This window comes from Littorina saxatilis, linkage group LG10 (genome assembly GCF_037325665.1).
Source record: "Littorina saxatilis isolate snail1 linkage group LG10, US_GU_Lsax_2.0, whole genome shotgun sequence".
Lineage (NCBI taxonomy): Eukaryota > Metazoa > Mollusca > Gastropoda > Littorinimorpha > Littorinidae > Littorina > Littorina saxatilis.
In genome coordinates, this window is record NC_090254.1 from 40,552,782 (window position 1) to 40,696,960 (window position 144,179).

A 144,179-nucleotide genomic window follows, 5' to 3' on the forward strand; every position below is an offset into this window, starting at 1 on the left:
TGTGTCCTTGGCTACTTACTGGCTTATGTTACGGGCCGTCAGTTCCGAATCCTGATGCCTCTGCCGGGTTGCAAGCTTTCTGACATGCTTGAGGAGAACTCGATCTCTTGGAGGATGACAAAGGAAGATGACCCAAAGTTTCTTGACGATGAGAACAAGAGGCTGATCTACACCAGGATGAACGCCAACTCTCGCTTCCACGACGAGCTCACCGCGGTAAACTACCGGGAGTATTTTGGTGGTGCTGACGTGGTGTACTTCAGGTGAGACTGTTGCGGCAGGGGGAGGGTGGAAGTTGGTGGTTTTAGGTGTGTGTGATTGTGTGTGTGTGTGTGTGTGTGTGTGTGTGTGTGTGTGTGTGTGTGTGTGTGTGTGTGACCAAGCGAGAGAGAGAGAGAGAGAGAGAGAGAGTAGCGATGTGTGTGTGTGTGTGTGTGACCAAGCGAGAGAGAGAGAGAGTAGCGATGTGTGTGTGTGTGTGTGTGTGTGTGTGTGAGTGAGAGAGAGAGAGAGTGTATGTGTGTGTTTGCCTATGTGTTTGCCTATGTGTGTGGGTATGACTGTGTGTGTGTGTGTGTGTGTGTGTGTGTGTGTGTGTGTGTGTGTGTGTGTGTGTGTGTGTGTGTAAACGTGCGGCGCGCGTGTGTGTACTTTTTACATTTAGTCTTGACTAAATGTTTTAACATAGAGGGGGAATCGAGACGAGGGTCGTGGTGTATGTGTGTGTGTGTGTCTGTCTGTGCGTGTGTGTGTGTGTAAAGCGATTCAGACTAAACTACTGGACCGATCTTTATGAAATTTTACATGAGAGTTCCTGGGATATTCCCGGACATTTTTTTTTCTAATTTTTTCGATAAATGTCTTTGATGACGTCATATCCGGCTTTTTGTAAAAGTTTAGGCGGCACTGTCACACCCTCATTGAAATTTTGGCCAAGCAATCTTCGACGAAGGCCGGACTTCGGTATTGCATTTTAGCTTGGTGGCTTAAAAATTAATTAATGACTTTGGTCATTAAAAATCTGAAAATTGTAAAAAAAACTAATTTTTATATAAAACGATCCCAATTTACGTTCATCTTATTCTTCATCATTTCCTGATTCCAAAAACATATAAATATGTTATATTTGGATTAAAAACAAGCTCTGAAAATTAAAAATATAAAAATTATGATCAAAATTAAATTTTCGAAATCAATTTAAAAACAATTTCATCTTATTCATTGTCGGTTCCTGATTCCAAAAACATATAGATATGATATGTTTGGATTAAAAACACGCTCAGAAAGTTAAAACGAAGAGAGGTACAGAAAAGCGTGCTATCCTTCTCAGCGCAACTACTACCCCGCTCTTCTTGTCAATTTCACTGCCTTTGCCACGAGCGGTGGACTGACGATGCTACGAGTATACGGTCTTGCTGAAAAATTGCAGTGCGTTCAGTTTCATTCTGTTAGTTCGACAGCTTGACTAAATGTTGTATTTTCGCCTTACGCGACTTGTTTCTATTCTAGCATGACCGAGTTACCTCCAACTCGTTATCTCCTGTTACAGGACGAACGTTGAACGATTCAAGTGGCTGTTTTCCAACCCTCACCACGCCAAAGATCTTCAACCCTTTTATTCCCCTCACAACAGCGTCATCTACCGCAACATCCTCAACCAACTCTTCAATCTAGCCCCGCCCCTTCAAGCCCAAGTGAACGCAGCCCTCAACAAAGGCCGAACTAGCGACAATACAGGGCGCCCACCGCTGTTAGTATGCGCCCAGATTCGTACGGGACGCAACCCCAGCATGCCAAAGGACAGCACCATTAGAGTTACCTCCCTGCTCTTACCTAAAATTTGGGATTTCATGAAGAAAGAAGCGTCAGGGTTTTCAAAACAGAGTGCCGTTTCGTTTTTCGTATCGTCTGATTCGGAACAGATTCTGGAAGAGGCGAGAAAAGTTTTCGGGAAGGATTTGCTGCAAGTCGGGGGAAGAATCGTGCACGTGGATCAGCCGCTCGCGCAGGATGACGTGTGTCCGGGCATGCGCCGTGTGCTGGTGGACATGCACGTGCTGACGTCATGTCACGTGTTGCTACTTACCAGGAGCGGGGTGGGGGATTTAGCGGCGGACCTGAGAGGAACCGAACAAGGCTTGTACTGCCTGAACTTGCACACTCTTAGAATAGAAAAGTGTAGGCCATAAAGCTAGTGTACATGATGTTTAATGTCACACTCTTTGGATCCTGACATATTCGTGTTATCCTCAAAACGTATTAAGAAGCCTGTCCTCTTTCCGCCCATTTTGGACGATTTCTGAACAATTGAATTGATGCAAATTGGCGGAAAGTTGTCGCCATAACAACTCATAGTGGACTCATTCTTGATACAATGAAATACGCGTCAACTGAACTCAGCTGCCAAGAGCGCGTTTACAAAAAAATGGCATTGAAGACGCCTATTAATAGTTCAGTTTCGAGTCTAGAAGCCTTCAGTTCCGATTTTTAGGTGAAAAGAAGACGTTATGAAGACTCTTGGCAACATGGCCGACTGGTCACATTACTCTTCCTGGACTGTTTTATAACCTCGTTAACCTTTTGACCTTGTCTCTGCGACCAGAACCAACCACCCCACCCATCCCCCCCTCCGCCCCCTCCCCTCTCACAAATACTTGTCATGCGATTTTTCTGCTGTACATGTCACTTTGTTTAGCGAGATAAATTTGATTGTAAATATTTTTCCTGGTACTATTCCTAATAAAACTTAAATTGCTAATACGGTGTTTGTTTTAGTAGTACATGTAGTAGCAGTCGTTCGTGTTGTTGAAAGTATAAGACTTCATATTTCAGTCGATTTTATATCTCATTAATTAACTGAAATGAGAAGTACGTTATAATGTATTAAGATCATATACCCATACTGGAATATATTTCACATGGTTGCTTTTAATGGATGGCAGTCACGTTCGGTACAGACAAAACAGTGCTATCAGTCACATTCTCTTAAATTTTGAAGGTGCATAAGGTTTTGCTCATTTAATATTGAATTTTACGACAAAAATCCAGTACAACATGAATCAAATAACTGGCAGAAAAACAAGACCAGTCAAGCAAACTTATCTTATCTTGTTTAGCATTTAAAATCAAATCTGCATGGGGAAAGGTGATGTCCCGCGTATCAAAAGACTTGCGATCGTCAACTTTGTCTGTCTTCTGTGCATGCGTATGTATGTATGTATGTATGTATGTATGTATGTATGTATGTATGTATGTATGTATGTATGTATGTATGTATGTATGTATGTATGTATGTATGTATGTATGTATGTATGTATGTATGTATGTATGTATGTATGTATGTATGTCTGTCTGTATGTCTGTGGTAGAAACTTTAACATTTGACTAAACACCGAAATACTCATTTTACCTGGTTATTTTTCAAGCACCATCTTCAAAGTATTGAAGCAATGATCAAGATTTTGTCGGCATGTGTGTAGTTAAAGCGTGTATCCAAACAAAACGGGTGGTGGTGGGTTTTGAGGGGATACAAGCATCTGATTGGTTTGTGTCGTGTGTGGTATGTAGACCAGGTCAGGGGTCAAGATCAGGTCATGTCGCGTGAAGGATTGTGGTATAGATTCCCTTTTCAGTTCTCACCTCGATGCGGGCAGAGATCGATGCGAGAGAGACAGAGACAGAAAGAGAGAGAGAGAGAGAGAGAGAGAGAGAGAGAGAGAGAGAGAGAGAGAGAGAGAGAGAGAGAGAGAGAGAGAGAGAGAGAGTTTTCGCCTGTAGATCTATCTATATTTTAGTCCGCATGCATGCCTGTCTGTCTTATTTTCGTAGCGATTCGATATGTAGTTTCAAACTATAAGCGAGTAGAAAATAGAATTTCCAACGCACATTTGCAAACTTTGATAACAAACTCTCTCCTTCTTGTAACCGCTTAGCACACAGACTGAGAAACATTGAAAGCATCGAATGTAATATTACATCTGCCTCTGACAAGCAGCGTTAAAGTGTGAGTTATCATATTCGAGCCTCGCTTTCACAGAGACTGATATCTTGCTTCTGCTGCGTCCAATTCGCCAAGTACATAGGAATTGAATAACCTACTCTCTCTGTCTGCATAACGTCCGTTCGGTTGCTCGGGAATATTACAGAAATCGGTGATCGTAGGAATGAGAATAATTGAAAGGTTGTTCACTTATAGCGTGTCTGATTTGGTTTGAGTCTTAATCAAAAGTGGTGTGTGTGTGTGTGTGTGTGTGTGTGTGCCCGAAAACGAAAAAGAGCAAAGGGAGAGAGAGAGAGAGAGAGAGAGAGAGAGAGAGAGAGAGAGAGAGAGAGATAGAGAGAGAGAGGGGGAGGTAAGAGAGAGAAAGAGAGAGTTGGTTTGTGTGTGTGTGTGTGTGTGTGTGTGTGTGTGTGTGTGTTGTGGTATTGCGTGGTTACAAAGTAGACAAGACAGCTGAGGAACCTGGTGTAGCCATCTTTATTACCCGAAGTTCCAGTTACAAAGCGGGAGTTCTTTCCCTTGCGTCGTCTGCATGGTAGGCCGAAGTGGGCGTACTTCGACCTATCCAACACCTTCCTCTTTGGAATATTTTTAAACCAATTTTCTTAACACAAAATTATAAACTAAACAAACTTCAAACTTTTGTAAACTTCAACTTACAAACTTACAAACTTCATGCACCCCTCTCCCCTTTTCCAAATGAACATGTAAAAATAAAATGTTTGTTGCAATAATACGTATGAGGTCTCTCATTCATAATTGTCACTCTAAAGCATCAATCCTGGATGTCTTTTGGTGATTTCAAATAAAGAAAGTACATGTACAGTACATGTACATGTCCATGTTCACCATCTAAAAAAAATACACACGTGAAACTCTAATTAAAATTAATTGTTCACAGTTGATGAGCCTTGAGGGCCTTTCTCTGACCAACGTGGGATCTTCACAATTTCTGCACAAATCACACATTCCTGCTAATTTGCCCAAATTGGTGAGCCGTAAGAGCCTTTCTCGGACCAATTTGGGATCTACATTTTGTTGCATGGGTGCACTGCATAAGGTTAACAGATTAAAGTGATAAACGTAAAACATGTGACTTGTACTAGCCATGCAAAATGAACAAACACTCGGTAATAAATGAAAACACAAATCATGGCGTGTCATAATATGCTGTCAAGAGCCGTCGCGACAGCATGCATGATACTGTGGCCAGGGCATCTGACATAGAGTGCATCATGCGACCGTTCTGGTTGTTTCACAGATTTAGTTTGTCTGGGGCTTTCATTGCTCTGCCACTGCGGGTTATCATGCCTGGTGTCGCCACAGTGGCGGGTGAGACTGGCAATGCTGGTGGAGTTGGTGTTGCTGGTTGACAGTTGTGATGTGGCGTTCGCCTTGGCGTTGATGGTTGCGGCGCTGGACAGCTGGTGGAGAGGGCGCATGTCAATCCATCTCGAGAGGTAGTCCACCACAATCAGGTAAGTTTTGCCTTTGAGTTCAAAAAGGTCCATGCCCAATCTTGACCAGGGTCTGTCAGGTATTGACGAAGGGAGTAGTGGTTCCTTCGCCGCCGGTCGCAGTTTGCTGCACGTTTGGCACTTTCTCACCATCTCTTCGATCTGTCCATCTGCTCTACGATGACCGCATCATCATTCCCCTACAGTTACGCCTGGACACACTCCATCGTCTACATGAGGGACACCAAGGGGTCACCAAATGCCAAGCTCTAGCGCGCACTTCCGTCTGGTGGATTTTGTGGCATGTAGCCGGGCCATCCGTTTAGGCAGTGTTTTCTGATTTTCTGACAGTTCAGTGTCTGTCTCTTGGGCTTGTCTGATTTCGTCTAGTTTTTGTGCTGAAGCGGGCAGTATCTCAATTGTATGTCTGATGTAGGCAGTGACTTCGTTGATAAATTTGAGATCTGTCGTTTGAGGTTCTGACGCTGGCGCACGAGAGAGTGCGTCTGCCATTGTTTGTTCTTTTCCTGCCACGTGTATCACTTTGGGATTGAAGCGCATCAGTCTCAGGCGGAAACGTTGTATGCGAGGTGGCATTTTTGCGATCTCTGTGGTGCTGAGAAGCGGAACGAGTGGTTTGTGGTCTGTCTCGATCGTAAAGTCAAGACCTAAGACGTACTCGTTGAGTCGATCGCAGGCCCATGTGGCTGCTAGGAGTTCTTTTTCAATCACAGCATATCTCGTTTCTGTGTCTGTGAGGGAACGTGAGATGTAGCAGACTGGGCGACGTGTTTTGTCCTCTTGTATTTGCAACAGGACTGCGCCAATGCCTGTGTTCGAGGCGTCGGCTGCAATGACAGTTTCTTTCTTGGGGTCATAATGAGCCAGTACCGGCGTTGAGATGAGCAGTTTTTTGATGTTGGTGAAAGACGTCTGTTGTGCGTCTCCCCACAGCCATGATGTGTCTTTGCGCAGAAGCTCTCGAAGTGGTTGTGTCATGTTTGCCAGGCCTGTAGTGAATTTCGCCAGTTGATTCACCATTCCAAGAAAACGTTGTAGCTCTGTGACTGTTTTTGGAGCTGGGAAGTCTTGAACAACCTGGACTTTCAGTGGGTCGACCCGGATTCCATGCTGATCGATGATGTGACCCAGGAAGGAGATGGAGTCTTTGAAGAACTCACATTTTTCATTGAGCGTAAGCCCTGCGTCTCTTTCGTCATGACCGTTTTCAGGATCTTGTCGTGAATCTCTCGGTTTGGCGCATGAACGAGGATATCATCCATGTGGCAGATGACGCCATCGACCCCCTCAAGGATCTCTGTCATGGTTCGCTGGAATATCTCGCTAGCTGAAGAGATACCGAAGGGAAGGCGGTTGAAAGAGTATCTGCCGAAGGGTGTGATGAAGGTCGTGAGAAGGCGGGACCCTTCGCTGAGGGGGATCTGCCAAAATCCACTCTTGGCGTCAAGTTTTGAGAAGATCTTGCTGCCTGCCAATTTCGCCAGACTTTCATCTACGGAAAACATGGGGTGAACCTCTCTTTTCACCGCTTTGTTGAGTCCGGTGAGGTCAAATGCGAACCGCGCCGTTGGGTTTAGGAACAACTACCATTCCTGAGCACCAGCTGGTAGGCTCCTCGACTGGCGAGATGACCCCTTTCTGTAGCATGTCATCGATCTCCTGTTTCACCTTTGGCAGGAGAGGCTGTGCGATCTTACGAGGGGTGTGGATGCACGTTGGATTGGCCGTGGGATCAAGGGAGATGCGGTAGGGTTTTTGAAATGACCCTAGCCCTTTGAACAGTTCTGGAAAGTCTGCTTTGGGGTCCGTTTGGCTTGCGGGTGTGTGTGTGAGGGGCGTGGAAGGAGATTGGGCAGAAACGCAATTGATGCGGGCGATGAGATTAAGTTTTATGCATGCAGTTTTGCTGAGGAGGGCGCACGGTTGTCCCTTCAGCACATAGAGTGTTTCTTGGATCTCACTTGATTTGTATTGCAGTGTTGCCTGGAGAGTGCAAAATACGTGAAGTGAGGTGGTCCCGGGACCTCTCAGTACTTTCGTTGAAGGTTTCAGAATTTTCCCTTTTGTCAAAGATTCCCCCACGACTGTGACCGATGCGCCTGTGTCCAGTTTAAAGTTGTGGGGTATGCGTTGACTTTAATTTGGGCAGACCATGTGCCATCGTCTTCGGAAACTTTATAGACCCAGCCAAGAAAAGAGCCTGAGTCAGAGTCCTCCTCTTTTTACATTTAGTCAAGTTTTGACTAAATGTTTTAACATAGAGGGGGAATCGAGACGAGGGTCGTGGTGTATGTGTGTGTGTGTGTGTGTGTGTGTGTGTGTGTGTGTGTGTGTGTGTGTGTGTGTGTGTGTGTCTGTCTGTGTGTGTGTGTAGAGCGATTCAGACTAAACTACTGGACCGATCTTTATGAAAGTTTACATGAGAGTTCCTTGGTATGATATCCCTGGACGGTTTTTTATTTTTTTTCGATAAATGTTTTTGATGACGTCATATCCGGCTTTTTGTAAAAGTTGAGGCGGCACTGTCACACCCTCAATTTTTAATCTAATTGATTTAAATTTTGGCCAAGCAATCTTCGACGAAGGCCGGACTTTGGTATTGCATTTCAGCTTGGTGGCTTAAAAATTAATTGATGACTTTGGTCATTAAAAATCTGAAAAATGTAAAAAAAACCATTTTTTTATAAAACGATCCAAATGTACGTTCATCTTCTTTTTCATCATTTCCTTATTCCAAAAACATATAAATATGTTATATTTGGATTAAAAACAAGCTCTAAAAATTAAAAATATAAAAATTATGATCAAAATTAAATTTTCGAAATCAATTTAAAAACACTTTCATCTTATTCCTTGTCGGTTCCTGATTCCAAAAACATATAGATATGATATGTTTGGATTAAAAACACGCTCAGAAACTTAAAACGAAGAGAGGTACAGTAAAGCGTGCTATGAAGCACAGCGCAACCGCTACCGCGCCAAACAGGCTCGTCACTTTCACTGCCTTTTGCACTAGCGGCGGACTACGTTCAGTTTCATTCTGTGAGTTCCACAGCTTGACTAAATGTAGTAATTTCGCCTTACGCGACTTGTTCTATTTGCTGCACGCGTTGTGGTTGGCGGCACACTGTGCGATAGTGGCCTTCCTTTCTGCAGTTAGAGCATGTGGCTTGCCTTGCAGGACATTTGTACCGCGGGTGTTCTTCTTTCCCGCAATATCCGCAACTATGTTCAGTTTCCGAGTGAGAGGCGCCGCGGGGTTTTGTTTGTGTCTTCTGAAAGTTATTGCCTTTTTCGTACCCTTTTTGGTAGTGTTTCTTTTTGTTGACAAAATAGACCGTCTCTGAGGTGTTTCTCGGGATGTTTTGGTTCTGTTTTCTCTCCTCAGCCTGCCTGCTGAGTTGTATGGCTAGGTCAAGGGTCAAGTCGGTTTTAGAATGCAGTTCCTCTGATAGAGCGTCGTCTATTACCCCGGCTACAATTCTGTCTCTGATCAGCTCATCTTGGAGAGCCGAAAACTTGCAGTCAGCTCCAATTTTGTGAACATCTTGGATGAAAGTATCCACAGGTTCGCCTGGCTGTTGTACCCTTTTGTTGAACTTTGCCCTCTCGACGTGGGTCAAGACCTGCGCGTGAGCTCGATGTTTGGAGTACTTTGGATGTTTTTACATTTAGTCAAGTTTTGACTAAATGTTTTAACATAGAGGAGGAATCAAGACGAGGGTCGTGGTGTATGTGTGTGTGTGTGTGTGTGTGTGTGTGTCTGTGTGTGTGTCTGTGCGTGTGTGTGTGTGTGTGTGTGTGTGTAGAGCGTTTCAGACTAAACTACTGGACCGATCTTTATGAAATTTGACATGAGAGTTCCTGGGAATGATATCCCCGGATGTTTTTTTCTTTTTTTCGATAAATGTCTTTGATGACGTCATATCCGGCTTTTTGTAAAAGTTGAGGCGGCACTGTCACACCCTCATTTTTCAATCAAATTGATTGAAATTTTGGCCAAGCAATCTTCGACGAAGGCCGGACTTCAATATTGCATTTCAGTTTGGTGGCTTAAAAATTAATTGTTGACTTTGGTCATTAAAATTCTGAAAATTGTAAAAAAAAACTTTTTTTATATAAAACGATCTAAATTTACGTTCATCTTATTTTTCATCATGTTCTTATTCCAAAAACATATAAATTTGTTATATTTGGATTAAAAACAAGCTCTGAACATTAAAAATATACAAATTATGATTAGAATTAAATTTTCGAAATCAATTTAAAATTTTTTATTTCTTGTTGGTTCCTGATTCCAAAAACATATAGATATGATATGTTTGGATTAAAAACACGCTCAGAAAGTTAAAACGAAGAGAGGTACAGTAAAGCGTGCTATGAAGCACAGCACAACCGCTACCGCGCCAAACAGGCTCGTCACTTTCACTGCCTTTTGCACTAGCGGCGGACTACGTTCAGTTTCATTCTGTGAGTTCCACAGCTTGACTAAATGTAGTAATTTCGCCTTACGCGACTTGTTACTTCTTATGTTTTTATGTTTTGGTCGTCGACATATGTGTGTGTAAGAGCAGACGAAGCATACTTTTACCTCAATTGTGAATATGATTGTATGGACAATTAATTATTGATCTCTTATGGCTTACGTCTATTTGTCCACTATAAAGAACATTGGGTCGATGTTCTCGTGAATGTGGTTTTTTTTTTTGGTCACAAATTAAAAGTTCCTTCTTCTTCTTCTTCTTCTTCTTCGTTCATGGGCTTAGACTCCCACGTTCATTCATGTTTTTAGCACGCGTGGATTTTTACGTGTATGACTGTTTTTACCCGCCATTCAGGCAGCATACGCCGATTTTGGGAGATTTTTTCTTTTTATAAAATTTCAATAACTAACTTTTTTTTCTTTTTTTTAAACATTTGTTGTCAAACATCTACGTGTTAGTGTCTGCGTTAAGCATAATCTAACTATTCATTTTTCTGCGTGTATTATTGTTTTATTCAAAGTTGCAATAACTAACCTAACTTGTTTTGTGTGTGTTTAAAAAAAACAAATCGTCAAGCATTTACGTGTTATTGTCTTGTCCATTCCATTTTTGCACGTACTCCTCTCCCACAAAGTTGGCATGATTTTTGAAAGTGTTCGCTGGGAATGTGTGTATACATAGTGTGTATAGCATATATGAATATTGTGTGAACAGTACACGTGATGATGTGGTGATTTTTGTCCGTATGGTTAATTGTCTTATGTAGGTTGTACATTTAATTGTTCTATTCTGCATATGTTCTTTTGTAAAGGGCCTAGAGCCATAGGTTAGGCACTTAAAAATGTTCAGTTATCATTATTATTATTTAAGTTATTGAAGCATCCCAGTCCACTGAGGGATTTATAGAGCAAATCGAGAAAATTCATTATTGAACGAAGCGCATAGCGCTGAGTTCAATAATTATTTTCGAGATTTTCTCTTTAAATCCCTTAGTACACTGGGATTGTTTCAATAACGATATTGTCAGTACCGCCAGAGAAAAAAGAAGATTCAAAACGCACATTTTGCAACGCGCATTTGGATAGGCGTAACTGTGTGGTCAGGTTTGTGTCAGATCTACTTTTGTGTGGGCTGTCTCAAGTGTGTCGTGCTTTCGTCACACGCAAACTCTTGTTTTAATTTCTGTTGGTAAATTCCAGTGTAGCGTTAAGCTAAAAAGTGATGATCTTTCATAGAGACCTCATTTAAACTCGGAGAAAGGACTGTGCTCTTAGTTATTTGCGATTCGAAACCTTCATCGAGCTTCGACAGATTGACTGTGCAGAGTGTTGCCCCTTGCCAAGGTCGACGGTAAGCACATTTTCAAAATAAATGTGGCATGTTTCTCGTGTGGTATCTTCACTCATCGGGGAGTCTGGTACTAAATATGAACGGTAAGAATGCTCTGAACCCTACACGTATTATATCCCCATCGTTTTATCGTTCACATTTGCCCAACATGTTGATTTGCTGAGCGGGATTTATGTCGTCTGCTAAGGCTATGGCAATCGAACCACTGCACTGAGTCTCATTTCAAAAACAAAAATTGCTCGTCACGTTGCACTGAGTCTGCAGCATAGGCTGGTAATAAGGCTTATATATGGTAAGAACGTTCTAAACCCTACACGTTTTCGATTCCGATTGTTCTTGCCTTAAAATAATAATTCGGAAAACATTCATTTACTGAACAGATGCAGTCGTAGACTCGTACTTCAGTGTAGTCTGCTACGTGCTATTCTAGCTGCTACGTTATTGGAATAACACTTGTGTTTTCTGTTAGCTGCTGGGAATTGTATACTAACTCATCATTTGGTAATGTGGATAAATGGAGAATACTACATGGCTTGCTGTGTCGTACCAGATTTACACGAGTTGTTTTTTTAAATATTGAACTGCGAGCAAAAGCGAGCTGTTCACTATTTGAAAAAGCAACGAGTGTAAATCTGGTACGACACAGCAAGCCATGTAGTATTCTGTTTATCCTACATACTGTGCTTACGTGCATTTTACTGAAAATGTCTTGCAGACGAGGCAGCTAAACTTGAAGACGCTTGTTTTGGAACCTCGATCTCTTCTAAAGCCTCGTGCAATCTATTACGTCAAAGCAAAGAAACTTCACTCTGAAAGTGTGGCGTGACGTGTTAGTTCTAAAGATTCATCGAGGGTAATTAGCGAGCGCAATTTGTGTTTCTATAATGACGTTTGTCTCGGTGACTTTGGCATCATAAGCAGTGGAAAAACAGGTCCCTGCCAGACTTGCTTGACATGACCTCATTTACATGATATACACACGTGTGATTTGAACGATTATTATCTCACGGGTGTCTCTCTCACGTATGTAGGATAATAAGCTACATGCCACTAACATGGCATAATTATGAGAGGAATCTTCGCAAGTCGAAACTGAAAAATTAGACACAGCGGGTTCTATTTTTAGATCAGTGGCAACTGTGGCACAGGCACATGCAATCTGTCAGAAAAAAACCCACTTCTGCTTTAATTGAGAAGCAGGAAATGTATGGTCATAATCATTGGTATTGTGGAGAATATAAGCTACATGTCATTAATTAATTCTGAGGATGAGAGTACACTCTCGCTTAGGCAAAGGGCGGAAGAATACGCTCTGTGGAAAAGTTAGCGCACTCCAAGAGTGCGCTAACAGTTTTAGCGCATCGCCATTAGCCAATCAACTGGTTCACATCAGTCATGTGACACCAGTACTTACAGACAATTATTATTATTATTATTATTGTCTGCGTTTAGCATAATCTGACTCTTACTTTTCCTGTCACGAGTCCTTGACATTTTCTCTCTCAAAATAACAGCACGTACCCCAGCTCTCTCTACTGAACGCCTTAGTTTCATCGTGTTATTATAATTATATGTATCACCCAAACGACTGAAGTGGGTGATAAGCACAAACATTACTGACCCTCGTGCTTGACCGTTAGGTGACCGGGTCTAAGGTCAGCGATATCACACATCATCATGATAGGCCTAACGAGGTAATGACTTCTTTGATAATCGACTTGTTGGGCCCTATCCTTCAGTCATTCTTAATTAGTTTAGTGGACGACGCATATTCAGCATTCTGCAACGGAGAATATTATATGGCAGTAAATTTTAAGAGAAAAAGCAACAGAAGCGTTTTGTACAGCGTAAATGCCAAAGTTTTAGAAGTGTCGGCTCCTTTAAAAGAATGAATGGTGGGAAGGAAGGAAGGAAAGAAGGACGGAAAAAGGAAGGAATGAAGGAAGGAAGGAAGGAATGAAGGACGGAAGGAAGGAAGGAAAGAAGGAAGGAAGAAAGAAAGAAAGAAAGAAGAAACTCGAACTCGAAAACTTTAATGCAGAAGGATTATAGCATTAAAGAAAGAAAGAAAGAAAGAAAGAAAGAAGAAAGAGAGAAAGAATGAAATAATCAAAGAAAGAAAGAAAGAAAAGAAGAAGGAAAGGAAGACAAATACAAAAGTACAAACAAGCCTGGGATGCCTCGTAATAAATATCCTTTTTTCTTTTACATCTTTTATTTATTATTCTTTAGATGTACTTAACTTCCTTAACTACAACAAGTATCACTCTGCGTTAGGCTAGCTTTATGCAGTTTGACACAGTAATTGCTTAAACAGGACAATTCACAAGTCTGCAAATTCCTAATGTGCGAATTATTTCATAGCGGTTAACTACAATTACATCTATATGCAACAGAAACAATAACTATGTACTTCTAAACGGTGCCAAAATAGCACTTGTGCTGTATTTTTTTTCAAAGCTAACCGCTGATGTTAGCAACACATATTAGACGGAGCAAGAACACGTTTACTATACTCGTGTTTACAGGTCTTCCTACAAAGTCTGATAACTTAATTGTTAAAATATCGCCCACAATTCGAAACAGAGAGAGTGCTAACGTTCCAAATCAAGATTAACACCCCTGAACAAAACAAAACAAAACAACAACAACAACAACAACAAAAAACCCCGACAACAACAGGAAAAGTTGAATTAGCGGAACCTGTGATTCTTAAAATATAACCTTTTTTTCTTTCAAATATCTTCCTTTCAGAATTAAAACAAAACCCACCAGAGTGCAGAGGGATTCGTTCGTAAGTTAAACATAGTGCAATATCTCTATTCAACTCTTTTATTTATCTATGTATACCTCTCTGAATGTATCTATGTATCAGTCTGTTTGTCTGTCTGCTTCATGTCTATCTGTCTATGTATCTACCTACCCGTCCGTCAGTCTGTCCGTCAGTCAGTCCGACCATCCGTCCGTCCGTCCGTCCGTCAATCCGTCTTTCTGTCTGTCTGTCAGTCTGTCTGTTTATCTTGGTTCGTTGGTTTGCTCGCTCGTTGGCTTGTTTGTGTGTTTCCTTCTTTCTTTTATGCTATCTTCTGTTTTTGTCACTTTTGTGTGACAATAGTTTTTGTATAATATCATCACCATCATCATCGTTACATTCAACAAGAAGTGCACAGTGAACGTAAGATCAAAGGTATAGCGCACATTTGTGACAAAAACATGCTAGACTTCGCATTATTTTAGAAACTAAGCATAAGACAATCAATGTTTTGGTATGCGAGTACAAGGTTAACCTTGTGTGGTTCTTCCAATCAAGTACGCCAAGCACTGTACTAAAAATTGTTCTCTACCGATAGCAAATTTAAAGATGAACTACTCAAACTGGTTAGGAAACCGGTTGTTTGTTTGGAATGACCCTGCGTTGAGCATTTTCAGTGAGAGAGAGAGAGAGAGAGAGAGAGAGAGAGAGAGAGAGAGAGAGAGAGAGAGAGAGAGAGAGAGAGAGAGAGAGAGAGAGAGAGAGAGAGAGAGAGAGAGTCTGGAGTCTGGAGTCTGGAGTCTGGATGGTTTATTGATTAGGCCTTGGGCCCATTTCAACTCGGGGTGTACAACGTTTCAAAATTACATGCTTCATGAATAATAATCATACTAATATTAATCATAATAATAATCATCATCATCATAATGACAGTCGACATGACGACAGTGAAAACAGGCATTTACAACAGCAAACGTTTGAAAATGGACAGTAATGCATCAACACAAAGTCCAGTCTCTATCACACTTCACTCATGTCTCTCTGTCATCCTTCCATCCATCCATCCATCCATCCATCCATCCATCCATCCATCCATCCATCCATCCATCCATCCATCCATCCATCCATCCATCCATCCATCCATCCATCTCATGTCCCTCTGTCATCCATCCATCTAATCATCCGTCTGTCTGTCCAACCATTCATCCGTCATCCATCTATTCATCCCTCCATCCATCCATTCACATGCCCTTCCACACGCAAATCTGCAAACAGTTATATACATAATCGTTGCATCTCTGTTACATAGCATCACATTAACGTTTCCAAAGAGAGAGAGAGAGAGAGAGAGAGAGAGAGAGAGAGAGAGAGAGAGAGAGAGAGAGAGAGAGAGAGAGAGAGAGAGAGAGAGAGAGAGAGAGAGAGAGAGAGAGAGAGAGAGAGAGAGAGAGAGAGAGAGAAAGAGAGAGAGAGTGTAAGGTGTATCTGCGCTGTCCAAACAGTACAATTCAATTCGATCGAAAACCAAACATAACCAATTCAAAACAAGCCAAACAAACAAAACAAAACAAAACAAAACAAAACAAAACAAAACAATGCAATTCAATGTAAGGAAATGCAATGCGGTTCAATACAATATAGTACAATACAATACAAAACAATACAATACAATACATTATAATACAAAATACACTAATTCTAAAGCCATTTCATGATGAGCTTGCCGCCTCCATAAAACCAAAAACTCCACCAAAACATAGCAGAACAAGAACAGTGAAAGTATCTTTAACTTGAGCTTACAAAAAGTGTGATATACATGTATATCGATGAACTGCGTAGAGGTAGTACAGGTTATCAGGCGGCTCAGAGGGCAATACAGTTAACCTGCCGTTATCATGGCGACGTGCGTTATACTGCAAGGGGCCTTTTCTGGGATGCAACTGAGACTTTTGCGACATTTATGTCACAGGGTGTGATTAACATTGATATGTAATGGATACCCGGTTTACGATCAGAATGAGGACATAAAGGGATGAGTCAGGGAAAGCAATTTGTAATATTTTATTCAATTTAATTTAATTTGATTTGATTTCCATTTTTTAAAATTCATTTTATAATCCTGGGTTGTTATAAAACAAATCCCTGTTTACTGGCACGAAGTTTGGAAAATGGGTTTACCGTGGTCAAATTATGTATAGGTCCTTTGCTTATTGTAACCTGTTGATTAAAGAGTCATTGTGAACCTTCAAAGATTACGGTCTTTTTTATTGTATAGCAGAGCTCTTTTTCTCTTTTTCTGTCAACCCCAAGCCCCCCCCCCCCTTTCCTCCCTCTCTCTCTCTCTCTCTCTCTCTCTCTCTCTCTCTCTCTCTCTCTCTCTCTCTCTCTCTCTCTCTCTCTCTCTCTCTCTCTCTCTAGTATTGATATAATATTCCACCATTTCTTGATATTCATAATGCATATTGAAATCTCTGTTTAATTGTTGGATATGTTAATTATGTAAATTGTATTGTAGTTAACTTAACTTCTATTTCTTCTTGTTATTAATCGAGTTACCCTCAATGAGCGAGGGCCGGATGAAAAAAAAACATGTTTACATTGCTTATTCTGTTACCCTTGAAAAATAAAGTTCAATTCAATTATCTCTCCATGCCTCCCGCCCCCCGAACCGTAACATACACCCTCTCTCACGTCAGTCTACTTCTTATTATTCTTCTACTTCTTCTTCTTCTTCTCTTCTTTTTCTTCTTCTTTTCTTGTTCTGCGTTCATGGGCTGAGACTCCCAAGTACACTCGTGTTTTTTTTTTACACGAGAGAGTTTTTACGTGTATGATGACCGGTTTTACCCCGCCATTTAAGCAGACATACGCCGCTTTCCGGAAAAACCTTCAGGCGCTGCCGGGATTCGAACCCACGACCTTCCGCCTTGAAGGCTTGCGTCTTATTCACTAGGCCACTGCGCCCGTCACTTTAGTCCTAAACTGAGCCACGATAATGAAGTTATCGCGCACTTTCACTCTCACAACCTCTCCCAGTAAATAAGGTCACCCCTTCCCGGGCCCCATCATCTATATGGAACGCTGACCAGCCCGATACCCGTATCAGCGTCCACGCGCTGGACTTTCCACCCGAGAAGCATCCAGTCGGGTAGAAGCTCGGGTATAAAACGGGTAGGCCGAGCAGTGGCAGACAGACCCGGTACGACTTTACTCCAGTGACCATTAACATGAGGGTGATACCCGCACTGGTCACTTTGACCCTCCTGGCTTCCGCCAGGGGAGGTAAGTTTTGGCCTTTGTTGTTTCTTTACTCTGATCTTTGTTCTGAAATGTTCATGTTGCTTTAAATTTTACAATCTTAACTTTTTTCAAATAATTATAAGACGCTGATGTTTTCAACATCAACAACAACATAGCAAAACCACTGAAAAATAAAATGTACAGAAAAGACATTGTTAGACATTCTTTCAGTCTATGTCAGTATGTGTTGTGTTGACTATTTTTCTTTAGTTTGCTTGTGTGTTGACCATTTTTCTTTAGTTTGCTTGTGTGTTGACCATTTTTCTTTAGTTTGCTTGTGTGTTGACTATTTTTCTTTAGTTTGCTGGTGTGTTGACCATTTTCTTTAGTTTGCTTGTGTGTTGACCATTTTTCTTTAGTTTGCTTGTGTGTTGACCATTTTTCTTTAGTTTGCTTGTGTGTTGACCATTTTCTTTAGTTTGCTTGTGTGTTGACCATTTTTCTTTAGTTTGCTTGTGTGTTGACCATTTTTCTTTAGTTTGCTTGTGTGTTGACCATTTTTCTTTAGTTTGCTTGTGTGTTGACTATTTTTCTTTAGTTTGCTGGTGTGTTGACCATTTTTCTTTAGTTTGCTGGTGTGTTGACCATTTTTCTTTAGTTTGCTTGTGTGTTGACCATTTTTCTTTAGTTTGCTTGTGTGTTGACCATTTTTCTTTAGTTTGCTTGTGTGTTGACCATTTTTCTTTAGTTTGCTTGTGTGTTGACCATTTTTCTTTAGTTTGCTTGTGTGTTGACTATTTTTCTTTAGTTTGCTGGTGTGTTGACCATTTTCTTTAGTTTGCTTGTGTGTTGACCATTTTTCTTTAGTTTGCTTGTGTGTTGACCATTTTTCTTTAGTTTGCTTGTGTGTTGACCATTTTACTTTAGTTTGTTTGTGTGTTGACCATTTTTCTTTAGTTTGCTTGTGTGTTGACCATTTCTTTTACTTTGCTTGAATTCTTAGCAAAGTTTGAGCCTTTCTTGTTTCTTTGTTCTGATCCTTGTTCTGACATTTTTATGTTGATTTAAATTTCAAGGTCAACTTTTTTTCAAGAAAAGAAGTTGAAGTCTTGAATAATAAAACTAAAACTAAAAGGATAAAGAACAAAAGAAGAAAAGAACAAGTAAACAGGGTGAGGAAGAAAGTAATTTAGAGCCAAATATTTTTGTTTTTTGTAAGGGATAGGATAAATACACTTTATTATTATTATTATTATGTATGTAGACAGGATATAACTTCGTCTCAGCAGGTTTTTTTCTACAGTGTTGACTACATTCATGATTTGTCGTGTCTTCATTTCATTTCGCTGAAGTATTTTTTTTAAAATTGTTTTATTGTTTTATGTTTTATTTCTTATGAAGACAAGAATTTGAATGAAGTGACACGGTTTCATTTAAGCATAACCTCTCCAAGCAGGACCTTTGCGATTTCTTTCGCTTTTTACATTTAGTCAAGTTTTGACTAAATGTTTTAACGTAGAGGGGGAATCGAGACGAGGGTCGTGGTGTATGTGTGTGTGTGTGTGTGTGTGTGTGTGTGTGTGTGTGTGTGTGTGTGTGTGTGTGTCTGTCTGTGCGTGTGTGTGTGTAGAGCGATTCAGACTAAACTACTGGACCGATCTTTATGAAATTTGACATGAGAGTTCCTGGGAATGATATCCCCGGACGTTTTTTTCTTTTTTTCGATAAATACCTTTGATGACGTCACATCCGGCTTTTTGTAAAAGTTGAGGCGGCACTGTCACACCCTCATTTTTCAATCAAATTGATTGAAATTTTGGCCAAGCAATCTTCCACGAAGGCCGGACTTCGGTATTGCATTTCAGCTTGGTGGCTTAAAAATTAATTAATGACTTTGGTCATTAAAAATCTGAAAATTGTAAAAAAAATAATTTGTTTTTAAAACGATCCAAATTTACGTTCATCTTATTCTTCATCATTTTCTGATTCCAAAAACATATAAATATGTTATATTCGGATTAAAAACAAGCTCTGAAAATTAAAAATATATAAAAATTATTATTAAAATAAAATTTCCGAAATCGATTTAAAAACAATTTCATCTTATTCCTTGTGGGTTCCTGATTCAAAAAACATATATATGTGATATGTTTGGATTAAAAACACGCTCAGAAAGTTAAAAAGAATAGAGATAAAGAAAAGCGTGCTATCCTTCTCAGCGCAACTACTACCCCGCTCTTCTTGTCAATTTCACTGCCTTTGCATCGAGCGGTGGACTGACGATGCTACGAGTATACGCTCTTGCTGTAAAAATGCAGTGAGTTCAGTTTCATTCTGTCAGTTCGACAGCTTGACTAAATGTTGTAATTTCGCCTTACGCGACTTGTCTTTGTTTAAAATGTTATGATTTTCAACTTGGATAATTGCAACATGCAGTGTCAGGCAATAATGATTAAAAAAAAAGTCTGTGCGTTAAAGAGTTGTGTTATTATGTTACAGGTCCAATCAATTCTATGTGGGATGATGATACATCGAAATGCGCCAAACAATGCATCCGTGAGTATCTCTTTTCATACTTTGTGCATGTTTTGTTTTTGTTTTTGGGAGGACAAGCTGGCGAAATATGGTTTGTTTACTTCAGTTTGATGCGTTAAAAATACTGCAAAGAAAGTGAGCAATTTGCTCAGCGTAGTCTAAATAACTTTTTAAATGAGTTTGATATATCTGAACAAAATTCTATGCTTTGAATTTACTCGTTGTGCGACAGACAAACATATTTATAATGAAAGGGCGAATTTAAAGAAGATGCCTCAACGTACTAAATGCTTTGTTTATAATACTTAGAACCTTGGCTGTGATCGTTGCTTAAAACGTGATATAATTGTTCGTCAAATTAAAACACCTCCCTAAAATTCAAACAATTATGTCTGTTTACAACATTAATAACATCAGAATTAATTTTATGCTGTGAATCATACATCGTTCAAAGCACATAACAATACTGAAAAATGAAATTGACATACACAAATTAACACTTTTGTTTACAGAGTAAATACAGTACATGTGTTTCAAAGCAAACTATCAATTTACAAAACATTAACTACCCTTTACACATCAACCATGCGGATTTAATAACACACAAATCACAAACGCTCAACTAATTAAAAAAAAAATCTCCCAACAGCTTCCCAAAAGTTCAAGTACGCTGCGGACACGACCTACGAATTCGAATACCTGGCTACAACGACCACCTCCATGGAGGACGCCAGTGAGGACACAGCACGACTCTCCATCGCCGCCACCGCCCTTGTGCGCGTCATCTCCGACTGCGACATGGTGCTGCAGGTGCGATGACGTCATTGTAGTTACGTCATAACAGTAGCTTGATTTCCAATACTTTTATGGGAGTAAACCTTTAATTTGACCAAAGGATTGCAATTTGAATGATTAATTTTCGAATCCGGTGGAATAATATGTTTGTCTGAAAATTCATCTTATGGAACTTTATCTCTGTGGACTTCTTAGGATGTTGGGAATAAATGGAGGTCTCCGGATGTCTAAAATGTGAGTAATACATTGTTAACACTTTTTCACACGTTAGCACAGTTCTCATCTCTCTACTCTTCTGCTTTCAGCTGCGTGACGTCAAGGTACAAGAATCTGACCCCAACTCTCAGAGCATGCGCAGTGCCCCCGAGTCTGCACGTGTTGCCGCCATGTTGGAAAGACAACCCCTCCGCTTCTCCTTCCAGGACGGCGTGGTAGAAGAGTTGTGTCCCTCTGAGGGCGACGAGGTGTGGGCCCTGAACGTCAAGCGTGGAGTTCTCTCCGCTTTCCAGAACAGCATGAGTCGCCTGGACTCTGACCAGACTGTCACTGAGGTCAGCAGAGTTTTCTCCCTTGTGTGACTTTTGTATAGCGCACTGAGTAATTTTATGCATTGTACTATTTTCGCAAAGCTGTGTCTGTCTCTTGTTTTAACACCTTGATCAGCAGCGCTATTACAATCTTTGCGCATACACTGCGTTCGTTAGAAAAAAGAAGAAGTCGAAAACGAAAGACGAGCTGTCTAAAAGAACAATTGCATCACTGTTCTGAATAATACATTCGAAGAAGAAGTTTACATACCGAGTGCGATGTGCTGAATGTCCAAATTTAAGAAGAATCTGATCGTTAACGAATTAAAGTTAACCCTTTCCCTCCGCCCCGACAGACGGACGTGGCGGGCAAGTGCCCGGCCCAGTACGCCGTGGAGAACAAGGGGTGGTACTCGACCGTCGTGAAGAGAAGCAAGGACCTGTTGGCCTGTACTGGTCGCCATGACTACCAGTCTGCTCTCTCCGCCACGCCCTACACCACACAGTCTGTGAGTAGAGAACAGTGTCTTTTTTCTGTGTGTTTTTTTGGACAAAAGAACCTGCTGTCGTTGTTGTAGTTGTTGATGTTGTTGTTGTTACTGTCGTTGTTGTTGTTGTTGTCCTTACGTTGGTTGAGAAACTTACAGCCATTTAGTTCCAAAATATTATAAATAAATTGTTTCTCAACAGTTCAACTTATGTCCATATTTATTGGTACTATTCCAATTAAATTACGTTGTATTGTAGTAATTCATTTAGTTTATTTTCAAAATACTTGCGACTACCAAATACGCAGTTTCCTATGTTTTAAAAGAGATGGCTCACTGATGATGATGTCGATCATTCGTTAATGTTTGGTTGTCCTTACTGCCTTGCAGTCAGTTCGGCTCTTACCTCCCAAGACAAGCAATAATTTACCAGTCTGTCATTTGAGAATAATGCTGGTATAGTTGGGGTTGGGATATGGGAGTAGGGGATGTAGTAGACAATGTAAGTTATGTGACTTATCAAAATGAAAACCTAAATAAATACATGAATGCACCAGTCAACGTGTTTTAACTTATAGTAACTTTCTGGCACAAAATCAATCCACAAACGCATGTTATGTTACAGTCCGTATAATACACAATGTCGTTGCTTGGTGTTACAGTCCGTGCAGTCGCTGCCCCTGATGAAAAGTACTCACGAGTGCGAACAGAGCGTGGATCAATATGGCGTCCTGAGCAGCGCCACCTGTAACGAGCGCCACCTCTTCCGCCCCTTCTCAAGGGAGGCAAGCGGGGCTGTGACCAAGGTGTCCCAGAGTCTCAAGTACAAGGCACAGAGCCGCTCCCCCATTGCCGTGCAGCGTAAGTCAACACCCACTCAACACACACTCAACACATGCTAACAAAATGTTTAGGTATAACTTAATACAGCAAGCACACAAAGAAACTTTGGTTGTGGAGAACAAGTGCAGTTGTGTCTAAGGTTGTGTAAGTACAGAAACAAATCAATTATAAATATTGTATTGTATGCGTGAATCTGTGCTCAGCTGGTGTGGTAGTATTGCAAGTATGAACAATCTCATGCCACGAAAAACAAGCAAGGTATGTTGTAAGAACGTTTGGTTGTGACAAAACAATACGATGCAGTCGCTGATTTCCAACCCAGCGGTCGGGGCGGGGATGTAGCTCAGTCGGTAGCGCGCCGGATTTGTATCCAGTTGGCCGCTGTCAGCGTGAGTTCGTCCCCACGTTCGGCGACAGATTTATTTCTCAGAGTCAACTTTGTGTGCAGACTCTCCTCTGTGTCCGAGCACCCCCCGTGTGTACACGCAAGCACAAGACCAAGTGCGCACGAAAAAGATCCTGTAATCCATGTCAGAGTTCGGTGGGTTATAGAAACACGAACATACCCAGCATGCTTCCTCCGAAAGCGGCGTATGGCTGCCTAAATGGCGGGGTAAAAACGGTCATACACGTAAAAGCCGTGGGAGTTTCAGGCCATGAACGAACAAACAAACAAACAAACCCAGCGGTCTTTTTAGTGAACAGACAATCTCTTGACAAATGACAGACACACACACCTGACAACTCCCCGTGTTCTGGGTACAGCGTGAATCAGTGTGTAAGAATGAACACTCTCATAACACATTACACACACACACCTGACCTCTGCCCGTGTTGTGCCCGCAGCCGTGTCCCAGAGGACCAGCCTGATGTAAGAATGAACACTCTCATAACACATTACACACACACACCTGACCACTGCCCGTGTTGTGCCCACAGCCGTGTCCCAGAGGACCAGCCTGATGTAAGAATGAACAATCTCATAACACATTACACACACATACCTGACCACTGCCCGTGTTGTGCCCACAGCCGTGTCCCAGAGGACCAGCCTGATGTAAGAATGAACACTCTCATAACACATTACACACACACACACACCTGACCACTGCCCGTGTTGTGCCCACAGCCGTGTCCCAGAGGACCAGCCTGATGTAAGAATGAACACTCTCATAACACATTACACACACACACCTGACCTCTGCCCGTGTTGTGCCCGCAGCCGTGTCCCAGAGGACCAGCCTGATGTAAGAATGAACACTCTCATAACACATTACACACACACACCTGACCACTGCCCGTGTTGTTCCCACAGCAGTGTCCCAGAGGACCAGCCTGATGTAAGAATGAACACTCTCATAACACATTACACACACACACCTGACCACTGCCCGTGTTGTGCCCACAGCCGTGTCCCAGAGGACCAGCCTGATGTACGAGCACAGCAACAAGGAGGAGACCACTCGCAAGGCCCGACAGGAAGCCGAGGAAGTGCTACGTCAGCTGTGTCGTGACACCGTCAATGACATCCGTCCCGACACCCCCCGCATCTTCTCCTCCCTCGTTTCCGCCATGCGCAGAGTGGACGCTTCCGGCCTGAAGGCTCTGTACGCCAAGCTGGAGCAGAACACGCTGTGTGCCAACAACATCCGCACCAAGTGAGTGAGGCCTGCATAATGGCGTTATCGTGACTCACTGGGAGCTAGGTTTTCATTTTAAGTGCAAAAGCGAAAGGCAGGATGTTTACTCTGTGTACAGGGCACAATCTCAAGGCATGATCAAGCTTATTTGAATGGTCGGATGATGCGAAAGACTGGAAGAATACAACACGAATCTCTTTCATGCAGTGATTTTAATTGTTTATCAACCATTGGGAATCATGTACAGTGAGACAATGCAACGTCAGTTCTTTGCCAATTCAGAACAAAGAAACAAAATTGAACACAAACATCGCACTGCCGTCTATTGCAGTTCATTTTGTTTGTGTACAGGAGTAAAGTTTATACATAATATTTATGAACTTCCCAGTAAAAGATGGCTCGTTCTCTGTGCCGACAGGAAGTTTTTCGTGGACGCTCTGCCCATGGCTGGTACCGAGGCTACCGTCACCATGATGACGCAGATGCTGATGAGCGATGATGTCACGGGGGTGGAGGCCAAGATGTGGCTGACGTCACTGGTCCTGATCCAGGAGCCGACGGTTGCAATGCTGGAGAAGGTCCAGCCCGTGCTGAAGAAAGCGTCCCTGCAGGACAGCGCCCTGCTCCCCGTGTCCACCATGGTCAACAACCTGTGTCAGCGCCAGCAGGACTGCAGCCAGGAGCCCGCTGTGCGCAACGTCATGGAGGCCTTGGAGGACGTCATCGGCAGCTCCTGCTACGTCAACAACAAGAACCTCGAGAAGGTCAGTTGTACGGTTTTTGTCGACAAGGAAAAAAATATGAACATGTTCAATCAAAGAGTAGACATTATATTAATAAAGCAAGAACAATTGGAAACATTTCATTTTAACAAGGCTGGACAGTGTCTTAAAAAAAACATGCTTTTTCGAATGCCTGTTCAGTGCAGGCTTCTAATCTGCCTCAACATTGCAATGAAGCAATCAAATGATCAGGTAATAAATCTTAAATACGAATAAACATATATTAACAGAGTCAGTTTTAAATATAAACATTAAAGCCGAAAGCTCACATTTCTCCTGAGTCTGATTCACAAGATCAACAGCAAAATGTTCGGTTTTAGAAAGATCATAATACATATTTGTTACGCTGCAATTTGACCACAAGCTTTAAAAACATAAAACTTCAGAATGGTATCACAACCAGTGTCGTGTTGTTGCAGGTTCTTCTGGGTCTGCGCGCCATTGGCAACGCTGGTCACGTGAGCAGCGCGGTGTCGGTGCTGAACAAGTGTATGCTGAGGAGCAAGAACCCCACGGAGATCCGTGTGGCTGCCGCTCAGGCCTTCAGACGTATGCCCTGTGACGCCAACGTGAGTCCTTCTGACTGCATTTTGCTCAGCAGATACCTACCTTACTTTGTGTGGTATTCATGTATACACTGGTCACACTGTGGGTACAGTTTATTTTCATTGTAAATATAACCTTCAAAGTGTTTAATTCCCCAGAGAGTACTTTCTGATTCGCAACGAGTAGGAGGCGACAATCTCATCATTCTAGCCTTTTACAAAGTAGATATCAACATGCAAAAAAGACATCGATTTGGAAACAAATATGTTCATTCAATATTATGAAAGACTTCTTCTTTTCGATCGCCGATCACACTTGGAGTCCAGATCTTGAGATATAATTAGTGGTCCTCTGCAGCGCAGCCACTGGCCCGTACAGCTTGTTGTGCAGGGACTCCGGCATTGGCCAGATTTCCTCTCTCAGCACCTGGTGGTTCCTGCAGTCTCGTAGGATGTGGGCCGTGTCCTGCTCTGCTTCTCCACAAGAACACATGGGGGAGGGCACAACATGCAGTTTCTTGTAGAGATGCTGGTTAAGTCTGTTGTGTCCCGTTCTCAGGCGGAAGATGACCACCTGCTGTGGTCTGGATAGCAGGTGGTAGCTGTCCTGTGGCTGGGGCGTCCTGTGCAGAGACTTAATGATGGTCTTCATCTCTGTCAGGCTCACAGGGTTGTTCTCTTGCTCATCTTCTGCACCCAGCTTTGCCATCCTGTCCGCCTCTTCGTTTCCTTGTACACCACAGTGGGAGGGGATCCATTGCAGTACTGTCCTCAGGCTTTTGATGTTGTGTAGAGCGTGTTCCAGCTGAGGCAGTTTGCTACTGGTCATTGCTTGTAGTACTGACAGAGCGTCAGTCAGGAAGACCACCTGGTTGTCATGGTTGACTCTGTCGTTGATGGTGTATGCTGCATGGATCAGTGCCTGTACCTCAGCTCTGTAGTTTGTACAGTGGAGGCCTGTTGGTATAGCCTCTGCTTGCCTCTCTCCACTGGGGTACTGGACATACACCCCCGCTCCTCCATTTTTGACGGCCTCTGTGGCTGACCCATCAGTATACACCCGTATCCATGCTTCTTGGGGGTACCTTTCTTCAAGCATGGCAAGAGTCAGGGCTTTTTTCGTCACATTGCTCTGCTCGTCCTTTGTTGTGAGGTAGGGGACACTGGTCTGTATGTCCAGGTTTCCTTGTCTGTCTTCCCAGGGTGGGGCGTCAAGGGAGAAAGATGGTGGCTCCACTAACTCTGGCATCTCTGTCTGATGTTTCTTCTGCAAAGCCCTTGCCTCAAGAGCGAAGCTTGATCTTTTCAGCCTGCCTGAGGACATATTCTTGAGTCTGTCACTCATTGGATGGTCATGAGTGCACTGGTACTTGGTGGCTTGTACCATTGTTTTGCAGTCTCGCCTTTTGCTCAGTGGAGGAATGCCAGTCACCTGTTCCATCTTCTGTATGGGTGTTGATTTCATTGCGCCCGTGATGATTCTCAGCGCTTGGTTCTGTACTTTGTCTAGGGCCTGCTGGTGTGTCTTGGCTGCTGTTGCCCAAGAGCTTGATATTATGAAAGACAACACACGGTGTCTTTGTGTACGGCGTTTTGGCAACAACAACAAAATAAAATAAAAACAATATTCGTTTTTGTTCCACAGCGTGACACCATGATGGACACATTCAAGGACACACAGGAGGACTCTGAGATGCGTATCGCTGCCTACCTGGCCGTTATGACCTGTCCTGATGACGTCATCCTGCAACAGGTGCAGCGCGTCCTGGAAGATGAAACTGACCAACAGGTAAGATGGACTTTCTCTTCCCCAAGTGAATACGCCACGACAGGGCATGAAGACATAAGACTGTGTACATCAATCAGCCAGTCAACCAGTATTTTGTTTCAATTTGGGAGCTCTGCAAATGTTCAAAAAGGGTCATTTCCGTTCCATATAAATACTTCTTTCTTCCTTGCCAATTCGCATTTATTCTCATAAATGTCACAATATTGACACTGCTCCAAAAGTGTATAAAAAGGAATAAATAAACACAACTGAAAAAGCAAAGGTTGAACTATCAAGGGACATTAACCAGCTCCCACAAGAACGACTGAAATCTAACCTAACACGAAATCAAAGCCTCTCATAGCCGCTTGTCAATGACGATGTTGACCACCAACACCGTTTACCTGTGACAGGTGGGTTCCTTCGTGTGGAGTCACCTGAGCAACCTGCAGGAGAGCTCCAGCCCCCACAAGCAGGCGGTGCGCCAGCTGCTGAAGAAGACCAAGCTGCCCGCCAAGTTCGACCTGGGCCGCCTGCAGTTCTCCCGCAACTACGAGGGCTCCGCCTTCCTCAAGCGACTCAACAGCGGCGCCGGCGCTGAGGGCAACCTGGTGTGGTCCTCTTCCTCTTCTCTGCCTCGGTCGGCCTCCGCCAACATCACCGTGGACCTGTTCGGCCGCTCCCTGAACCTGCTGGACGTGGGGCTGAGGCTGGAGGGGCTGGAGTACCTGCTGGAGACCCTGCTGGGACCCTACGGTTACTTCGGGGATAAGGACTCCGCTAAGAAGGTGAGGGAAGAGATCATAGCTAAGCTAGAAGAGTTGAGTTGTCTGTAACCCTACCGGGGCCCGAATACTTCGGCGACAGCAGTCCGCTCAGAAGGTCAAGGGCTGGTTCACAAAGTCTAAATATCTAACACTTAGAACCAATAACGTTGCATACACAATCTAAATCGAACAAGCGCTTTAGAAAAGCTTGGAATGTATGGTAACATTTAGCTTATTTGGGTGACAGTTTGATATGCAATAACGTGGACCACCAAGTTTCTCATCAAATAATTTCATCGTGAAGTTCCTGCGAAGTTAGACATCAAACTAAGACGAACAGAGCATGAATCAGGCTTATGGCAAGAAGATGACACCTTTCTTGATGTGTGTTCAGGCTGACAGCAAGCTGGACGATCTGAAGGGCTCTATGTACATGAGGATGTTCGGCAACGAGATGACCTTCCAGCGCTTCCAGGGCCTGCAGTCCATCACCTCCGCCACCTCCTTCAACATGCTGGACTTCCTCATCAAGCTCAGCAAGGACCACGACATCTCTATGACACACAGCATGGTGAGGAGCTTGCATGGTCTGCACTTGTAGTCCTTATTCTAAAGCGAGTAGGATCAGGCTTCCAATCTCACGTAGTTCAAAAGGACCACGACATCTCCAGGACAAAATTGACATGCAAAAGGTGTCCGCCCAGCCCTGCAGTCTCACCATAACATGTTGGCAGTTCTTTACTGGGTCCCTATATATGCAGGAATTCCTATAGCTAGGGAGGATATACATACACAATGTCAGTCCTTTACTGGATCTCTGTACATGCAGGATATCTTATAGCTAGTGGTGGTAGTCATGTAAAATGTTGCCAATCCTTCACTGGATCCCTGTCCATGCAGGATATCTTATAGCTAGTGATGGTAGTCATGTAAAATGTTGCCAATCCTTCACTGGATCCCTGTCCATGCAGGAATTCCTGGACACGGAGATGACGGTGCCCACGTCGGTCGGTCTGCCGCTGTCACTGACCGTGAAAGGCACGGCCACCATGGACCTCAAGGCGTCCGGCAAGATGGACCTGCGTAAGGTGTCCGCCCAGCCCCGCAGTCTCACCATCGACGGCGAATTCAGACCCAGGTTAGATCAAAAGACAACATCAGTACTGGTAAAGCCCCTGCAGGCTTTGAGTTTAGGATTGACCTCGGAGGTGATCAGGTCAGGCTTAATGTTTCGTATTCGAGTGTTGTCCGGTGAAAATAGGGATGGAGCCTTTGCTTTACCAGAAGAGACCTATTTGAAATAACATGATCCATGCATATTCTATCGGAAACGAAGTTCCAGTTTACATATAACTGTGTAAATTGGTATTTATGCAAATGTATCACTTGATCGTCATGCAAGAGATTTGATCAATATCACGTACTGCGCTCTGCTATTTGAAATAAAGTTAAATGATATTTGGGAATGATAGCTATAGCGACTGCAAAGTACAGTCTCTTTTCAATTATATCCTACAATCGAGACTTATAATTCCACTCTGAGAGTCAGCACATGCTATGACAATCTCAACGTTCATTGTTGACACAAGACTTTGCTGTCTGTGTGTTCCAGCGGCGCTGTGCGCGTGTCGGGTACGATGAGCGTGGACGCCATGGTGTCACGTGCCGCCCTGCACGTGACAGGCACGCTCCACTCCAGCAGCGCCCTCAAGGTGCGTGTTGACCTTGACCGTGGCCGTGTCTTGAGCGTGGAGCTGGACGTCCCTGAGGAGAAGATGGAGATCTTTGCCATCAGGTGGGCAGGACCGGGTGTTTTATTTCTGCCTTAGCTGTTGATTCAAGTTGTACGATAGTGTTGTTTTTGGTACTGAACTCAATTGATTCGTTTTTTGTGTTACTCATTTACTGATAAGCTCACAGCAAAAGTAACACTGTATTAATTACTGTAAAAAGTGGAGGACCTAAGAGTAACATTTCATTATTCAACAAGAGTCGATCTTTCCGTGTGTCTGCCTGTACGTTTAGTTTAGTCATTCTTTGAATGACATCTGTTGTTGTACCATGTCAGTAGCTTTACACTTTCCGCTGTCCTAGCTGTACCATATCAGTAACAGCACACTTTCCGCTGTCCTAGCTGTACCATATCAGTAACATCACACTTTCCGCTGTCCTAGCTGTACCATATCAGTAACATCACACTTTCGCTGTCCTAGCAGCTATTAGCTGAACCACGTCAGTATCATCACACTTTCCGCTGTCCTCACAGCTATTAGCTGTACCACGTCAGTAACATCACACTTTCCGCTGTCCTCACAGCTATTAGCTGTACCACGTCAGTAACATCACACTTTCCGCTGTCCTCACAGCTATTAGCTGAACCACGTCAGTAACATCACACTTTCCGCTGTCCTCACAGCTATTAACTGTACCACGTCAGTAACATCACACTTTCCGCTGTCCTCACAGCTATTAACTGTACCACGTCAGTAACATCACACTTTCCGCTGTCCTCACAGCTATTAGCTGTACCACGTCAGTAACATCACACTTTCCGCTGTCCTCACAGCTCCGAGTTCAGCATCGTGCACAACCAGGTGGAGAAGAAGCAGCAGATGATCACGGAGAACCGCCAGAGCGTGAAGATGTGCACAGGTGACGTGACGTCACACATCACTGGCCTGGAGTTGTGCGGAGAGCTGCAGTACCCCAACGCATCCACCAGTGTCTCTGGTCCCTACTTCCCCCTGACCGGCCCCACCTCTCTCAGCGTCACGCTCTACAAGCGTGACACTCACACCAGCTACAAGCTGCTGGCCAAGAGAGTCGAGGTCAGTGCTCACGTCATTCTTACGTCATTGTTTTTGTCACCCTTTTGATACTACGTCATAACAAACAAATGGGGTTTAAAATATCCTGGAAATAACACCAGTGGCAGCCCTATTTTCTCTCCTAATTCGGACATGAAATTTATACATAAAAGTTTACACAATAAAGTAGATACGGATCAGAGTTCGCATACGCAAAGATTCACTTTTTACACCACTGCTTTGTGAACCGCTTCACATCTTTAGTAGGCCCTACTTTGCGAACATGGGGAACTTTTTAAGGAGAAAGAATTGATTGTTATCCAAATGACACCAACAAGGAAACATGGCAAAACTGTGACACATAAAATATTCCCTACGAACATCTACATTGGATTCAGTGCTGTAACAAGACATCGACTAAAACGTCGCCTCAGCCTTTATTTTTATAGCTAACCTTTACCCACTGTTCTGTGCAGAACAAGAAGAAGACCATGGCCCAGCTGTCCTTCAACACCCCCGGCTCTAAAGTGGACCGTTCTATGGCCTTTGACCTCGTCATCAACCACGCGGACAAACAGCTGGAGGTCAGCGCTGCATCACCCTGGAAGAAGGCAGAGTTCAAAGGTGAAACTAAAAATAGAACGCTGCAGTTGGACTCTTGCTATTCCTTTGAGATTTAACTACATATATGCCGTATTTTTCAATTACTTAATTTGCTGCTCCAATTGTGTTCGAGAACAACCTATGTGACTGAGTGAATGCTGGTAAAATCAACAAAGAAATCGTCCACAAAGTTTTGCAAAGAATTGAGATTACCTTTCAAATGTGTATTTCTATCATCTTTAACTATACGGACTGAAAGAGATAGTAATGCTAAATCACACTGATGTCTTTCTTCACAGGTGCCATCACCCAGACCAAGAAGCTGATGGGTGTCAGCGGAAGTTTCATCACTGATGACGTCAACACCTACGCTGTGACGTCAGAGGTGAAGATCGAGGAGTCCAAGAACGGCGTGACCTACACGCCCTTGGTGGAGATCCGTCGCCCTGAGCAAGAGAACATGGCCTTGACCGGCTTGGTTACCTTGGAAACCCCCAAGGCCGCCACTGTGGATTTGACCTTGACCGGCGTGACTGCCCAGCCCATGTCACTCAAGAGTGAGTGCTGGCTTTTAAATCTGCGGGCTACTCCAATCATCAAAAGAAGCGTATTCTGTATTCAATTGTTAGTGATGCTTTTGTTTCATGTACTGTAAATTAAAGTGCCGCGACCCATCAGTTACCTTTTTGAGAGATGTCTCTTTCAGTTATGAAAATAGTCTCAAAATATAATTCTTTGTAAACAGTGGAAATGAGAGCACCAACCGTGTCCCTTGAATTTCTGCTTCACTTGATGCATATTTTTATCAAGTAAGATTTGGGCGTCTTTCTGGGAACAACTTGTTGAACAAAACGCCATAGGCCTGTAGCGGTTCAGCAGGCATTTACACGATGACAACCGTCTACAGGATATATAACCATTACTCTCTTACGTCAAACAATTCAACGCGTGTTTTCTCTGACCCCCCACAGCTGCCCTGACCAACACCAAGAAGGAGGTCAGTCTGGTGGGCTCCGTTGCCAATGGTGACAAGCAGGTGTACTCTGTGCGTGTGGGAAGCCAGATGAGCGTCGTCATGGGCAAGAAGAACACCAAGATCCAGGTAAGTCTGCTCAGGATACAATGTGTCATCCTTCCGTGTCCGAAGAAACGTTGGCAGATTTAACCCCTGCTACTATTACTTGTGTTTTAAGTATTTTAAAGTTACAGGGTCATGGCTGTTCAAGCTTCTTAAAGCTGCCGTTGTCAAATATTGCAGTTTCGAAGAAATATGTTCTGGTTGTTTCTTAACAGTATACGTCCACGATTTGAGAGATTCGTCTTTGAGCTATTCTCATTGGTTTGTCAAGTCAAACAGTTTATTTACCAAATGCAAAGCACAGGATTTTGTTATGGTGTATGCATAAAACTTCACACTCCTTCCACACGCATATATGACAACAACTATGTAGAGACAAAGTGTTCAATCTCACTGGGCCCACTACGTGTGCACACCAACCAGACAGTTCAACACGGACTGGTTGTTCCTTTAGCATTTGCTTGTACACTCTTTTACAGAGGACTCTTTAATTCGGTTCTTGTTTGCTGGTCAGATTTCAACGCATATCACGTATAACACAGTTAGTTTGGAACGGTCCGATACAAAATACATCAAGCAATACACTGTGCTCAATAGTGTCAAGAACAGCTTGGAACGGTCCGATATAAAATATATCCAGCAGTACACTGAGCTCAATAGTGACAAGAACAGCTTGGAACGGTCCGATATAAAATATATCCAGCAGTACACTGAGCTCAATAGTGACAAGAACAGCTTGGAACGGTCCGATATAAAATATATCCAGCAGTACACTGAGCTCAATAGTGACAAGAACAGCTTGGAACGGTCCGATATAAAATATATCCAGCAGTACACTGAGCTCAATAGTGACGACGTCTGTGTGTACAGGTGACGCCCTTCCTGTCCGTGAAGTCTCCCCGCAGAGAACTGGTGTCTGCCAGCGGCTCCGCTCTCTACAACCAGGGCAAGATCCTCAAGGCTGACATGGCCCTCAGGCTCCTCAACTATAAGCCCGCCTCCGCCATGGGTGAGTGTCCACACACTTCAGGCTTGGTGAAAGTTCCCCATTCTAGCATTTTCAGAATACTTAACGAGCTGTTAGAAGAGTTCTTTTGGCAGGATCCTAAATGACCCTCACGGTTTCACAGGACATAGCCACACTAGAATCAGTCATTTTGTTGCTCGACATGTGCTACTTTTTGTCCATTAGAATATTAAATTACAAGCAGTCAGTCCTAGTTTAAGAAAGTGCTATTTCAATCTGTATTATGTTTTCCTCCTAAAAAGTGCATTTTGTGATATTTCCCAAAGAAGTATTCATAAACAGAACTATGCGTCCCAGTGACCCTGACCCTATTTCTTTGTGCCTCGGTGACCCTAACCCTATTTATTTGTGTCTCTATTTAACCTGACCCTATTCTTTGTGCCCCAGTGACCCTGACCAAGGCCGAGCGCAAGGCCGCCGTGCGCTACATCGGCAAGGTCAACGTCAAGTCGTCGCTGGTCAGCAGCAAGATGGACACCATCATCAACGTCAAGAAGGGACGTCTGATCAACGGACGCTCCACCCTGGCCTACAACGTGCCGCGTGTGGCGCGCGACAAGCTCGTGCTGACGGCCAAACTGTCCGACAGGTCCACCAAGGCCTACAACAAGTACACCGTCAGATCGTGAGTTCAAACAACTTGTTTTGTATTTGCATGTACAAGATGTGCAGATTTTCAATATATAAAAAATCGAGAAATCGGAAAAAAAGTACACCTTCCAGTGAGGTTTTGCTAAACAGTTTATCTAAATATAAAAAAGGAAAAAATTGAAGGGTTAACGTTCGTGTAAATCATGAGTTAGAGACGAAGAGTTCTCCTGAAGAAAAACAAACTCACAATTCACACATTTAACATAGTGCAATAGTAGAATATCACACAGACTATATCTAACATATCACACGAATTATATCTAACAATATCCTACACCACATGATCCTGAACTCAAAGAGCTTCCCAGACTACAATCCTAGACAGTATCACACATGTAACATAGTATAATATCACACAGACGTCATCTAACAATGTCACACAGACGATATTTAACAATATTACACAGACGATATCTAACATTGTCATCATTTTCACGAGTTTTCATTCACAAGCACCTGGGAAATAAATCTCATGTTCCCCATGCAATAAATCGAGGTGATGAATGGGTTTGAGCTTTCAGGTGAAACGTGGATTGTCAAAGTAAAAGCCAATCAGGCTGATTGTTTGATGTGTGGAACCATCGCGGCTTGGGATTTGTGTTTCCGAGGACAACGATTGTAAGCATTCACTCTCAAAGACCCAATCAATGTTGATAATTACCGCGGCGACTCATGGTCAATTTGCAACTTATCTCTGTAATCGCAAAATCCACAACGAAAAGTCATAAACACTTAAAAAGAAAAGAAATATGCTCAACACTTACTGAACTCACACATATGATCGCAGCTCTGTACATTTTCAGACTGGAAAAAAAAGCGTCAACAAGCTACGTGTGACGTCACATACAAGGTTGACGTGTTATCTCGAGCTACTGTGACGATGCTTTGTGGCCCGGAGTTGGATTCTAAAAATTCGTCTCCCTGTGGGTTATTGTGCCTTTTTGTTGCACAACCAAAATGATGACAAAAATGATGTTTGGTGGCTTGTCGTCAGACCAGCATTTTGTTGTTGGTCCTCGGGGAGCATATCGCCTTTTGTCTCATATTTATCAACCGCGGCCTTCGGCCTTGGTCGATAAAGATGAAACAAAAGACGATATGGTCCCATTGGACCAACAAAAAAGCTGGTCTGTCAACAAGCCACCAAACATCTTATAATATCTTACGCTACAGGAGCCTGGACTCCAAGAGCTTCCCTGACTACAACACGGCGGTCAAGCTGAACGTGGACCACAAGAAGAAGCTGTCCGCTGGAGAGCTGGAGGTCAAGTACGGCAGCAACCCCCAGGACAAGAACAAGCGCGTGCTGCTGTCCGCCACCCTGGCCAGGAAGATCAAGAACCTCTACAACATGGACCTCAGCTACAAGATGGAGGCAGAGGCCCCTGAGCAGGTGAGAAGATGGAGGGAGTTTTTTGACAGGTCAGATTCGAAATGTTCACAAGAAGTATGGATATTTTTATGACATGAATCACATGTGAAGAAAAAGAGAAGCCTAGAAGATCGGCAACCTCAACAACATGGACCATAACAACAAAATGGAGGTGCAAGCCCCGCTCCGGGTCACAGTCTGTTGGGGGGGGGGGGGGGGGGGTTATTCATGAGGTCAGACTTGAAGTATTGGTAATATAAAGCCAAAAAGAGGAAGTACAAGACTTCATGTACAAACAGACACAGAAGAAGACTCCACTAAAGCTATACAGTAGCCTTGTATTCTGAACCAGAGATATAAAGATCTGACTTCGAGCATTGAACTTGTATCCCTTACATTACCTATATTCTACCCAAATATTTGGCAATTAACAAGTCTTTCAAAGCAGTTTATTCGTTCGTTCGTTCGTTCTGGCCTCCAATAGATATATCTGTTAAGTTTTTGCAACAGTTCCACAACCATCATTTCTTTTCATGCGCAGAACATTGACATCCAAGTCAAGGGCAAGCACTCCCACACCCCCACCAAGCTGGACTCCAACGTGGCCATGACCTATGCCAAGGGCAAGGACATGAGCGCGTCCTTGACCCTGAGGGACAAGAGCGCCAAGCTAAAGAAGATGAACGGCGCGCTGACCCTGCAGGCTCCCGGGGCTGGACTGACCCTCAAGTCTGATCTCACCCAGGCCAGCCAGAAACAGGTGAGAACTCAACGTTTCCTGACAGGTGTTCCAGCCCTCTGTCCTGCAGTGGGAGCACAACCAACACATGACACACACAGTTCTCTGTCCCGCAATGGGAGCACAACCAACACATGACATACACGGCTATTTGTCCCGCAATGGGAGCACAACCAACACATGACATACACGGCTATTTGTCCCGCAATGGGAGCACAACCAACACATGACAAACACAACTATCTCTCCCGCAGTGGGAGCACAACCAACACATGACACACACAGTTCTCTGTCCCGCAGTGGGAGCACAACCAACACATGACACACACAGTTCTCTGTCCCGCAATGGGAGCACAACCAACACATGACACACACAGTTCTCTGTCCCGCAATGGGAGCACAACCAACACATGACACACACAGTTCTCTGTCCCGCAGTGGGAGCACAACCAACACATGACACACACAGTTCTCTTTCCCGCAGTGGGAACACAACCAACACATGACACACACAGTTCTCTGTCCCGTAGTGGGAGCACAAACAACACATGACACACACAGTTCTCTGTCCCGTAGTGGGAGCACAAACAACACATGACACACACAGTTCTCTTTCCCGCAGTGGGAGCACAAACAACACATGACACACACAGTTCTCTGTCCCGCAATGGGAGCACAACCAACACATGACACACACAGTTCTCTTTCCCGCAGTGGGAGCACAACCAACACATGACACACACAGCTCTCTTTCCCGCAGTGGGAGCACAAACAACACATGACACACACAGTTCTCTTTCCCGCAGTGGGAGCACAAACAACACATGACACACACAGTTCTCTTTCCCGCAGTGGGAGCACAAACAACACATGACACACACAGTTCTCTTTCCCGCAGTGGGAGCACAACCAACACATGACACACACAGCTATCTGTCCCGCAGTTGGAGGACAACCAACACATGACACACACAGCTATCTGTCCCGCAGTGGGAGGACAACCAACACATGACACACACAGCTCTCTGTCCCGCAGTGGGAGGACAACCAACACATGACACACACAGCTATCTGTCCCGCAGTTGGAGGACAACCAACACATGACACACACAGCTATCTGTCCCGCAGTGGGAGCACAACTTACAACACATGACACACACAGCTATCTGTCCCGCAGTGGGAGCACAACCAACACATGACACACACAGTTCTCTTTCCCGCAGTGGGAGCACAAACAACACATGACACACACAGCTCTCTGTCCCGCAGTGGGAGGACAACCAACACATGACACACACAGCTCTCTGTCCCGCAGTTGGAGGACAACCAACACATGACACACACAGCTATCTGTCCCGCAGTGGGAGCACAACCAACACATGACACACACAGCTCTCTGTCCCGCAGTGGGAGGACAACCTACAACACATGACATACACAGCTCTCTGTCCCGCAGTGGGAACACAACCTAAAACACATGACACACACAGTTCTCTGTCCCGCAGTGGGAGCACAACCAACATATGACACACGCAGCTTTCTGTCCCGCAGTGGAAACACAACCAACACATGACACACACAGCTATCTGTCCCGCAGTGGGAGCACAACCATCACATGACACACACAGCTATCTGTCCCGCAGTGGAAACACAACCAACACATGACACACACAGCTATCTGTCCCGCAGTGGGAGCACAACCATCACATGACACACACAGCTATCTGTCCCGCAGTGGAAACACAACCAACACATGACACACACACGCTTCTCTGTCCCGCAGTGGGAGCACAACCTGAACATCAAGACGGACGGAGGCAGCAAGCACAGCATCAGCACAGTGTACAAGACGCCCGGTGCACGTGCTGGTGACGTCAGCACCACGCTGTCCCTGGACGGCATGAAGCCCCTCACCCTGTCAGCACAGGCCAACCTTGACCTTGACGACCTGCAGCTCGCTGGATCCCTCAAGCATGGAAAGGTCAGGGTCACGACTGCTTGTTTTTTCTGTTTTTCTTGGTTCAGTTGAATTTAATGTTCAGGACATCATTGCTTTGATGAGACTAAACTGTCTTTTAATGATCATTCAATAATGGTTAGATCAAGATGACCTAAAGCAACGATAGTGGTCAATTTCAGGATTTGGATGTGAGTTAGTTTTGCAGGGAAAGCCAGCCACAATTGAAGTGTTCAGTTTGTCTGGAAAGCAACGTCTTTCAAAGCCTTACCTCAAGTTTTCCGCAGGTTAAAGATTCGCATAATGTCTAGGTTTAGTGGAATGTTCTGAGTTCTGTTCACAAAGCCAATCATCCCTTGCGCTGAGAAGCCACGAAAATTAACAGCTCCGTGTCCTATAATGAAAACCACCTCAAAATGTGAATACAATACATTTGATTTACTAACACTTCTCAACGCTATTTCACAGGACGTGTACGGAGTGAGCGGAAGCCACAAGCTGGTCAAGTCCCGCAGCGGCAAGTGGAACGTGGAGGTCACCGTGCCCTCCAGACGCGTGACGCTCAACGCCGAGGCCGGCAAGGTCAAGGGCAACTACGAGGCTTCCCTGGAGGCCGCCTGGGATGCTGACAAGGACAAGAACGCCAAGGTCAGTGGTTTCATGATGTCTGCTTTCAGAATTAACTAGGTTCTGATTTTTCTTTCAATGCCATTACTTAGATTCTCTACGTGTACAGACAGACTATCTGTTTGTCTAAACCAATACTAGACATCCTTTTTAACTCATGATTACTGTATAGAAAATAAAGAGCATACAAGTACATTGGTCTGTTCTCTACCTCTAGTTTGCTTCCGTTGAGGGTGTGGCCCGATAACACGAGAGATCATCAGAGTCCAATGCAGCTGTTTTTTCTTTTACGTTCTTGTCGTTTTGCTGTTTGGGCTGAGCGCATCACATTTTTCAAACAACACCGGCCAACTCGAACTCTCCCTTTGAAACTTTAATAAGCTATAGGTGCCTGCAAGGACTAAAGGATGTCCTATTTTTCATGTCTTATTCTTCTTCTTGGCGCTGTGCAGGTGTATACAGGGTGACACAAAAAAAACAGATCTATCCCACCAAAAGTTTAATATTTTCTGAAATAATCAGCCGATTCTTTTATTTTTTCAGGTGAGCCAAGCTGAAATGATGTTCTAACAGCCCACCAAGTTTGAGCTTCAAGATGTCATGGACAACGGAGCATAAGACATTTATAGTCGAGGCCTATTTTCGGTCGAATTCTATCCAGACTGGTCAGCCGCAGATGTGACCCAGAGTGGTCCCCCTATTCACCGGACTTGAACCCCCCAGATTTTTATCTGTGGGGGTACCTCAAGGACAGGGTATATGGCAACAACCCCCAGACCATCCCTGATCTTAAGGCAGCAATAACAGCAGCTGTAAGAGCGATCCCACATCTGCGGCTGACCAGTCTGGATAGAATTCGACCGAAAATAGGCCTCGACTATAAATGTCTTATGCTCCGTTGTCCATGACATCTTGAAGCTCAAACTTGGTGGGCTGTTAGAACATCATTTCAGCTTGGCTCACCTGAAAAAATAAAAGAATCGGCTGATTATTTCAGAAAATATTAAACTTTTGGTGGGCTCTGTTTTTTTTGTGTCACCCTGTAGCTGTATTGCTGACACCAAGACCAATGTTACAATCGTGTTAATGTCTGATTGTTCTCCCTGGCGCTGTGCAGGTGACGATCGAGGGCATGGCCGGCAGCAAGAGCAGCAAGGACAGCAGTTCCCACAAGGCCCGCCTCAGTCTGGACACCCCCTTGCAGGGCTGGACAACTCTGGTGGCCAGTGTCGGGCTGGACAGCACCAACACTCAGCACCAGCTCAGCACCAAGGTTGTCATGGGCAACAAGAAGAACGTCATCACCTCCAGCCTCGTCATGGCCACACCCTTCAACATCCACGACATTGACCTGTCCTTCAAGGCCGAGACCCCATACAAGGCCTACGGCTCCATGGGCTTGGCACTGACCCACAAACTGGACAGCGGTCTCAACACCAAGGTCAGTACGTCACTATGGTTACTGAGTTTGAACTTGCTTACCAAGTCCGCAAGAGAACTCGAGTGAAAAAAACTACGGTGTTTCATAAGAGCCCGTTTCATTAACCTTTTGAATCACTATGTTAGAACGTAACCTGCCTCTCTCTATATATTCCTGTTCATTTTCAACCTAAAAAGTAAAAGGCATTACAATGTAACATTTTGTCTCTCCCACAATCTGCGACATGCCGCCTAAAAACTGAATGGCAATACAATGTGACATTGGGTCTCTCCCACAATCTGCGACATGCCGCCTAAAAACTGAATGGCAATACAATGTGACATTGGGTCTCTCCCACAATCTGCGACATGCCGCCTAAAAACTGAATGGCAATACAATGTGACATTGTGTCTCTCTAACAACCTACGACATGCCGCCTAAAAACTGAATGGCAATACAATGTGACATTGGGTCTCTCCCACAATCTGCGACATGCCGCCTAAAAACTGAATGGCAATACAATGTGACATTGTGTCTCTCTAACAACCTACGACATGCAGCCTAAAAACTGAAAGCAGTATAATGTGACATTTGTCTCTCTCTAACTACAACCGACAGCCTAAAAAGTAGAAGGCACAATAATTTTACATTCCCTCTCTCTCACTACAACATAACATTCTCTATCTCTCTCTCTCTCTCCACAGCTGACGGCCTCTCTGCAGAAAGACCAGTGCGAGATCAGCCTGACGGCTCAGAACCGCGGCACCACTCAGTCACGTGACCTGGAGGCCCAGCTGAACATCAAGTCCAACATCCGCAAGACAAGCCTGCGCTCACTGAGCGTCGCTGCCGCCCACAAGGACGACGGCAGTCGCTATGACAACAACGTGGACATCAAGCTCAACGGACAGGCCTACTCCTACGTCATGAGCATGAACGTCGACAGCGCCAGCAACACCGGCAAGATCGATCTCAGCTGCCCTTATGACCAGGTGAGAGAGGGGGAGAGAGAGAGAGGGAAATAGAGAGAGACAGACAAACAAAGAAAGAGCGATGGAGAGAGAAATATAGAAAGAGAGAGAAATATAAAGAGAGAGAATTATAGAAAGAGAGAGAGAGAGAGAGAGGGAAAGGGAAAGACACAGAAACATAGAGAGGGGGAGAGAAAGGCAGATACAAGTGAGAGAGAAAGGGGGACGGGACAATTTAACTGTGTATTGTAAAGTAAAAATGGATGAAAGAATAAAGCAATGTTTGAACCAAAATAATATATAAAAAAAAAGAAAAGAGTTATAGAGAGAGAGAAAGAGAGACAGAGAAAGAGAGAGAGACAGAGAGAGAGAGAGAGTGGGTTGGATAAATACAAGTTCTTGAGAGTTTCTGAAATCTCTTTTTTGCCAGACAACTGTTCGCACATTACAGTGTTTATTAACTAGTTCGCTAATCAACTAATTAACATATTATTCATTTGTGCTTGGCAGCTCAAGTCTACCTGGTCTCAGCGCCTGACCCCCACTGACCTGACCTCCACCACCACCGCCACCTGGGGCGCTGACAAGCGCGTGCAACTTGACGTCACAGGAAACCACGTGACTGGCTTTCTTGGAGGCTCTGTGGCTCTGCAGACCCCGTGGGAGATGGCTCGTAACTGGCGCGCGGAGATGAAGAACCAGTATGGCGCTGGCAAGATCGTGTCCTCCTCCTCTGTCAAGGTCAGATAACAGCTAGCTTTTTATTAAAACATCAATGATGAATAAATAGTTGAGGGGTAATGATGGTGAAAAGTGTTTTTCTTTTTGAATTCCGACACAACAGTTCCTCTTTTATTCAGTATTATACATTATGCAATGGAATGTATAAAAAATAAAATTTTAAAAAAGCAAAAAAAAAAAAAATGTATAAAAACAATCCGGGATTATTTTCTATCAGGAAATGTAGAATGAAATGCGAAAGGCTTGTTATTCTTTGAAACGAACGCAGACATTGTTTGCGCAAATCCCGCGCTCATGTTCAATTAGCCCAACTAACCATTAGTTTGTGACTGACTCGGCTTTTAAAATATATTTGGTTTTGTTTGATTCAACAGAAGGCGGAACGTGAGGTGATGAGCCACTCCTTCAACAGTGTTGTTAACTCCAACATGGCGGAAAGTGAGTTCATAATGACGTCACCATGGACCCAGCCAATCCGCAGCAAGGTCAACGCTAAATATGCAAACTTCCCCATGACAAGCGATATGGAGGTAAGTGCAAAACCGCAGATGATGTCTTACTTTGTGATAAGCTGCTTGTTTACATACTAATGTTAACAACGTGTGCGTCTTTTGAATAAAGTGTTCATAGATTGTCATGTTAGAGCCAATTCAAAGTTTCCGGTTTTGACTATTACTTTTCTAATAGTGTTGTGTGTGACGGGCTCAGTTCTATTCTATGTTTGTCTTTTTTCTAAAGAAACAGAAATAGCCAGGAGACAATTCTATTCTTTTTACGCTAAATTATCAGCTCAGGTTTTCCACTTGCAAATATTTTTTTATGTTTGTTATTTACTCTCAGATTTTTTAAAATGAAAATTGATACTTCTTCCCATTTTTGCACGCTCTTTGTAAGGAGTAAGGGACCTCAAATTTTGAATCAAAGTTGTCCTCCCACAAACCATAAGACAAGTCTTAACCTCGTTTGTATCGTCCAGTTCTCCTGGGAGCCGCGCAAGAAGGTCACGGCCGAGGGTTCCGTCAGCCTGAACAGCTGGGACAACCTTGACATCAACATGAAGGTCACGACCCCAATGCGTAGCATGCGCAGCGTGGCCGCCCAAGTCAGCAACAAGGTCGAGGGCAGCGAGGTCGTCGGTCAGGTCATCGTCGATCTGGGCATGCGCAAGAACATCGCCCTGACGACGCGCGTGCAGCGTGACATCACCGGAGCTCGCGCGAAGCTGGTCACTCCTTGGGACGAAATGCGTGTGATGGACACTGGCTTCGAGGTCAACGTGCAGGCCGCCGCCGGAAAGGTCAATGTCGACTTCAAGGCCGTGCCCTTGGTGGCTCGTTACGAGGCTGGCGCCACCTGGAGTCTCGATGATGAGTTCAACGCCAGACTTCGCCTGGACACTCCTAGGGAGGACTTCCCTTACCTGCAGGTTGGTCAGCTTTCTTTACCGGAATTATTCATTTCTAATTCTTCATCTTTGATGCCCTCTGGTCAGCTTTCTTTACCGGAATTATTCATTTCTTCATCTTTGATGCCCTCTGGTCAGCTTTCTTAAACAAAGTTATTCAGCTGTCCATCTTTTTTTGCTTTCTGGTCCGACAAATTTCCGACAGTGCCTCCCAGATTTTGGCCCCACAGCGAGTTGTTGTCTCTCAGATCCTGGCCTCAGGTGATTAACAGCGAGTTGTCTCTCAGATCCTGGCCTCAGGTGATTAATAGCGAGTTGTTGTCTCTCAGATCCTGGCCTCAGGTGATTAACAGCGAGTTGTCTCTCAGATCCTGGCCTCAGGTGATTAATAGCGAGTTGTTGTCTCTTAGATCCTGACCTCAGGTGATTAACAGCGAGTTGTTGTCTCTCAGATCCTGGCCTCCAGTAAAGATAAGCGACGTGTGCGCGTGTCGCGAGTGGAGGTGGAGTACGACCCTCGCCACACCTACTCCCTTGAGTCCACCTACGCCTTGACCACGCCCCTCGTGCTGGACGTCAGTGTCAACACGCCCCTCAGTGGCTATGAGTCCTTCAGCGCCTCCCTCAGGCACAACATGCGTGACTCCGCCATGGACGCTTCGGCCCAGGTAATGTGTAGTTCAATACAATACAGTATTTTGCAGTACAATACAATACGATACGATACGATACGATACGGTACAATACAATACGATACAATACGATACGATACGTTACGCTACGATACGATACGATACAATACAATACAATACAATACAATACAATACAATGCAATACAATACGATACGATACAATACAATACAATACAATACGTGGACTCTTCTGCCCAGGTAATATGCAATACAATACAATACAATACAATACAATACAATACAACACAGCTATGGACGCTTCGGTCGAGGAAGACGGAGAGAGTATTATTGTTTGTGGAGACCAAGTATGAGTTTCTTGAGTCTCTTGTTTGGGGCTATTGGTTCCAATTAAACTGCAAAAAGACAAAACGGAAGTCAAAAACGAAAGTTATGTCCATGTTCCAAATGCTGGCCTTGGTAACTTGGAATCAGAAAGCGAACCTACAAGTTTGCTGGCAGGGAAAGTAAGATCGAGGGACAGACTTTTAGGCGCTACTCTGAATACTCTCATGTTTTAGCTCCAAACCCAAACGGCATCTCAAAGATTAAAACGTTGCCATCTCTTGCCCAACAGGTGACCTACTTCAACGACCAGACGATGAAGGCGACGGCCGTGATGGACTGGTCACGTGGTCTGGACAGCAGTGTCACCGTCACCACGCCTTTCGCTGGCTGGGAGAAGAGCTCAGCCACCGTGCGTCACGAGGGAGAGTGGGACGACTTCAACAGCCTCGCTGACGTCACAGTGGGCGGCCAGGGCGTCACCGGCAACCTCAAGTTCCTGAACAAGATGAAGACTGACGCTCAGCTGTCCGTGTCCACCCCTTGGGCTGGCTGGGAGAAGGTGAGAACAGTCATATACGTCTACATAGAGTTGATTGTGGAATCTACCCGTCTGCTGGATAAATTCCTGAAAATTAAAACAATTAACCTTTATTCTCATTGTGTGGATATTGTGGGTTTACTTTCAGCAGTATTTCAATAAATGTTTGATCGTCTGGCCTCCCATGACCCTCAACCAACATGATCTACATCTTTATGACTCGCGGTTTCCTACAGATCGAGGTTGGCGTCACCTGTAAAGGGGACCTAAGCAACATGCGCGGCACGGCCATGCTGACGTACGGCGACCAGAAGATGGCGGCCAGCCTGCTCAACAAGTGGAACTCCCGCAAGGCGCGCTTCGTGGCCTCCCTGTCCACGCCCTTCACCCACGACCTCAAGGTCAACGTGGAGAAGACCGGCGATCTCCAGGGCGACGTCTCCGTCAGCTACGGTCGTGCCTACAGCGTGGACGCGTCAGGCAGCGGCAGCTACAACAGCCGGGAAGCCACAGCCTCGGGCAGCGTCAAGTACCGCCTCGGCGGGGCTCGCCACACCCTGGCCGCCTCCCTGGCTCAGACCGGATCCCTGCAGGACCTGGCCCTCACCGCCTCCGCCAGTCTCGACAAGCAGGAGGTCAGCGTCACCGCCGAGTTCAACACGCTGCGTGACATCAAGGCCGCCCTCGCGCTGCGCACGACCTTCTCCGGCTGGGAGAGCCTGGGCGCCTCCTTCCACAACACCGGCGACCTGAGCGCCATGACTACCGAGGCCAACGTGCAGTACATGACCGACAAAAACGTCAACGCCAAGATGGAGCTGACCTACCGAGGCCCGGAACAGCTGAGCTTCCGTGCTACCCTGACCTCGCCCCTGAGCGGGCTGGAGCGCAGCGTGGTATCCCTGTCCCACGTCATGGGCCCCAAGATGTGCAGCGGCGCCTTCAACTTCGACACCACCGTGGCTTACATCGGCCCCTTGGACGCGTCCTTCCAGATGACCGGCCACCTCAACAACATGCAGGGCGAGGCTCACGTGACCTACAACAGCCAATCGCTGCTGAACGTCAACCTGGCCCACAAGCTGAGTGCCAGTCGCCTGCAGTCCTCCATGCGCGTGCTGACCCCCGTCCTGCCCGAGCTGAATGTGGAGCTGAGCCATAGTGGATCCAGCAGCGACTTCACCACCAAGGCCATGGCCTCGGCTGGCGGAGACAAGGTGTCTTCTGAAACCACGTGGTCTGTGAACCGAGACAACATGGACCTCGCCCAGTCCTTCCTCACCGTGCTGGAGGGAGAAGCCAACAAGGCCACCATCACCCTCTCCAGGTACGGACCCCTGTCTGACGTCACTGTGCAGTTGACCGGCAACCTCAACGCACGCAAAGCCAAGGTCACCGGAAATCTGTCCACACTCCGTGACGTCATGACCTCCCTGAAAGTGGAGCTGCCTTTAGACGGTTACCGTCAGTTGGGCGCCAGCTTCAGCAAGAGTGGAGAGCCCAGCGACATGTCCGTCGTCGCCGCCGCCAACATGGAGGACAAGAAGATGGAGGTCACCGGCAAGTTCAGCAGCCAGAACGACGTCACAGGATCCCTTGACGTCACCACCCCTTTCAGCGGCTACAGCCAGATGGGAGGCTCCTTAAAGTACGGCGAAGACAACGCCATGATCTCGGGACACTTTGAAAACAAAAAGATTGAAGCCAACGCTAGATTCAACAACCAGAATGACCTCACAGGGTCCCTTGACGTCACCACCCCTTTCAGCGGTTACAGCCTGATGGGGGCTTCCTTCAACTACGGCGTCAAGGGCGTGACGGCCTCTGCCCACGTGGAGGAGAAGAAGGTGGAGGCGGTGGCCAGATTGGACACGGCTGACGGCGTGACGGCGTCCCTGGACATCAGCACGCCCTTCCCTGGATACACGCAGCTGGCCGCTCACCTCCAGCACAGCGGGGACCTCAGCGACCTGAGCGTGACGGCCAAGGGCAACGTGGAGACCAGCAAGGCCCAGGCCGCCCTCAAGTTCACCAACGGTCAGGACCTCAGCGGCTCTCTGGACATCTCCACGCCCTTCTCCGGCTACCGCAAGATGGGCTCGTCCTTTACCCTGACCCCCGACCTCACCGACATGACCTTCATCGCCGAGGCCTTCGTGCAAGGAAAAAAGACGGAGGTCAAGGCCAAGTTGAGCCAGGCCAGTGAGATGACCGGCAGCGTGGAGGTGATCACACCCTTCGCCGCTTACCGCCAGATGGGCGCGTCCTTCTTGCAGCGTGGAGACCTCAGCGACCTCAGCCTGCAGCTGGCCGCTAACCTCCTCAACGACAAGATCGAGGCCTCAGCCGCCTTCGTCAACAAGGATGACGTCACCGGCTCTGTCACTATGGCAACGCCTTTCCATGGATTCCGCCAGGTGGGTGCCAGCTTCAAGCACTCTGGTAGCGCCAACAACTTCAACAGCGAGGGACAGATCATGTACATGGACGGCCAGCAGATCTCCGCCAAGGTCAGTGTGCCGTGTCGGCATTTTCTTGTCTCGGAATTGACGATTTATTTAAGGCAACAATGGTACTAAAATGTAACTCCATTTTCCTTGGCACCATTTGGGCTAGTAAAAGCGCTTAAATAAGAAAAATAAGTATATCCTTGAATTATAGAAAAGAAGATAACCCCAAGGATTCCTGTCTTTACACAATAGAAATATTCAAAATTGTTTATTCGTCACATGTGTTCATAAATACCGCCAGAAAATTTTAGTACACATAAAAGAAGAATGGAAGTAGAGCCAACTAACGAGCCACGCCTAACATTTTCAGGCCAACTACTACAACTACAACTACCGTCGTATCGAAACGTCAGCGGAGTTAAAGACCCCCTTCGGGCAGTGGGAGATGACCCGACTGAGCTACAAGCACGCCGGCAGTCCCGACAACTTTGAGTGCAACGCCGCGCTGGAATGCAGCCAGGGACACAAGCACACTGCTGACCTCAAGGTGAATTTCTCGTCACTACACTAGTTCTTTCTTGCTCTTAGGGAGTGTCTGCTGTAGGCGATGATAGCAGTCATTTTGAGATGGTGTTCTGGAGTTAAAGCATTTTCTGTGTTTTGGAGTGCAACGAGGGACTTAGGCACACGGGCCTCACGGTGGCTAACTCGTAGGACTTATGCAAAAAGCAGCATTGTACTGGACTTGTTTCCTCAGATTTTAGTTCGAAATTATGACAGCGATATATTCCGATTTTTCAAGCCTTTTTGCCATGTACAGCAGTTTTTGGATGACTGTCTTTTTATGGACACGTTCATGGACATGTTCGTGGACATGGACTTCCTTTATTCTTTTCTTCATTCACCATCTCTTACTTTTATTTTACTTTTTCTTCCGCCTCAATGTCAAGCTATGACGTCACTTGCAGGTGAACCTCCGCAAAGACCAGAGCGTGCAGCTGACTGTGAAGACCCCCTACGACGGGTTCCGCATGACTGAGTTGACCCACAGCCTGTCCATGAGTGACAACAGCGCTCAGTGGAACGGGATGCTCGCTTACGGTCAAGGTCAGCGCGCCTCCAGCCAGCTGACCGTGTCCAAGCAGGGTGACCAGTTCAGCTCCCGCTTTGACCTTCAGACGCCCTTCACCTCTGACCTCACCGCCACCGTGGACCAACAGGGAGACAGGAGAGCCCTCAGCAGGAAAATTGTAAGTGTCTGCTGTGAATTTAATAGGCAACTGGATTATATGGGATTTGCAGTACTCAAACCTGCATGCTTTCATGTACACAGTAAAAAGCGTAAATTTCAGTCTTTTTTCTGATTGGTGTTTCTAAGGCACCTTCTAGAATTTGTCCTTTCCAGCATAACTTTCACTGTGTTAGCCAGCCGCAGACATATTGATTGGCCATACTTCAATGACGTTGACTCTAAAGGACCTCTTGCGTTGACGTTTTAGAGCCTAGCTGTTTGTTTGTAAAATTGCATTAGGAACTATCCTTCTATCGTTATTGTTTGTTGTTACATAATATCATTGGCTTATTTGTGTTATAATGATAATACTAGAGCCACGCAATTAAAAACGACTCCTCCAATAACGGCCCAACTGTTGGCGTGTTGCAGACGCTGAAGTACGGTGACAACGTGCAGTACGCTGAGGACCTGCAGTGGACCGTCAACGAGAGTCCTCTCTGGCTGCTGCACTGGGCGCGTAGCTACACCTATTATGACGTCAGCAACTCCATTGCGCTGTCCCTGCGTCGTGAGGGAGCGTGGAATGACGTCACCATGGCCGCCAAGGGCGAGATGAACGGCGAGCACGTCGGCATGGACGTGACCTTCAAGAACGAGTTCGGCAGGGTCGAGGGCAATGTGAAGGTTAACACACCTTTCGAGGGATACAAGTAAGGATGTTTTACGTTAAGCTGGATGACACCGACTACCTGAAGAAATATCTCATTTGTATTTTCCACGCCATTGTCTTTTTCTTGGTTAAAGGAAGTTAAAAACAAAAACAAAGGATACAAAAGCTTTTCATGTCTGCATGTCCTCACATTGCTACACGGTTTGACGTGCATGCTACACACCCCAACACTGTGTGTTGCCAGTACCGTGGGAGCTAGCTTCCAGCACATTACAGACACATCGTAAACAGGCTTTGACGATATTTTGGTCGTACTGTCATCTTCATTCAGTTAACCCTGTTTGTATGTCCTCGCATTACTGCACAGTCCCATGTGCATGTTACACGCCCACACCCTGTGTGTTTCCAGTGACGTGGGCGCCAGCTTCCAGCACATCGGAGAGCTGAGCAGCTCCTTCAACTCTGAGGCCAAGGTGGAGTTTACTGACGGACAGGAAGTGACGGGCAAGCTCGACTTCATGCGCGCCACCTGGCGTCGTCTGGAGGTGACCACTCAGCTGTCCACACCTTTCGAGGACTGGACACAGACACAGGCCGAGTACCGACACACCGCTGACAACGGTAAGGGTTCGTCTGTTGGTTTTTATTGTTAGAAACAGTTGACACAGACGGTGTATTGGACACAAGACTTAAGGAAATAAGGTTTGGGATACTTAACAACTTCAAAAAGCAATACAAACATTGGATTGTTAAAGGTTCATTCACATTCTTTAAACTGATGTTGCGGTGGATCATGAAATGGGACTATCGTAAAGCCTTCATGAAGCATGTAGCGACAGGATAGATCCTCTATTGCTTTGACGTGACATGGATCTGTGTCACTCTGTGCAGACGGGTTCACGTGCTTCACTGCTGTGGAGTACCTTGACGACCAGCGCGTCACCGGTGACCTGCGCGTGACGTCATCCCCCAACCCGGAAATGACGTTGACATTGAAGACCCCCTTCAAAAACTGGGAGCAGATGTCTGCCAACGCTGCCTATCAGAACGACGGATGGGGCAAGAAGGAGGTCGGTCCATTGTACTGATTGGTAGCTTATATCATCATTTGTAAAGATAACGCCATTGCGTGTTCATTTTAAACACTAAGCAACATCTCACGCGATGCTTTGCTGCTGAAAAGTTTTCATTGTGAGGATACTGCGTGTCCCGTTTACTTGTTCTAACGTGCAGACGCTTTTAAGAGTTCTATCTTTTGAGTAACATTTTGGCCATAGATTATTTACCTGGTGACGTCACTAACCTTGTCTTCGCTTTGTGCAGGCGTCCAGCAAGCTAGACCTGGGCCGTGGCTACGTCTACACTGTCACCTCCGCCCTCACTAGCTCCGACGACTCGGGAAATTCCGTCAGTACTCGTGTGACCACGCCCCACGCTGACTGGCACACCCTGGAGGCCCGCCTGAGTCACGCGGGACACGCCCAGGACTTCAAGAGCTCCGCCTACCTCAGCACGCCCATTCTGGACGCTGTCAGCGCCGCGGGCACTTTCCGTTACACCACGCCCTTCGACTTCACCGCCACCGCTTCCCTGGACACGCCCTTTGACACCGTCAAGGACTGGAAGATGGAGGTAGGAATGGTGCGCGGGTTGTGCCACAATGTCTTTGTTTTGAGATAGTTGATGACTTGACTGAAAGATGGAGGTATGGATGGTGGACTGATTGTGCCACAATGCCTATGTATTAAAATGTTTATTGACTCTCTTCAATAGTAGTTCCTATTAATGCACTGTTGTTTCATCTTTTTATTTGGGGGCTTATGTTACAACTTTTTTTCTTTCGTTTTTGTTTTTCTTTCTGTCTGTCAGATATTCAAAAGTTACAATACCCATTTTTTTCTTGATACGCAGATGATCAACGGTGAGCGCGGCACTCAGAAGACGAGTCACGTGATCCTGGGCTGGTCAGGCGACCAGGAGGTCGTCATGGACGGCACGTGGCGTCATGACAACAGCTGGTACGAGCGCCACCTGCACACTGACGTCACTTTGGTCACTCCTTTCGACGCTGTCCGCAACACCAACTGGATGTTGGAGCACCACGCCACTCAGGGCAAATATGAGCAGAAGGTGAGACAGCCAGCCGTGTGTTTGTCCAAGACCTGTCTCGTGCTGGGTTTGAACTCTACTTCTTTTTGGAACCAGTGAGATGCTTGAAAATTGCTGGTCAGCATATAAAGTCATGGTTGTGAAACCATGTTTGGTTGTGTTTAAGAATAAGTCCCATGTAAATCATTTGTCTGTAACTTTGACATGGTGCGCCAGACTCTGTATACTTGACTGCAGCTGTCGTCTTTGTTCACTCACAGATGGCCGGCAGCCTGAACGGCGACAAGCTGGTGGACCTTGACCTTGCCACTGTGAACGGTGACCTTCCCGAAATGACCCTGACCCTGAGGGAGCCCTACGCCATGCTGTACTCCCTGTCACGCACCAGTGACGGCGCTGAGGCCACGCTTGACTGGGACCGTAACGACCCAAGCAGCAACGTCCGTCTGACGTCACGCTTCACTGGCTCCACCAGTGACGTCGCTAACACACAGCACGACCTGGAACTCAAGGTGCGTCAACATGTTTACTGAAGTCTAGAAGGAAAAAGATAGCGAATTTAAGGAGTATCTGTGAACTGTCGTTAAGCTAGAACTTCTCTTTGAGTTAGCAACACAATGCATTGCTATAATCAATCCTCTTATCTCCTGCCCAAAGTATCTGGCGGTTGATGTATTGCAGAAGCAAGGACTTACTTGTCAAACGTCAAAGCGTACCTTCACTGTTATGTTATTGAGTTAGCTTCCTCTTCAAAACATCTTCTGACCCAACTCTCCTATGACAATCGTATCATATTACCTGAGTGAGTAAATAGACCAAGACTGACACATTGCCGAGTTCCCCATAAAACACCAGTCTAATTAAAGTAGATCTACGGTTCGCTTTTCTCCATTCTTATTGAACATATCTCCGGTTTGTATCTCTTCAGGCTAGGCAAAGTAGATCTACTGTTTGTTTCTCTCCATTCTTATTGAAAATATCTCCGGTGTGTTTCTCTCCAGGCTAGGCAAAGTAGATCCACTGTTTGTTTGTCTCCAACCCAATGAAAGTTAATCTACATAACTGTGTGTGTGTTCAGGCCATCCAGCCGAGCCGCACTGTGGGCATGACCTACACCCTGCAGTCCTCCCCACAAAACACCGCCAGCCAGGGCGAGCTGTACTGGGGCAGGGGAAGCAACCACAGACTGTCCTACGTCCTTGACTTCTCTGACCTCAGCCGTCGCTCCAGCAACGCTTACGAGGGCAAGGTGAAGGTTGGGCTGATGTCACGCGCTGTGCAGCTGAGCGGAAAGGTGTCCCGCAGCCCGCTGTCACGCCAGATGGACGCTACCTTCCACTGGGACGCGGACCGTGACGACAAGAAGCAGGTGGCCGTCAAGACCAGCTGGACCTCCGGGGACAAGAACAAGGCTGACGTCACGCTCAGTCTCCCTGCCATCGACCAGGTGGGAAGCCTTGGATACCACAGTCTCTCGCAATTGTTAACGCAGGATCAAATCGAGCATCGCCATGGATACCAGAGTATCTTGCAATTTACATATGACCAGATCGACGTGTTCGAGTTATGGGTTGGCATCGGTTGCCGGATTAATATCAAAATCATGTCATTTGATGTCACGTTCTATTCTTATGAGGCTGTGTTGCTCCACGTGTTGCGCCGTTTCTGAATTTTATTTAATGAAGGACTTTCAAAAAAGTTGAAAAGGTTTCCAAAGAAACAAATCTTAATTGTCGTGCCATATCTGCCCTTAAAGTGCTGTAGTGTTCTAAAGAGGATGTGTTTGCCCACGTGACAGGAGGTGCGCGTGCAGAGCGAGGTGGCGGTCAAGCAGGGCAAGACTCTACTGGACGCCACGACGGCCGTGACCTACTCTCAGGACGCCAGCAAGGTGCTGACCCTCAGCTCCACACTGCACGACACCACTGGCGCCTGGGACTCCGGCAGCAACTACACCCTCCACCTCACCTTGACCCACCCCCACACCGACCTTGACCTGGCCATGACCTCTCACCTCGGCGCCTCCAACGACCGCTATTCGGCCGCCGTGGACACGTGGTACCTGACGTCACGCCGCGAGCGTAAGAACATGGCTCTGAGGGGAGAGATCGACCAGCTGCGTCGTCTGATCAGTATGGAGGTCAGTTGACAACGGGATTTTATCCCTGTATTTCTTTCCTTGAAATTGAATATTATGCAATCTTTTTAGCACAAAGAGAACATCAATAAATGCCGTAATGTTAGGAACACAGCCATTTCTTCTTCAAAAATGTGTTCGATTCTGCACTGATCGATCTTTTTTTCAGTGAACATTGTTTAACCCTGTAATTACCACTGCCTGTGTACAGATGGTGAGCCCAGTGAAGAACATGTCGTTAACCCTGTCATTACCACTGCCTGTGTACAGATGGTGAGCCCAGTGAAGAACATGTCGTTAACCCTGTAATTACCACTGCCTGTGTACAGATGGTGAGCCCAGTGAAGAACATGTCGTTAACCCTGTAATTACCACTGCCTCTGTTCAGATGGTGAGCCCAGTGAAGAACATGTCGTTAACCCTGTAATTACCACTGCCTGTGTACAGATGGTGAGCCCAGTGAAGAACATGTCGTTAACCCTGTAATTACCACTGCCTCTGTTCAGATGGTGAGCCCAGTGAAGAACATGTCGTTAACCCTGTAATTACAACTGCCTCTGTTCAGATGGTGAGCCCAGTGAAGAACATGTCGTTAACCCTGTAATTACCACTGCCTCTGTTCAGATGGTGAGCCCAGTGAAGAACATGTCGTTAACCCTGTAATTACCACTGCCTCTGTTCAGATGGTGAGCCCAGTGAAGAACATGTCGTTAACCCTGTAATTACAACTGCCTCTGTTCAGATGGTGAGCCCAGTGAAGAAGATGTCGATGAAGGGAGAGGTGAAGAGTGTGGAGCCCTACTCCCTCACTCTCACCAACACCTACGATGACGACAAAACAATCCGTGCTGACGTCACCCTCGACACCGCCAAGCGCTCCTTCAACGTCAAGACCAACTACGATCTGGGTGAGTGGAAAACCGCGACTTCAACAGTCACGAATGTCTACGTTATGGCGTTAATAGGGAACGAGTTCTGCTCTTGGAATTCAAGAAATTTCGCAGATGTAGAAGGTCAGATCTTTGCTAAAATTTTATTTGACATGATGTGCTTAGTCGTCTTAATATTGCGTGTGCACTTTAGCATTTTTTTCTTGAAGGTTTTTCTTTTGGGGATTTCGTCTTGAGAAAGACTTTCCGGTGTGAATTATCACAAAATCTGAAAAACAGCTATATTATAAGAGTGCTGACTTTTTATGCAACAATAAAATAGAATAACGAAAAGAGATAAGCTCGATAGGCTCATCTTCACAACACTCTTATCACTAACGTCGTTTCCATTTAGCGTAACAGATCATCTGGAACGCATATATCACTAACGTCATACCCATAACGTCTAACACCTCCCAAAACGCTCATATCTCTAACGTCACACCCCTAACGTCACAGCTCACCCGGAACGCACGCTGGTGATGAAGGCCTACTACGTCAACGACACTGCCTTCAAGGCGGAAATGTACCGTGATCACGTGACTGACGTCATCACTGACGCTCTGCTGGCCGTGCGTCTCAACACTTCCACCCTCCTCCACTCCCGTCTGCACTGGCGTTCCGCTTCACTGAACGAGCTGCAGGTGAGTGCATTTAAACACATATCTTGCACTTCTGTAGTACCTGTACTTCTGTAGTACCTGTATTTATGTTGTACCTGGAGTTTTAGGATCAACATTTGCTTCTGTCTGGTGCGTAAAGAAAATCTTCTCCGCTCTTACAAAAACAGCGCATTGGCCGCTTTCACTGCGAAGTGCTTTAAAGATAGAGAACCACCTCAGTATGCGTGTGCAATTGCTGCTTACAAAGCTATATCGTTCCCCCTTCTCTCTCTCACATAGAAGTAACACCATCAAGGCTGAAGCTGATACCTCACTAGAACATAAAGACCCATCTCAGTATGATGATGTCACTGCTTATAAGTCATCTAGATCTCCCTCTCTGCCACGCAGGAGTTTTCCATCGAGAAATTCATACTGTGCTAGAACAGCAAAGAACCAGCTCAGTATGATGATATCACTGCTTTCTAGTCTAGATCCTCACACAGATGACTTGATATAATTTCACCCTCCACTCAAACGAAAAGTGTAAAACAAGTATGGGTAACCTAGTTGACAGCCAGCGTTCCCCTCTCTCACCCAGGAGTACGCCATCCAGAAGCTGAGCAGCTACGCGTCACGCAGCAAGACGAGCGCCCAGAGCGTGAGCGAGGCTGTGCGTGAGGAGGTGGAGGCGCGCTATTCACGCAGCACAGCTGCGTTGGCCGAGGACTTGAGGCCGCTGATGGAACTGGTGGACAGCGAGATGAACGCCCTGGGCGCCCAGCTCCACAACCTCAGGCGCGCCCTGAACAGGGTGTACCGCCGTAACCCCTACCTCAGCCAGATGGGAACCGCCGCCACGCAACGCTTCATGGCTCTCCAGTAAGTCTGTCTGTCTGTTGTTGGGTGTTTTTTTTTAAGAAATTATTGTATGAAAACATTTCTTCCTGCCCGGAGAGCAGTCAGGCTGTTAATGTTTTAGAATGTGTCCAAGTAAAAGTGTGAGTAGATCTCAGATACTGAGCTGAATCTTTTACAGAGGATGGCATGTCTTTTAGTCAAACGTTACATCTGTGCTACAGGGATTACCTGGGCCAGGTGTCTAACAGCTACCAGCGTGTGAAACAGGGGTCAGTAACAGTGTAGTGTGTGTTACAGGGACTACCTGGGCCAGGTGTCTGACAGCTACCAGCGTGTGAAACAGGTGTCAGTAACAGTGTAGTGTGTGTTACAGGGACTACCTGGGCCAGGTGTCTGACAGCTACCAGCGTGTGAAACAGGTGTCAGTAACAGTGTAGTGTGTGTTACAGGGACTACCTGGGCCAGGTGTCTGACAGCTACCAGCAGAAGGTGCAGGAGTTGAGCCAGCAGATAAAGGGTTCTATGGACGCCATGACACTCTACCCTGTGGGAGAGAAATACCAGGAGGCCGTCAAGGACCTGCTGCAGTCTTTCGGGGTCAGTGCCCTGCACGTCGCTAAATAACAATACTCCCTTCATTTTAAGACAGGATTTTCTCAGATTGTTTTAAGTATTTTATGGGGGGAGGGGGGGGGGGTGCTGGAATTTGAATCTGAAACTGACATCTAGTTTTTATCGAGTTATGCAGACAAGTTTGCCAGAAATTAGGAAAGCACATACAAGTGACATATCACCCGTTATTCGTACTCTGTGTTCTGACCGTGACCATTTCTTCCACAGGATGTGGTGGACAGTGGCGTGGATCGCCTGACACACGCTGTGGTCTCCCTGGACTCTTACCTGTTGGAGGCACGTAGACACACCATCCATATGTCTGACTACGTCACAGGTAAGTGACACAAACAGGTGTGACCAGGTGAGAAAAGTCAAGGGGAAAGAAAACAAGAAAGCCTTGTTGGTTTGTCAGAGGCATTCCTTTTATTCTCAGCAACCGCGGTAAAGGTGTTTTACCTTACTTCAGAGAACCGTCATGGGCGACGCTAGTAGAGACAGACATTTACTGCAATCTTTCCACCTGGATAAATCGTACACATAGGAGGTCGGGAGCTTAGTTAGTTAAAGCATGATTTAACGAAATAATCATGTGACTGAGATCATATGTCACACTTATTGACAAGAAGAAGCTGGGTTTTGATTTAAGGTATGAAAAAGGCCTTGTATGAATTGTTCTTTGCTCAAGTAGAACTGGATATTTCTTTGTTTGCTCGTCATGCATGTGCGTGTACTTACCTAGCTCTATGTTTACTTGTGTTATAACAGAGGTGGCACACAACGTGAGCGCACACCCCACTCTGCAGTACCTGAGGAATAGCCTTGACTTTACACCCTATATTGAGACTGCCGCCAACAGACTGAGAGCTCTGCGCATGCCCGAGCAATACAGTTCCGCCATCTACAGCGCGTCATCACGCATGAACGAGGCTGTGTCTGACGTCATTGACTTGGAAGCAATGAAGCAAGTCAAACAGGCGTACAGTGAAGTCTACCAACAGGTAATAATTGTAATATTCGCATTTAGAGATTTCCCCCAAAATAATAATTGTCCAAACAGCACTGAGATACACAGGCCATAAAACATGTCCAACAGGCGTACAATGAAGTCTATCTTGAGAACTTGTCAAATTATCATAAACCTTTTCCTTTCCAATGAAGCAACTCTGACCCAAAAGTGGACTGAAACAGTAGGTAATATGACTATAACCTCTGTAAAGATATACATTAATGAACACATTAGTTTACGAAGGAGAGTGAATGTGCTGGTTGTCTGTATTTTGAACGTTTTGTTGAAAATCCCCGATAATATTACTGTGAGAAGTTGCGTTTGAATTCAGAAAACGCGACCTTATTCAGTTGATTTCGGACTGCCGTGTATGGCAGGCATATAAACAAGACCGTGTTGGAATAATAGTAAATAAATCATTGTGTGACATTTCTCTGTGAAGGTGTAGCTATCAACACATCATCATTGTCTGACATTTCTCTGTGAAGGTGTAGCTATCAACACATCATCATTATGTGATATTTCTCTGTGAAGGTGTAGCTATCAACACATCATCATTGTGTGACATTTCTCTGTGCAGGGAGCCTGGGCCTACAAGTACTGGCAGGTGGAAGAGAACATGAAGAACCACCTGCACAGCATCGCCACCCTGCTCAAGGAAATCGTCCAGGAGGAAATGGAGATCTACACACGTCACTTCCGCTTCCTGCAGAAGAGTCACGTCACCGTGTGGGATCCCGAGCACGGCGAGATCCAGGTCGAGACCCAACTGCCCGTTGCCATGGAAACGCTGGACTCTATGCCGGATGTGACCCCACTGGTGGAACAGTACAACGACGTTGTTGACACCATGGTCCCCGATATGGACACCGTGCAGTACTTTTATGACAACGTGAGTACACACACACACACACACACACACACACACACACACACACACACACAAACACACACACACACACACACATACATGCTCGCGCGCGCATTAGGTTGGAAGTACAGACAAAATCAAAACAAATAAACAAAGGCCACTTTTCAACGCAGTTGAAGCTACATTCCGGCTCGTGTAAACAATTCCAATTCAAATCTCAGTGGCCTGGCTTTTACAGGGGATAAGACCGTCCATACACCATCTCAGATCTCAGTGGCCTGGCTTTAACAGCAGATAAGACCGTCCATACACCATCTCAGATCTCAGTGGCCTAGCTTTTACAGCGGATAAGACCGTCCATACACCATCTCAGATCTCAGTGGCCTGGCTTTAACAGCGGATAAGACCGTCCATACACCATCTCAGATCTCAGTGGCTTGGCTTTAACAGCGGATAAGACCGTCCATACAGCATCTCAGATCTCAGTGGCCTGGCTTTTACAGCGGATAAGACCGTCCATACACCATCTCAGATCTCAGTGGCCTGGCTTTTGCAGCGGATAAGACCGTCCATACACCATCTCAGATCTCAGTGGCCTGGCTTTTACAGCGGATAAGACCGTCCATACACCATCTCAGATCTCAGTGGCCTGGCTTTTACAGCGGATAAGACCGTCCATACACCATCTCAGATCTCAATGGCCTGGCTTTTACAGCGGATAAGACCGTCCATACACCATCTCAGATCTCAGTGAAATGGCTTTAACAGCGGATAGGACAGTCCATACACCATCTCAGATCTCAATGGCCTGGCTTTTACAGCGGATAAGACCGTCCATACACCATCTCAGATCTCAGTGGCCTGGCTTTTACAGCGGATAAGACCGTCCATACACCATCTCAGATCTCAGTGGCCTGGCTTTTACAGCGGATAAGACCGTCCATACACCATCTCAGATCTCAGTGGCCTGGCTTTAACAGCGGATAAGACCGTCCATACACCATCTCAGATCTCAGTGGCCTGGCTTTAACAGCGGATAAGACCGTCCATACACCATCTCAGATCTCAGTGGCCTGGCTTTAACAGCGGATAAGACCGTCCATACACCATCTCAGATCTCAGTGGCCTGGCTTTTACAGCGGATAAGACCGTCCATACACCATCTCAGATCTCAGTGGCCTGGCTTTAACAGCGGATAAGACCGTCCATACACCATCTCAGATCTCAGTGGCCTGGCTTTAACAGCGGATAAGACCGTCCATACACCATCTCAGATCTCAGTGGCCTGGCTTTAACAGCGGATAAGACCGTCCATACACCATCTCAGATCTCAGTGGCCTGGCTTTAACAGCGGATAAGACCATCCACACACCATCTCAGATCTCAGTGGCCTGGCTTTAACAGCGGATAAGACCATCCACACACTCGGGACATATACCAACAATTAACATCTTTCCTGCTTCCTGCGCAAAGTCGTTTTTTTCATAAATTAATTTCTGAAAGAGACACTAGAGCTATCTGAATGTGTGTATTCATATCTCATGTTCGTTGCTCGTTGCGTGTTGCAGTACGTGCCCAAGAAGAGCTGGTGGAGCAACAACACGACGACAGAAGACAAGCCTGACCAGCTGATGGCGGAACTCAAAGTGAGTCCACAGGTCGCCCTGTATCCCTAGACCCGTCAACTTGCCCATGTCTTCACTAGAAGGATGCGTACTGAAAAGAAAAAGGCACAGCCAGTATTTAGCATCCTTCCACAATTTCTGCAAAAGTTAAAGGCACAGTGCAGCTCACAGCCTTCGTTTTGCGTTATTGTTGCAGCTGAGTGCATTTACAGTTCAAAAATCCTCCTGTGGTAGTAAAACAAACCCAAAACTACCCAACGACGACATCTGTGAAGCTCGACAGTTTCTTGTTCACGCGAGTGCATAAATTAACCTAGTTATTACGTGGTGTTTGGTCGGAGTTCGATTCAACTGAGTGATTCCGGCCTCCATTTTGTTTTACACAAACTCATGATGACGTCTGACATAGTTTGCTAGTGACGTGTCTTTTTGTGCATGATGTGGTGATCACCTGATCTAAATTTAGATCCAAAAATAGGCCAAGACCAGTCGGGTCCGAGTACGAAATTAATTCGTAAAAAAATCGCAGTTATGGACTCTTTGGGTGCAAGTCAATGAAACTTGGTAGTTCTTCTAACGGATAGCTGCCTGAGGTATGACTAAAAGCCCCAGGGGCTCCGTGCACCTGGATTTGACAAGTGCAGTACCTTTAAGCTGAAAAGGCTACTTTTAAACAACCAGTGTATGAAAGCAGCACCGTCATGGAGCTTTAAATCTCATTTTACAACGTGTTATAAAATAGCCATTGTCTATTTAGTTTGAACACTTACGCTACGTAAGAAACACATGAGTGTGGGTTATTAAAACCACATAGGAGCTACTTCATCTGTTCTTGTAGCTGTTCGGCTTACATTGTGTAGGCCCACTTTTGATGCAATGTAACAGGACAGAATTTGTAATAAAAGAATCTGTCTTTTTTCTAAATCTACTCTCGTCTGTTTTAATGCGGGAAATTTTACACAAACTGTTCTTGTTGCAGGATTACACTCCGGCCAAGAGCCCAAGGAAGTTGTACAAACGCAAGTACAACAAACGCGCTCCGGCTGTGGCCGCCATCTAAGTGACGTCATGTCGTCTGCTTACGAATTACCTCCCCTGAACCGACCGACCTTCGCTTCGTTTGACCAACAATGAGATTTCTCCAATTTTATTTAGCTAGATGGAACAAAGTTTGGAAACTTTTTTTTTTAACGACAACCGTTCTCCACAACCTTTGAGAAATAAAAACGTAGAAGCATACTTTTCTGAATTGTGTTTTGCTAACTTGAATGTATTGTGTGTGTGTGTGTGTGTGTGTGTGTGTGTGTGTGTGTGTGAGCACTGGCAGTATCGAATTGTAGTGTAAAAGAAGCCACACATGCATGGCCTTACTCACAAACAAACACACACAAACTTACACACACGCACACACAAACTAAAGCACACACACACACAGACACACACACACACACACACACACACATACACACACACACACACACACACACACACACACACACACACACACACACAACCAGAAGTACAGACGCGCGAGCGAGGAAACACTCTTCTTCAGACTTTTACAATTTTATTCGCACAGAAGTTAAACGTAGCACAAACATTGCAACAAATTTCGTCATCCATTTGAACTAAAAACATTACTTCCCTTATCAATTCCTTCAAACTTTCTATGCAACAAAAGGTATTTCACTTGGCTATTTGGCACACTTTTCTTTTTATCCAAAATTTCTTTTTACAAAGGTCATCTGACCACCGTTGAAAGGAGAGTATCCCAGAAATGAACCTGACAAAAACGTAAAATACCAATACAAAAATTGACGAACATTCAGCTCAGGTACAATTTTGCAACTTGTACATACAAAAGGAAAGTCAAATCAGTTATCTATTCAGAATAGGTTGTGTTCTTTAGCTGTCTTGTGTAGTTGCTGATGCTCAGTCTCTTGCGAGAATGACACATACATAGAATTTTATCTTACATACGTGAGAGAGACCACCCACGAGATAACCATATCGTTCAATTCACACGTGGGTATACCATGCAAATGAGGTGTTGTCAAACTAGTCTGATTTTCAACTGCTCATAATGCCAAATTAGGTCACTGAGACAAAAGTCATTCCAACTAAACTTTTTGCTTGGTGTTTCTCCTGGAAGATTTTTTTTATGACTAACACGTCACGCTATACTTCCAGAGTGACGTCTCTTTGCGTTAATGTCAAAGATTGCACAAGGCTTTGGAAGAGATCGAGGTTCCACACTTTTGTCACCCCTCTGTAATTCATGTGTGCAAAAGGTACACACGCTAGATTAAGTTATAAGTACTGCAAGACTACTGTAAATACTTTCAAAACATAGATATAACTACAGTCGAACCTGCCCTTGTGAACACCTTTCAAAGGCGACCACCTGGCCACAACGGCCGCTCCGAAGAATCGGAAACGAAATTTTCTTTCATATGATTCCCTTTTTGTATAACGACCACCCGTCTGTAACGACCACTTTCAGTCGGACCCTCTGGTGGTCGTTACACACAGGTGCCACTGTACCATAAAATAGCTTCAAGTACAGGGTCAATGCAAACAGTGTCGTTCAAGGCACTGCCAGCACCTGCACCTCGCACAGTGACAGAGGCTCCCCTGGTGCGTTTGTGACGCGTACAACGCGACCCGTGATTGGCGGGTCGTCACACACCAGCTCTTCAGTGACGTCACGAGACATGGGTCCCACGTGATGATGACACCGCGTGACGGAAGCCTCGGGATACGTCACTGGGTCCTTGTCGTACACGTCGACGTCAAAGTCGTGCAGTCGTGGAGGCTCTGCAACAAACATGTGTTCACATTTCTGAGAGTTATGTTTCCCAATTGTTCGGTTCCCCTCGTCCTGATGCAGGCTCTCCTTTTCAACAACAACGTGTTCACATTTCTGACAGGGATCTTCCCGAATAGACGAACTCCGGAAATAACTATGTCGGGTTTGTATGGGTTGTCATAGAGTGACTACCCTTGCTTTTGTTGGGGCAAGCTTTTGACACGTGCTCCTTGTCCACGTGTGTCAGACACATACCCCGCAGCACGCCTCATTCTCAAAGCACGAAAACGAGATCACGCAACACCACTTCTTCACACACTGCACTGGTTACCTATTCAAGCCCGCATTGACTACAAACTGTCCACCCTCTGCTTTAACTTCTTTTCTGGCTCGTCTCCTGCTTACTTCTCTGAACTCCTCACCGTCTATTCTCCAGCAAGACAACTCGGTGCCTCTTCTGACTGTGTTAGGAAACGCTACCGTTGCTGAGCTTTGGTTCAGTTTTGTGTGTTGCATGTAGTTGACTTATTTGTACTTTGTGGGAAAGTACCGATATTATATTTTGTAAACACAATATTTATGCTTGGACGAGAATGCAGGTGAACTTTCTAGTCCTGTCAAAACAAGTTGTTTACCATGCTGTTTTAGTCGTGAGTTCGTGGCGTTCGTTCGGATTAAGTGTGTCGGCGCTTTTGATGTACGTCATAAGAGAATGTCGCTAGTTTAGTCCATGCACGGCTCGTATAATGTAGTTGTATCATGTTCGGTCTGGAATATTCTCGAGATTGAGTATTTACTATATATGCCAGCGCGATTTGAATGTAAAAACGCTTCTATTTGAGTTCTGCTACGTTGTGCAGTTGTATGTATTGAATGCTGAATAAATCCTCGAACTCAATTTGACGAGTTGTTTTCTGCTGCTGCGAAGACGGGCGACGTAGAATAAAAGAACACAACTATACGACATTTGAGAACTTGTGGCAATCTCAAGTGTCGTGTAACAATTGGGGGCCAAGCCAAGGATCTACGTTTAACGCCAAGGGTTTTCCAGTAACAAAGACAGTCAAGACAGTCACAGGAGGTAGCCATCAATCGGGTGTATCCTGAGGGATCAGTATTGAGACTACGGAACCGTGGATTCGGTGTGACTGGTGAAGAGTTTGGTAATCGCCGCAGCTCGGTACGGTGAGCGACGCCGGAGTGTATCGGGATTACAGAGGTTAGCTGCCGTTTGGACGAGACGGACTTCGTCGCGGAGCTAGTGCATTAATACTACGAAATACGACTGAGGTACGTCGTGTACGTATCGTGAGCAGAGTGCGCCGTCACGTTAGACGAGGAGGGTGGCAGCCTGCGTCTACGAAGGTGAACAGCGACGAGAGAAGCATCGGAGGTGCAGTAGAGACTGTGTTCTTTTAGAAGACTACATTCGTCTACGTTCGTGGCTGTGAAAGAATACAGACGAACGCACCGGAAAAGACCAGAATGGCTGAGTTCTGGGCAAAAGGAGTTGAACTGGGACTGAAAGGCAAGCAGCTGACGGAGTTCGTCGAGTCCCAGACACGACTGCTGGCGCAGCGTGAAGAAAGACAAGCGCAGCGTGAGCGTGAAGAAAGACAAGCGCAGCGTGAAGAAAAAGAAAGACAAGCGCAGCGTGAAGAAAGACAAGCGCAGCGTGAAGATAAAGAAAGACAAGCGCAGCGTGAAGAAAGAGAAAGAGAAGCACAGCGTGAAGAAAGGCAAATTGAGCTGAAACGCTTAGAGCTCCAGATAGAAATGGAGACGAAACGCTTAGAGCTTCAGACAGAAATGATGCGTGTTCAAAGTGAGCACGAGACACCACGCCAAAGAGATAACCAGCAGCAAATGTTACACAGGGCACCGAAACTTCCAGCATTCGCTGACGGGAAGGACCAGATCGACTGCTACCTTGCAAGATTCGAGAGGTTCGCTGAGAGTGCTAGATGGCAGCGCGACGACTGGGCGATTCAACTCAGCGCACATTTGACTGGGGCAGCACTTGAGGTCTACACTAGACTCTCAAATGATGACGCCAGAGACTATGATGTACTGAAGGAAGCTCTGTTGCGTTGCTACAACTTCACTGAAAGGGGCTACCGTCAACGCTTCCGCGAATGCCAGCCATTGTCTGGAGAGACACCGAGCCAGTTTGTGGAGCGCCTGTCGTCATACCTGCAGAAGTGGGTGGAGTTATCAGGTGAAGAGCAGTCATACGAGAGTCTGCGGGACTTGATCGTGAAGGAGCAGTTCCTTAATGCCTGCCCGAAGGACCTGGCGACCCGCTTGGAAGAGCAAAAACTGCGGGGTTTGAAGGACATTACTGATGCTGCTGAGCGTTATCTCATTGCTCATGGAAGGACCCTGGGGACGTCAAAGTCATCGAATCCTTTCCAGAAGAGCGGGAACCAGGGAAACCAACCTGCCAAGGGACAAACTGAGTCCGCACCATCATCCAATGAAGGGCAGAACATAACGTGTTTCCATTGCAATGCCAAGGGCCACCGAGTCGCCAACTGTCCCCAAAAGAAAAATAACGGACATGGCAATGACAAAGCGCAAGAACATCGACAGAGATATTACGACAACAAGAGGCAAACGAGTGGCTCGAACCAACAAGTATGTGCGAGCAGCGTCATACTACCAAGGGCTGCCGAGCAAGTGGATACACCATCGGACGTGGAAGAATGTCTATCTGATGGCCAGCTTCTACTCGCCAATGGCAAGTCAATCTCTGTCGTCGCCAGCGCAGCTGTGTCAGTGTCGAACATGCCCGTGTCGAAGGGATTTGTTGAGAAGCAGGAAGTGACTGTTCTCAGAGATTCGGGCTGCAATGGAGTCATTGTCAAAGAGGATCTGGTGCCAACAGAGAAGTTCACTGGTGACTTCAAGTGGACGCTCATGGCTGACAGCAAATGCGTGAGGGCACCAGTGGCAAAGATCCAGATAGATACTCCATACTTCACCGGAGAAGTTGAGGTCGTCTGCCTGAAGAAGCCCTTGTACGATCTATTAATTGGGAACATTGGGGGTGCGAGACGTCCTGATGACCCTGATGTTGAATGGAGAATGGGCTCAGCTCAGCCTGCTGCTGAGGAGGAAGACCCACTGCCATTCGCGAATGAAGATATCAGCGAACTGTTACGAGATGACAGAGCAACTGTGCATCGCCGCGACCAGCCGCAGGTTGTAAGCGCTGTGACGACCAGAGCCCAGGCGAAGAAGGACAAAACAACTACGCCACTCAGGGTCACCAACAGTTCTACAACTGCTGTCGTGGACAGGGATCGGCTGATTCAGCTACAGGAAGCTGATTTGACCTTGACAAAGTACAGGAGTCGTCCTGTCAAGGAGATGACTAAGGGCGAAGGCACTGTGCACTTTGAAGTAAAGGCCAAGATCCTGTACAGAGTGTTCCAGCACCCGAGAGTCAACGGTGGGAAGCCATTACGTCAAGTTCTGGTGCCTCAACCACTTAGGCGCCAGGTGATGGAGGTGGCCCACGACTCTATTATGGGAGGTCACCTGGGTGTCAAGAAGACATCGGACAGAATCCAGGCTGCGTTTTACTGGCCAGGACTGCATGCAGATGTGACTCGATTCTGCCGATCGTGCGATATTTGCCAGAAAACCATACCTCGAGGAAGGGTCCCGAAAGTGCCGTTGCAGAAGATGCCTTTGATCGACCGACCTTTCAAGAGGGTGGCCATTGACCTCATCGGCGAGATCAAACCGCCAAGTGAAGAGGGTCATCGTTGGGTACTGACCCTGGTAGACTATGCAACCAGGTACCCAGAAGCCGTGCCTCTGAAGAAAATTGACACCGAGACTGTTGCCGAGGCACTTGTGGACATTTTCAGCAGAATTGGGGTTCCTGAAGAGATCCTCACAGACCTGGGGACACAGTTTGTCTCTGAATGCATGGAAGAGGTCAACAGGCTGCTGAGCATTCGTCACTTGACTACGACACCTTATCACCCGATGTGCAATGGGCTGGTCGAAAAATTCAATGCGACGCTGAAGTCCACGCTGAAGAAACTATGCAGTGAGCAGCCAAGGCAGTGGCATCGCTACATCAATGCCTTGCTGTTTGCATACAGGGAGGTGCCACAAGAGTCCACTGGATTCTCCCCGTTCGAGCTGATGTACGGGCGGACCGTGAGAGGCCCAATGCAGATACTAAAGGAATTGTGGACGAAAGATGTGGACACACCTGAAGTGAAGAACAGTTACCAGTACGTGTTCGAGTTGCGAGAGAAACTGGAGGAGACTCTCGAGATTGCGAGAGAAAACTTGAGAAAATCTCAGGATAGTGGAAAGCACTACTACGACCGCAAAGCCGTAAACAGGAAGTTTACACCAGGTAACAAAGTGCTGATACTGCTTCCCACTGATCACAACAAACTACTGATGCAGTGGAAAGGCCCATACGAGGTTGAGGCCGTGGTAGGGATCAACGACTACAAGGTGAATGTCGGCAAGAAGTCCAAGATCTACCACGCTAACCTCCTGAAACTGTATGTGGAGAGACCTCCGGAAGCAGTACAGGTCGCAGCAAGTGTGGAAGAACCAGCCGAACTAGACGAGTTCGACGGTGAGGAACTACTGGAGTTGGGAGACCTCCACAAGAAAGAGGGAGTGGATGACGTCAAGCTAGGACCTGACCTGACAGAAGATCAGCAGAAGGAGCTGCATGATTTTATGGGCGACTTCACCCATAGGTTCTCTGATGTTCCAGGCTCTACGTCCTTGGTCGAACATGAAGTCCACCTCACATCTGACGTTCCTGTTCGGTCAAAACCATACCCTATCCCGTTTCAGGCTCGGGAATCCTTGAAGAAGGACATCGACAACATGTTGAAGATGGGGGTCATCCGTGAGTCATCATCCCCTTACTCATCTCCCGTTGTTGTTGTCAAGAAGAAAGACGGTACAAACAGGGTATGCATTGACTTCAGGAAAGTGAATAAGATCACCGTGTTTGACCCTGAACCAATGCCGACGGCGGCTGATCTGTTCCGACGGTTGACTGGCAGTAAGATCTTCTCAAAGATCGATCTCAGCAAGGGATATTGGCAGATTCCTGTGCGCGAAGAGGACATACCAAAGACCGCCTTTGCAACTCCAGACGGAACGTATGAGTGCCTGCGGATGCCTTTTGGCATGGTGAACAGTGGTGCTACCCTGAAGAGGGGAATGCGAAAAATGCTCAAAGGAATGAAGAATGTTGTGTACTACTGGGATGATCTGCTAGTCCACACGGAGACCTTTGCGGAGCATCTGGAGACTTTGAGGGAACTGTTTTCACGCCTGACAAAAGCCAATCTGACCGTGAGACCCAGCAAGTGCATTTTGGGGACCGACAACGTTGACTTCATAGGTTATTCACTGAAGGAAGGTCAAAAGGGGCTTTTGTTGGAAAACGTCACCAAGATCCTCAATGCGCCACGTCCTAAAACCAAGAAGCAGGTGCGATCCTTCCTTGGATTGGCTGGGTACTACAGAGAGTTCATTCCAAACTTCGCCGCCATAACGGCGCCTTTGTCGGACATGACCCGAAAAGGATGCCCCAACCGAATACTCTGGGGATCAGCTCAGGAGAAGGCATACCAGACCGTGCGCGACCTGATGTCACGAGACCCGGTGCTACGCCTTCCTGATACTGCCAAAGAGTTCATCTTGCGTACAGACGCATCGGACGAAGGGATCGGCGCCATGCTGATGCAAGAGCATGGAGGTAAACCGTTTCCGGTCAGCTATGCCAGCAAGAAGCTGTCAGGAGCCGAGAAGAACTACTCGACCATGGAGAAAGAGTGTTTAGCCATCGTGTGGGGAATCAAGAAATTTGAACTCTACCTCCAAGGGGTGAAATTCGTGCTTCAGACTGATCACAAACCCCTCACCTACCTGAACTCTGCAAAGTTTGTGAATAATCGTATCATGAGGTGGGTGATGTACTTGCAGAACTTTGATATGCGAGTGGAATCGATCAAGGGTTCAGACAATGTTGGAGCAGATTTTCTCAGCCGAGTATGTGAGTGAAACTGTGTTCATTCTCCAACAGACTAATGTACATACCTGGATTTCAATCTGTTATGTATACATAATATGTGTACAAGTAGCGTTTCAATGATTGAAAGAAATTAGGTAAATTTCTTCTGGTGTTGGGGGTAATGTTAGGAAACGCTACCGTTGCTGAGCTTTGGTTCAGTTTTGTGTGTTGCATGTAGTTGACTTATTTGTACTTTGTGGGAAAGTACCGATATTATATTTTGTAAACACAATATTTATGCTTGGACGAGAATGCAGGTGAACTTTCTAGTCCTGTCAAAACAAGTTGTTTACCATGCTGTTTTAGTCGTGAGTTCGTGGCGTTCGTTCGGATTAAGTGTGTCGGCGCTTTTGATGTACGTCATAAGAGAATGTCGCTAGTTTAGTCCATGCACGGCTCGTATAATGTAGTTGTATCATGTTCGGTCTGGAATATTCTCGAGATTGAGTATTTACTATATATGCCAGCGCGATTTGAATGTAAAAAAGCTTCTATTTGAGTTCTGCTACGTTGTGCAGTTGTATGTATTGAATGCTGAATAAATCCTCGAACTCAATTTGACGAGTTGTTTTCTGCTGCTGCGAAGACGGGCGACGTAGAATAAAAGAACACAACTATACGACATTTGAGAACTTGTGGCAATCTCAAGTGTCGTGTAACAGTCTGTCGCATCCTTACCATTCCACACACCAAAACCAAAACATACGGACAACGCACTTTTACTTTCTGCGCACCCACACAATGGAATTCTCTCCCCTTTCACATCCGCCACTCTCAGTCACCCCAAGCATTCAAACGAGCACTTCACCCCTGTTGTGTGTGTTCCCCGTGGTTTTCCCGTGGAATTTAACCGGTGTCTGTGTCTGTCTAAACGGCCCACGTGTGACCTACTTGAACGTTTCTGTTTACAAATACGCAGCGTTGACCTGCATTCTCGTTTTTGTGACCGAGACCTCGGCTCCTTGTCGTGTCCATGTCTACCTCCACTGGGAGAGACGCCAAAAGGCCTGCATCGTCGCCTCTAACCCAGGAAGATAACGAGTCTAAGAACCAGCGGACGGATGGGAGCTTCCTCGAAGACCCTGAAGAAACCATTATCTCGGCTAACGATCCAGGTTTCATGAGTAAAACAATCATTGACACCATGCCTACCTCGTCCATAGAAGATCTGAAGCAGGCCCTAAGTGATCCACACTTAATCGAAGTACTTGCCAAAGCCGTCGCGAGCCGCGTCACGCAGGAGCTCCGCCTCGAGATCTCTGGCCTGAGAAAGGCGATCGAGGCCAAAGATCAGCAGATCGAAGACCTGAAAGAGCAGCTCGACGGCTTTGAGCAGTACACAAGACGGAACAGCTTGAGAATTGGGCCGGTGCCAGAAAGCATTGGAGAAAACACTGACGAAATAGTAAAGCAACTCGCAAAGGCTGTTGGTGTGGATCTCTGCGACGGCGATATAGATAGGTCTCACAGGGTAGGCCGCAAGCCAACCGGTGGCGAACAATACACACGATCCATTATCGTGAAGATGGCAACTCACCGGAAAAAAGAGCAACTCATGCGATCGAGGAAAAACCTGAAGAATGCCGATGTCACCAAACTGTTCACGAACCTGGAATGGCCGGCCCTAAAGAGAGGAGACTCAGCGGGTCCCCAGCGACACCCCAACATATTCGTCAATGAGGATCTGACGAAGACAAGGGCTGGTATCGCCGGTAGGGCCAGGAAGCTCAAGCGAGAGGGCAGACTTGAAGACACCTGGACTCGCGATGGCATGATCTTTGTTAAGAAAAGAGGCAGTGTCACCAAGCTCACCACCATGCGTGAACTGGAAGTATTTTGCAACTGACATATTTTCTGGCTCCACACCTGTGTGTTTTGGATACCTGTGCAAACTGACTCCAACCTGAGACAACACCGAACGTCATAACCTAAAGTACCCATCGCCGCCTGTGTGTCTGTGTGTGTCTGTGTGTGTGTGTGTGTGTGTGTGTGTGTGTATATGTGTGTGTGTGTGTGTGTGTGTGTGTGTGTGTGTTTATGTGTAGTACAGAATATGTTTGTGAATGAACCTGCTATTGCTGAGAAAACGCCAAAACTGATCAATTGCACAGTCTCTCGAAGACACGGATTTCGTTTACTTCTTTAAGACATCTCAATTAAGGTGATTATTATGTTGTAATCGTCTTATGTGACTGTATGGCTATCCAAGGCGAGCTATAGTGATGGTAATGAACTGAAAACCTACGTATGCCTGTATTACAGTGTATTACAGTGTCTGACCATCGCAGTGACGATTTATGAGACAATACTAAGTTCATGTGCCAACGCAAGACGAAACAAACAATGCTGTGAACGAACACTATAATAGAACATTGACTGTGCAGCGCAAAGCCAAGCCCAGCGCTGTGTTTTGTCGAGTGCCTCGTTGACCCGCGGACAGAGAAGCCTGTCCTCAGTTCATGTTTCCTGTAACCGTTGCATTGCTTAATTGACACTGGTTTAATTATTGTCGAACATGGTGATGTTGGCCGATGTCTCCCTAGGCTGTGCACTTCACTGTTATCTGGCGTCCTGATATATTTTCTTCCCGCGTGTGTGTGTGTGTGTGTGTGTGTGTATGTGTGTGTGTGTGTGTGTGTGTGTGTGTGTGTCTGTCTTCTGTTTGTCTCTCTCTCTCTCTCTCTCTCTCTGTGTGTGTGTGTGTGTGTGTGTGTGTGTGTGTGTGTGTGTGTGTGGGAGTGCTATAAATGAAACTGACCAGCGTAATGCGTCGAGCTAGTGTTTTGCTGTGTGCGAGCATTATTTTGACACTTGCATGCTTGAATATTTTTCTGATCTTTGTTTCACGACTCTGCTGCCTTACATTGAAGACGTGTGTGTGTGTGTGTGTGTGTGTGTGTGTGTGTGTGTGTGTGTGTGTGTATGTGTGTGTGTGTGTGTGTGTGTGTGTGTTTTTGGTAGGTGTACTTGTGTGGATGTATAAGTGTATTGATGGGTCACGACCAAACTACGCGACATCGACTTACATGTAAAACTGCTTCGTGTGCTGGATGCTTGAAACGTTATTTCTTAGTAAGTGTTGTTCTTGTTGTTGCTTCAAATGACTAAAAACAGTTGTTTTCTTTCCTCGTCATCTGTTTCATGTTGTATACACTCAGGACCATTTCATCTCCGTTCATTTTGTCAACTTTTTCCGACAGCCGCGTCAGCGATTTTGACAGGACCATGTCAAAATTGTGTCATGTTCATTCATTTTGTTTTCCTACTTTGTATAAAAACGTTTATGACCTCTTTGTTTACCTGCTTTTCGCTATAGCTTTCCCCTGTTTTTCGCTCCTTAACCACTGTTATTCCCTTTTAGAGAGAGAGACCCGTTCACTGATGCTTGTCCCATGCCTAGCTACCGATGCCCAGCCCTGGTTCTTCTTCTTCAAAGAAGTTGTAACCTAAATTTTGAATGCCTTTAGACATCGTTAATTTCAGATCCAGGGTTGGTTGTTTTTACGCAATATCGGCCAGGTGCTCGCAAAAATTGTTTTTTCTTGATTTTGACACCGTCCTGGTATATATGTTTTTAGTTTTTCACGGACAAAATGGTTTTCGAACAGCTCTCTTCATCTTTTTCCATGCACATTTCTTGTGTGTGTACTACGAGAAAAATATTGAATGTTTCAACTCCACACCCTTAAACCCCATACCCGACTCAAAATCGCAACCTTCCTATTTTAGTCAACCAATTGGAAGTAAGCGTTACGGGCATATGCTTTGGAACATTGTATTCCTGCATAGTTTTGTGACACATGTTTTTGTCATTTTGCTGATGGTTTTATTGTCAGGAGATGTCCACCCAAACCCAGGCCCGCCTGGTAGAGAGCATGTTAAAGATACCTCTATTTTGCATATAAATGTACGTAGTCTGCGAAACAAGATTGATATTTTACAATGTGAAGTTAAAGAGCACGATATTGTGACTTTGTCAGAAACTTGGTTGTGTGACTCGATATCAAACGACAGTTTATGCCTCAAAGGATTTCATCCCCCAGTGCGTCTTGATAGGCCAGATGGATATGGAGGGGTAGCTGTTTACGTGAAAAACGATTTTATTTGCAAACCAAGGCCTGATTTGTTAATTCCAGGCCTTGAAGCAGTCTGGGTAGAAACTAAATTATTGCAAGAAACTGTGCTGGTTGGTTCATTTTACCGACCACCAGACTCTCGGATTGATTATTGGCACTTGGTTGACGAATCTGTAAAGCAAGTAATGAGAACACCACATAAATTTCTAATTCTTGGAGACTTTAACGAAGATTTTTTTAATAATCCATCTCCCCACTTTCTTAATTTAATACAAAAAAACAATCTGCACCAGCTCGTTACTGAACCCACACGTATTACAGAAACTAAATCCTCATGCATCGATCTGATCCTGACCACGAGTATAAACTTAATCAGTGAAGTTGTAGTGTTACCTCCCATTTGTAGTGACCATTCTGTGCCATGTGTAAAATTAACGTCACAGAGATTAAAAAAAGGTCAGTTCAAAAGGACTATATATAATTATGCCAAGTTAGATGTTGATACATTTTTGTTTGAATTGAACAAAATTGATCTTTTGAACACAGTTTTAAATGCGTCCATTGACGAAGCTGCTGCCTTGTTTTCTGAACATTTATTCCGTGTTGCCAAAACATGTATGCCTGTTAAGATAATAACAGTACGTGAAGATGATGCCCCATGGATGACTGAACATATTTTACAATTACGAAACGCAAAAAATTGTATACATCAAGTTGCTAAGCGCTTAAATACACCTGAGCAGTGGGCATTATTCCGCCTGACTAGAAATCAGTATACAGATGAAATTCGTAAAAGAAAAAGAGATTATTTTCTAGAACTTGATGAGAGGATAAATTGTAAACAGAACTTCGGAAGCAAAAATTGGTGGCAACTTGTTAATTCCTTTTTGAAGAAAAAAGGTGTTGCATGTAACGAAATTCCACCGCTAGAAGATAATGGAAAAATTATTGATAACATTTGTGAAAAAACGATTTTGTTTAATAATTATTTTGAAAGCCAGTCTAAAGTTGAAAATCCAGACGATCCCCTGCCCGAGGCAAATTGGTGTAATACATCTTTATCGACTTTTGAATTAACAGAAGCTGAAGTTGTCCAAGTGTTAAGGAATTTAAATTTATCCAAGGCCGTGGGCCCTGACGGAATACATAATAAATTGCTTGTAGATGGATTACCTGTTATCATTTCACCGCTTACAGTTCTCTTTAACAGATCCTTGTCTGAGGGTGTTTTTCCAGTTGTCTGGAAAACTGCTCACATTACGCCCATTTTTAAGAAAGGCGATAGGAGTGCTTGCTCCAACTACCGTCCAATCTCTTTGCTGAGTTGTATTGGGAAGGTGCTTGAAAAATGTATACAAATCCGTGTGTTTGGTTATTTGAAAAATTATGATTTGATTACACACTGCCAATCTGGTTTTATTGCTGGTGATTCGACTGTTTATCAACTATTGAGTATATATGATGATTTTTGTGTTGCACTTGATAAAAACATTATGTCACAGGCAATATTTTTTGATGTATCCAAAGCTTTTGATAAAGTCTGGCATCGCGGTCTGCTCCACAAGCTTGAGGCGATAGGTATAAGAGGTCCCTTGCTTGTTTGGTTTGAACATTACTTGAGCGATCGCAGGCAAGCAGTAGTACTGAAAGGAACCAAATCAAGTTATGCTACCCCTTCTGCTGGTGTCCCTCAGGGTTCTGTCTTAGGACCTCTTTTATTTCTCATTTATATTAACGATATTGGTGTTGGTCTTGAATCAGTGTTGAAACTCTTTGCAGACGATACGAGTATGTATTTAAGTTTAGATAACGATGATGTACGAGCAGAGATTTTGAATTCTGATTTGGATAAAATTCGCACATGGGCTTCTAAATGGAAAGTCACTTTTAATTGTCAAAAGACAGAATTGTTGGACATTTGTAGGCAACAAAATGTTTTACTTCCACCATTGTATTTCGAAGATGCACACTTAGTTGATGTTGAAAATCACAAGCACCTTGGCGTCATTCTACAAGGTAATTGTAAATGGGATTCCCACATAAAAAGTCTAATTGCTAAATGTAGAAAGTCAATTGCGTGTTTTGGTTTATTCAAGCATCGTTTAAACAGAAAATCACTTGAAGTTATATATAAATCCTTTATGTTACCATTGTTTGATTATGCGGACGTTATCTGGGATAACTGTACACAGTGTTTGGCAGACGAGTTGGAGACATTGCATCTCGATGCAATCCGAATCATTGTAGGTGCAGTACGTGGCACAAGCCACCAAAAACTGTATAACGAATCGGGTTTTGTGCCCCTGAAAGAAAGGCGACGTCGTCATAAACTTTTGCTGTATTATAAAATTGTAAATCGTTTAACCCCAGAATATTTATATTCCAAACTGCCGGTCCTGGTTTCCGATGTAAATCCTTACCACAGACGACGCCCTCTTGAACGTAAGTTTCCATTGTGCAGAAGTGAGTTATATAAATCTTCATTTTTTCCTTCAACGACAGCTTTGTGGAATAATCTTCCAGAAAATATACAACAAACGCAGTCAGTTGGTGAATTTAAAAGGTATTTGACCGATGGAGATGTTGTTGTTCCACCGTATTATTATTTAGGCAACCGCCAGGGACAGGTACTTCACAGCAGGTTGAGATTAAACATGAGCGATTTGCAACAAGATTTAGTTAACCGACACCTCTCTGATAATTTAGAATGTACGTGTGGAGCATGCCCGGAAGATTCTGAACATTTCTTGTTACACTGTCCAAAATTTAAAGAACATAGAACCATTTTATTCAATAGTCTGCCAACACACGTTCTAGACTGCAAAACACTCTTGTTTGGAAATACTGATTTAACTATATCTTTGAACACGAAAATATTCTCTGTTGTACAAGACTATGTTATGTTAACTAATCGCTTCGGCTGATATTATATTAACTGTGCAATTGATGTAGCCAGGCATTCTCTCTCTCCCTCTCTCTCTCTCTCCCTCTCTCTCTCTCTCTCTCTCTCTCTCTCTCTCTCTCTCTCTCTCTCTCTCTCTCTCTCTCTCCCTGTCTCTCTCTTTACCCTATTTGTATAAAATATAATTAAAGATTATCAAGATAAGTGTTGAAGCTATCACTTGTTCGCCATGTTTTGCTATCTGAATGTGTATTGATTATAATTTCAAGAACGTGTCCATAAGCAATCTGCTTGTTAACGTTCTTAATGTTGTTATTGTTTGAAACGTGTGTATGAGAATTTGAATAAACACGCTTAAACCAAACGAGCACTTAAAACGCACCTCTTCAAGAAATACAACCCCTGATTTTGTTTTCTCAGTCCATCAGTAGGCTACATGTAGTGTATTTGTTGTTTTAGTGATAATGTATATAAACATCTAGGACTGTTTTCAGCATTGTTGATAACATGTTCTGTTTGATTAAGGGTATTCAGCTGGTATTTCCTTGTTTTTTACTACCTATTTTATTCATGTTTTTATTACTCAGTTAGTGGAAGAATCTTTTGTAATGTATGTTTGGTGGTGTATGCTTTTAATTAAACGTTGTTGACTATGAATGTAGATGTAAATGCTTGTATAACTGTGTGTTATGCGGATTTTTCTTTCTTAAGACTAAAATCCCATATTTTTACTACAATTACAATTCAGCTATCGGTTGAATTTGTCCAAGGAAATTTAGAACAGAAATCAACAGCATGAATTATAATTTCTTTAATTGCTTCCCAACCTTATACAAAGTTGACTCAGGTTATGATTTAATATCTTAGATTCAGTTCTTCACTTCACAACAATATAATTATAGTTATTGTTCATTGATTTGAAATCGATCATTTTCCGGAAACGTGGCTCATTGTCATTACAATCCCAAGGACGACGATAAAAGTTCTTTAGATATTTGGAGGTGATGAAACAAATATAACGAGTACTTCCTTTGATGACGACGATGGATCCTTTCACAGCAGATGATCACAGTCTGTAGAAAACTTGCGATTCTTGATGATGACCCATGTTTACAGGAACCATGACGACGATGAACTTGATGATGACGATGACGTAAATGACTCTTCTAGAACGCAGCTCTGTCGATGGTGTCTTGCCTGATTCGTCTTCCCGTGTACGAACCCTCCAAGACGGCGAAACGGTTCTCCCTCTGGGGTTACGGCTTCCTTCTCTGCAGCGTTAATAACGTCTGGTTAATTGTGAGAATCTGGAGCTCTCCGCCTTGCCTGGTCTGTTGATCTTAACGGCCTGTTCTTCTACTTCCGGCGTTTCTGTATCTACGTAGTTGCTTAGCGATGTACAAACACTTGGTTGTATAAACAATTCGTCGCTAAGAACTATATACAAGTTGAAATAATTAGATCAGACACGACATTTCTTTTCCTTCGAAGTCTACAATAAAAGAAAGAATTGTGGCTGAAAGAAATGACGTACATCTTTCTGACGTAGATAGTCTCGGTAATCTCGGACCCGCGTGACGTGATTATCTAGTAGTCTCGGCACTCGCGTGTTCTAATGAGCTAAAAGAATCAATCCTTTACACTGTGTTTTAATTTTAAATGTGTCAAGCGCAAAGAGCATAATTGTAAAGTTATGATGTTGCACTATATAAATGCTCAATTATTATTATTATTATTATTATTATTATTATTATTATTATTATTATTTAAGTTATTGAGAAATCCCAGTGCACTAAGGGATTTATAGAGCAAATCGAGAAAATTCATTATATAGTACCATTACCAACCTGTGCGGTCAAAACAATCAGAAATACTTTCCCAAACGGATGAAGAGTGGGGTTCAAACTCCCTGAGCTACAGAAGGCTGAAATATACTTGTAACTTTTACAAATCGTGTGACTGTGTTGAACAGATTCCTGCATGGTTTGAAGATGATACTGGGTTGTCACGTGGTCCGGTACATGGTTCACATTCTGCAACATTTTGTTCCAGACTTTTTCCACTGTTGGTCTACTCCTGCATCAGGTAGTCAGTCCATGAGCCGGTCAGCATAGCCTGTGTCCAGTATTGTCCGTTTGCCTGTTGCCTGAAACATGGTTGTTTGGAAGTAACTAACGATCTCTGCACACATTTTAACATGTGAATAAGAACAGAAAAAGTTTGTCAAAAGTATACATAGTTTAATTTGCATTTACTTCAAGGCCAGACTTTCTTCTCGTTCATTATTTCTTCATAAAGATTCTGGAAATTAACAAAATGTTTCCCCCTATCAAGGCCTCCTAACTTTTTTTTTTAAATGCAGGTCGGTTTGTTGTCATCTGTGCATTACTTCCTCTTGCCACCCGTGCGGTCATTGCCACCAGGTATCTCTCAACAATCAAACCGTCTATACAGGCTTAAAGGCACGTCCTTTTTCAAAACAGGATTGCTCACTACACAGATCTGCGAAGACTTTTACATAGAAAAAAAATCTCTTGACTTGAACATATACCAGGAATAAACATCCTGACTGGTTTTTGGAGCTGGATTTTCTTAGGGAATGTTTTACACGTGTGGCGTTAAAGAAATTAATTCATACAATTCTAAATTCGCAAAGAGAGTACCCATACAGAGTGTTCAGTTCTGGTATTTTTCAAAACGGAAGGATGGCCATATCCCATGTAAAAGCCTGGTAAGATTTGAGATTTTGAACCCAATCGTTTACACGGGAAGGGCTGTCCATTTAAGAGGACGCATCCATGCCTGGATGAGAAATACACTGATAACACAGAAAAAGCACGAGTTTAACCTGCATATTCACAAAACTCGTTCAGAGGCCCGGTAAAGGGAACACATGTTAGTTATTTTAAGAGAACATCACGAAGACCTAATTATTAAATTAAAGCCTTTCTGCACGAATGTACATCTTCTATGAATTATATTCTAAAACGCCACATGTGTAATTCATTCCACACACAAAATCCAGCTCCAAGAAGCAGTGAGGCTGTTGATTATTGGTATGTGTTCAAGTCGACAGATGATTTTTCCTGTGTAAACTGAGCCTTGGCAGATCTGATATAGTGAGCAAAGACCTGCATTTTTTTTAAACGTGTTCAGAGGCCTTGAAATGGTTAAACATTTTGTTTATTTCAAGTAGTCTTTATGAAGAAAAAATTAACAGTAAGGAAGGCAAATGGGTTGAAATGCAAATTAGATTCCTTTTGACGAACTTTTTATGTTCTTCTTCACGTGTTACATTATGCGTACGTAGATCGCAAGATATTTTCGAAAAAATTCATAGATAAGCCAATCTGCAAACGGACACAAATTCACAATATTTATGAAGCCAATAAATTTGACTCAAGAACAAAGCTTATGTGTTTGAGGTGATGTGCATGGGTATGAATGTTGAATGAGTCCGTCAAAGATACCCTCCATGTCGCCTTACAGTGGAACCTACCATTAACATTATACCACCTTAAATTACCTTGCTCTTTCAAATGTACTGCTTAAACTTCTTGAACATGCAACTCTTGCTGTCTACCATAAAGACCATCAGGTCAGCAACATACTCGTGAATGTTTTGTTTTGGTCTATAATTAAAAATTTCAGAAAATACCCTTTTTACATTTAGTCAAGTTTTGACTAAATGTTTTAACATAGAGGGGGGAATCGAGACGAGGGTCGTGGTGTATGTGTGTCTGTCTGTCTGTCTGTCTGTCTGTCTGTCTGTGTGTGTAGAGCGATTCAGACTAAACTACTGGGCCGATCTTTATGAAATTTGACATGAGAGTTCCTGGGTATGATATCCCCGGACGTTTTTTTCAGTTTTTTGATAAATACCTTTGATGACGTCATATCTGGCTTTTTGTAAAAGTTGAGGCGGCACTGTCACACCCTCATTTTTCAATCAAATTGATTGAAATTTTGGCAAAGCAATTTTCGACGAAGCCCGGGGTTTGGTATTGCATTTCAGCTTGGTGGCTTAAAAACTAATGAGTGAGTTTGGTCATTAAAAATCGGAAACTTGTAATTAAAATTATTTTTTTATTAAACGATCCAAAAACAATTTCATCTTATTCTTCGTCATTTTCTGATTCCAAAAAACATATACATATGTTATATTTGGATTAAAAACAAGCTCTGAAAATTAAAAATATAAAAATTATGATCAAAATTAAATTTCCGAAATCGTTTTAAAAACTATTTCATCTTATTCCTTGTCGGTTCCTGATTCCAAAAACATATAGATATGATATGTTTGGATTAAAAACACGCTCACCGCGCCAAACAGGCTCGTCACTTTCACTGCCTTTTGCACTAGCGGCGGACTACGTTCAGTTTCATTCTGTGAGTTCCACAGCTTGACTAAATGTAGTAATTTCGCCTTACGCGACTTGTTTATATTTTTTATTCGGAAGCATACTAACTTTATTTGAAACTACTTCGCCAGATATAGTTTTGCATGTTGACGGGAGGTGAGTTACGAAAGAAATTCAATCCATATGTCGCTCAGCACAGAAAGCATAAACGATTAACATGAGTAGAAATGAACTTGTACTTGTTTTCATAATGTATTATTTGGATGGTATCTGTCAAAGACACTTTCTCGTTTTTTGCAAAGCTAGAATATTCAATAAGGCACTAATTTTCAAAACAAAACAAAAATCTTACGATGAATGGCACGTTGGTTTTCTCCTGTGGTGATTCTGGACGGTAGGAACAGGACTGGTGAACAGTTGCGTTGTGATCACGGAGAACCGGGAAATCTGGAATGGTCACGGTGTCAGTGTCTAGTGACCTGTTCTGACCAGTGGCCGTGAGTGATGATGAAAGGTCTGGAAGTAAAAGAAGAGAGAAAATGAGTGTGAGTATAAATCAATTCGAAAGTATGCTTCTGATCTATACAGTACACTGAACATTTAGACACCCTCTGGAAGTCGTCTGGATGTGTATCCATGTTGTAGCAATTAGACTGGTTTTGCGTCTCTCAGTCAATGCAGAAAGATTAATTCCCTGCACAATTCGTAATCTTCTTGTCTCCAGCATACAGGTGTCTGTTTACCTTACCGGTTGCACATCCACCAAAAGTTTAGATCTGGTAAAAATAGCATTAAACCATGATTCCAGCAAACGCTGCCAATTTCATGAATTGATATCAGGGGATAGTTTGCGACTGAATAGAATAGATAACGTGACACACGCATTGTCTTACGTGTCCACAACCCTGACTACTTTTTATATTTAGTCAAGTTTTGACTAAATATTTTAACATCGAGGGGGAATCGAAACGAGGGTATGGTGTATGTGCGTGTGTCTGTGTGTGTGTGTGTGTGTAGAGCGATTCAGACTAAACTACTGGACCGATCTTTATGAAATTTAACATGAGAGTTCCTGGGTATGAAATCCCCGAACGTTTTTTTCATTTTTTTGATAAATGTCTTTGATGACGTCATATCCGGCTTTTCGTGAAAGTTGAGGCGGCACAGTCACGCCCTCATTTTTCAACCAAATTGGTTGAAATTTTGGTCAAGTAATCTTCGACGAAGCCCGGGGTTCGGTATTGCATTTCAGCTTGGTGGCTTAAAAATTAATTAATGACTTTGGTCATTAAAAATCTGAAAATTGTAAAAAAAAATTAAAATTTATAAAACGATCCAAATTTACGTTTATCTTATTCTCCATCATTTGCTGATTCCAAAAACATATAAATATGTTATATTCGGATTAAAAACAAGCTCTGAAAATTAAATATATAAAAATTATTATCAAAATTAAATTGTCCAAATCAATTTAAAAACACTTTCATCTTATTCCTTGTCGGTTCCTGATTCAAAAAACATATAGATATGATATGTTTGGATTAAAAACACGCTCAGAAAGTTAAAACAAAGAGAGGTACAGAAAAGCGTGCTATCCTTCTTAGCGCAACTACTACCCCGCTCTTCTTGTCAATTTCACTGCCTTTGCCATGAGCGGTGGACTGACGATGCTACGAGTATACGGTCTTGCTGAAAAATGGCAGCTACTTGACTAAATATTGTATTTTCGCCTTACGCGACTTGTTACTCTTACTCTTAGCTCAGCTCAGACCGTTCTGTAACTCTGTAGATCTAGCCTGTGGCGCATCTGTACTCCAGCGAATATCAGCTGGACCCAGACACACTGTTCTGCACCAATTCGTATTCGCTGCGCAGCAAAACAATGTTTACGTATGCATGAAAATGAAAGCATGTACTCTGACCTTCAACGCATTCCTTCTTGTGAGATAATCCGCTGTTCGTATGTCGCCTCGGAGTTTCGATGGCTCGTCGTAATACTGCCCTCTCTGGACTTTTATGAAGGGAAGACACTGCCAGGGGTCAAAACATTTGTTTCAGGGATGAAACGCCAACTTTTGTGCTGCAGAAAAATGGCGAAATCTGTGTCCAGAAAGTGCCCGACACTTTGAAATCTGCACGCTTGTGCTGCACACATCTCTTCCATTTCCACAAGAGACTCAGAGTTTTATGAGGGAAAGTGTGCTATGAAATGCCTGGGGACATTGACGAGTTGTTGCAGTTTGCGGCTGCTCTCCACCGAGGCATTCTTTTCGGGCATACGGTGGTGACTTTTCTGCGTGAAAATCAAGCTGGTACTAGTGGTAGAATCAACACAATAACTTGTGACGTCACAGTGCACCGACGTCACAGTGCACCGAAAACCACGTGACCACTACTTGACCCCAGGCGACTTGTCTTGGTTAGCCCCGCAACACTAAATCTTCAACTACAACAACAACAATTTTTTTTCAATTTTTTAAATATTTTTCCAGAGATGTTTGTAACATTTGGCATTCGATTTTCAAGTTTTTGGAGATACTTAAAAACCTTGGACTTTTTCTTTAAGTTATTGAGAAATCCCAGTGCACTAAGGGATTTATAGAGCAAATCGAGAAAATTCATTATTGAACGAAGCGCATAGCGCTGAGTTCAATAATTATTTTCGAGATTTGCTCTATAAATCCCTTAGTGCACTGGGATTGTTTCAATAACGATATTGTCAGTACCGCCAGAGAAAAAAGAAGATTCAAAACGCACATTTTGCAAAGCGCATTTGGACAGGCGTAACTGTGTGGTCAGGTTTGTGTCACTGGATCTACTTTTGTGTGGGCTGTCTCAAGTGTGTCGTGCTTTCGTCACACGCAAACTCTTGTTTTAATTTCTGTTGGTAAATTCCAGTGTAGCGTTAAGCTAAAAAGTGATGATCTTTCATAGAGACCTCATTTAAACTCGGAGAAAGGACTGTGCTCTTGGTTTCGAAACCTTGAACCTTCATCGAGCTTCGACAGATTGACTGTGCAGAGTTTTGCCCCTTGCCACGGTCGACGGAAAGCACATTTCCAAAATAAATGTGGCATGTTTCTCGTGTGGTATCTTCACTCATCTGGGAGTCTGGTACTACATATGAACGGTAAGAATGCTCTGAACCCTACACGTATTATATCCCCATCGTTTTTTCGTTCACATTTGCCCAACATGTTAATTTGCTGAGCGGGGTTTATGTCGTCTGCTAGGGCAATCAAACCACTGCATGCAGTCTGCACTGAGTCTGCACTTACGAGGCAGGCTGGTAACGATAAGTCTTATATATGGTAAGAACGTTCTGAACCCTACACGTTTTCGATTACGATTGTTCTTGCCTTGAAATAATAATTCGAAAACCATTAGCGTGTCAGTGCTACGTATGACAGAGTCGATCGAGTCAGTCTTCCAAACTGGTCTAGCTGGTACGTTATCGGAATAACACTTGTGTTTTCTGCTAGCGGGTGGGAATTTTATACTAACTCATCATTTGGTAATGTGGATGATAAGCTACATGCCACTAACACGGCATATGAGAAGAATCTATGCAAGTCGGCGAAAATTAGATGAAACACAGCGGCTTCTATTTTTAGATCACTGGCAGCCGCACTGTGGCACAGGCACATGCAATCTGTCAGAAAAAAACCCCACTTCTGCTTTAATTGAGAAGCAGGTAATTTATGGTCATTTGGTATTGTGGAGAATATAAGCTACATGTCAATAATTAATTCTGAGGATGAGAGCACAGTCTTGCTTAGGCAAAGGGCGTAAGAATACGCTCTGTGGAAAAGTTAGCGCACTCCAAGAGTGCGCTAACAGTTTTAGCGCATCGCCATTAGCCAATCAACTGGTTCACATCAGTCATGTGACACCAGTACTTACTGACAATTATTATTATTATCATTAGTAACTGGCCTGTAATGTCCCGTGGCAAAGTTTGATTCAATATAAGTTAGTTGGTTGGTTAGTTAGTTAGTTGGTTGGTTGGTCGGTTGGTTGGTTGGGTGGTTGTTTGGTTAGTTAGTAAGTAAGTTAGTTAGTTAGTTAGTTAGTTAGTCAGTTAGTCAGTTGGGTGGTTTGTCAGTTGGTAAGTCGTTCGTTTGTTAGTTATTTAATTAGTCAATTTACTTAGTTAGTTAAACCGGCACGGTTGGCCTAGTGGTAAGGCGTCCGCCCCGTGATCGGGAGGTCGTGGGTTCGAACCCCGGCCGGGTCATACCTAAGACTTTAAAATTGGCAATCTAGTGGCTGCTCCGCCTGGCGTCTGGCATTATGGGGTTAGTGCTAGGACTGGTTGGTCTGGTGTCAGAATAATGTGACTGGGTGAGACATGAAGCCTGTGCTGCGACTTCTGTCTTGTGTGTGGCGCACGTTATATGTCAAAGCAGCACCGCCCTGATATGGCCCTTCGTGGTCGGCTGGGCGTTAAGCAAACAAACAAACAAACAAACAAACTTAGTTAGTTAGGACTTAGTAAGTGAGTGAGTGGGTGAGTAAGTGAGTAAGTGAGTGAATGAGTGAGTGAGTGAGTAAGTAAGTGAGTGAGTGAGTGAGTGAGTGAGTGAGTGAGTGAGTGAGTGAGTGAGTGAGTGAGTGAGTGAGTGAGTGAGTGAGTAAGATAGTGAGTGAGTAAGTGAGTGAGTGAGTGAGTGAGTGAGTGAGTGAGTGAGTGAGCGAGTAAGTGTGTGAGTGGGTGAGTGAGTGAGTGAGTGAGTGAGTGAGTGAGTGAGTGAGAAAGTGAATGAGTGAGTGAGTGAGTGAGTACGTGAGTGAGAGAGTGAATGAGTGAGTGAGTAAGTGAGTGAGTGAGTGAGTAAGTGAGTAAGTGAGTGAGTGAGTGAGTAAGTGAGTAAGTGAGTGAATGAGTGAGTGAGTGAGTAAGTAAGTGAGTGAGTGAGTGAGTGAGTGACTTAACCAACCAGTTCACCGAATAAGAAGAAGTTGATAAACTCACCGCAACACCATTTCCTACTGGTGATGGTGACGGAACAGATGTCATAGGATGCTTCCAGGTCCACCTGCCACCAGCTTCTCACGCCAGAAGCCCACCAGGTGTGAATACACTGTCCATGATTGTGGGTGTTGCCGAAACTACCGTCGTTGGCCGCCAAAAAATTGCCACTATATTGATAATCTGAACTCTGCCTGGCTGGCTTGTGGATGGCCACGTTGGTTGGTACCACTGCAGGAAGAGAAACAACAGAGTGGCTTTGAACAAGCTTGGCTGTATGGCCTGGCTGTGAAAACAGGGCTTGTATCCAGCGAGATTAAACAAGTTTTAACCTAAATGCATTATAGAGACCACCCATGTGATAAATAAACCATCTCTTCAGACGTGTGTATATCATGTAAATGAGATCGGATCACGTACACTACAGTCTGTCAGCGACCTAATTTTCCACTGCTCATGATGATAAAGTCACCGATACAAAAATGCATTCTCGAAACAGTTTTGCATTTCGTCGCTGTAATGCACAAACCTTGTACACGTATCTCAGTTTTGAAGTTTTGGGTCTGAAACAAAAGTTTGCTCCCTTAATCTGTTTGCCCTTGTGGAGAGAACAACTGATATATTCAACAGCTTTCTAAAGTAAGGAAAAGTTCTCGAGAAGAAAAATCGTATATGCATGTGTTTCTAGCGAGCGCAAAAAACAAACCCACTTAAGTTAAACTTACGAGGTTTGTATGCCACACTTGGACGGAAATTATGTCATAACATGGAAGATACAATGTTGCTGCTGTTCTATTCTCAGCTTGCTAATATGTTTTTTGCTCAGGGGCACCGATGGGGTGGAAGTTCCAGCGACCAAGCTCAGGATTGACGATCTACCTCTGTCTGTGTCCAGCGTAGATGTAGAGACCGCTCTTCTGAGAGTTGGTTGTGTTATGCGATCAAAGATCATTCAAGATAAAATAAGAGACAAAGATAAAAAAACTGACGCGCTTTCTGACAGGGAGGTAGTCAGTCGGCGAAGGACCGTTTTGGTTACTTTTTGGCGTCACGTTAGCAAACACTTTTTTCTGATAGATTTTAACACCACAACACTAAATCGAAAGTTTTGGGGCAATATTCCAAACCACCGGTGAGAAAAACGTTGGTTTGTGTGTATGTTTTCCTTCTTTGGCGTTACTATTCTTGTTTTGAGGGTTGGGTTCATAAAACGGACATAAAACTTAAACCGCTTGACAGAAATTATATAACTGTAAATCATTCGAAAGGCAAGGCATTCATGTACACGTTTGTGCCACTTAAAATGACGTCATTATCTGTTTGTTTTTGTGAAATTGACAAGAAGAGCGGGGTAGTAGTTGCGCTGAGAAGGATAGCACGCTTTTCTGTACCTCTCTTCGTTTTAACTTTCTGAGCGTGTTTTTAATCCAAACATATCATATCTATATGTTTTTGGAATCAGGAACCGATAAGGAATAAGATGAAAGTGTTTTTAAATTGATTTCGAAAATTTAATTTTGATAATAATGTTTAAATGTTTAATTTTTAGAGCTTGTTTATAATCCAAATATAACATATTTATATGTTTTTGGAATCAGAAAATGATGGACAATACAATGAACGTAAATTTGGATCGTTTTATAATAAAAAAATTTGTTTTTATAATTTTCAGATTGTTAATGACCAAAGTCATTAATTAATTTTTAAGCCACCAAACTGAAATGCAATACCGAAGTCCGGGCTTTGTCGAAAATTACTTGACCAAAATTTCAACCAATTTGGTTGAAAAATGAGAGCGTGACAGTGCCGCCTCAACTTTCACGAAAAGCCGGATATGACGTCATCACATACATTTATCAAAAAACTGAAAAAAAACATCTGGGGATATCATACCGAGGAACTCTCATGTCAAATTTCATAAAGATCGGTCCAGTAGTTTAGTCTAAATCGCTCTACACACACACACACACAGACTCACACACGCACATACACCACGACCCTCGTCTCGATTTCCCCCTCTACATTAAAACATTTAGTCAAAACTTGACTAAATGTAACAAGTCGCGCAAGGCGAAAATACAACATTTAGTCAAGTAGCTGTCGAACTCACAGAATGAAACTGAACGCAATGCAACGCAGCAAGACCGTATATTCGTAGCATCGTCAGTCCACCGCGCACGGCAAAGGCAGTGAAATTGACAAGAAGAGCGGGGTAGTACTTGCGCTGAGAAGGATAGCACGCTTTTCTGTACCACTCTTCGTTTTAACTTTCTGAGCGTGTTTTTAATCCAAACATATCATATCTATATGTTTTTGGAATCAGGAACCGACAAGGAATAAGATGAAAGTGTTTTTAAATTGATTTGGACAATTTAATTTTGATAATAATTTTTATATTTTTAATTTTCAGAGCTTGTTTTTAATCCAAATATAACATATGTATATGTTTTTGGAATCAGAAAATGATGGGAAATAAGATGAACGTAAATTTGGATCGTTTTATAAAAAAAATGGTTTTTTTTACAATTTTCAGATTTTTAATGACCAAAGTCATTAATTAATTTTTAAGCCACCAAGCTGAAATGCAATACCGAAGTCCGGGCTTCGTCGAAGATTACTTGACCAAAATTTCAACCAATTTGGTTGAAAAATGAGAGCGTGACAGTGCCGCCTCAACTTTCACGAAAAGCCGGATATGACGTCATAAAAGACATTTATCGAAAAAATGAAAAAAACATCTGGGGATTTCATACCCAGGAACTCTCATGTCAAATTTCATAAAGATCGGTCCAGTAGTTTAGTCTGAATCGCTCTACACACACACACAGACACACAGACACACAGACATACATACACCACGACCCTCGTCTCGATTCCCCCCTCTACGTTAAAACATTTAGTCAAAACTTGACTAAATGTAAAAAGGAGGAATAATTGCAATCACACACACACACACACACACACACACACACACGCACACACACACGCACGCACGCATACACACACACACACGCACGCACGCACGCACGCACACACACACACACACACACACACACACACACACACACACACACACACACACACACACACAAACATACCGACAAAATGACAGACATACACACAGTGAGACAAACCGACACAGAAACCCCCACACATGCACGCACGCACTTATGTACGCAAACAAAGACGTAGAGATGCTTATAGAGAAACACTTACACAACCAAAAAAACACGCACACAAACACACAGACAGACAAACTTCATTCTTGGTAGAGAAATGCATTTCTTTCTGTATTGCTTTCTCTTTAAGTGCACCTACCTCGCAGAGAGAGAGAGAGAGAGAGAGAGAGAGAGAGAGAGAGAGAGAGAGAGAGAGAGAGAGAGAGAGAGAGAGAGAGAGAGAGAGAGAGAGAGAGACAGACAGACAGACAGACAGACAGACAGACAGACAGACAGACAAAGACACAGAGAGAAAGAGATAGACAGACAGAGGGAGAGACAAACAGACGAACACACAGACAGACATAGACAAACACACAAACAAAGACACACAGACAGACTTCACTATTGTATGTGCAAGTAATTTTGTTAAACCACACGTTACGTTCACCACTGAACGTGAAACCATGTAAAACGTTACTATCTCAGATAACGGCACTGACGCTACCGGAAATAGAATTTATCAGTGAAATTCTACCATCAATTTAGTAATCGATGCGATGTAAATTATCCTAAAACTGTGGTATGATCACGACATCGTTTAGCATTTAGGATCAAATGGTGCCAATGTGTACACAATGCACTAATCACAGACAACAGTTATACACTTTACGTACATGTAACTCTCCAACTGACATTGTCTGCCACTTGAAACAAATGACTTTCGAAGGAAAATTAACTCCAATATATAAATATTATGTATGATTTTTAATAATTACTTGCACTTTTTGAAAATAAAGCTTTTTCTACGATAAGGTGTTTACCCCCTAAATGTATAAGTCATCCGGTAGAAAAACCGGAAGTATCGTGTACTAAGCATATGTATATGTTTAAAAAGTTAATTGTGTTAATGTAGAACATCTTGCCTATGTATATGTTTAGGTTTTGAATACTTTAGGGAAAAACCATAGCCATTATTCATTCATCTTCAACTAACACCCCTAATCTCAGGGCACATTTTGTTAGTGGGGGTAGGGTTTCAATCAGTCAAAAATCACTTTCATTCAATATTTTCTGCCATTTCAAATACATACACGTAATTGCACAATTTCTTGAATTTTAAGATGCTTTAACTGACTATACCAAGAAAACCTGCACTTTTTGTAGAATTAGTTTTTTGTCCATGATTTATGTTTAAAAATGTCAATTTTTACGACAAAAAATGCTAACGGTTGCCTCACCAGAGGACACGTACCAACGACGTGAATCGTGTCTGCCAATTAAAATGCATATATTTTGAAATAAGGGGAATCATAACATATTTCACTGTAAAGTGTCTCACTCTAATACCTTCTGGGTTCATTGTGTATTTGGTTAAGTGAATTGCAGATACGTTTTTTTTGAAAATGAGAGCTATACATATATTTTATTAAAACTGAAACTGGTGGAGTGAAAAACAGACCTGTTTTGAAGAAGTCGTACTAAAATCATTTATGGGCTTGAACTTCACAGTTTGCGTGTTATCTTTTAAAGAAAACCCGTTTTCATCACTAACAATGACCTAATTTACACATACATATCGGTCGGTCATAGTCGCGTTTTTTTTAGAGAGGTAGTGTACAAAATGTCGTTTTGTACGTTTAAATTACATGTCCATTATTTTAGTCATATATCAATCAATAAATAAATGCGCATACTTTTATTAAACGTTACTTTCACTTTAAGATCGCTTCTAACATTTAGTATAATTTCTGACAAATGCACGCTATGTAATAAATTGATAATATTATGGACGCCATGTGGTAAAACCGGAAGTTGAATTATTTTGCGATAGCAAAATCCTTTTACAATGATCACTTTCCTTTTATATTAAGCTGATCTTTAACGTTATGGGTAAAAATCTAACAGATTGAACCAAATTATCCTTTTTCAAGCCTGTGTATGTGTAAACTCTTTTTTGCTTCGACCCGGTTCGGTTTTTGGAGTTGATTCAAAATCATCCATTATGTATCTTATGTGACTGTTGTTTTCCTCGGTAAATTAACAATTGTTGATGTAAAATAATTCTAGCTGTGAGAATAAACAATTTTCAAGATGTTTTTGATTGCGGTTTCATATTTCTGGAGCCGCTACATATCGATTGAGAAAATGGCATTTCCTGTTTTGTCGTCCGCATGTTATACAGATGTTGTTAAAAATAAAACTGTGTATACGAATTAGGCATTTTACTTGCTGTCTGATGGCAAAAATCTTTAGCTTTCGTTTAAGGTATAATTTGCTTATATCCGTATGCAGTCAAGCGGTACATGACGGTTTTTTGTAACCTACCCCCTGCGTCATGGCTGCATTTTTGCAGAATATGGGTCATGTTACAAAAACGCTTCTCATTCTTAGGTGGTTGGGTTTAGCCATTTGTCGTTTACCGAACTGTGGCTGCAAATAAAACGAACTTTCCAAAAAACATAATATCTAATGTGACCACCAAAAGTAACCTTTCCACTATAGCCAGCCAGGTGACTAAGGCGTTTTGTGTTCATAAATGTGCCAGCAAAGCCTCTAGAAAAACAGCTGAAAGTTGGAAGTTTCCAAGCAAGGCTCTTCCACAAAGAGCAACCCAAAACAGAAAGGGGGATTCCCCAGTGCTGCCGCTGCCTCCAGCCAGGCCACCGAGTTTGGACATGTGTCAACCCTATCACGTGCAGGGCGTGTAAGGGCAGCGGCCACAAGCAGGGCGATCCAGTGTGTGACCGCCCACATCCCACGTCAGTGTGGGATCCCATCAGCGCGCCCACCGAACCAACCAACGAGGGTGGACAGAGCGCACGGGGGATAACCTGTCAAAGGCCAAACAGAAGCCGAAGGCCGCTCATGGCACGTGTGAAGGCAAGTTTTGTCTGTTTTCTAGGTATTGTTTGATTTATGTGGGGATTTAAGGTAAGCTACTGATTCAGCGATGACTAAATTTGTTTCTCGATGCATAAAAAGTCAGGGAGCGATTGATATTTGCCCGTAAATAGCCTTCAAAGCTGAAAATGTCCGCGATCGAGCACCGGAAATGGCTGTTCGATGGGTTTTGCAAGTAGAAATGTGCTTTATTTCACCAAATCAGCTCGTATTTGGTGTGGGTACGGGATTCTAGAGGACGAAGGAGTCATAAGAGGTGCAAAGAAGTGCTATTTGGGAGTAGAATAAATCTTCCGAGACAGTAGACAAGAGAAGGTCATATTTGAGAGATGCGCGTAGGCCGATTGTCTTTCCGACAAGCGAATGATACAGCAGATTAACCATTCGTTTTGACCAGAAACCTAGTCTCTAGTTTTTACGAATGAGTTTTTTTAATTAAAACAATCACGAGAACTCTCTCGTTTAGCCTAATGGCTGTTCGATGGGTTTCGCAAGTAGAAATGTGCTTTATTTCACCGCGAACTGGATAGCAAACGCGGCACGACTGTTGCACCACACTTTGAAGTAATCCCACACTTTGAAGTAAATTACTTCAAAGTGTGGGGATGTGCCCCACACTTTGAAGTAAACTCAGTTTTTACTTCAAAGTGTGGGGGGATCTTCCCACACTTTGAAGTAACTTACTTCAAAGCGTGGGACTTTTGCATCGCCTGTTTGAGCCTGATGATTTTGTCAAAAAAAATGGCAGTCTTTTGGATGAGTGAACAGAAAAAGTGAGCGAGCCAAGAAACATAGTGATGTTTGTTATCAGGCTTTTAAGCAATGTCCCATTGTTGAGTGTGACGAAAACTCGTGGTGACGATTTTAAAACATGTTGGGTCACGCATGGTCCAATCTTACATGGTCCAATCTTACATGGTCCAATCTTACATGGTCCAACCTTATATGGTCCAACCTTACATGGTCCAATCTTACATGGTCCAACCTTACATGGTCCAATCTTACATGGTCCAATCTTGCATGGTCCAATCTTACATGGTCCAACCTTACATGGTCCAACATTACATGGTCCAATCTTACATGGTCCAACCTTACATGGTCCAACCTTACATGGTCCAACCTTGCATGGTCCAACCTTACATGGTCCAACCTTACATGGTCCAATCTTACATGGTCCAATATAACATGGTCCAACCTTACATGGTCCAATCTTACATGGTCCAATCTTACATGGTCCAACCTTACATGGTCCAACCTTACATGGTCCAATCTTACATGGTCCAACCTTACATGGTCCAATCTTACATGGTCCAACCTTACATGGTCCAACCTTACATCGTCCAATCTTACATGTCCAACCTTACATGGTCCAACCTTACATGGTCCAATCTTACATGGTCCAACCTTACATGGTCCAATCTTACATGGTCCAATATTACATGGTCCAACCTTACATGGTCCAACCTTACATGGTCCAACCTGACATGGTCCAATCTTACATGGTCCAACCTTACATGGTCCAATCTTACATGGTCCAATCTTACATGGTCCAATCTTACATGGTCCAATATTACATGGTCCAACCTTACATGGTCCAATCTTACATGGTCCAATCTTACATGGTCCAATCTTACATGGTCCAATCTTACATGGTCCAATCTTACATGGTCCAATCTTACATGGTCCATATATATATTATTGGACCATGTAAGATTGGACCATGTAAGATTGGACCATGTAAGATTGGACCATGTAAGATTGGACCATGCGTGACCCAACATGTTTTAAAATCGTCACCACGAGTTTTCGTCACACTCAACAATGGGACATTGCTTAAAGCCTGATAACAAACATCACTATGTTTCTTGGCTCGCTCACTTTTTCTGTTCACTCATCCAAAAGACTTTGCCATTTTTTTTGGACAAAATCATCAGGCTCAAACAGGCGATGCAAAAGTCCCACGCTTTGAAGTAAGTTACTGAGTTTACTTCAAAGTGTGGGAAGATCCCCCCACACTTTGAAGTAAAAAATGGGTTCACAGTCGTGCCGCGTCTGCTATCCAGTTCGCAGTAGGATTAGAAAATATATATATATACCAAACCGATGTCAAATACGAGCTGATTTGGTGAAATAAAGCACATTTCTACTTGCGAAACCCATCGAACAGCCATTAGGCTAAGCGAGAGAGTTCTCGTGATTGTTTTAATTAAAAAACTCATTCATAAAAACTAGAGACTAGGTTTCTGGTCAAATCTGCCGTATCATTCGCTTGTCAGAAAGACAATCGGCCTACGCGCATCTCTCAAATATGACCTTCTCTTGTCTACTGTCTCGGAAGATTTATTCTACTCCCAAATAGCACTTCTTTGCACCTCTTATGACTCCTTCGTCCTCTAGAATCCCGTACCCACACCAAATACGAGCTGATTTGGTGAAATAAAGCACATTTCTACTTGCAAAACCCATCGAACAGCCATTTCCGGTGCTCGATCGCGGACATTTTCAGCTTTGAAGGCTATTTACGGGCAAATATCAATCGCTCCCTGACTTTTTATGCATCGAGAAACAAATTTAGTCATCGCTGAATCAGTAGCTTACCTTAAATCCCCACATAAATCAAACAATACCTAGAAAACAGACAAAACTTGCCTTCACACGTGTCATGAGCGGCCTTCGGCTTCTGTTCGGCCTTTGACAGGTTATCCCCCGTGGAGCGGCCCCGTGCAGGACTCCCGTGCCGATGACGCAAGGGGTGGTGGAGAGACGGAAGAGGACGAGTGGGAAGACACCCAGACAACAGACATCAGCAAAGAATCACAAGCTTCCACAGACAACACCCCCTCACAAGGGCGGCGCAACTCAGCTCAGACAGATAAGCAACCCCAAAGCCAAAACACAAACATGCACTCCTCTGCAAAACACAAACCAAAACAGAAGCAGGGAAAATCAGCACTCGTAGAAAGAGGTAGACAATTAACAAAAGACAGGAACAGCAAGAAACAAACACAACTCGATTTTGACTCTCGCACTCGGTCAAATACCCCCAAGCGGACACGCCAAGAGACAGAGGGGGTTTCCCCAACAACAGAAGGCGTGGAGAAACACGCACGGCTTGATGCGAGTGCCAACTAGCGCACGTGCTGTGTAACAAGAGCTGACACTGATACTAGACACTGACAATGGCTTGTAACATGAAATTGTTCTCGCTGAATACTCGAGGATTAAGAACCAAAAGAAAAAGGAAAAGTTTGTTTACGTTTTTCAGAAGCAAAAAGTATGATGTCATATGTTTGCAAGAGTCGCATATTACTAAAGATGTCAGTGAAGAATGGAGGAGAGAGGTGATCTGTTTTACAGCGAAAGTACCGTGCATAGCTCGGGACAGGTTATATTATTGAAAAAAGGGTTTGTATGTGATTATGTAAAGATCGTGTGTGAAACGAAGCGCATTCTTGCTGTGAAGATTGGTGGTGATAACCAATGTTTGATTATCGCAAATGTATATGCACCCAACGAGTCTAGAGAGAAAATGACTTTTTTTACAGATGTATCAGACATGTTAAAAAAGGAAGATGGTGATATAGTGTTGTGTGGTGATTTTAATTGTGTCATGAGCAATGAGCTCGACATAATAAGTGGAGAGAACCATTCAAATGTTGTTGTGAAACAATTTAATGACCTGGTGAATGAATGTGATTTATACGATGTATGGAGAATGCATAAGTTAGATAGAAAAGAATTTACATGGTCAAAAAATGTTCCATTTGCTGCAAGAAGACTTGACTACGTTTTTAGTAGTTTAGTGTGTTTGAAAAGATTGTTGATTGTGACATAATCTCTGTTGCGACGTCGGATCATAGAGGCTGTAGTATTCATATTAAACTCTCTGATGTCGTTAGAGGAGAGGGTTATTGGAAATTTAATAATTCTCTGTTACATGATGTGAGCTTTGTTGATCAAATGAACAAAATGTTTGACACATTTCAACTTGACGATGAAGAGGATTGTCAACTTGGTTGGGAATTATTGAAAATGAGAATCAAGGATTTCTCCCAAAATTGTAGTAAGCTTAAAAGTTTTGAAATTAAAAATGATGTTGCAAAATTGTATGGAGAATTAAATGAGTTGGATAAAGCCCTTGGGATCTCCCCTGACTGTATTCAAACGCAAGGTAAACGGCAGAAGGTCAAGCTGCAGTTAGAACTGTTAGAGCAGCGTAAATCTCGTGCAGCACAGGTGCGTGCAAGAATTCAATGGATCGAGCAGGGTGAAAGGAACACACCTTTTTTTCTTGGGTTAGAAAAGGCGAGAGCACTGCAAAAATAATGTAAAGTGTAACAGATAATAATGGAGGGACTGTTACAACGCAAGAGGATATTATTCTCGTCCAAAAAACGTATTTTGCTGATTTGTATAAACGAAAAATTGATGAGGGAAACATGAGCCTGAAAATTGACACTTTTTTGGAAGGAACAGAAGTTTTAAAAATAAATGATCAACAGAAAGACAGCTGTGAAGGGGAAGAGGTAGAAGGAGAAGTTTTGTCAGCTCTAAAGCGTATGAATAATGGTTCTGCGCCTGGAATTGATGGATTAACAGTTGAGTTTTATAAGTTTTTTTGGAGTAGCCTAAAAAAGTATATACTTGCTTCTTTTAAATCTGCTTTTAAGAATGGAACTCTATCTAATTCACAGTGTAAAGCGGCAATTACACTGATTCATAAAGGGAAGGATTTATCAAGAAATGATTTAAAGAATTGGAGACCTATTTCACTGACCAATACAGATTATAAGTTATTAGCGAAATGTTTAGCTCTTCGGCTCTCTGGTGTTGTAGGGAGTGTTGTGAATGAGGATCAAGTTGGGTATATAAAAGGTAGACGTGTCTCAACCTTATTGCGATTAGTTGATGATGTTTTAGAACATGCAGATTTACATAATAAGCCTGGATTGATGGTGTCAATTGACTTTTTTCATGCATTTGATTGCATTTCCAAAGAGTTTATGTTGAAGATGTTTGAAACAATTTGGTTTTGGAACTGATTTTGTGAAATGGGTTGATGTTTTGATGAAAAACGCAAGAAGTTGTGTAAATTATTGTGGTTGGTTATCTGAATTTTTTAATATTGATTCCGGAATAAGGCAAGGTTGTCCTTTTTCCGCACTAGCCTTCGTATTAGCAGTTGAATTGTTAGCAATCAAAATTCGAGAGGCCAAAAATATAAAGGGTATGTCATGGAACAACGGAGATATGGATAAAGTTTTGAAAGTATTGTTGTACGCTGATGATGTTACATTGTTTTTGCAAGATGAACATGACATGTTCCAAGCCCTGGCTTTGATTGATACATTTTCGGAAATATCAGGTTTGAACATAAATCACCAAAAATCCAAGCTAATGTGGTTTGGGTCACGGAAGAACTGTAGGAATGAGTGTTGCGGTTTTGCATGTACAGACAAAATGAAAATTCTGGGTGTATATTTCTGTAATTACATGCGTGCGTCAAAAGTGAGAGAGAATTGGGAAGAGAGAGTGAATGTTGCGAAAAGGCTCATCTGCGTGTGGGAGAAAAGGAATTTAAGCATTATTGGTAAAGTCTGTGTATTTAAAACGTTTATTCTGCCACATTTTGTCTATATAATGCAGGCGCTGATTGTACCAGACGACGTTCTAACTGAAATTAATAGGTTAATGTTTCGCTTCGTGTGGCGCAAAAAAGACTGCAACAGGAAGGCATTTGAAAAGGTGAAAAGAACTGTTTTATGTAACGAAGCCCAAAAGCACTGTTTTTCCGTTTTGGGAGTCGCTTTGAATGTTTTTTTGCGAACATTAATAGCAAACCATTTAAAGGATTGGACAGTATTAAATCGGAATTTTGGTCCGCTGTGTTGAAGGCATGGCTTGATAATAATCAAGTCGATAATGGTAATTCTGTATCGGGTTTGTTGTGGAACAACAAAGATATAATTTGTCAAGGTAACCCACTCTTTTTTGCGGATTGGATTAAAAGTGGTATAATGTATGTGAGCGATGTGTGTGAGAATGGACGTTTTGCTACCTATGAAGAAGTGTGTGAAAGAACTGGCTACACTGCAAATAGATTGCTTGAGTACAATGTCAATGTTGTTCGTACAGCTGTACATCTCTTTTTAAGAAATGTAGCTATAGACGATGTAAATTGTTCAGTCTGTGACATTCCGACCTTTTGTGGAAAAAAAGTGAGATCAGCAAAAGAAATTCGAAAGATTCTCGTAGGAAAAAAATACAGCCCACCCTGTTCAGAAGGATTTTGGAGAAGAAAGTTAGGATTTGAAATCGACGAAAAGAATTGGAACTTAGCAGCCACTGTCACTAGTGAAGTTCGATTACGTGTACTGCATTGGAAAATATTGCAAAACATTTATCCAACTAATATTTTATTGTGTAAAATGAAAGTGAAGGCTGATAAAAACTGTACATATTGTGAGGATGAACTTGATGTATTGGATCATTTTTTCTTTGAATGCCCAACCGTGCTCAGGTTTTGGAAATATATTGAAATGTACATTTTAGTAAACATTGGCGAAAGAATTAGGTTGAATGTTACAGATGTGCTTTTTGGTATTAAAAGTAACAGCAAAAATATGAAGAAGATTAATCATATTATTTTAATCGCAAAGAGGTGCGTAAGCATTTTTAAAAGAAACCGATTCACGATTAACACTGGAAATTATTTTTGGAAATCATGTTGTTTTGAGATTTCGTTAGTCTGACGTTTTATTAATTAGAAACAAATTGTTTATTGTCTCTGATTTAAGGTAAAGCATGTACATGAGAAATTATGTGTACAAACAGAAAACACACAGTTACCATGTTTGTTATCACGTGTTTATTGATTGATTAAAATTTTGGAAAAGAAAAAAAAGAAAAAAAAAGAAATGTGAATTGAAAATAAAACACTTAGAGGAGCGCTTCGGATGCAAAACTACGTTATGAAAGTGGCTACTGAAGGTTAGGTAACAGTAAACACACACACACACACACACACACACACACACACACACACACACACACACACACACACACACACACACACACACCACAACAACCACCACCACCATGAACACCACCCTCGTCTTGATTCCAAGTGTATCTGGAAAAAAAATTAAGTCAAAACTTGCCTTAGTGTAAAACCCAAAAGGAGTCTGCACACAAAAAAGTTTGTAATTGGATGCACTGTACCTTTTCTCCCGAGAAATGCCACTGTCCCCGCAGATGGTGTCGCGTCGTTACCGGACAGTTCCCGGGTGGCGTGACCACGGCAGGTACCCCGGGTGTGCATTGGTGCAGGGTATGTGAAACTTAAACAGGACGGCGTTGCAGCACACGTGTGTGCACAGTCGTCCGCAGAGACTGCACTGAATTGAAACAACAGGCTGTCGGCGAACACAAGGTCTGACAAATCTTGAATGCGGGAGAACAGAGTTTGTCGAAATTTGCACGATTCCGTTCCCAAAACGAAAAACACTAAAGTCACTACAAAGTAAAGATGTGACATTTTTGTCTTACTCTTTTGAGTCTTCCGCAATTAAACTGGCGTGAACATTAGACGATAAGCTCATCACAGTGTCCAGCAATTAAAGAAATCTTGCCATGGTTGCACTGTGTTTTTACATTTAGTCAAGTTATGACTAAATGTTTTAACATCGAGGGGGGAATCGAGACGAGGGTCGTGGTGTGTGTGTGTGTGTGTGTGTGTGTGTGCGTGCGTGTAGAGCGATTCACTACTGGACCGATCTTTATGAAATTTGACATGAGAGTTCATGGGTATAATATCCTCAGACGTGTTTTTCATTTTTTTTTATAAATGTCTTTGATGACGTCATATCCGGCTTTTCGTGAAAGTTGAGGCGGCACTGTCACGCCCTCATTTTTCAACCAAATTGGTTGAAATTTTGGTCAAGTAATGTTCGACAAAGCCCGGACTTCGGTATTGCATTTCAGCGTGGTGGCTTAAAAATTAATTAATGACTTTGGTCATTAAAAATCTGAAAATTGTAAAAAGAAATTTTTTTTTATAAAACGATCCAAATTTACGTTCATCTTATTCTCCATCATTTGCTGATTCCAAAAACATATAAATATGTTATATTTGGATTAACAACAAGCTCTGAAAATTAAATATATAAAAATTATTATCAAAATGAAATTTTCCAAATCAATTTAAAAACACTTTCATCCAAGTTATTCCTTGTCGGTTCCTGATTCCAAAAACATATAGATATGATATGTTTGGATTAAAAACACGCTCAAAAAGTTAAAACGAAGAGAGGTACAGAAAAGCGTGCTATCCTTCCCAGCGCAACTACTACCCCGCTCTTCTTGTCAATTTCACTGCCTATGCCGTGAGCGGTGGACTGACGATGCTACGAGTATACGGTCTTGCTGCGTTGCATTGCGTTCAGTTTCATTCTGTGAGTTCGACAGCTACTTGACTAAATGTTGTATTTTCGCCTTACGCGACTTGTTTCTATCAAAGAAGAGTTACTTTGGGAAAATCAAAGCGTATTTGTCAAGTATTAGATTGGATGTAGGAATTAACTAATATCAATATGGCCAACACTACGAGATTAATCCTCTCTCTGATGGACGCGGCAAGAAAGGAGCTTGGCACAGTGAATAAATGTTGAAGCTCAGGCATAGATTTTTATTGGAATATCAAGAAGTCTCTTGCGAAGGACAAATTGATTCTATGAATGAAGCAATTCATAATTCATACTTTTGAAACGTCTAAAAAGGCACCATAACAGACTCGCTCTGGGAAGCATCTCCTCTCCTTGATGAATTATTGCTCTAGGAGTACGGACATTTTTTGTCTCGTCTTATGGTCTTGTGTATGCGTTGTTTTGATATCGTGAAAACCTACTGTGAACCACTAAGTGCTTACAATTCGGAAGCACATAATTTTATTTTTTCTTTCTTGACGTTTCGTGTAAGCGAGAACTGAGGTAAACTGAAGTATGAATTTATTTGACAAAGATTGGTACATATCCGTTTGGTCCTTTTAGCATCCTAGGACTCCATATTAGACTGAATGATTTAATGTGTCCGGAGGGTGAGGTTTGTCTCCCTAGGAATGTGCGTGTGTGTGTGTGTGTATGTGTGTGTGTGTGTGTGTGTGTGTGTGTGTGTGTGTGTGTGTGTGTGTGTGTGTGTGTGTGTGTGAGTGTGTGTGTGTTCAAAGCATATCTCAAAAACTACAGAACGGAATTTTATGAATATTAATGTACACAATTTTGAGGGCATTTGCTTGTCTCCTTTTTCGGGGAGTGTTGATAGTGCTATTTGATGACGTCATATTTGTCCGTTTGCAAAAGTTGAGACCGCACTGTCACGGCCACAGTTTTTCATTAAATTTCTTGAAATAGTGAAAATCGGCCCTGCCGATTTAGGTTCGATTTAGGCCAGATTTAGCAGCGACTCAAAAACTCAGTTGAGCGCTTCTCGACTCGGCCCAGACTTGGGGAAGATTGTGCGCGCACTTTCCTTATTGCGCTTACTGATTGGTTAGCTCTATCCACTGAGTTATAGCTATCCAAAATTGCTCTTCCCGGTAGCTCAATTGGTAGAGCACTGGACTTGTGATCGAAAGGTCGCAGGTTCGAATTCGGGCCGGGACAGACACGGGTCAACTTTATGTGCAGACCCAGAGACGGAAGCCATGTCCCACCCCCGTGTCATCACAATGGCACGTAAAAGACCTTGGTCATTCTGCCATAAGTGCAGGTGGCTGAATACACCTAAACACGCAGACACCTGGGTAGCGCGACTCCGTTGCTGCTAGCTTTCCACTGGGAGGAAGCGACCCGAATTTCCCAGCGATGGGACAATAAAGTAATGAAAATGAAAATGAAAATGAAAAATCTGTAGCGTATTAACACCTCATGTCCCAAATGGTCACTAGCACTGGGGACATTTTTAGCATAGCTCTTCCCGCACCTTCGCCGGTCGTCGTGGGTCCGTGTGGACCCAGAAGGGTGTTTAATTGCAAATATCTCTTAAACCAGTTGGAATTTTTTAATGAGCTTTTAAGAATGCCTCAGACACCTAAAAAGCTCTTATGTCCTAAACGATCATTAAATTTCAGCGAGAAGTCATTAAAAAAACAAAGGTCAAATTTACACTACACACCGAAGACATCGTGGGGCCGTGCGGACCCATGTTTCTCAAATTGAAGGAACTTACATAAAAACTAGGGAGAGAAGTCACAAACCTTCAGGGATTGGCTCTAAACATAATTTTCTACGATCTGTTTAATTTCGGAGTTAATAAGCAAGTCGCGTGGAGCGAAATTAATACATAACAAGAAATTCCTCCGATAGGAAAAACACCCCCGTTGGTCAAAGGGAAATAACCATTCTCACTGCTCAGGATTGCGCAATTTAGAGCTTATCTCTAAGCCCTTTTGAACTGTTCTGGCTTCTCAAAGGAAGGCCAGTACATACAAATACACAAAAGCCGCCAGACCACATCACAAACAGAACTGAACAATTCACAGGTGTTGCCCACATAGAGAGAGACACACACACACACACACACACACACAAACACAGAGAAGCCGTATATATAGAGAGATAGATGACAGTGTATTTTTCGCGTGGCTATAAATTGATTCGACCTTTGCACTTTTACAGTGAGGATAATTTACGGGTCCAATTTACGTTCTGGACACTGCGGTGACCTTCTAAAAATAGTAACAGAACGCCGGGAATATCCGAAGATGCCCCCTCCTACTGTAGTGCACCATACGAAAAAAGGGAGGTAAACGCTGAAAACATGGAGAAGATAAGGAAGAGTTATGCCGTAGTTGATCCCCCAAAAAACCAAAATCCACCAATAACTCCCTAACCGTGTGTTTGACTGGTCCCAATTTTTGTAAGGACCGTCTCAGGAATGTATAGAACCTGTTCACCAAGTTTGGTGACGATCGGTCCGTTCATTCTTGAGATCTACTTGCGAACACAAACAAACACACAAACAAACAAACAAACAAACACATCCAGTGAAACCTATACACACCCCTATACCGGGGGTGTAACAAGGTGGATCCACACGGCCATACGACGTCTACAGAAGGGTATTCACGTTTTTCCTTTTTTGAGAAGCTTTAGTCCGCACGGTAATAATTAAATTAATAATTTAATTTAATTACTTCTCGCGGAAATTTAACCACGGCGTCTACGGAAGGGGATGCACGTTTTTGCTTCTTTGGAAAGCATGGGTTTACGGAAGGGTATGCATATTTTTCCTTCTTTGAGAGGCATGGGTCCGCACGGCCCCACGATGTCTGCCGTGTGCAGTCGATAACCCGGTCGGGCGAAGGTTAAGAGGTAGCTCCATTCTGATAATCCTCGCTCCACGGCTATCGCCAGTTGTCTCTCTGACCGGACGCGACAGTCCTACGCGAATATATCAAAAAAAGAATACAGAGTTATCTCCCATATGTTGTTCACGAGCAGTGTTCGCGAGACGAAAATGATTGCAGATTGGCCGACTTCGACAGTGATCTCCGTTCTGTTCTTCACAGTTATGATAAAGACATCGTTCTAAGGTCAAAACAAGTCGAAATTTTGGGACTGCTGCCGGAAGGAGACCGTAATATATGGTTGCATCACTGTCAAAAAAATCGTCTGCTCCAGCGAGCGACGAAACCAAACGGTTGATTATCACGTGACACTTATGCCATATTTAGAGTTGTTTGCACAGTAAATACATCCGCGAAAAATAGCTCGCTTGAAACTGTCTAAAATAAAAATTCCTCTGTAATTTAAAAATTACAAAACACCATGAAAAATCATTATCGACGATCGCGAATCTGCTTACATCCATAACACATTACAAAAAGCTCTAAATATGTTTAAAAAAAATCGGTTTCCTTGCCAGACAAGGAAACTCAAGGCATCCTGTCAGGGAGAGAATGAGCCGAACTCATTTTGACCTGAGGTCAGGATGAGGTAGCTCCGATATCTGAACTGGCCTAGAATCGTGGCTGCTTAAATTAAACTTAAATTAGTATGAGCGTTTGCACTGTTCACATGTGTGGCGATTTTTATTTGACTTCAGTGGCGCAAACTAAAATCGCTTGAAACACTGAGTTGGGGGAAAGTTGGTGGAAAGTCTACAATGTGAACAGCGCTTTAGTTTATGTGCGGGGCTTTGCGTCTGAGCCTTCGATCTAGCGAAGAGGCAGCTAAGGGTGTAAAATAGATTTGGAGGTTCCCTGACTGTCATCTACGTTACCGGCTTTTTTAAGCAAATGAGAAACAATTATTGTTCCAACTCTTATGGTTTTCGCCCCCAGGACAGGATCCTAGGTATCCTTGGCACAAAGGGTCAAAAATCCCCAAAGTAAGGCCTTAAAAAGATAAGCCCTTATTTTCAAAATAAGGCCTTATTTTTGGAAATAAGCCCTTATTTTCGAGAAATAAGGCCTTATTTTGAAAATAAGGCCTTAAATCTCTATAGTCATTAAAAATGAGGGCGTAAAGAATTAAGGCCTTATTTATTTTAAGACCTTAATAAAATAAGGCCTTATTTTCGATAAGGCCTTAGGAAAATAAGGCCTTCAGAAAAATAAGCCCTTAAAAAGATAAGGCCTTAAAAAAATAAGGCCTTATTTTTCTGCGCATCACTACTGCTCACCCTAATAGCAGCACACAATAACTTAATGACACATATAGACGACAACACACACACACACACACACACACACACACACACACACATACACATACGCACGCGCACACTCACGAACGCACATATGCGTGTGAGCGCGAAAAAAGAGATAATGAACAAGAGAAAACATTTCCAAACGATAAACATTATGACACTGGTTGAAATCGGTTGTCGCACCTGGACTCTCCTGTACACCTGTACCTACCCTAACGCATTTGCAAACACACACACACACACACACACACACACACACACACACACACACACACACACACACGCTCGCACACCGTCGCGATATAACCTTGAATGGTTGAAAACGACGTTAAACACCAAATAAAGAAAGAAAGTAAGAAAGAAACACACACACTCACACAAACACACACTAACACACACATACACACACACACAAACCTAGACACAAAGACACACAGACACACAAACACACACACACACACACACGCACTCACACACACAAACCTAGACACAACAAGAAATTCCTCCGAGGTAGGAAAAACACCCCCGTCCTTACCATTCTCACTGCCACCAACTGAGAAGGCACTGCTAACAAGTGTGGTTAAAATAAGTTGATTGAGTGGACAAAGAGACAGGCGGAGAAAAAGACAAATCAATATAACTCTTTCTGTAACACCTACTGACCGCATACAGAAAACAAAAGATCCCGAAAAAAAACCCACCAAAATCGGTTTGCGCTGCGCGCTGAGAGCAGGTATTGAAATATCTCATCGACCAGATTTTGTCCGGGGTGTATCTGCCGCTTCGCCGGGTAGCAAGTAGAGCCGAATACCCGGCTTGAGTGGCGCACTGTACGCCGGCTTCGAACCATGGACCCGTCAAGCTTAGGTCCCTTCCAGACTCGTGGAATGGGAACAGCACGAACATGATTCAGGGGCCATAATGCCATTCCTGATCATATCATGTCGAGTCCCATACTTGTCGACGACGCCCCAGGTACCACATCACAAACAGAACTGTGCAATACACAGGTGTTTTCTACAGACACACTCAAACACACACACACACAGAGAAGCCGTATATATATATATCTATATCTATTGTATAAATATATAGAGATAGATGAGAGTGTATTTTTCGCGTGGCTATAAATTGATTCGACCTTTGCACTTTTACAGTGAGGATAATTTACGGGTCCAATTTACGTTCTGGACACTGCGGTGACCTTCTAAAAATAGTAACAGAACGCCGGGAATATCCGAAGATGCCCCCCTCATACTATAGTGCACCATACGAAGGAAGGGAGGTAAACGCTGAAAACATGGAGAAGATAAGGAAGAGTTATGCCGTAGTTGATCCCCCCAAAAAACCAAAATCCACCAATAACTCCCTAACCGTGTGTTTGACTGGTCCCAATTTTTGTAAGGACCGTCTCAGGAATGTATAGAACCTGTTCACCAAGTTTGGTGACGATCGGTCCGTTCATTCTTGAGATCTACTTGCGAACACAAACAAACACACAAACAAACAAACAAACAAACACATCGACCGAAACCTATACACACCTCTATACCGGGGGTGTAAAGACACACAGACACACACACGCGCGCACACGCACGCTCTCTCTCTCTGTCTGTCAGTCCGTCCGTCAGTTCGTTCGTCAGTCCGTCTGTCTATCTGTCTATCAGTTCGTCTGTTTGTCTGTCTCTCTCCTCTCTCCTCTCTCTCTCTCTCTCTAACGCCGCTCTCTCTGTGTACCAGCATACAACTGAGAGGCGAAAAATAAGGCCTTAAAAAAATAAGGGCTTATTTTTTTATGGGCTTATTTTTTTAAGGCCTTATTTTTTTAAGGCCTTATTTCCAATATGACCTTAGAAAAATAAGGCCTTATTTCTGGGAAGGCCTTATTCTAGAATAAGGCCTTAAAAAAATAAGGCCTTAAAAAAATAAGCCCATAAAATATAAGCCCTTATTTTAAAAATAAGCCCTTATTTCCTGTTGCTCTTTCGCGTCTTCAGCAATTAACCTGGCGTGGAAATTAGACGATAAGCTCATCAATTGACGATATCCTGCCACGGTAGAATTCTGTGCTTTTTAATCAACGAAGACTGAGTAACTTTTGGCAAATCAAAGAATATTTATCAAGTTGCAGAATGGGTGTATGAACTAATTATGATATGGCCAACAATACGAGTGTAATCCTCTCTCTCTGATGGACGCAGCAAGAAGGCAGCTTGGCAACGTGAATAAATGCTGAAGCTCCGGCATATAATTTGATTTTGGACATCAAGAAGTCTCTTGCGAAGGACAAATTGATTCTATGAATGAAGCAATCCATAATTATGACCCTCCACCACGGATTGAGTCGCATGTCACCTTTGCCTGATTTTCATATTTTTACATTTTCCTACCGAGTTTTTTATGCTCTATCCAGTGGTGAAAACCGTTTTAGAAAAGAGCGAAAACTGTTATAAGCTTGTGACTAAGGTGACCCTCACACTGTTACAAGACACTCCCCGGACTTATATTAATTAGCCTAGCGCAGAACCGCGCGAGGTGACATGCGACTCATTTTGTGGTGGAGGGTCACAATTCATACTTTTGAAACGTCCAAAAAGGCAACATAACTGACACGCTCAGACAAACATCTCCTCTCCTTGATGAATTATTGCTCTGGGAGTACAGACAATCTTTGTCTCGTCTTATAGAGATGAGTACACGTTGTGTTTTGATAGCGTGACAACTACTTATGGACCACTTAGTGGGTACAATTCGGAAGCACATGATTAAATGGTTTCTTTGTTCACGTTTCGTGTAAGCGAGAACTTAAGTGAACTGAACTAAGAAAGTATTTTACAAGGATTGTCAAACCAGTTTGGGCCTTTTAACGTCCAGTCAATACTTGACTGAATGCTTTATTGAGGGCGGAGGATGAGTTTTGTCTCCATAGGTGTGTGTGTGTGTGTGTGTGTGTGTGCTAAATCAGCCCTGGTTGGTCTAAGAAGTCAAACGGTGCACTAAATCAGTTCCGGTTGGTCAAAAAAGTCACATGATGCACTAAATCAGTTGTGGTTGGTCAAATAAGTCACATGGTGTACAAGATCAGTTCTGATTGGTCAGTGCAGTCACATGATTCCCTAAATCAATTCCAGTTGGTCAAAGAAGTCACATGATGCGCTAAATCGGTCCGGGTTGGTCAAACAAGTCACATGATGCACTAAATCAGCCCTGGTTGGTCAAATAAGTCACATGGTGTACACGATCAGTTCTGATTGGTCAGTGCAGTCACATGATTCGCTAAATCAGTTCCGGTTGGTCAAAGAAGTCACATGGTGCGCTAAATCGGTCCTGGTTGGTCAAACAAGTCACATGATGCACTAAATCAGCCCTGGTTGGTCAAATAAGTCACATGGTGCACTAAATCAATCCTGGTTGGTCAAACAAGTAACGAGCTGCAATAAATCATTGATGATTGGTCAGGGCAGTCACATTGGGAACTCAATCAGTCCTGATTGGTCAGTGCAGTCACATGATTCGCTAAATCAGTTCCGGTTGGTCAAAGAAGTCACATGGTGCGTTACATCGGTCCTGGTTGGTCAAAAAAGTCACAATGTGCACTAAATCTGTCCTGGTTGGTCCAATAAGTCACATGGTGTACACGATCAGTCTTGATTGGTCAGTGCAATCACATGATTTGCTAAATCAGTTCCGGTTGGTCAAAGAAGTCACATGATTCGCTAAATCAGTTCCGGTTGGTCAACAAAGTCACATGATGCACTAAATCAGTTGTGGTTGGTCAAATACGTCACATGGTGTACAAGATCAGTCCTGATTGGTCAGGGCAGTCACATGATTTTCTAAATCTGTTCCGCTTGGTCAAAGAAGTCACATGGTGCGATATAAATCGGTCCTGGTTGGTCAAAAAAGTCACAAGATGCACTCAATATGTCCTGGTTGGTCAAATAAGTCACATTATGTACAAGATCAGTCCTGATTGGTCAGTGCAGTCACATGATTTGCTAAATCAGTTCCGGTTGATCAAAGAAGTCACATGGTGCGCTAAATCGGTCCTGGTTGGTCAAACAAGTCACATGCCGCACTAAATCAGTCCTGGTTGGTCAAAGAAGTCACATGTTTCGATAAATCACTCATGATTAATCAAACAAGTCACATGGTGCACTAAATCGGTCCTGATTGGTCAGTGCAGTCACATGCCGTTTGCTCAGTCAGTTCCGGTTGGTCAAAAAAGTCACATGATGCATTAAATCAGTCCTGGTTGGTCAAATAAGTCACATGGTGTACACGATCAGTTCTCGTTGGTCAGTGCAGTTACATGATTCGCTAAATCAGTTCCGGTTGGTCAAAGAAGTCACATGGTGCACTAAATCAGTCCTGGTTGGTCAAACAAATATCGTGTTTCGATAAATCATTCATGAATGGTCAAACAAGTCACATGGTGCACTAAATCGGTCCTGGTTGGTCAAACAAGTCACATGATGCAATAAATCAGTCCTGGTTGGTCAAATAAGTCACATGGTGCACTAAATCAATCCTGGTTGGTCAAACAAGTCACGAGCTGCAATAAATCATTGATGATTGGTCAGTGCAGTCACATTGGGAACTCAATCAGTCCTGATTGGTCAGTGCAGTCACATGATTCGCTAAATCAGTTCCGTTTGGTCAAAGAAGTCACATGGTGCGTTAAATCCGTCCTGGTTGGTAAAAAAAGTCACAAGGTGCACTAAATCTGTCCTGGTTGGTCAAATAAGTCACATGGTGTACAAGATCAGTCTTGATTGGTCAGTGCAGTCACATGATTCGCTAAATCAGTTCCGGTTGGTCAACAAAGTCACATGATGCACTAAATCAGTTGTGGTTGGTCAAATAAGTCACATGGTGTACAAGATCAGTCCTGATTGGTCAGTGCAGTCACGTGATTTGCTAAATCAGTTCCGCTTGGTCAAAGAGGTCACATGGTGCGTTAAATCGGTCCTGGTTGGTCAAAAAAGTCACAAGATGCACTCAATATGTCCTGGTTGGTCAAATAAGTCACATTGTGTACAAGATCAGTCCTGATTGGTCAGTGCAGTCCCATGATTTGCTAAATCAGTTCCGGTTGATCAAAGAAGTCACATGGTGCGCTAAATCGGTCCTGGTTGGTCAAACAAGTCACATGGTGCACTATATCAACCCTGGTTGGTCAAATAAGTCACATGGGGCACTAAATCAGTTCTGGTTGGTCAAACAAGTCACATGTTTTCATAAATCATTCATGATTGGTCAAACAAGTCACATGGTGTACACGATCAGTTCTGATTGGTCAGTGCAGTTACATGATTCGCTTAATTAGTTCTGGTTGGTCAAAGAAGTAACATGGTGCACTAAATCAATCCCGGTTGGTCAAACAAGTCACGTGCTGCGATGACTCATTGATGATTGGTCAAACAAGTCACATGGTGCACTAAATCAGTCCTGATTGGTCAGAGCAGTCACATGATTCGCTAAATCAGTTCCGGTTGGTCAAAAAAGTCACATGGTGCGCTAAATCAGTCGTGGTTGGTCAAATAAGTCACATCGTGTACAAGATTAGTTCTGATTGGTCAGTGCAGTCACACGATTCGCTAAATCAGTTCCGGTTTGTCAAACAAGTCAGGTGCTGCGATAAATCATTATGATTGGTCAAACAAGCCACATGGTGCATTAAATCAGTCCTGACTGGTCAGAGCAGTCACATGATTCGCTAAATCAGTTCCGGTTGGTCAAAAAGTCACATGGTGCGCTAAATCGGTCTTGGTTGGTCAAACAAGTCACATGATGCGCTAAATCATTCATGATTGGTCCAAAAGTTACATTGTGCACTTAACCTGTTCTGGTTGGTCAAACAGGTCACACGGTGCACTAAATCGGTCCTGCATGGTTGGTCAAAGAAATCACATGGTGCACTGAATCAGTCCTGGTTTGGCAAACAAGTCACATGGTGCGATAAATCGGCTCTGGTTGGTCAAACAAGTCACATGGTTCGCTAAACCAGTCCTGGTTGGTCAAAGAAGTCACATAGTGCGCTAAATCAGTTGTGTTTGGTCAAACCAGTCTCGTAGTGCGCTAAATCAGTCCTGGTTTGTCAACCACGTCGCATGATGCACTAAATCAGTCAAATAGGTCACATGGTGTACACAATCAGTCCTGGTTGGTCAAATAAGTCACATGGTGCACGAAATAAGTCCTGGCTAGTGAAAGAAGTCACATGGTGCGCTAAATAAGTCCTAGTTGGTCAAATAAGTCACATGGTGTTCACGATCAGTTCTGATTGGTTAGTGCAGTCACATGATTCGCTAAATCAGTTCCGGTTGGTCAAAGAAGTCAAACGGTGCACTAAATCAGTCCTGGTTGGTCAAACAAGTCACGTGTTTCGATAAATCATTCATGAATGGTCAAACAAGCCACATGGTGCACTAAATCAGTCCTGATTGGTCAAACAAGTCACTTGATGCACTAAATCAGGCCTGGTTGGTCAAAACTTCACATGGTGCACTAAAGCAGTCCTGGTTGATCAAATAAGTCACATGTTACGCTTAATCAGTTTTTGTTGGTCAAATAAGTCACATGGTGCACTAAATTAGTCATGGTTGCTCACACAAGTCACATGGTGCACTAAAGCAGTCCTGGCTGGTCAAACAAGTCACATGGTGCACTAAATCCGTCCTGGTTGATGATGTCATGATTTGTAGTCATCAACTTCTTCTCTTGTTTACACCTCTGGTTCTATTTTTCCAGCACAACTTTTAAACTTCTGCAAATGTTGATGAATTTGTTTTAAAACATTGAACATTGAAAAGAGAATTTTTGCTATAAGGATGTCTTGCTTACCCAAATAAAAGCGCGTCAGCAAAAAAATAAGAGAAATTCACAATCCGGAAAGAGAACTGTTTTTTACAAGCAAGAGAAAATGTGTGCATATTGTTAATTGATTTATTTTGAAGTGACATGAATGTCTAAACCATTACATGTAATGATTTATAAAGCTGCGTTTATATTGGAGTTTGTGCATGTGTGTGGATGTGCAGAAGTGTTGCTAGACATTTTCATGTTGGGACATTTGGCCGAAACTGTCAGAAAGCTTTAGGACATCTTGGAAAAAGATCGGCTATTATTTTGGCTCATCCAAAGTCACCGCAACATTGAAGCACAAGACTCAAGAGGGGAACACCAATAGATACAATCATTGTCTTAGGAACACAGATTACAGGGGCGGAGCAGTTAAGCCAGAGGGGGGGGGGGGGGTTTACAACCTGGGACCTGGGGTCCTGGGTCCCGTTTGGGGGTCTGGGGGACAAAGCCCCCCTGAAGCCCTCCCTGAAGCTGAAGAATTTTAGCTATTTTGAAAACATTTTGTGGCTTATCCTTGATTTTAAACAGGATCAACTGGTGTCAGCAGCCACTCATTATTTCTTTTAACATTAGTATCAAATAATGGCAATTTATCTTCACTGATATCTGCTCCCGACATCATATAGTATGGTTAGAAGGAAGACATGTCGCATACTGTGACAATTAAAAAAACAATTAACTTCCCCCGGCTTTACAGACAGAAAAAAAAATAATTCACGGACAGAATTTCTTCTTTTTTTTTTTAAAGGGGGGGGCGGGCAGCCGGGAGGGGAGGGGGGCGGAACCCCTGTAACCCCCCCCCCCCCCTAATCCGACCCTGGATTAAATGTTGCATACTGCAACTGAAACAATCAGCTTTGCTGATTTAACTACAACAGACACCATGCAGTTCTCTGAAACTTTTTCAAACCTTTAACTTTAATTTCTTGAAAGTAAAACTCTTCCAATCTTGTGCAAATCTTGACAAACCTTGGGAAACATGACTGGTAAAACACCAATAAAAGACCGTGTAGGGTGAGCCATATTGCTTGGAAACCACGATTTGGAGAACGCATTTTACATTTAGTCAAGTTTTGACTAAATGTTTTAACATAGAGGGGGAATCGAGACGAGGGTCGTGATGTATGTGTGTGTGTGTGTGTGTGTGTGTGTGTGTGTGTGTGTGTGTGTGTGTGTGTGTGTGTGTGTGTGTGTGTATGTGTGTGTCTACCTATACCCGTGTCACTTGGAATATTAGGCCGTGAAAGGTAAATATGCGCCGAAATGGCTGCAATCTACTGGCCGTATAAAATTTCATCTCACACGGCATCACTGCAGAGCGCCAAGAACTGTACCCACGGAATATGCGCGATATAAGACTCATTGATTGATTGATTGATTGTGTGTGTCTGTCTGTGTGTGTGTGTGTGTGTGTATGTGTGTGTGTGTGTGTGTGTGTGTGTGTGTGTGTGTGTGTGTGGAGCGATTCGGACTAAACTACTGGACCGATCTTTATGAAATTTAACATGAGAGTTCCTGGGAATGGTATCCCCGGATGTTTTTTTTTATTTTTTCGATAAATACCTTTGATGACGTCATATCCGGCTTTTTGTAAAAGTTGAGGCGGCACAGTCACACCCTCATTTTCTAATCAAATTGATTGAAATTGTGGCAAAGCAATCTTCGACGAAGGCCGGACTTTGGTATTGCATTTCAGTTTGGTGGCTTAAACAATAATTAATGAATTTGGTCGTTAAAAATCGGAAACTTGTCATTAAAATTTCATTTTTTTTAAACGATCCAAAAACAATTTCATCTTATTCTTCGTCATTTTCTGATTCCAAAAACATATACATATGTTATATTTGGATTACAGACAAGCTCTAAAAATTAAAAATATAAAAATTATGATTAAAATTCATTGTCCGAATTCGATTTGGAAACAATTTCATCTTATTCCTTGTCGGTCCCTGATTCCAAAAACATATAGATATGATATGTTTGGATTAAAAACAAACTCAGTACGCTAAAAAGAATAGAGATACAGAAACGCGTGTTATCCTGCTCAGCGCGATCATTACCGCACTATTCTGGCTTGTCGATTTCACTGCCTTTGCCACGAGCGGTACGTGGACTGACGAAACTACGAGTACGCGGTCTTGGTGAAAAAATGCAGTGCGTTCAGTTTCATTCTGTGAGTTCGACAGCTTGACTAAATGTTGTTATTTCGCCCTACCAGCGCCACTTGTTTTCTCCTCTCTGTGTCTCTGTCTGATGTGTATCTCTTTCTGTATGACTGTCTGTCTGCATCTTAGAGTCTTGGACACTCGAGTCTTGAGTCTTGAGTTTGTCTTATGTGTCTGTCTGTCAGTGTCTCTGTCTCTCTTTGTCTCTCATTCTCTCTCTCTGTATCTCTCTCTCTTTCTTTCTCTCTTTCACACACTCCTACAATCCCCCATCCCTCCTCACCTCTTTCCCAACCCTATCCCCCCCCCATCACCACCCCACCCCTTCGACCTCACGCCCCTCCCCCCTTCCCACCTAGTCATCATGCAACATACATCGTTACCATCAAGGACAAAAACAAACAAGTCGCGTAAGGCGAAATTACTATATTTGGTCAAGCTGTGGAACTCACAGAATGAAACTGAACGCACTGCTTTTTTCACAATGACCGTTGTCCGCCGCTAGTGCAAAAGGCAGTGAAAGTGACGAGCCTGTTTAGCGCGGTAGCGGTTGCGCTGTGCTGCATAGCACGCTTTACTGTACCTCTCTTCGTTTTAACTTTCTGAGCGTGTTTTTAATCCAAACATACCATATCTATATGTTTTTGGAATCAGGAACCGACAAGGAATAAGATGAAATTGTTTTTAAAACGATTTCGGAAATTTAATCTTAATCATAATTTTTTAATATTTTTAATTTTAAGAACTTGTTTTTAATCCGAATATAACATATTTATATGTTTTTGGAATCAGAACATGATGAAGAATAAAATAAAAGTAATTTTGGATCGTTTTATAAAAAAAATAATTAGATTATTAATGACCAAAGTCATTAATTAATTTGCCTCAATGCTGAAATGCATTACCGAAGTCCGGCCTTCGTCGAAGATTGCTTTGCCAAAATTTCAATCCATTTGATTGAAAAATGAAGGTGTGACAGTGCCGCCTCAACTTTTACAAAAAGCCGGATATGACGTCATAAGACATTTAACGAAAAAATGAAGAAAAAAACGTTTGGGGATATCATACCCAGGAACTCTCATGTCAAATTTTATAAAGATCGGTCCAGTTGTTTAGTCACACACATGCACAGACAGACAGACAGACAGACAGACAGACAGACAGACAGACAGACACACACACACACACACACACACACACATACACACACACTAAAACATGTAGTCAAAACTTGACTAAATGTAAAAAATCGGCGATTGGCCGAATTAAGGCCCGACCCAAACGACACCCCTGATGTGTGGATGTGTGTGTGTGTGTGTGTGTGTGTGTGTGTGTGTGTGTGTGTGTGTGTGTGTGTGTGTGTGTGTGTGTGTGTGTGTGTGTGCGTGCGTGCGTGCGTGTGTGTGTGTGTGTGTGTGTGTGTGTGTGTGTGTGTGTGTGTGTGTGTGTGTGTGTGTGTGTGTGTGTGTGTGTGTGTGTGTGTGTGTGTGTGCGCTATAGGGAGTGGGTGAGAGTCTTTTCATTGTGATCCGAAGTGTTTAACCAGCACTGACAATTTGAATGTGTTAATTTTGAGTTGAGTGAAGAACTCAGTGTTTACACACACATACCTGACAAACAGCCGCAGGCTCTCCACAAAAAAATCACCAAAGACAAAGCAGAACTCATAAAACAAAAGGCGCGCCTTACAGCCGCAAAACACAAACTAGCTCAAAAGCAAGAAGATGAAATTGCACAGAAGGTGATGACAAAAATTGAAGCCAGCATTGGCCAGCAAATCTCCCTGGCCATTGAACAGGACAAAATGAAAAGAAACCAAGCAGAGCTGGAACTGGCCACTCTTGCTATGGAAAAAATCCGCACTAGACCGGCAAGTCCTGAAAGAGAAGACCAGGGGCTGCATTGTTTTCTGGGGCAAATAATGACTGTAATTGTCGATGCCCAGTTCAAACAAAACCCCGGTTACCTCCTGGAATGCATGTCCAAGGTATACAAAAACCTAACCGGCAAGAATGTGACTCTTAAACAACCAAGCCCCGCTCTCCTCACACTCACCACACTAGGTGTCAGAGATCTTACAGAGACTGAAATAATTGGCCTTGGCAAGGCAATGCAAAATTTATAATGGATATGTTTCAAGTGAAAACACAGACATACAATGTCTCTTGTGATTCTTCTGTTACTTGTTTTCCCCATGGCTAACTCAACGAGTAGAGCAGCACAACATCCACATTCTCCAAAACTAAAAAGGAACTTAAGCATTTTACAATGGAACTGCAGAAGTATAAATACCACCCTTAATTACCTCACACAGTTCTTAAGTGTCAGACAACCAGATATTCTAGCCCTACAGTCCTTAACTGTCCCAAAATATAAACTCCCTCAAATAGATGGGTATTATTACCCACCAGTTATAGACCCAGATGTGAAAAGAAATAAAACAGATGTAGCAATCTATATTAAACTAGATATTCACTATCAACAGACCATGTCTCCCGCACCCACCGTTGGTGTTCATGGCTCAACATGCTCAATTGAGATCACGATGGAGGGGAGCGGCAAGGCAAACATTGTTAATGTATATTACCCCACGGGTTGTCGAGAAGAATACACAAAATGGATCAGGGACCTCCAAAGTGAGACACACAGCTGGGTAGTACTTGGAGATTTCAATGACCATCACGCACTTTGGGATGACAAACTCAAGAACAACAACACACACAGTCATTTGGCAGACCATAATTATAATAGACTCAGACATGGTTGTGTTAAATGACGGTACCCCTACTAGACTTGCTGATAATTACAAACAATCAGCCACAGCTATAGATTTAACTCTTGTCAGTACAAAACTAGCAAGTAGAGCTGACTGGACGATCATTCCCGACACACTTCACTCGGATCACAGGCTAATTCTACTCACACTACATAACATAAACCCCGGTCTCACAGAGCACACAAGCCTTCCCAAATTCAATTATAAAAGAGCCAACTGGTCGGCCTTCAGACAAGAATGTTCTACTTGCGACATAACCAAGATAGAATCAGAAAGCATAGACACATTTTATGAAAACATTAGAGAATTCATCATATCAAAAGCTAATGTAACAATCCCAACAAACACCACCAACAGAAATAAAAGAAAGACAGCACCAAACCCCTGGTGGAATGATGACTGTGAACAGGCCAAAAACGCAAGAAACAGAGCCACATCAGACCTCTTGAAGAATGAAACAGATGCAAATCAAGAGGTAATGAGAGAAGCAAAAAGTCACATGTCCCACACAGTCGCTAAAGCCAAGAGAGATTATTGGGAACAGTTTGTAAAGGATGAAGTAAATAACCCAGAGGATACTGGAAAAATTTGGAAAAAGATAACTAAAATCAAACACAGGTATAAACTCCCGGAAAAACCTTTGATAGTTGACAATAAACTCACCACAAACAACCTTGAAAAGGCTGAGCTTTTGGCAGCAACTTTTGCCAGGGCCAGTCAGACCGAACACCTTGAAGCAGACAGACGGGAATACAGAGAAGAACACCAAAAGACTTACACTCACCCAGCTGAAGATAACACCCTACCAATAAACCATCCTCTAACCAAAAAGGAACTAAAGAAAGCAATAAAAAGCATAAAGACAGGAAACAAGTCCACTGGCAAAGATCCAATCTCATATAAAATGATACAACATTTCCCTGACTGCCTCCTTGACATACTGCTTAAGTTTTTCCAATCCTGTTATGAAAGCAACACAATTCCCAAGGCGTGGAAAGAAGCGCTGGTGATAGCAATTCCAAAAGACGGAAAACCAAAGCAGTTAGCATCTAGTTACAGGCCCATATCTCTCACGCCCCATATTGGCAAAATCTATGAACGAATCATCAAGAATAGGCTGGAACATTACTTAGAGAAACATGGCATCATCCCCACGTGCCAGGCCGGCTTCAGAAAGTCCAGGTCCTGTACAGATAACATTGTTAAACTAGCTGCCCACATTAAAAAAACTCGAGCAAGAAACAAAACCATGTTTGCCACCTTCTTTGACATTAAACGCGCCTACGATTCAGTCTGGCACACCAAACTATTGGAAAAACTGAAAAACATTGGTATATCAGGAAGACTGTACAATTTCGTGAAGGAATTTATCAACGAAAGGACGTTAGAAGTCCGAGTAGGCAGAGATGTATCCACAGCACACAAAGTTAACATGGGAGTCCCTCAGGGCAGTGTCATTGCCCCGACATTGTTCAGCATCATGCTGTATGACATCCACAGAGCCGGGACGAATGGAACAGTGATTTCACTGTATGCAGACGACCTGGCTCTGTGGTCAAATCACAAACCAAGGGAAACTCAACACAAAACTAACTTAAAGAGATATCAAAACGCAGTAGACAAAATAATCCATTATTTGCACACAAACGGCTTTGAAATCGCCGCCGAAAAGACAACATTCATGGTTGTCACCAGAAAGAAGCTACACGAAAAATCCACAATTATCGTCAACAATACACCCCTGGAGTCTAAAAAACAAGTCAAATTCCTTGGCGTTACCTTCACCCCGAACCTAACATGGGGACCACACATCAAAAACCTTGTCGGCAAAGCCAAGAAAGCACTAAGTCTCCTCAAAGTATTAAAACGAGAGACCTGGGCCTCAAATAAAGACAGCCTGCTTCACGTTACGAAAGCCATTATAAGATCCCGTTTAACATATGGTCAAGAAGCATTTTTTGCTGCATCAAAATCGAATCTAAAACTATTGGAAAGAGCCGAAATGGCTGCCCTCAAAATCATCTTTGATCTCCCAAAACACTCCATAAACAAACTAGTGTATCAAGAGGCTGGCTGGCTGCCCCTCGAGGAAGAAAGAAGGCTAAAGTCGGCGCAGTATGTATCAAGAGCCAGTACAGTTGATAATGCTGTGAACGAAGAGCTCACTGCTGAGTTCGACACGATAACCTCGGCCCCTTACCAAAACCTAAAAAGAAAAACACCCACAATATACGAAGCAACAATCCCACTAGCAGACTATGTTCAACCGATATTACAAGAAAGTGGGGTGAACCCAGGTAGGATGGCCCAAATACCCATTAACCCCTTCCCCTTTTGGTTCATGGAGTCCCCCATTATCATCCCTGATCATGATCTGGGTATAACAAAGAAAGATAACCCTGTGCTTGTCTCATCAATAGTAAGAGAAATAATCTCAAACAGTTACAAAGATCACCTACAAATATTTACTGACGGCTCAAAACAAAATGATGGCCAAGCCGGCTGTGCTTTTGTCATCCCTGACCTCAAAATAACTAAAAAAAATTCAAACTCAACCAGGATGTGTCCATTTTCACTGCAGAAATGTACGCCATCTTAAGAGCATGCCACTATATCAATGACCTCCCTCAACCCCCAACAAGAGTCGTGATCCTCTCCGACTCAAAATCAGCTCTGACTGCTCTCCAAAATGGTTCCAGAAACCGGGAAGAGCTTCAGACGGAAATACTGTTCCTCTGTCACCAGATCATTGCCTCTGGAACAGAATTGACCCTTATGTACATCCCCTCACACACGGGGATCAGAGGCAATGATATGGCTGACAGAGCAGCAAAAGAATCTGTCACAGATCAAGCAGATTTTCATGACCTCAAATTAACAAAGACGGAAGCAAAACACAAAATGGCCAAAGTTGCCTGGCGTCACTGGGAAACAGAATTAAAAACAGAAGGCGATGCCCATGGTTGGCTTATTCTGCCCCGACAAACAAAACAAAACAGGCCTACACTCCCCACCCCCCTCCTTAAAATACTTCGCAGAATTCGCACGGATGGATGCGCTCACAAGTTCTTTCCCCGTCTCTGTGAATGTGGAAAGCTAATATCTTTTTTACACCTCTTTGACCGCTGCCAATCACTCCAACAAGATTTCCGCAACCTACACACCCTTGTCAACGAACACAAACTGAAACCCCATGAGTTTTTAGATAAACATTGCACGCTTCAATGGAAACCAGCATACACCCTGTGTCTCTCAATACATAAGGCTGAAATAGGACATCTGTTTTGAAAACTTCATCCCCTCTCCTCCTTCCCACCCCTCAACCCTCTCTCCCACCGACCCCCCCCCCCCCCCCCCCGCACGCCCAACAACCAAAGCGCCTACAACACCTATCACATAGCTCTATTCAAACAAGGCTAAATCACATACACCGCCCTCCTACCTGAACTTAAGTTCCCCATTCTGATATATTATTTTAGCAAGTTATATTTAATATTCTTATTTGGCTAATAATTATTTTTATGTTTCTAGTTACGTATTTATTTACTTATTCAGCCAGTTCTTTATTACATTATTTTGGCATTATCCAAAAGTCTAAAAAATATTTTACATAAATAAAAAGCAAATAAGCCTACAAAACCGCTCCACTTCAACTATATTTCGCGTACTCTATGGCAACAACCCCAACAAAATCTCTACTTCCATCCCCATTTTGAAATATCGCAACAACAGACTTCCAGATCTATAACACGATCATATGTGTTCTCTGTTTGCATGTCTGTCCAGTGTCCTGTCCCCCCATAAAGCATATCAACTCTACCTGTCCCAAGATAGGCCAATTGGTTCTAAGAGGACGTTAAAACTAATTATCATCAACATACACACACATTTATATATATACACACACACACACACACACACACACACACACACGACCGGCACGGTAGGCCTAGTGGTAAGGCGTCCGCCCCGTGATCGGGAGGTCGTGGGTTCGAACCCCGGCCGGGTCATACCTAAGACTTTAAAATTGGCAATCTAGTGGCTGCTCCGCCTGGCGTCTGGCATTATGGGGTTAGTGCTAGGACTGGTTGGTCCGGTGTCAGAATAATGTGACTGGGTGAGACATGAAGCCTGTGCTGCGACTTCTGTCTTGTGTGTGGCGCACGTTATAATGTCAAAGCAGCACCGCCCTGATATGGCCCTTCGTGGTCGGCTGGGCGTTAAGCAAACAAACAAAACAAAACACACACACACACACACACACACACACACACACACACACACACACACACGCACACACACACACATGCTTTGTTGTGCTGAACATACACCCTCACCATTTTCAAAGAGAAAACAAAACCAGAAAATCAAACAGTAAATAATTGACTAAAGAAAGGAAACAAAGAGGATTGTCATACCAGGTTTTGCCTTTTAACGTCCAGTCAATAATGGACTGAATGATTTAATGCGTGCGAAGGGTGAGGTTTGTCTCCCTAGATATATGTATGTGTGTGTGTGTGTGTGTGTGTGTGTGTGTGTGTGTGTGTGTGTGTGTGTGTGTGTGTGTGTGTGTGTTTGTGTGTCCGTTTATGTGTGCAAAGCATATCTCGAAAACTACAGAACGGAATTTTATGAACATTTCTTTAATAAATTATACAGATTTTTGAGGGCATTTGATTGTCTCCTTTTTCGGGGAGTGTTGAAAGCGCTGTTTGATGACGTCATATTTGTCCGTTTGCAAAAGTTGAGGCCGCACTGTCACAGTTTTTCATCAATTTTCTTGAAATAGCCAAAATATCTGCCATTTGCCCTGTCGATTTTGGTTCGATTTAGGCCAGATTTATCAGCGACTCAAAAACTCAGTTGAGCTGAGAAGGATACATTTGAACAACTGGTACTGTGTTTCTATGCAGCACAATCATCGAGCTTGTGAGTACTGTACAACATGTATTTAAATAGACAAATGCGGCCTGGAGTTTCGCTGAAGTAAATTATATTTGGATTGTCGGCACTTAAGCTACGTTATTGTTAGAAACAACTAATTGTGGATTCTTAAAAACACCCGGGTGCCAGAGTGAGAATGGTGAAAATTGTCGGGTGATAGAGTGAGAATGGTGGTACCAGAGTGAGAATGGTGGTACTAGTCGGGTGCCAGAGTGAGAATGGTGGTACTAGTCGGGTGATTGAGTGAGAATGGTGGTACTATAGTCGGGTGCCAGAGTGAGAATGGTGGTACCAGAGTGAGAATGGTGGTACCGTATAGTCGGGTGCCAGAGTGAGAATGGTGGTACTTGTCGGGTGCCAGAGTGAGAATGGTGGTACTTGTCGGGTGCCAGAGTGAGAATGGTGGTACTAGTCGGGTGCCAGAGTGAGAATGGTGGTACTAGTCGATCGCGAGTGCCAGAGTGAGAATGGTGGTACTAGTCGGGTTCCAGAGTGAGAATGGTGGTACTAGTCGATCGCAAGTGCCAGAGTGAGAATGGTGGTACTAGTCGGGTGCCAGAGTGAGAATGGTGGTACTAGTCGATCGCGAGTGCCAGAGTGAGAATGGTGGTACTATAGTCGGGTGCCAGAGTGAGAATGGTGGTACTAGTCCATCGCGAGTGCTAGAGTGAGAATGGTGGTATTTGTTGGGTCACAGGGTGCCAGAGTGAGAATGGTGGTATTTGTTGGGTGCCAGAGTGAGAATGGTGGTATTTGTTGGGTGCCAGAGTGATAATGGTGGTACGTACTTGTCGGGTGCTAGAGTGAGAATGGTGGTATTTGTTGGGTGCCAGAGTGAGAATGGTGGTACTAGTCGATCGCGAGTGCCAGAGTGAGAATGGTGGTACTAGTCGAGTGCCAGAGTGAGAATGGTGGTACTAGTCGAGTGCCAGAGTGAGAATGGTGGTACTAGTCGGGTGCCAGAGTGAGAATGGTGGTACTAGTCGGGTGCCAAAGTGAGAATGGTGGTACTAGTCGGGTGATTGAGTGAGAATGGTAGTACTTGTCGGGTGATAGAGTGAGAATGGTGGTATTTGTTGGGTGCCAGAGTGAGAATGGTGATACTTGTCGGGTGCCTGAGTGAGAATGATGGTGCTTGTTGGGTGCCAGAGTGAGAATGGTGGTACTAGTCGGGTGCCAAAGTGAGAATGATGGTACTAGTCGGGTGCCAAAGTGAGAATGGTGGTACTAGTCGGGTGCCAGAGTGAGAATGGTGGTATTTGTCGGGTGCCAGAGTGAGAATGGTGGTACCGTATAGTCGGGTGCCAGAGTGAGAATGGTGGTACTAGTCGGGTGATTGAGTGAGAATGGTAGTACTTGTCGGGGGATAGAGTGAGAATAGTGGTACTTGTCGGGTGCTAGAGTGAGAATGGTGGTATTTGTTGGGTGCCAGAGTGAGAATGGTGGTACGTACTTGTCGGATGCTAGAGTGAGAATGGTGGTACTTGTTGGGTGCTCGAGTGAGAATGGTGATACTTCTCGGGTGCCTGAGTGAGAATGATGGTGCTTGTTGTGTGCCAGTGAGAGAATGGTGGTACTAGTCGGGTGCCAGAGAGAATGGTGGCACTTGTTGGGTGCCAGAGTGAGAATGGTGTTAATTGGCGGGTTCCAGAATGAGAATGGTTGGTTGTAACTGGCTGGTGCCAGAGTGATAATGGGGGTGTCAGATTTCGTATGTTTTCATTAACATTTAGCTTCTAACATTCTGTTCAGTTTTGACTAATTAAGCTGACAGGTTGACTCATTTCTTCAATCCTGTTACATACAACTCCATGTAGGCCTAGTATTATCTTTCTCTGCCTCTCTGTCTATCTCTCCTTAGCTTTTTCCCTCTGTCACCCATACACTTTCTCCATATTAGCCCTACACACACACACACACACACACACACACACACACACACACACACACACTCACAAACACACACACACTGTGACACACACACACACACACACACACACACTACTCAAACATCATACCCACGTGACACTCATCGAATCATTAACAATTTCTATTAGATTCCAAATAAGGAATCTATCAAATTTCAAATAACACAATCATGGCATACAATTACCCCAAAAAACAAAGCATTACATCATGAATAGGAATGCCAATGAAGCAGTTTTTTGTGTGGTTTTGGCATGCTTACTGCTTCTAGCAAGTTTCAAACATGTGTCCATGAATCAATTGAAAAAGAATACACTGATTTATATCAGGGCTATTCATTCATTTACAAAACAGAACCAGAAATAGATATAATGCACACTCATGCAGGGCTCAAATCAAAATAAGAAAGGACAATCTGTGCATAACACTTAACCCAACAAAATACAGAAAGACCATGGGAACGCTATCAAACGTTTTCTAAGCAAGCAATAAGCATTTGTGCAGGAGTTGATGATAAAAAAAATGTCTACACAAAATTAAAGTACATATAATTGAACTCTATATGCTGTCAAAAATATGCAGACCATCTGAACTAAAAATGTGAGCCTTCACACTTATTGTATCATAAATAAAACCTTTGTTTTAATGTAAATAACTTCAGAAAAATATACATCACAACGTTAACATCCACTTACAGTGTCTTCAAAATTGAATAAATAAGGACAAACTATATTTGCAAACAACAAGGGTAATAGTTCCATTGACTATTACATTAATTGCTTAGGGCTGTACATAACACTTGCACATGCAATGCTTGCAGTATTAGTCTACACAGGATCTGTACTTGGATTATGTAGTCTTAATGACATGACCCACACTTTTATTGAGAAGTTGATGTAAAAAGCATGGGTTGTGCATGACTATCCGCATACAAATAAGGAAAACCTCCTTACCACCTCTTTGCAAAGTATGGGTCCACAAAATCTGCTTTAACCTTTGCCGGTGGTCATGTGTCCGTGTTGACCCAGAAGGGTGTTTAATTGCAAACATCTCTTTAACTAGTTGGAATTTTTTAATGAGCTTTTAAGAATGCCTCAGGCTCCTAAAAAGCTCTTATGTCCTAAAATTTCAGCGAGAAGTCTTTCTTTCTTTATTTGGTGTTTAACATCGTTTTCAACCACGAAGGTTATATCGCGACGGGGGAAGGGGGGGGAGATGGGATAGAGCCACTTGTCAATTGTTTCTTGTTCACAAAAGCACTAACCAAAAATTTGCTCCAGGGGCTTGCAACGAAGTACAATATATGACCTTACTGGGAGAATGCAAGTTTCCAGTACAAAGGACTTAACATTTCTTACATACTGCTTGACTAAAATCTTTACAAAAATTGACTATATTCTATACAAGAAACACTTAACAAGGGTAAAAGGAGAAACAGAATCCGTTAGTCGCCTCTTACGACATGCTGGGGAGCATCGGGTAGATTCTTCCCCCTAACCCGCAGGGGGGTCAGCGAGAAGTAATAAAAAAAAAATAATAAACAATAAAATAAAAAAAAAGAGGTCAAATTTAGACTACAACATCGTGGGGCCGTGCAGACCCATGTTTCTAAAAGAAGAAAAAGCGTGCATCTTTGAGAAGCCTGGGTCCGCACGGTCCCACGATGTCTTGATGTCTTCCGTGTGTAGTCAATAACCCGGACTGGCAAAGGTTAAAAGGATTAAAGACACCGTAACAATCCTTATTATATTTTGTTTGGCTTAATGTACGCAGCAAATAAACATAAAGTGAAAACTAACATTAAAACTGGCCTGTGTACACAAGAAAGACTAAGGGACGGGTGCTTGGTCTCCAACTTATCGAAACAAAAGTAGCTAGACATCTGGGCGAAAACGCTTCATTCTGGTCAAGGACTCTAAAAATGGATGTGCAAGTCTAACAACATGGCTGGATGCCTCACATGAAATCTTTAACAAAAAAACTTTATCCTAGTGATATCCAGCAGTGAAACAAATACAATAGGCTGCTAAATGTTTTGCTTGTTTGCTTAGGTGTTCTATTACTTGTTTTGTTTCTCATGGGTTTGTCTGTTATTTTGTTTTTAATCATAAGGGGACAGTAACTTGTGCAAGAAGCAGTAAAATGGCTACAGCTTTACTGACAAACAGCATTTTAAGTTTTCACCAGGAGCAAAACACAGCAGAACTTGTCACACACTGAGTGAAAAGTTACTCCCCTTGCCTTTTTGTCTGGAAACACCAGGGAGACAACTGCAGAAGAACATCCACTTGGGATTGCTGATACAATGGAATCCAAATTACTTCCCCTGAGAGACTTTAGATTTTTGTCTGTTCATAATTTCTGTAAATTTACCTGCCTTCAATACCTGATTTTCTCAGATTTGTGTCTGTCTTAGAAGGTGCTTTTCAACGCATAATGTAAAGGGAGAAAAAAAATGCAGCATCATACAAAGTCCTTTAACTCCTTTCACTTCACATACAGGTAAAAGACGCAACAACAGAAAAATAGTTTTTTCAAGCAGTCCCTTTTGTACATTTACTGGTTCGGATTTGACTAAAAGAAGTACCAAGAGCTATACAGGTAAGCTTCAGTCAGATAAATTGCTGCCATCCAAAAAGCATTCGATGTTTTAACTGGAAGACAAAAAGCCACTAGATGTTACATTAATCTACACCAGAAATATATAATACATGTCTCCTTCTCCACACATGCAAAGCAAAAACGCATTCAATTACAATACATGTAATACTTTACAGGAATGTGTGGCTTACATACGTATTCAAATTTCCTTCGTTTGCAGATTACATCAGGGTAAGAAATATTTGAGGTTGAAGAAATTATCTCCCTGGATCCGTGATTTTCAGGGAGAGTGTCTAAATAAAAATATGTGCCCAAGAAGAAAAAAAATGATTATAATATTATTAAGGGTATTTTTATGGCACAAATCGTCATGTATCGTGCTAATGATCTAAGGGAAGCAACTGCAGTCTGTGAAGTACGAACGTAGTGATCACTGACCTCCCTTGGAAATTACACTTCCTGGAACGTAAACACTATGTGTACTTTGTAAAGATGGCTGTACATACTGTTTCCCTGCCAACATCTTGTGTTTATGTGGACTGGGTGGCCGAGTGGTAACGCACTTGCGCTCGGAAGCGAGTTCGACCCTGGGTCAGGGCGTTAGCAATTTTCTCCCCCCTTTCCTAACCTAGGTGGGTTCAAGTGCTAGTCTTTCAGATGAGACAAACAACTGAGGTCCCTTCGTGTACACTACATTGGGGTGTGCACGTTAAAGATCCCACGATTGACAAAAGGGTCTTTCCTGGCAAAATTGTACAGGCATAGATAAAGAATGTCCACCAAAATACCAGTGTGACTTGGAATAATAGGCTGTGAAAAGTAGGATATGAGCCGAAATGGCTGCGATCTGCTGGCTGATGTGAATGCGTGATGTATTGTGTAACAAAATTCCATCTCACACGGCATAAATAAATCCCTGCGCCTTGAATATGTGTGCGATATAAATTGCACAAAAAAAATATAAAAAAATAAAAATAAATAAATCCCTGCGCTTAGAACTGTACCCATGGAATACGCGCGATATAAGCCTCATATTGATTTACATCAGTGCCCAACATCCCACCAAAAAGTCTGTTTTAGATAAATAAATAAATAGATGAAATGATCAAGGAGAGATCTTTCCGAGCTCATGCACATCCACTTTTCGGTTTTATGTCTGCATGAAAAGAGAGAACATTAAATTGCCTGAAGTATTGCTCACTTTGTTTAGCTCTGGGAGCCTTCACTTCCTGGCCACCCAATCCAGGCGATTTGCCCCATGGCCACACTGTCTTGGTTGTTCTCCAGCAGGATTTCATTTCATTTCATTTCATTCACTTTATTATTCCAATGCTGGGAAATTCACGTCGCTTTCTCCCAGTGGAAAGCTAGCAGCAACAAGAGTCGCGCTACCCAGGTGTGTGTGTTTGGGTGTAATCAGCCACCTGCACTTATGGCAGAACGACCGAGGTCTTTTACATGCCACTGTGGTGACACGGGGGTGGGACATGGATACCGTCTCTGAGTCTGCACATAAAGTTGACCCATGTCCGCCCCTGCTGGGATTGGAACCCATGACCCTGGGATCACAAGTCCAGTGCTCTACCCACTGAGCTACCCGGTCCTCACACATTTTAATGTCTGTGTAAACGTCTGTTTCTTTTGTTTTGGTCTGCTTTGGTCATAAATAAAGTAACACCGATACTCACAGCCTACACTGACTATGCTTAACTGTACAGCTTTTTTTCCTTCAAATATATCTGCTTCACTGCTAACTCAAGTCCCTCCCTTTGTCCCTTGCGCTACAGATAACAATTGAGACTGAATCACAATGACTTGTAAAATGAATCGGAACCATTTTTTTCTGGATGAAGAACAATGCGGTGTTTCATTTGCTGGCCTCTTCCACTTGTGACCCTGCCACAGCTAACAACTTGTCGCCCGATGCTGTAACAGACAACAACAAAAATCCACAAATTGTTATGACATTATTATGCATTAAATATGACAATATAATACTCATCACAACAAAGACCCACAAACACAGGAATATAGGCTGATTTTGTTGAAAAGGGTTTTTTCTCAACATAGAACACATTTTGTTTTCTCTCTTCCTATCATGCAATTGATTCTTCTTGCTCTTTGCTGAAGAAGACGTTTTGTCAACATCTGTTCATATTCCTGTGTTTGTGTGTTTATGTTCTCGTGATTACTTTTTTATCAATGATATTTTATTCTAGTCTCTGATATATCTGTTACAAAGTCATTTTTACACATAGATCTCACTTACAGCGCCACAAATTATGACCAGTTTCCAAAAGGTATACAAATCTGCCCCCCGCCGCCCCCCCCCACACGTGTCATAACCCCAAATCATGGAGTTCACGCACCTAGCCTGGAACAGATATTTACTCAAGAATTTGTATGGATCATTTGCCAAGCGTGCTCAAAAGCATCCACGCAAAAAGCTTTCTACTGAAAAAAAACCCACTGTAAAGCAAGGGAAGTAACTCCGCATTCTACAGTAACTGGCCTGAGCTCCTGCAAAATGAGGATCCCAGAAAAGATTGTCCATATATCATCCACCTTTCCATAGCGACCACCAATCTCTAATGAAAGCTTTCTGTCAGTTCTTTGGGTGGTTGTTATGAAGAGGTTCAACTGTATGTGTACTATGGACTCCCCCCCCCCCCCCCCCCACTCTTTTAAAACTTTCTTTCCTTTCTTTAACACTTTCTACCCCACCTATGTTGACCAAGGTTTTCTTTAGCCCACACCAGCTGTGCTGCAGCAGGTCACTCAGAATTGTAGTAACTGTGTATCAACGCGCTGGAATGCAGGCGTTAGTTGGACGTTACAGGAAGCGACTGAAGCTAACAGTCTGAGCGGATATATCCGTACCTGGGAGACAATGAGTTAAGACCTTGTTTTTTCTCATTTTCTGCTTATAACCCCTGTACAATTATCTGCATTTCAAGACTCCCTCCTTTTTAAGACCTGATTTTCTCCGACTTCCCAGAAGTCTAAAAAGGGTCTGAGTTCTACTGTACAAAACCTCACCTAAGTCACCGGAAACTTGTTCGAATTCTTTGAGACTGCTGCTGGAGTTGGCCTGCATGAAGGCCTCTTCCTCTGGCGTCAGTTTGTCGCCAAGTTTCTTGAGCGCTGTGAGTATCTCCACTGTCTGTTGGGTTGCCTGCTCTTTGGGCATCTTGCCGATCTTTGCGTCACGGTTTATCTGCGTCAGAAGAAGTTATAATCACAACCAAGTGAGAGAGAGGGCTAATAACAAGATCAAAGAAGCAACTAGGGATGTAAATTCCTCTAAATATAGACAACAGTAACTGAGATTTACAAACCTCGGTTGGTTCATTTCAATGCTATCAAATAATCAAAGGGGAGTAAGCGCTCTAAATGCATACGACATGTGTAATGGAGTAAGCGAGAATTATATGGAACCAATCTCCTGCCCCCTGAGAAAATAACAAGCATTGAAATGAACAAGTGACTTTCATCCTCATTTCATTCATAATGAAATTCATCTCTGATTATCACAGAATATAATGTCATTTCATTGTTTAAGATTCTCATTTCAATGCTACTTACTCTCTCAAGTACCAGGGGACTGGTACAGAATGACTCTCACTTGCTGTCTCTATTTAGAGCGCTTACGTACATCCCTTCTTTTTTTCTGACTGTGTGGGAAGAATTTCGGTTTTCATTCAATTATGCTTTGAGTTTCTTTCACACCAGCTTTGTGGCCAGTTAACGATCAGTTCTTTCTTCTGTGATGTGAGAATCTGTGGCTATTTGACTCTCATAAAAGATGAAAGAGAGAATAAAACAGAAAGAGGCAGAGTGTGTGTGATTGTGTATGTGTCAATGTACTCGTATATGCACACATCCATTTCTGTTTTCAGAAGGATGATTGGACTAGCAACAAAAATCAACAACAAAATCTTCAAACTTAATTGTTTACTTTCGTTGCTTCTCAATCACAGACTGTCATTTAACCTACCGGAATTTGGCATGACTCAAAGACTTGCAAAAGCATCTTCACTGCTAAACCTATTCTATACCATAGGCCTCTAAAAAAGGTATCAGGGACCAAGGGCGGATCAATTCACTTTGGAGGGGGGGGTTACAAAATGACTGCGAAGATACAAGTTGACGGCGCCGAAGGCGCCTAAGCTTCTAGGGGGGTCCGGGGGCATGCCCCCCCGGAAATTTTTTTTATCCAAAGAAGCAAAATAGAGCTATCTGGTGCATCCTGAGCCAATAAATTACCTCTTTTTTGGGGGGGTGGGGGGGGGGTTACGTAACCCGTGTAACCCCCCCCAGATCCGCCCTTGAGGGACTAAGACAACACACATGATCCAAACTACCCTAGCTTGATTAAGGCAAAAGCTTTTAAGATCAACCCCCCCCCCCCAAATAAAATAAAACGCTCACATCAGCCAGTCTCTGTCGTAGCTGTCCAGGTTGTTTCTTAGCGAACAAGCGTATAACTTCTGGTGTCTTGAAAGCGCTGCTGATAGCTGCTTGAATGGCCTGCAAACAAAAAGTTGATAACAGTGAGATGAAATAAAATATGTGAATTCAGACTCAAATTGGCAAATATTTATATAAAAATACACAACTACTGTACATGTACAAAGCACTAAAATCATCATCAAGACAGAATCACTAATACTCATTCAAAATGAATAGATACCGCTTGTCCAAGTTGACAAAACCTCCTTTAATATTTTTCAATCCAGAAGAATAAATTTGTCCATCTATGTCAGCCCCAATGTTTCATTTTTGTTTTGTTTAAAGAGTTTTAGGTGAAAGTTTCACAAACAGAACTGAGAACGTAACTTTCTTGCAAAAAAATTGAAAAAAAACATGAGAATTATCTTACGCCATTTTAACAAACAGATGAATTACACTTGCACTGATAACAATGTTGCACAAATAAAAAGGGTTGATACTTTCTAAGGCGCAGTACTTCTGGTTGTTTCCGTTGAATTAATCTGGGGGTTTTCACTGACAGTGGTACTCTTTAAAAATGTATGCTCAGAACAGTGGAACCCCCCTTATAATATAAGACCCTCCAATTTAAAACTTCCTTCCTTTGACCATGTTTTCTCATATTTTTTATTCATTACCTCTGTAAATTTACCCCCATTTTAACCCTTTCGCTGCCAATCAAAACTTGCGTATGTGCATTCCTGACTGCCAGGGAATATTGGAGTTCGGGGTGTAATAATTCACAAAAAATTCTAGCTCCAAACTGGCAGTAGGTAGGTAAGTAAAACCTATGTTATTTTTAAAGGAAATTGAACCAAGAATCTGTTTTTAGTGTCTAATCATGGAAATAATAATTAGTTTGGCTTATAATGATGTTTAAATATGAACTTTTGAAAAATCAGTCCGGCGCATCTTCCGGTGCCTGTGGATCAAACACAGGTGGCTGTTTTGCTTGCTCCAAGAAAGGATTATAATCACTGTCATCTACCTGTTTCCAACGAATCGTCCGAAAGAAGATCTCCCCCTTCCCCTGTCAGTATCCATAATCATTTGCACCGCCTGTAGCGTCAGTCCGGCTTTGTTTTTCCCTACCGTGGCCCGGTCGACTATCACCGTTTGCCATTTTGACGAGTCGAGATTTCTCTCCCCTACCCTGTCGCCAAGGCTGAAAGTAGCCTTCAGACGCAAAACCGCGTCACCATTTATGTTTATTCATGAGAATGAGGTATCCTTCCAAGCCATTGGCTGCTATTTGTGTGTCAGCAGTGACGTAGCATTTCTGGAAAATTCCTGAACGGAGAAGACGGGTAAACCCGTCCTAAGGCGCTGCGGCTGCACAAGCGCATGACGGGTATACCCGTCCTAAGGCAGTCAAGGGGTTAATACTCCTTCCTTTTTCAGACCCAATTTTAACGGGATTTTTGAGGTCTTAAAAGGGGGGTTCCACTGTATAATTTACCGGCACGGTTGGCCTAGTGGTAAGGCGTCCGCCCCGTGACCAGGGAGGTCGTGGGTTCGAAACCCGGCCGGGTCATACCTAAGACTTTAAAATTGGCAATCTAGTGGCTGCTCCGCCTGGCGTCTGGCATTATGGGGTTAGTGCTAGGACTGGTTGGTCCGGTGTCAGAATAATGTGACTGGGTGAGACATGAAGCCTGTGCTGCGACTTCTGTCTTGTGTGTGGCGCACGTTAAATGTCAAAGCAGCACCGCCCTGATATGGCTCTTCGTGGTCGGCTGGGCGTTAAGCAAACAAACAAACAAACAAACTGTATAATTTCCTGAAACATACCAGCTGCATTCCACCAAGCTGGTCCACAAGGGAGAGATTCCCTTCTAACATTTTGTCCAGGGACGTTTTGAATTCCTTCAGCTGTTCCAGCGTCTCGTTCTTTGTCTCCTCATACTCGTCATCATCCAAGTCCTCCCTGCAAAGTTATACCAGTTCACGACTGAGTTTCTAAATATATATATATAAATGTATATGGAACAATTGTGTAGTCGTACGCTCACATCCACACATGTACAAAATGTACATTACCGTTCAATGATATTGCAATGCAATACATATAACCACACACAGGCACATGTTTCATGAAATGCTATTTTGTACAGCAGGCTCTCTTCCCTTGCCAATAGACAATGGTCGGAAATAACTTTGTCAGGATTTCCAAGCGTTGTGGAAGAGTTCGGTGCCCCACTTTAGTAACACAAATAGTCAACCAGTTAAAACTGGCAATTGAAGCGAATAACTGTATACATGACTCCGAAGTGTCAGTTGTAATGCAGTGTCTATCATCTCCTTTTCTTTTGAAAATCTTTACATAGGAGGTTAGGATTTGTTGCGGTAATGATTGCTCAAGAAAATTGCCCTGAGTGTTCACCAACAACATGTGTTATTGTTTGACTCAATAAAGTGGGGAGCTAGCTAGCAACGTACTAGTACTACTAGCTTCCACAATGTCTGAAAATCCTGATTTATTTACGGAAAATGTGTACTTGTTCTCACGGCTAAGAAATGTTACTACTTACTTGCACTCTTCTAGGTCTGACAACTGTTGCATCAGTCTGTCCAGCTGATCCTCCATGTTCTGCCGCAGTTTTCCCGTCTCCTGCTGACCCCGCGACGACATTCTGCCTCAGCTGAGTTCACTGCCTTAATGATCCTTTATTACTTGTATCAATGTATGTTTGCTGAAAGCAGTGAATCACAGGAGTAAAAGATACAGCATGTCTTTGTAACTGAATTTTGCTGAAAGTTTACTTACAAGCCTTGTTCAACAAGTGTGATAGCTAAATACTCCCCCCCCCCCCCCCCCCAAATAAAAAACCACACACACACTACAAACACACACACACAGCACAGACAGACACATCAAGAAAAAAAATCTGTTTCTCCAATATGACAATTATATATATATAAATAGTAGTTAGTACACACAAAAATAAGGATCGGAATAGGTCAATTCCTTTTTTTTTTAAATGTTATTTTAAAACGTCGGGGAATCAGAAACACTGATCTTTTTTCTTGGCCTAATTGGTTAATTTATCATTCATTCGCTGATGTACTGTAGTTTAAATCACAACTGAATCAAACCAATCAAACCTAATAATCATAATGTAACCTTCAGTCTAATTACTTTCCCATAAGTAGTGCAAGCACCAGCTTGCACATTTTGTACTATCGTGAATAGTACTGCTGTCGTAGAATCCTACTACTGTACTAGATTAACTTGTCAACATTTGCATGAATCTAATATTAATAACTGATCTTTCTTGTGGGATCAGCCGGTGTACCAATGCGATTTTTTTGTGCTCACAGTCAGACACGCAAATGCGTTTGGTTAGTCTAATATCTATGTAAAAAAACAGTGTGAACACATATGCCCAACTGAACCATGAAATCATAAATCTGTCAAGAAAATATGTTACTTACTTCTGGTTTTGATGCAAACTTTGGCGTCTGCTACAGTGCTAGCCACGAGACAGCTGAAACCACCCGTGTTGTCACTAAAATTAACCCGCTTTGATATCAAATAAAGCCAGACAGATGCAAATCAAAGATGCATCAACACATATTGTCGTTAATTAAATGTGCAGTGCTGCAGAAAAGAGCTTCTGGAGAACACTAACAATGATAAAAATGACAAACAACAAATCGAAATTCAGTCATGTGCGGGTGACGCCCACTAATTTTGTCTTCCACAGAAAAGAGCTTATAGTGCGAGTGGCCTCCCTTCGCGGAGAAAACGAAAGTAGTTTTCCCAAAGCGGCATGGCGCCAGGTTTAAACCAAATGTTATTCAGAATACATGGCATGTTACAATTAACAATATACAGCGAAGACACGAACTCAAGCAAGCACGCTTATATTACGTGACCAAAACATTACAATAATAATTATTACACAAATCTACATGATGGTGGACTTAACAAGAATTAACCAGAAGAACAACTGATCATTCTGGGGGTGTGGTGGGGAACAAAAGCAAAACAGAGATATCTACAGGGGAGAGAGGGAGGGGGGGGGGGGGGGGGGTCAGGGAGGGAGGACATACGGGCAACCAAAAGGAAAGACTAGATTAAAAGTGCGACGAAAAGAACTTAATTCTGGGAGATGCGACATGCATGATAATTCTAAACAGATGTCGGATATACATTTTATCATGGAAAAGGCAATCATTCGTTACGAATATAACTAATACAGAAGAAAACCGGCCGGTTAATGTTATGACTGTATTCCTGTACTTCTTTGAAAACGAATTCATTTAATTCCTTTGACAAACTGGCATCACCAAGTACAAGTGTTGACTCAACGTAATTAAATCTGTAAATCTCCGTTTATTGAGTCAACTAACAACAATAACAAACAACAACAGCAAATACAACAAGGTAGACAAATTGTAAAAGATGGATCTAAATCCGTACATGTACTTGTCAATATTTGCCTTCTTTTTCTCTTCTTCTTCTAACCCATTTACCCTTTCTGACAAATAATTATGATTGTACATTCTGAAAATAGTACAAGTATTGTCATTTTGAGGCGCGTATACATTTCAAGAGCTTGGTTTTAATTTGTAACGCTTCCTTTGCTTGTATTCTGAACTCATGCATCAAGTATTTTTTCTGTAAATATAAAAATAATTAAAAACTACATTGTCATACTCAGGTGCGCAGAATCATTCAACAATGAATAAAAAAAACAAGAAAGGTAATTTGTTGGAACGTTTGTTATTGACAAAACAATACGTTACAATCTCAAATATGTCCACCCAACGGTCTTTTAAGTGCACAGACAAACAATAAGTAGCAAGAACTTAGCTTGGCTGAGTTCAAGCGAATCTATGAAATAATTGTAACCGAGTGCCGAAACACTACGATCACCTCGGGAAGCGAAGTGCAATCAAACAGGCTTGAAAATATTAGGGCTAATTTCTTAGCCCTATAAAAACTGTTATGCAAACCCGAAGGTTTCCATGAACACACAGACAATCGGAAACTACCAGACCCCATCACAAACAGATTTCCACAAACCACGGGTGTTGACTTAAAGGCCAACAACTCGGGTGCAGAGTCTGCTGTGAAAGGAGCGGTAGCCTCCCCTGTCACATAATTATGAAAGTTCTTGTTACTCATTGTTTGTCTGTGCACTTAAAATACCGTTGGGTCGACATGTTTGTGATTGTAACTTATTGTTTTGTCAATAACAAACGTTCCAACAAATTACCTTTCTTGTTTTTTTTAATTCTGAGTTTTGGAACGTTGGCAGTCTCTTTGTTTTTGGAATCATTCAACAATGAAATTTCGTAATATTTATGACCTAGGCCTGAAACCCGACCTGACTAGGTCATGTCACACAGTCATTATACGTGACAATGCCATTGTCAAATCTGCATCCTTAATTGCAGCGCCTATTGTGTTAAATCAGATCCAATTAGCAAGCCATTCATTTCACATCAGTTTAACCCGACCTTTTAAGGAAAGGAAAACGCACATGTTTCTGCGCATTTCTTGAAAAAATAAGAAGAGAAACAATTAATGTCTAACATAGCGGCGTTTTGGACGAAGCTGACTTGTGTGACTCATTTATGCAGTGAAAGGAGAAGCTGAAAAGACGAGATTTATTTAACGAGTTGACTTCAGCTTCCAACGAGGAAGCGAGGAAAAAGGCGGAAACAGACCGCAAAAGAAGTGATTGTTTTCCACACGATCAGTTTTGTAAAGGCGCATGCAAAGGCTAATTCTTCCTTTGTTTTCAACACCTGTCTGTGGCTTACCGTGACACCTGTCTAACCCGCAAGCAGCGTTTTAGGAAACAGTTAAGACCAGAAGTACATTAAATTAGAAGAAGATCATATACCTATGTTAATACTTGGAGAGAAAATTGCCCTCGGACAGACTAAGATTTAGAAAAGGTGGTATGAGACTACTACAATAGATCTTTTAATGTTTATTATTGGGCTAATACCAGAAAAATGGACTGAAAATCATAGAGGGGTGTGCTTTTGTTTGTCAGCATAGCAAGAGTAAAATGGGTGCGTGTGTGTTGTTCTCTGCTATTTTCCTATTTTTCACAGATCTACTTCACCATTTGTATCAGCGTAAAATCGTTTCATATGTCGCGAAAACGCCTCACAACCGTGAAGAGGACACTTCGACAGGTAACACTGTATTTACGCTCGAGAGAAATCAGCTGATAGAAAAACAGACGTTCGAAAAAGAAGAAGAAACAAAATGTCACTCAGCTATCTATTTTTGCTCTCAGGGTGTGTTCGATCGTTCAATTCTCACCTTACGCCATATAATCTTACGTCATGAGTCTGAAATCACATTATAAAAACACTACCGGCAGACTGCGATCATCATTCAGGAAAGCAAAATGGATTTTATGTCTGTGTTGGTTGTGCTTTGTAAGTATCAACTTTATTTCTTCATTCGTTGACAGCCGAAACGGATAGACAGCTAACGTTCCAACAGAAAGTATTTTTTTGAGGTTAGAATGCTGCATGTTGAGATTTGATATCATTATGTTAGCCCCATGCAAAGGAGCTAAATTAACGGCTCGAAGCAGGAGAATTAGTTTTTTTCTGGTTTTATCAAATATTGACTTTTTGTCTTTTCAAATGAACATTTTGAAATGAACGACTTACACAGACATCGAACTTGTATACTTATTCTTTATTTATCATTCTATTCTATTCTATTCTATTCTATGTTATTCTATATACTTACTTTTCATTGTCAATACAGCGGCGGCGTTGATCGCCATCATCTCAGCTCAGAACAACCTTTGCCCGGCTAATGTCGTCGGTGACATCGCAGATGGCAACAGCTGTGTAACCTTCATCAGGTGCCAGAACGGCCGTGCCCAGCGTTTCAACTGTCCCAGACAATTCCCGTTCTTCGACGCCAATAACCGCCGCTGTTCCAACCAGCGAACCATCAACTGTGTGCAGAACAACAACTTTGTCGCGCCACTGGTGAGATAGTGTCTTTTTTATTTGTAAATATATATATTTTTTTTAAACTGTATAGCAACTTACCATTCAACACTTTTTAGTGAATTCTGACTTTAAGAACTCTGTGGGGACAATTGCTATACTGCAATAGACGATTTTCGGAAATGATGATAAATGTTGTTCAACGCCCTCACGGTTAAACCATGTTCCCGCGACATTAGATGATTCAGAGAAAGAAAATCAATAATGATAAATAAATAAAAGGGGCCGCCGCGAACGAGGTTTGGCTGTCGTGCTCGAGCTTCTAGCCACCAAGGCACCAGAGCTGGAAGTTGGTGTCAAGTAGTCATGGAGTTGGTTTAGAGACCCGTTTCGGAAATAAGAGATTGTGTCTTTTTATTCCACTCATCCGAGTTACAAAAGAGTCTGAGTATTGAGCAGTACTATATATTGAACAGTACAGTACTACTGGTCGAAGTTCGGGTTTGAATGGGGAATTAGCAATTTCTTCATCATTGTGAACGAAGCTAGACCAGCAGATAAGTTGTTTCTGGTTCATATTACGCACAACAAAGGTGAGTGGTATGAGCATTTTGTTCTTCTTGTTGATGCTGCTTTCGTGTTGTTTGTGTGGCCCTTGTTTTAAGGATGTGCATTGCGCGCGATACGATACTTATTGTAGACTTCTGGGTGTATGGTTGCCTGTGTTGATGGGGGATCAGGGCATGAGGTGCACAAACTAAAAGTGGGTGCCACCCAAACGGGAGAGAACAAACCGCGGATTCTGATTCGTTGAAATCACAACACATTTCAGTTTCAACCAATCGAACACTGAGAGTGGCTCCCGTTTGGGTGGTCACTTTCTCACGCGCCTCAGGCCAGGTAGCTCAATGGGTAGAGCACTGGACGTATATGTGACCCTCCACCACGAAATGAGTCGCACGTCACCTCGCGCGGTTCTGCGCTAGGTTTAATATAAGTCCGGGGAGTGTCTAGTAACAGTGTGAGGGTCACCTTAGTCACAGGCTTATAACTCAAACACTCTTTCACTCTTTTCTAACACGGTTTTCACCACTGGATGGAGCACAAAAAAACTCTTTATGAAAATGTAAAAATATGAAAATCATGCAAAGGTGACATGCGACTCATTCCGTGGTGGAGGGTCACATATGATCCTCATGTCGCCGGTTCGAATCCAGACTGACTGACTATAAGGGTTTAACGTCCTCTTAGACCAGTTGGCCTATATTGGGACAGGAACTGGTAATACGTTGAAGATATGGTGTGATTCTTTGACTCGATCAAGCCCGCTGTGGCTGTCTTCTTCGACACACCAGCGTTGGGTTTGTCTCGTCAAAGTATCGAAATACGCATGCGTGTCGACGTCTTTGTGTTTACCAAGCCCTGAGACTTTCGCTGTGAACTTGGGATGTTTTTCGTGCGCATGTGTGCACACGGGGGTGTTCGGACACCGAAGAGAGTCTGCACAAAGTTGATTCCGAGAAATAAATCTCTCGCCGAACGTGGGGATCGAACCCACGCTGATAGCGACCAACTGCTACAAAGCCAGCGCGCTACCAACTGAGCTACGTCCCCGAATCCAGTCAGGAAGAGAGAAAGTTAAGTGTTACGCCCTCACGGCAAGGCCGGTGTAACACGAAAAGTTTACTCCACGAAAAAATTACTCCGGAGTAAATATTTCGTACGAAATTCTTACTACGAAACGAGTACACTTTTCGTACGAGAAAAGAACTCCCCAAGGCACGAAAAACTTACTCCCTCCACGAAATTTTTACTCCCCATTTTTTTTACTTCCAGTAAAAATCTCGTACGCAAAAATGGAATGCGGGCGAAAGGATAATGCCAATAAGTGATCTCGCGTACACGAATGTCGCGCTACCCTCCTTCCACGCCTTCCACCACCAAGACTAACAGGGGACAAGGGAGTAAAAATTTCGTACACCTGGCATGGAAGTTAAATTGCTCGTGTTGGGGTGAAGTAATTTATTCGTTATTTATTCGTCAGGGGAGTAACATGTTTGTACGAAATGTTTACTCGGAACTCACCTGTCTTGGGGAGTAATTTTCTCGTGCAATGGGGGAGTGCTTTTTTTGTAAAGGGAGTAAGTTTTTCGTACAAAATGTTTACTCCGGAGTAAAAATCTCGTGGGAGTAATTTTCTCGTGTTACACCGGGATGGACACGGGTCAATTTTACGTGATGACGTAGAGACAGTATCCATGTACCACACCCGTCTCAACGCCGTGGTACGTTAAAGGTTTCGGTCATTCTGCCAGCAGTGCGACTTGCTGATATAAATTCTTAACACTCACACACCTGGGTAGTGGGAATTTTCTTGCAGTCAGGCGCAGACTAGGCGGAAGCGGCATGAACTTCCGAGCAAGATGATGATAGAGAATGAAATGAAACCATGCAGAATGATTCTATTCATTAATGAACTTATTATTGATGGTTAATGATTTATAAATGTATTTCAGGTTCCTGGACAAGGGTGGGGCTTAGGTCAGGCTCAGCAGCCGGGCGGCGTCAACCAAGTCCAGATTGCTGGAGCCAACGGCGTTCAACCAGGGTCAGTTTAATTGCTTTATCTCTGTTTAGTGTGTGTGTGTGTGTGTGTGTGTGTGTGTGTGTGTGTGTGTGTGTGTGTGTGCGTGTGTGTGTGTGTGTGCGTATGTGTGTCTGTGTGTGTGTGTGAGTGTGTGTGTGTGTGTGTGTGAGTGTTTGTTTGTGTGTGTGTGTGTGTGTGTGTGTGTGTGTGTGTGTGTGTGTGTGTGTGTGTGTGTGTGTGTGTGTGTGTGTGTGTGTGACAAATACTACCAACCACTACAACACGGACCACAAACAAAGAACATTAAAAAAAATTCACAACGTGCTCTTCTCTTCTTTCTACCAAACAGAATTCTCGGCCAGCCAAACCTCAGCGCTCCTGTCTTACCCTCCAACCCACCTGGAGGTCTCTTTCCTAGGCGCGGGGGTGGTTTGGGTGGTGTACCCTTGGTGGGCGCGGGTGCAGGAGCAGGTGCATTGGCTAACGGCAACGCCAACACAGGAGCGCAGGTTGGTGGCAACGCTCTAGGAGGAGGCGGAGGCGGTTTCGGTCAAGGAGGTCGGGGTCAAGCAGGTTGGGGTCGAGCAGGTTGGGGTCAAGGAGGTCAAGGCGGTTGGGGTCAAGCAGGTCAAGCAGGTCAAGGCGGTTGGGCTCAAGGAGGTCAAGGAGGTTGGGGTCAAAGAGGTTTCGGTCAAGGAGGTTTCGGTCAAGGAGGTCTTGGCCAAGGTTTTGGAGGTGCTAACGTTGGCGCCCAGGCTGGAAATGGTGCAGGGTGGGGGGTGAGTATTGAAGCTCTTGAAATCAGTGTGGCTGCTCATTTATACATCCATTTAGACAGTGTGTGTGTGTGTGTGTGTGTGTGTGTGGGTGTGTGTGTGTGTGTGTGTGTGCGTGTGTGTGTGTGCGTGTGTGTGTGTGTGTGTGTGTGTGTGCGTGTGTGTGTGTGTAGGTGTGTGTGTGGGTGTGGGTGTACCTACGTTTTTATTAAGACTTTTAATACCTCAGCTTCTTAGACCTGTTAATAATAAAGATCAAGGCTGACATGTATTGTACCTACTCCCGATCCCCTGAATGAGAGTTTTAAACCTGATAAGACGTACAGCTTTATGTTTGTGTGGACGATCACAAATTCTATCTCGTTAATTGTGATGTTTTATTTACTCCTGTTTTTGTTTAACTCGACAATCATTTTTGCCGCGCCACACCAATTCAGCCTGTACGTGTGGTCTGTCCACAGTAAATTCCAAAGAGGAACATCTTTGACAATCCACTCCCATCCAGCCAATGCCAGTCTCACACCACACCCTTCCTTGTGCTTCTCTTGCCCGGTCACTTGCTTAAACACAAAGCCAGTCCATCTTCCAAGATGGTACAACCCACTCAGTGTTCCGCAGACACTGAACTGCTGAAGAGACGATAAACAATAATTATTAACCAACCAATCGCAGACACTGTTTACTGCCCGTTTCTTCGGGCTAAATAACGTTTTGAAGTTCACGACTCAAAAATCTGAGCCTTCTGATATAGTTCCCTTCTTCGCACGGTGATTCGGCTGGTGGCTGGGCGAGGCGGGCTTGGAAACTCTTTCTGACCAATCGCCTCTGTAAACTGTGATTGCCAAAGGACCATGTAAACTCTGGCTAGCTGTGGCCCCTATAAATTGTGATTTCCCGTGGCCCTAATAAACTGTGGTTTCCCCAAGACCCCTTTGAACTATAATTGCCATGGCCCCTGGAAACTGCGACAGCCAGAGGCCCCGTAATAAAGCTCTGACTACCCAATGGTCCCTGTAAACTTTGAATGCCTGTGACCCCTGTAAACTCTGTCAGCCAATGAACCCTGTCCCTTCCCCGTGACATGTCACTGCCTGCTAGACTCAAAACGCACACCACAAGCTGCAACCTTCCCGTCTCCTTCTGCCCACAGCAAGCCGGTCAGGGCGTTGCCGGCCAGGGCTTCCCAGGCCAGGTCAACAACAACCCTCTCGGCGTCCCCGGTCGTCAAGGCGTCCTCGCTCCCCCGCAGCCGGGTAATCAGCAAGGCCCCGGTTTCCTCAACAACCCTCAAGGCCAAGATGGCGGAAACGTCAACGGTGGAGATGGCGTCAACGGAACGGGTCAAGGTCAGGGTCAAGGTCAAGGTCTCCTCGCCGGCGTTCCCTTCGTCAATGTCAACCAGCGGCAGTCAGCCACCGTCAACCAGAACCAGTCCGTGGGCGTCAACCCTGGCAAGAAATAAGCTCTCGGCAACAACTTGACAAGAGATTCTGACTGCAGGTTTAAAGGCACACTCCTTCCCGTGTAAAAGATTGGACTCACCATCTCCGACCTGGCCAGGCTGTTAGATGGGATGAAAAATAAGCTCTTGGCAATTTTTTTAATTTTTTTAATTTTTATTTTTTTGTCAAAAACTTGTCAATATAGATTCTGGCTGCAGGTTTTGTGGCACAGTACGTCTTTCCACTGTAAATTATAAAATAAATATTGTCGTTTTTGAAAGTCTTAGCGCTGATCTCCACATACCTCAAGATGAAGGTGGAAGAGACCTTAAATGATTCTGCTCACCATCTGAGACCTGGCCAGGCTGTTACGTGGCCCTAATAAACTGTGGTTTCCCCAAGACCCCTTTGAACTGTAATTGCCATGGCCCCTGGAAACTGCGACAGCCAGAGGCCCCTTGATAAAGCTGTTACACGGGATGAGGCCAGCCCTCCGCTTGGGCACATACCACGAATCAACACCCTGACAGCTTTCTGTGTACAGTGGAATTTTATTATGAATTAATTTTGAAAAAGCCACACTGTCAGCAGCACTGCTTTAACTGGAAGGAATGTACCTTTAAAAACAAAACGGACCCATGAAGTATTACTGCCGCAGCAAAGCTGATGCTGACTACCTGTTTTATTAATGCCTGCAAGGACTTCACGTGCAATATTTTGGTTCAAACAAAAAGTCTTCACAATTTTTAAAACTTGAAATCCAAAAAGATTGACTGCCAACGTTCCAAAATCCAGATTTAAAAAATGAATGGTACGCTATTGGAACGTTGAATTTATAACAAAAGAATTTTTCTTTTAATTTTGTTTAATTTTTTTTCAGAGGGTACGTCGACCCAATGGTTTTTAAAGTGGATGGACAGACCGACACTTATGGTACAGATAATGAACTTAGCTAAGCAAGCGTTTTTGTTTTCAAATTTCAATCCGATTTGAACAGTCCCGATCCGTCGCGATATAACCTTGGACAGTTGAAAACGACGTTAAACACCAAATAAAGAAAGAAAGAAACAGTCACGATTTGTAAATAATTTGCCCTCCGATAACTTAACAATAACATAATAATTGAAGTCTATTTTTCTGTTCGTCTCTTTTTCTTTGTGTTATGTTATGTGCATCTGCCAAGACAAATATACGTCACATGCTTGTTATGCTCAGATTAGCTGTTCATGTACAGCCGCTTTTTCACGAACTGTTTTGTTTATTTCAAAGTTCTTCTTTTTGTGAAAAATGTGCAGTTTACACATTGCCTGTCTCTTTCCAGCGTGTCAAGCTTTAATATAAACAGCTACAAAGACAAAATAAATGCTGCCTGTAAAATGTTTCATTGCATGCAGTAACGTATGCATAAAACTTCACACATGCTTTTCTAAATAAAGAAATGAAAAATAGTTCTGTCTTCCTGACGATTTTGTGTTCGATGAGTCAGCGTGTGTGTGTGTGTGTGTGTGTGTGTGTGTGTGTGTGTGTGTGTGTGTGTGTGTGTGTGTGTGTGTGTGTGTGTGTGTGTGTATGTGTGTGTGTGTGTGTTTATGCCTGCGTCTGTGTAGCTCTCTCTCTCTCTCTCTCTCTCTCTCTCTCTCTCTCTCTCTCTCTGTTCGCAAGCATCACAGCACGCCGGAAGTAAACACAGACCCCAACAACTGTTATAAATAGTAGACAAAATTAATGAACTGTGTCTAACATACGACTCACTGGGTACAGGTGTAGCGAATGCGATTACTAAGACCATACATTTAAAATCAAGAAAGGGTAAATTTGTGGAACGTTTAAATCAGGACACAACAACAGGGTTTACACGAACCTTGACATAACAGCCTTTACACAACAACAGGGTTTACACGAACCTTGACATAACAGCCTTTACACAACAACAGGGTTTACACGAACCTCGACATAACAGCCTTTACACTGCACAGTCACGAGACATGGAAGATAGACAGAAAACAATATGTGACCCTCCACGACGGTATGAGTCGCATGTCACCTTTGCATGATTTTCTTATTTTTACATTTTACTAAAGAGTTGTGTATGCTCTATCCAGTGGTGAAACCCGTTTTAGAAAAGAGCGAAAACTGTTTGAGTTATAAGCCTGTGACTAAGGTGACCCTCACTCTGTTACCAGACACTCCCCGGACTTATGTTAAGCCCAGCGCAGAACCGCGCGAGGTGACATGCGACTCATTTCGTGGTGGAGGGTCACATATTTCCCTGACTTGTCTTAAAATGTGCCCAAGATGGTCGTAGCAATGCAAAGACCATAGTGATGCCAAGGCGTAATGTTTTACACACATTGTCGTGTAGAAACAGAACAACGCTGAGTCGTTGTCTTCGTTTTTTCTCCATTTCACTCCAGTTGACATTTTGACGGATAAATAGTTCAGCATACAGAAATGCACAAAAAGTGACATAGACATCGCAAGAAAACAACAACCACACATACTAGCATGCTTCTGCGCAGTTATCTCTACAGAAATGAAGATACCAGCAATGGCATACATGCATTCGTCTTTCTTAAACCCAAATCAACTGTCAGATATGATTCTCAAGGATTACGCATATGAGATAACGCAAACCGCTTTCAAGTGTAAACCAAATATACCCGTTCCCCAGTTGCCTGAATCACTAACA

At 43.3% G+C, this 144,179-nt stretch overlaps 6 protein-coding genes across 6 annotated transcripts in view; 3 read left to right on the forward strand and 3 right to left on the reverse strand.

Annotated features, from left to right (window-relative positions):
• LOC138978826 (uncharacterized) overlaps nt 1-2,618 on the forward strand; it is a 5,553-nt gene extending 2,935 nt beyond the window's left edge. The window contains exons 3-4 of the mRNA XM_070351608.1: nt 1-263; nt 1,550-2,618. The exon at nt 1-263 is cut by the window's left edge and continues 535 nt beyond it. Of these exons, the coding sequence (XP_070207709.1) occupies nt 1-263; nt 1,550-2,189 (903 nt within the window). The 3' untranslated portion in view covers nt 2,190-2,618. The remainder of the gene's footprint in view (nt 264-1,549) is intronic.
• A 4,408-nt stretch (nt 2,619-7,026) lies between these two features.
• LOC138977866 (uncharacterized) lies at nt 7,027-17,204 on the reverse strand. The gene is made up of 2 exons (XM_070350471.1): nt 17,151-17,204; nt 7,027-7,461 (listed from the first exon to the last, which is right to left on the reverse strand). The coding sequence occupies exons 1-2, from the start codon at nt 17,202-17,204 to the stop codon at nt 7,027-7,029; spliced, it is 489 nt and encodes a 162-aa protein (XP_070206572.1).
• Nucleotides 17,205-17,269: 65 nt separating this feature from the next.
• LOC138978847 (uncharacterized) lies at nt 17,270-61,255 on the forward strand. Its single transcript, XM_070351637.1, has 51 exons — nt 17,270-17,346; nt 19,804-19,860; nt 20,489-20,649; nt 20,940-21,185; nt 21,518-21,670; nt 22,312-22,510; nt 23,901-24,150; nt 24,551-24,896; nt 25,334-25,483; nt 27,105-27,248; nt 27,641-28,015; nt 28,389-28,565; nt 28,966-29,132; nt 29,607-29,789; nt 30,561-30,822; nt 31,278-31,425; nt 31,704-31,961; nt 32,376-32,506; nt 33,353-33,491; nt 33,897-34,134; nt 35,334-35,553; nt 36,074-36,292; nt 38,055-38,252; nt 38,697-38,876; nt 39,973-40,296; nt 40,980-41,267; nt 41,757-41,987; nt 42,362-42,517; nt 42,964-43,413; nt 43,845-44,060; nt 44,659-44,928; nt 45,144-47,417; nt 47,728-47,904; nt 48,326-48,607; nt 49,021-49,301; nt 49,671-49,882; nt 50,153-50,331; nt 50,585-50,893; nt 51,173-51,391; nt 51,631-51,882; nt 52,449-52,817; nt 53,169-53,510; nt 54,250-54,415; nt 54,896-55,080; nt 55,640-55,920; nt 56,349-56,496; nt 56,740-56,848; nt 57,280-57,512; nt 58,101-58,412; nt 59,960-60,037; nt 60,996-61,255. The coding sequence occupies exons 1-51, from the start codon at nt 17,292-17,294 to the stop codon at nt 61,074-61,076; spliced, it is 13,080 nt and encodes a 4,359-aa protein (XP_070207738.1). The 5' UTR covers nt 17,270-17,291; the 3' UTR covers nt 61,077-61,255.
• Nucleotides 61,256-61,576: 321 nt separating this feature from the next.
• On the reverse strand, nt 61,577-98,815 carry LOC138979253 (fucolectin-3-like). Its single transcript, XM_070352014.1, has 3 exons — nt 98,490-98,815; nt 85,210-85,437; nt 61,577-62,833 (listed from the first exon to the last, which is right to left on the reverse strand). Exons 1-3 carry the CDS (start codon nt 98,803-98,805, stop codon nt 62,604-62,606), a joined length of 774 nt encoding a protein of 257 aa, XP_070208115.1. The 5' UTR covers nt 98,806-98,815; the 3' UTR covers nt 61,577-62,603.
• A 23,948-nt stretch (nt 98,816-122,763) lies between these two features.
• On the reverse strand, nt 122,764-133,426 carry LOC138978827 (protein LZIC-like). Its single transcript, XM_070351609.1, has 6 exons — nt 133,182-133,426; nt 132,278-132,439; nt 131,538-131,673; nt 129,687-129,785; nt 128,295-128,472; nt 122,764-127,181 (listed from the first exon to the last, which is right to left on the reverse strand). Exons 2-6 carry the CDS (start codon nt 132,376-132,378, stop codon nt 127,123-127,125), a joined length of 573 nt encoding a protein of 190 aa, XP_070207710.1. The 5' UTR covers nt 132,379-132,439; nt 133,182-133,426; the 3' UTR covers nt 122,764-127,122.
• A 2,589-nt stretch (nt 133,427-136,015) lies between these two features.
• LOC138978828 (uncharacterized) lies at nt 136,016-142,938 on the forward strand. The gene is made up of 5 exons (XM_070351610.1): nt 136,016-136,154; nt 136,495-136,724; nt 139,202-139,293; nt 139,622-139,781; nt 141,199-142,938. Exons 1-5 carry the CDS (start codon nt 136,124-136,126, stop codon nt 141,508-141,510), a joined length of 825 nt encoding a protein of 274 aa, XP_070207711.1. The 5' UTR covers nt 136,016-136,123; the 3' UTR covers nt 141,511-142,938.
• Nucleotides 142,939-144,179: the final 1,241 nt, after the last annotated feature.

Coding starts and splice junctions, on each gene's coding strand:
- LOC138977866 (XM_070350471.1), bottom strand. CDS start 17,204: ATGCTTCTCGGGTGGAAAGTCCAGCGCGTGGACGCTGATACGGGTATC. Junction 7,462..17,150: donor CTGATACGGGTATCGGGCTG/GTCAGCGTTCCA, acceptor TGCACTCTCCAG/GCAACACTGCAATACAAATC.
- LOC138978847 (XM_070351637.1), top strand. CDS start 17,292: ATGAGGGTGATACCCGCACTGGTCACTTTGACCCTCCTGGCTTCCGCC. Junction 21,671..22,311: donor CGCCCTACACCACACAGTCT/GTGAGTAGAGAA, acceptor TTGGTGTTACAG/TCCGTGCAGTCGCTGCCCCT. Junction 47,905..48,325: donor AGCACACTGCTGACCTCAAG/GTGAATTTCTCG, acceptor CGTCACTTGCAG/GTGAACCTCCGCAAAGACCA.
- LOC138979253 (XM_070352014.1), bottom strand. CDS start 98,805: ATGTCACATCTTTACTTTGTAGTGACTTTAGTGTTTTTCGTTTTGGGA. Junction 85,438..98,489: donor GGCATTTCTCGGGAGAAAAG/GTACAGTGCATC, acceptor CTCTTCCTGCAG/TGGTACCAACCAACGTGGCC. Junction 62,834..85,209: donor CAGTAGGAAATGGTGTTGCG/GTGAGTTTATCA, acceptor TGTTTGTTGCAG/AGCCTCCACGACTGCACGAC.
- LOC138978827 (XM_070351609.1), bottom strand. CDS start 132,378: ATGTCGTCGCGGGGTCAGCAGGAGACGGGAAAACTGCGGCAGAACATG. Junction 131,674..132,277: donor TCAGACCTAGAAGAGTGCAA/GTAAGTAGTAAC, acceptor ATAACTTTGCAG/GGAGGACTTGGATGATGACG. Junction 129,786..131,537: donor AGCTTGGTGGAATGCAGCTG/GTATGTTTCAGG, acceptor TTTTGTTTGCAG/GCCATTCAAGCAGCTATCAG.
- LOC138978828 (XM_070351610.1), top strand. CDS start 136,124: ATGGATTTTATGTCTGTGTTGGTTGTGCTTT. Junction 136,155..136,494: donor GTCTGTGTTGGTTGTGCTTT/GTAAGTATCAAC, acceptor TTGTCAATACAG/CGGCGGCGTTGATCGCCATC. Junction 139,294..139,621: donor GCCAACGGCGTTCAACCAGG/GTCAGTTTAATT, acceptor TCTACCAAACAG/AATTCTCGGCCAGCCAAACC.